Source organism: Patagioenas fasciata, chromosome 3 (genome assembly GCF_037038585.1).
Source record: "Patagioenas fasciata isolate bPatFas1 chromosome 3, bPatFas1.hap1, whole genome shotgun sequence".
Classification (NCBI taxonomy): Eukaryota; Metazoa; Chordata; class Aves; order Columbiformes; family Columbidae; genus Patagioenas; species Patagioenas fasciata.
In genome coordinates this window covers 19449449-19573085 of record NC_092522.1, presented here as the reverse complement: position 1 = coordinate 19573085, position 123637 = coordinate 19449449, and the positions used below count along the sequence as shown (strand labels likewise).

General features: G+C 43.7%; 3 protein-coding genes and 1 pseudogene across 4 annotated transcripts; 2 read left to right on the top strand and 2 right to left on the bottom strand.

Moving 5' to 3' along the window:
• Positions 1-3665: 3665 nt before the first annotated feature.
• Positions 3666-10528, top strand: LOC136100339 (photoreceptor cilium actin regulator-like). Of its 2 annotated transcripts, none has more exons than XM_071805909.1 (2): positions 3666-4339; positions 10258-10528. In XM_071805909.1, the coding sequence occupies exons 1-2, from the start codon at positions 3666-3668 to the stop codon at positions 10346-10348; spliced, it is 765 nt and encodes a 254-aa protein (XP_071662010.1). In that variant the 3' UTR covers positions 10349-10528. The 2 variants fall into 2 exon arrangements, with proteins under 2 accessions (XP_071662010.1, XP_065691410.1); XM_065835338.2 differs by having other exon boundaries at positions 8459-10528.
• Positions 10529-20684: 10156 nt separating this feature from the next.
• On the bottom strand, positions 20685-50754 carry LOC136099679 (TOG array regulator of axonemal microtubules protein 2-like). The gene is made up of 18 exons (XM_071805908.1): positions 50598-50754; positions 48267-48401; positions 47106-47341; positions 45259-45419; positions 43947-43993; positions 41911-42101; positions 40823-40961; positions 39728-39883; positions 37486-37627; positions 35764-35869; positions 33753-33988; positions 32421-32579; positions 31245-31362; positions 30005-30315; positions 28329-28650; positions 26921-27137; positions 23348-23434; positions 20685-21097 (listed from the first exon to the last, which is right to left on the bottom strand). Exons 1-18 carry the CDS (start codon positions 50623-50625, stop codon positions 20850-20852), a joined length of 3039 nt encoding a protein of 1012 aa, XP_071662009.1. The 5' UTR covers positions 50626-50754; the 3' UTR covers positions 20685-20849.
• Positions 50755-68055: 17301 nt separating this feature from the next.
• LOC136100017 (photoreceptor cilium actin regulator-like) lies at positions 68056-77116 on the top strand (annotated as a pseudogene).
• Positions 77117-88176: 11060 nt separating this feature from the next.
• LOC136099680 (TOG array regulator of axonemal microtubules protein 2-like) lies at positions 88177-118217 on the bottom strand. The gene is made up of 18 exons (XM_071805907.1): positions 118059-118217; positions 115732-115866; positions 114571-114806; positions 112724-112884; positions 111412-111458; positions 109376-109566; positions 108288-108426; positions 107193-107348; positions 104951-105092; positions 103229-103334; positions 101218-101453; positions 99886-100044; positions 98710-98827; positions 97497-97780; positions 95821-96142; positions 94413-94629; positions 90840-90926; positions 88177-88589 (listed from the first exon to the last, which is right to left on the bottom strand). The coding sequence occupies exons 1-18, from the start codon at positions 118183-118185 to the stop codon at positions 88342-88344; spliced, it is 3111 nt and encodes a 1036-aa protein (XP_071662008.1). The 5' UTR covers positions 118186-118217; the 3' UTR covers positions 88177-88341.
• Between the last annotated feature and the right edge of the window lie 5420 nt (positions 118218-123637).

The following is a 123637-nucleotide window of genomic DNA, read 5'->3' as shown; positions in this document are numbered from 1 at the left end:
CAGCCAATTATTTAAGGCCCATATTACTGCTGTGAGCTCTAAAGTCTGCAATGAATCCTCTTTTGAACCTTCAGTTAAATGGTGTTTCCATTGACTATTCTCTTGCCAGACACATGCTGCCTGGTGTCTTCGTTTTCCTGCATCTGTATATACTGTAAGGCCTTCAACAGGTTTTGCTTTTACTTTGCTTCTCTCTAACCACTGATTTGTTCTAAGGAATTGCCATAGTTTACCTTTTGGTTGTCGTGAATGTACCTTGCCTATAAATCCTAATAATGCATTCTGTATAGGCATCGAATGTCTCAGCCACCATTCTAAATTGGCTCCATTTATCGGAATACTGATGTCATCTGGTTCCTGACCGCTAATTTCTAATATTCGAGATCTTCCTTTTCGAATCAATTCTCCAATTGCTTCTGGTCTCGTTTGAATACTGAATTTTGGTTGGACACTGAGAAAAATCCACTCTAATAATCGCAAATCATTTTCTGTTTTCAATCTGACAGTGGCACAAAAGGAAGAATCTGTAGCAACATCTATGGGGAATTCCCCGTTTTTGTTTTGCCACTGGCAGATGATTGCACACGGATGTTCTAGATTGCTAATAAGGAGGGAAATTGGTCGATCAGAAAGTCTTCGGCTAGACCAATTTGTCTGTACTTTTTGTGTAATATCAGAAAGACATTTGAGATGCACGGACTCTAAGCTTATTTTCTTAGCTGGATCACCTCCTTTTAGAAGTGAAGTAAGAGGTGCTATATCATTGTTAGTAATGCCTACGCAATTTCTAATCCATTGTATGTCCCCTAACAATTTTTGGACATCATTTAATGTTTGTAAATCAGTATGTAATTCAATTTTTTGTGGACGAATCTGTGCATCACAAATGGACCAACCAAGGTATTTCCAAGGTGCAGACTTTTGAACTTTCTCTGGAGCTATAACCAACCCCTTTTCTTTGAGTTTGATCGTAATTTGGACTATGGAACTTTCTGTGAACTCAGCTTGTTGACAGAACAGAATATCATCCATATAATGATAAATAATTGTTTGTTTCCATGATGCACGAATAGGTTGAAGTGCCCATGCAACATACATTTGGCACAGTGTAGGAGAATTTTTCATACCTTGCGGTAGCACTACCCACTCATACCTTTTAGCTGGTTCCGCTTTGTTTACTGAAGGCAGTGTAAATGCAAAACGCTGTGTATCTTGCTCATGTAAAGGAATGGTAAAGAAACAATCCTTTAAATCTATAATTAGAATATGCCAATTTTCTGGTAACATTACAGGTGATGGTAATCCAGGTTGTAAAGCACCCATGGCTTGCATTTGATCATTTACCTTTCGCAAGTCATGTAATAATCGCCACTTTCCACTCTTTTTTGGTATTACAAAAATTGGGGTATTCCATGGACTAGTAGAAGGCTTGATATGGCCTGCAACTAATTGCTCTTCTACTAATTCACGTGCCTTTTGCAGTCGCTCTTCTGTTAATGGCCACTGGTCAACCCAAACTGGGCTATCTGTTAACCAGGTCAATGGAGGGTTGGGCAACTGCTTTCCAGTGACCACTAAGGAAAAGGTGAAGTAGTTAACACGGCACCAAGTTGCCCCAAGACGTCACGGCCAATAAGCGCCTCAAGGCTGCTTGGCAATTCCATTATATACACCCTAAGGGTAACACACTGACCTTCAGGGAAACTGATGGAAATGGGATCAACACTTATATTTGGAGTAGTTCGACCCCCTACTCCAGCAACAGTGGAAGAGATTGATTTTTGAAGTTTCCAATTTCGTGGCCATTTGAATTGACTAATGATGGAGACATCAGCTCCAGTATCAAGCATTGCATTTACCTCTACAACAACAGTAGAATCAGACTGAAATAGTTGCACACGTAACATGGGACGCTGAGTCATTGATGAGGTGAAGCAAACTGCAGGACCGGTCAATCCAAATCCTTTATCATGCCTTTGTGTTGAGGATGCTGGAGGAACTCCTGGAAGCATTGGTAGGCAGTTTTCCAGTGCTACTACCTGAGCTATTCTACTCCCAGAAGGAATAAAAATTGGTGGATGCAGAGTGTAGGCCAGAATTTGAACAGTTCCTGTGAAATCTGCATCAATTATACCTGGTATTACTAGAAGACCTTTGATACTAGCAGAAGAACGGCCAATCAATAGGCCTCCAATGTGACTATCTTGTCTAAATAAAGGTCCTTTAGCATTAGTTGGTATTCTATGAATTGCAGTATTGGTCAATGTTATATCTACTGCTGTCTCCACATCAACTCCGAGGCTTCCTGCGGTGCTTGGCTTGTTGAGGTGAAAGAAGCCTGGTTCACAGTTGGGTCGCTGATTGTGATACAGGTTCGGAGATGTTCTTTGTGTCTGGTAGCTGCTGAACGTACACCATAGTTTGTGATTATTTGTTTTGCTTGCTGCAAAATTTTCCAATCATGTGGTTCCCATACCGCTGTCTGAGTGTTCATATTTTGAATTACCGGTAGGGCTAATTTTGCTGGAGACCAATCACCTTCTAGGATGGCATCTTTGATGACCCCTGACCATCTGCCACGTCGGGGCTGCGGCTGGTCAGTAGAATCTATAGGCACCTTTGATTGCATTGTTTGTGAAGGGCAAGCTGGTTTTTGAAACTCAATTTGTTCCTTATTTTTCTCTACATTTGACACTCTTAAGTTAAGTTGTTCAAGCTTGTTGGTAATGACTTGCAGTAACTGCTCTACTGCTTGGGGTGAGCCCAATGATGTAGGAGGAGGCTCACAAAAAACTTCCGCGGGTGCTTGCGGAGGCAAAGTCTGAGGCGGCCCCGGCCCCGGCGGCGGCGCCGGCCCGGCCTCCACGCTTTTCTCGGAGGGAGGGGGGGCGTCCGGCTCGGGGCAGGGCAGAGGCGGAGCGGTAGGAGGAGGGCGGCACTCAGGGCCTCCCACATCCGGACAGTCGACTAGTTGCACTTCCGCCTTCTTGGCACATTGCCCCAGAGACTCGGAGGGGGAAACTTCCGGTTCTTTGTTTACGAGCCGCGCAGTTTCTAATCCGCGTTGCAGATCGGATTGTGAAAGTATTGGCTGAGCCGGGACCCCGCGACCACCCCGAACGGCAGGCAGACCCCACAGAGTAGCCCACAGGACCCTCTTTTCTTTTGGACAAGTTTTATCAGTCCAGGTTTGTTCTTGGACAAGCGCCTCCGCGGCTCTTAGGGCGGCACGTTGTTCCGATTTCATAACTTCTAATGATTCTAATACGGTTTTCCACAATTCTCTCACAGATTTAATTTCTTTCTCTTCTTCCCCTCTGATAGTTTTGTCCCACATAGTGTCCCCCACTGATCTCCATTCCGTTGGGGAAAACAAAAGTGGAACTTCTCCAAAGTGTCCCCACTTCTGAGCTAAAAAAATCAATGTGATTAGCTTTTCCTGTGACGATTCAATACCTCTCTTAGAGAGAATAGTCGTCAGCAGTGCCGCGGCTGTTTCAATATCCATTATCTTATCAGCGCGGTCTTAAGAGCCCAATTCACCTGCGACTTTGGTGCAGTACCAGAAGCAAGGTTCTCCTGATTTGCTCAGGAGAAATGAAAAAGGCTCAGCATTTGCCAGGAGGGTCTCCCCAACGAGAACTCCTCCTCCTCCTTCTCCACCAATGGAGAAACGGCTTTTTAGCCCCCCAACACACCACAGACGCTCTCTGCAGGCTTGTAGCAACCCGCAACCAAGCTCACCCACCACGCAAAGGAAACCGAGTCCCCCCGCAAGTCCCAGGGTGCCCAGCCCACCCTCACAGAAGAAGCTGCCTTCTCCACCACCCCAGCGAAAACCGCTCAGCCCTCCCACGGGACACAAGCAAAGCTCGCCAACACCATACCGGATGCTGGGCTCCCCAGCCTACCGCCGAGATGCAAGTCCCCCACCGTTCTCCACCGCTCCTTCCCCACCAACCTCCCCATCCCGCTCCTACAAGGGGCCAAGACCTGGGCTGGATGCTGGAGATGAGCACCAGCTCTTCTCCTCCAAGAGAGGCAGCAATGTTCATTCGATATTTTGCCCAGCCACCTCTTCCTTATTTGAAGCCAGACCTCCACAGGAACCCACCAAACCTTCTGTGGAAGCGACCAGCCAGCCTGAAGCTTCACCGCTTTCCCAAAAGACCAGTCTGCTTTTCCGGCAGCCTGGAGACCGGACCAGAAAGCTATCCCTGAGCGCTGCCAATCCTCAGCCGTTTGTGAGGAGAAGTTTCTCTGACCGCCGACCAGGGGTCCTGTTTCGTCTTCCAGCTGCCGTGACATCTGGCAGTGAACCCGCGCTTAACCACGCAAGGTAAGAAACTTCCCACTCTAGGCCAAGGAAGCGGAAGGGTAGCACTGCATTGGCTTTCTGAGCTCCTGATGAGAATTTAATGTCGTTGAGAGATTTCCCAGAAAAGTGCTCTCTTCATGTGCAGAACAGACAGCTGGGCAAAGATACCATGGCAGTTGCACTAGGTGATTGTTGTAGATCACTTCCAACTGAAATATTCTGTTCTATTTTCTCACCCCAGATTTCAGTCTGCCAGTATGAATACAGGGAGGAGTTAAGCTTCCATGGGTTGCTCAAGCCTTACACTTACATATCTGCTGTGACAGGTACCCCAGGGAAAATTCAGTGTTGGTTTCATGGCACAGAACTTCTCTTATTTGCATGGGGGCTAAAGATAGCCACATTCAATTCTTAAAAGCTCTGAAGTAACCATCAGGTTACACACATCTTTAAATAACCATTAGGAGGTAGGCTTGGACCAAGAGGAAGGGTATCATTCCTAACTTCAGCTTCTAAGCCAGTAAACTGTTCACCTGATATCTCTATTAAAATGTTTCAAATCAGCTGGCAAGAATGACAGATAATGTGAGCTTCTGAGCTTCTCATGTAGGCTTTCAGAACTAGGTGCCAATTTCAAGTCTAATGAGTCCACAGCCCAAGCCCAGTTTTCAAAGTGGAGAAACCTCCCATGGCTACTGAAGATTAATTGCTCTGAAAAAGTCAGTTTAAAGAAATTGAAGCATCAACACACCAGTTCCATGTTTGCAAGCATTGGTGGCCATTTTTAAAAAAATCTGGGCTTACCTTTAAATTCTCTCTACCACTTAAAAAAAAAAAAAACACAAACAAAAACAAACAAACAAAAAAACCCACACAAAACAAAACAAAACAAAAACAAAAACAAAACAACAACTCAGAACCAGCTAGGAAACAGAAATGGTATTTGGGAATACTCAAAGATCAGTGTAACAGCCCGGAAGTAAAAAGGGTTGTTATTCTAGTTTCTTAGCATCTTAGGATGTTTAAGTCCATTAAGCTCTAAGCTACGCAAGAGGATTAAGACCCTTCTCAGGCAGCCTTTCCTCATGTGAGGAGTATTTTTACTCTTGCCAGAGAACAGCTGAAATCATGTGAATCATCCCCATGAGCAGAGATTGCAAGACCAACACTAGCAGGAGACAAAACTGCACTTGTAAGTGCACAAGCACTCCGCACATTGTGAATACTGGGACAGTCCTGGATACTGAATGAGTAAAGGGACAGTCATAGGCACTGAAGTAAGGTGTCCAGGAATTCCCTCCCTAGAGACAGAAAAAGGATCAAGTTTCCCACAGGGACAGTAGAGGAAAGTGCTGAACAAAACATGTGAAGAACACGGAGAAATGCAGACCGGTTTGCGTTCGCAGTTCTAATATTGCAATATATTCTGACATTTGAAAGTTTCCTAAAAGTCCTATATGTTGTTGCTGTGTTTTCTGTTGTTGTTGTGTACTATGTGAAGTCAGCTTTGCCTACTCCAGTGCCTGCTAGCAGATATAAATGTTTTCAGAAGAGGCTTTATATCAAACCTTGCAAGACAAAAGCCCTGGCAGTTTTATGGATCAATGTGAAAAACAGTCTTTTATAAATTGTTAGCTAATTTATACTTAAATGGGGTGTATTATCTTTCTATTGTAGTCTGTCAGAGCATAGAGAGTAATATAAAAAAAAACCAAAACAAACCACTGTAAATAAAATCTTCCCTTTCATGAAAAAAATTATATATGCTAGTGTTATGATATACAGCATTTTGGAAGAACGACATATATCCTGAGCCAAATTCAACTTACCATTTATACAAATGGACATCAAAAGTAGTCCTGCTGAGTTAGTCCAAATTTATATCAATATAAGCAAAAGGGAAAATTGGCCCATTAATTGCCACATACAGTGATTTAAAATGCAATACACTACCGTGTGTTTTCTTACATTTAAAATAAGCTGCCTGGAGGAAGCTTTTACAGACCTTACATCAAATGGCCTTATTTGAATATCACAGCAAATACACTGATGGGCAGAGAACTGTTTTAGGAACCAGCATAAGGCAGAAGCTCCAAGAGCTCCTCCCATCACTGCTGCTCATCTCCAGTCACTGGGGACCAGCACGGTTGCCACAGCTGTGAGCGCCACATCCCCATGCACAGATGCCGACCCCTGCTCTTGCAGCAGATGCCATAAGAGACAAACCACCATACCCTGGTCCGTCTTTCTCCTTCAAGTTCATTAAGCATACAAGGCTTCCTCTGCCTTGCCATTCATTCAGCTGACGGAGGGAAATTTCGAAACGTGTCCCCAAACCAGATGTTGTGCTCCTAAACCTCCTCGTTCTGGCCATGTTTGCATCTGGTCTCAAGTTCACAAGCTATTCCCAACCAGCTGTCAGTCTCCTTTCCTTCATTCCTTCCCTTGCTCTACCTCTCCTCTACAAATATAACAATGCCTATTTTTTTGTCTGTGTGGGGGTTTTGTGTGTTATTAGCAGCTCCAAGCACTAGTCACAGGAGGGAGGAGAGGCAGAGGCAAACCTGCAATAGCATCACTCTTTTACAGGTAAAACATTTTGAAAATCAGTGAGTTAGCCAGTTTCTACTATGCTCCCAAACTCAAGGATAGAGTCCTCCAATTTTTCCATGCCCAATTAAAACATCAATTTGCTGAGAAACAGATTGTTTAAGAGAGGAGCTTGTACAAGCAACATGTTTCTCATTAGGCAGCTGAGCATCCTCTCCCACCCACTCCATTTTAGAAGAAACACCAAAAAAGGGGGGTGACTTCCATCTCACTTGCTAACTGGTGTTGCCAGGCATTAAATGTCAGTGCTATACGCAGACTTGCATGTCTCCTGTACACTCGCTGATCCCCTAGAAGGCAAAAAGCATTTCTTTCCCAAGATTGTCTCCTGCCCATCCTGTTCTCTAAGGAGTATCAGGACTTAAGACATCATTAGCCCTAAGGCGGGAGCTAGAGCTTTTGTGTCCAGTCTTAGGGTACTTGATGAGAGTTTCAGGTTTCAGTGCTCAAGTCAGTACAACTGGTTCCCACATGGACAGCCAGTACATGGACAGAATGAGCTGACTTTGCTGGTTTCTAAGCTTGGTCGTTTGACAGCGATCAGCAGCTATTGGCATCTTATCAAGGCATAACATGTACAATCGCTCTGCTCACAGAAATCTTGCTGATCTGTAATAGGATTTCTGTGTGTGCAGTTAAACAAAATAATATTTTATTAAGATTCCTAATCTCCCAAGAGGTAGAACAAAGATAAAAGATTACATGCCTTTAAGATATTGTTCGAGGAGGGCTTGAGGATGGATTGTGTTGACTGAATCAGACCGAAAGCAAGTAGCCCAAGTGAGACCTTCTGCAACTGGGTGATATTTGGGTCTGGATTATTTTCATGACTGGTCACATATCAGAAATCTCTTCCTCAGTTCAAATAATTAAACTCCTAGCAGTCAGAATAGGAACACGACAGCTTGTCTGTAGTTGAAAGCTAATACAGTTTAACAGTTTATATACTTAAAACACAATAATGATTCCCAGATAACTCATGTTGAGCTTAAACCACTTTAATTAGTTACAGCAACACAGGGCACATTTCAGCATGAAGGCCCAAGGCGTGAGACATACATGACTAGCTCCACTGCTATAATAGATCTTGATTCATAAAGTCCCTGTGACCCTAAAGATTGCCAGTGTGACTTCAGGAACATCATTTACACTTTCCGTGTCTCAGTTCTCCTGACTGCAGCATCCCACAGTCATGTTGGCATACTCAGAAATCACTGTAACCTCACTCAACAGATGTGTAACAGAGGTAAGACCTTTCCTCCAGCAGGGTCTGGAACAAGACTTTTTGTGCAAGTCTGTGTCCACCTGCAAGTAAACCCAGATTCATACTGATCCCCGGTTCGACATATGAAACGTTTGCTTCCCAGTAGACTTTTGGGAGGGAACAGTACAGTGCATATACACAGGAGACAGGGAATTACATAGTATTGTGCAGCATCTGTGCTTTGAGGGTTAATGTGGTCTAATCAGTGCTGTTTTAAAAAGTCACAATTCATTAGCCTCTTAACTTAAGCATCTTTCCTTCTGCAGCTTGGAGGAGAGCCCTAGGAAAGCAGGCGACTCTTGGAACAGCCCTTGCGTACCCGAAATCAAAGAGTCCAACAGATCCGCGTCCCACCCCGAGCTCTACATCGTGGGCCAGGGGCTGCAGAGGGACTGACAGCAGAAGCACCTGCAAAGAATCAAAGCCAGAGGCCCCAGGGGGCCTTAACCAAACCTCCAAAGCCTGGCTCCATTGTTTTTTTTAGGAAACAATATGACGGCATCACATGGAAAAACCCAGACTGGTCCCAACAATCTAGTGAAATATCAGTAGAGGGGTAGGCAGCTGCTTCTTCTTTGGATTGCATTTCGTGGCGCAACTCGAAGATTTACACTGAGCGAAAGAAATACTTCGCAGTTGGTCAAGTCTGAGGCAATTTGATTTGATAAAGACAGGACCCAGAGAGAAGTCCTTTGTTTCGCTGTTTGGCTAAAGGAGTTCAAAAACTTTCAGAAATTATCAATATTTGACAATTTATTTATTCAGGAGGCACCAAAGTTTCAGTTATGTAAAAAGTGTCTGTTGTGACATTTCCAGGGGGGAGGTAAAATCCTGAACCAATTGATTTTTCTTGCAAAAACATCAATGGCTTCAGCAAAACCACACCTTTACACTGGGTATTTGTCAACATGCAGAAAGAGAATAAGACCAATACAAGTTAAAACAAAATAACCTCTTTTAAAGGAGTAAAATTAGGGACCTTATTCCCTCAAAAAAGGCTTTGATCTTCTAAATCACCCTTGATCATCATATAATCTCATCACCTCTAGTTTCCAGGGTACAAGGCTTAATCCTGATTAGAGTAGTTTTGTAATAGCCCAATCAAACATTATGAATCCTGAGGCACCTAAGGACATGTATTTTTTTTCTTTTTTTTAAAGAGAAGAGAATGCTAGCATAGAGAACCCTGCTCTCCCTGAAACAGATTTATATTCTTTCTGATTTATGCCGTTTGAGGGGATTTATTGTCATTTCACTGAAGAGTCTAGACAGATGTTTGTTAATAAAAACACAAGTTCTTTACAGTCGATTAATCCCAGGCTTTTACAGTGGAATACAGTTTCAGAATTTACTGGATCTTGCTCACCTCATTTATCATCACAATTAAGATGCAAATTTGAATTAATGTAATTTTAATTACTTTAATTTGACGTGGTTTTATATGCAACTTCAGCACAGAATGAGATCCAGGAAAAAAAAAAAAGCCATTTGTGGTCCTATTTTGATAGGAATAGTTTAAATTTTTCTTATGGTTTTCATGATAGTGGCATCTGGGCACTCCGCCTTCACACAGGATTTTTAACCTTTCCTGCCACCTTCATGGTGGGAGAACTGAGACTCATGTTGTGCTGTACAAAGGACCGCTTTGGATACTGAACTCCTGAGGTTTTAGTCTGGTGCCTTAATCACAACGATCCTTCTTCAATTATTTCAGTGCCATCTTCTGACACCTTAATTGTCATATTTAAGGTGAGGTATTGAACAGAAAGAAGCAACTCCCGGTAAGCAGATGCTGTGGATCGTCAGGCCTTTGTGAGCTTGAGGTGGTACAGCAGCCTTACCCAGAGTGTACAGCCAGGAGATGTCAACACATCCACCTTGCAGTCACACAGGCAGATGCACCGTCCCCTGTTGAACTGGGAAATCACTGCGGGTACTGCAAAGATCAACAGCAGGGCAAACTGCAGGCTGGCCTTCCCCCTCATCAGAAGTGTAGCTCCCTCCCAGATACACAGAGATACAAATACATTCGCGTGCACTTTGAGTTTGTCTGTTCTGCTGGCAGGAACTACCCAGAATGGAACCAAATCAGGAACATGACAGCAGAAAGTCAGCGCTTTGCATGCCTAAATGTGGCTTTGAAGATGAAAATGTGACAGAGTGGGAGGACAACTTCTGCTCAGCTGCTACAATCATTTTGTCTCTTTATGGTTTCATGCTGAAATGTCCCGGCACCCATGATGGGTGATGAGAGAAAGTATTCATTTATATACCCCAAGCACCAAAATCTGTGGTACAAGAGCTACAGCGGCACATGGAGCAACACTTCAATTCAGCAATCAGGCTGGAAACCCCCTCACACATGTGCCAGCTAGACGTGGAGTCAGCCAAAGCATCTTCCCCCAAAAACCAGGCTCCCCTGAAAACCTGGCACACAAACTGTCATCCGACCACAGCATCTCTCCCAGCTTTGACTAAGCCCATGGTCGTCAGGAGGCTCATTGCAAACACAACCCCACTTGAACACTGCAGCTGCTGAAGGGTTCGGATGCTGCTCTAAGGACGCTGCAGAAAACAGAGAATTATATTCAAGAAACAGAGCTTCTCCAGGAGCGATCTACAACTTTATAATATGAATTTGTGACTACATACAGCTAACAGATTCTCTTCAGTACAGTTAATGTACAGGACTATTGCAAATAAAGTGTTTACCTTCAATTTGTATCGCAAGCATGAGATTAAGAGTAACTATAGTATGGAGGAAATTATAGTTTGGGTGGTCACTTTAAAAAAAAATGTTTATACAGTTTTTTTGGAGAACACTTTCATTTTTCATTAATGTAATTTTTCTGGAATACAATTGTTTTATAAGACCATACTCAAATTTAAGATTTATTTTTTACTGATGTAAATAAATCGGAGTTTTTATATGCAAGGTATGAATTGAGCTCTCTTACATTCTGTATGCAAACGGCTTAAATCTTACCCCAATGTTATACTACTGATTTCTTCCTTAGTACGCTAACTAGTGCCCTGTGCTATAAAAAGTCTATTTGCTTCCTCCTCACCACAGTGCAAGCCTGTTTTATGTTTTACTTGTACATCAATTAAGGTTGCATTTCCACTACACAAACGTGCCTTCTTTAGGCTACAAGATCAAGCCTGTACACTGACAGAGCAGAGCAGAGATCAGCTGTGCTTCCACCCTTCCCGTGCCCTGATTTAAGCTTGAGCTACCTGGCAATTTTGTACTCTGTTTAGTAGAGTTCCTGCATGCAACCACGGCTAGTTTGAGCAGCAGGTAGTGGTTTTCCCCTAAGGATTAAAACCAGAGTGCACCTGCTGCAGTGGAGTCTCATTGCAGAGGGGCTGAGCACAGAGTGAAGCAGTATCAGTTTTCCAGCCAGGGCTTCACTGCTGCAAGAACAGTGGCCAACAGCTCTGTGTGGCACTTTATCTGCAGACCTTTAAAAAGCTGGCAGGTGCCCTTGCTTCCAGTGACGCTGCTCACATCTCAGACCTTGCAGGGACTTGTCATTCCATACCCTCAGTATCTGAAGACCACAAGAACATGAAAGCACTACTTATACTCCAGTTACTTCTTTGACAAGAACTACTCCAGATATTAGCAATCTGGTTGACAGCACTACGCAGGTTATCAATAAAACCAGCGTGTCACAGTGTTTGCGTTGCCACACCTCTGAACACCCAAAGCATTTCATAATCATTTATGAAGTTTCGTCATTAAGAGGAATATTCTGAGAAGTTGTTCCCTTTGCTCTATGTAGGAGGGAAAGAAATCTCAGCACAGAGATAGAGTAACCTGTTCTTACTGTCATGTCTCATCAGTAAGGAGCTGCCAACATCTCCTGAAGAGAAATCCTTCTAGATTAGCAGATCATTAATCCATCCACAGCAGATACACTCGGTGCCATCATGACTGCAGTGTGTATAGATGCTTGTTGCAGTTATGAACTTCAAACTCAGATTTTGATCTTCCTGGGCAAGATACTGCAGGTTTCATAATGCTTGCAGTATTGATTAGGGACTCATTTCCATGTTGTCCTCAGACAAATATAAACTCACTACTGTATATTGGATCAACTGAAAGTTTGGAGCAAAGATCCCAACTTTCCATTTCTTGCCCATTTTGGATGAATAATGAAAATGTAAATGTCAAAAAAAAGATGTGCAGATACAGACAGTAGGCACTCAGCTGGACAAGGTGGTCAAGACCCAGGACCACGTTATCCCTCTGATCTCATTTTGGTTCATCTCACATCTGCCTGCCCTGCATATACCCTGTTCCACCACTGCAAGCACAAAATTATCTGCAGCCTTCACCATCCCTAATTGCTCTCCACTTTACTGACATACTGAATTTCAAAATCTGGCCGCTTACCTGTCCTCATCCTTTCTTTAGTAATATTCCACTCTGTGACTGCATTAAGTAATCCTGTGAGGATTTCTGGAGTTAGACTGTATAGAGTACAGCCTTTATCAAGGTTCTTTTAAAGGAGAAAGGGGTTATAAGCCTGTCTTACTCTGTATGAATCCCTCTTGCTTTAATAAAGTTTTCCTTGAGGCATAGATGAATTGATTATATAGCAATTAAGAAGAAACTGAAAGCTTTCAGTGTTAAAGGCTGCTCTTCATTTATTATTACTATTACTAAACCACTGGGTCTTCAGCATATGAATGAATGAAAGCTGAGGCCTAGGGCTGCCAACACAGCAATGTCCTTCACAGTATCACAGTATGTTTGGGATTGGAAGGGACCTCAGAAGATCATCCAGTCCAATCTCCCTGCCGGAGCAGGAACACCCAGATGAGGTCACACAGGAACATGTCCAGGTGGGTTTTGAATGTCTCCAGAGAAGGAGACTCCACAACCTCCCTGGGCAGCCTGTTCCAGTGCTCTGGCACCCTCACTGAGAAGAAGTTTCTCCTCAAATTGAAGTGGAACCTCTTGTGTTCCAGCTCGATCCCATTACCCCTTGTCCTATCATTGTTTGCCACTGAGAAGAGCCTGGCTCCATCCTCACGGCACTCACCTTTTATATACTTATAGACATTAATAAGGTCCCCCCTTAGCCTCCTTTTCTCCAAACTGAAGAGACTCCCCAGGGCAGTGACTGTAAAGCTGGGAACAAAACTTTCCAGGCATTCCAGTAGACACAGAAAGATATATAGCAAGGCTGACATGGCGCTACAGGTAAAACCTAAACCAACAAATTCACTGGCTGCTTGGCTTTTGAGTGTGACTCTAAGAAGTCAGCCTAATGGGGCAATTTGCACCTTGCAGCCTTCCTGCCTCTTGAACCCAATATCAGTGTAAGAGTCTTATATTCAAACTCTAAATTAAACCTGTCGGTATAATACAATTTTTTTTTTTTTTGTTAATATTTTTAATGTTTTCCTCCACTTCGAAGTGTTGTGTCTTTTCTTGTAAATAGAGTTACCATAGACATTGAGGGCACAAGGTAATGCATCTCTCTGGAGTTTTTTAATACTGATGTTTTTTAATCAATAACCTGATATCCAATGCAGATCCTTTCATCCTCATATTTCAGAGAAAACACATGCATATACGTACATGCGTTAATGGCATACCAGTAGGCTTCCATAGCACGCTTTTTCATGTGGATAAACCAGGCAATGGGGAGCATGAGGGCTGCTCGGCTGGCGCTCAGCGCTCTGCAGACAGACACAGGGCTCCTGGTAAGCAGTTACCTAATTCTGAATCTGAGACAAATATAATGTCGATCCACGTATCACATTAACAACAGCTGGTAACAGGATATCTCTAAGGTGCAAAATGAAGAAATAATCTAGAAAGCACCATGGACAGTTGAAATAAAATTACAATGCTACATTCTTCATGTTGAAAACCTCAGGACTTCAGAACTACTTATCCTACCAATAGCCAAGAGTGGGAGAAAGCACGTACTGCACCTCTGAGCTCTGCCAGCCCAGGCGAGGCAACAATTTCCCCATCCAGCCCTGCAGATTTCTCTTGACAGCCAAAGAGCTAGGAAAAGCTTTTCCACAGGGAAATAAAAGAAAAAAAAGCTGCTGGAAACACACAACAAGCGCAGTAGGCATTTAGATGCCCAGTGTATTCCCAACACAACGGCTCAGCAGCCTGTCTGCTCCAGCCACACAGTGAAGTTTGTCGTAACTGCCACAGAGGCTGTTTACAAACCAGCAAAAATAGAAAGGCACTTCTTTAAATAAACAGTGTACTAGTAACTTTAGGAGTCCTTCGATGGGTTTGATTTAGACTCCTTGCAGTGAAAAGGAGACTAGAACTTGTGCGAGCGTCTCTGTTCTTCAGATGATGCTTCCCAGGAGACTGACATGCTCCAGAAGTTCAAGGCAACAGCTCTGGGGCTGAGCATCTCCCACCACCCATTTTGGGATGGCAGGCCAGCCCAGCAAAGAGGTAAGCAGAAAGCTAGCACAGGGCCCAATGGATCCAGTTATCTTGAGGTTTCTATCTCAATTGTTTTTTCCTCCTAAATTTGCATAATACTGAGCCAAGACCTGAGCTATATCTAAATTTAATTTTGTAAGCCAAGCACTTAGCAGTACTCTGAAGCACCATCAGGAGGACCATGCATCATCCACGTTTGTTTATTACCATGTTTGAAGACTAAGAAATGTTTCTGATGTGAAAGAGCAGTGACTTCAAGGAGAGGGAAAAATACTACCCTTCCAACAGCAAGTTTCACTGTCTTTACTACGGTGTTTTAAAAAGATCTGAGAAAATATTAGAGCAGAGAGGGGGGTAAACAGGCAGTCTGTTTCCATGATTTTGTCTCCAAGGAAAACAAAAAAGACATATTCGCTTTGCTGGTAATGGCAACCCTGTAAGCTCACGGACTGTTCTTCCCTCCATCATGCTACCCTGCCTGGGCTTTACTAGGCCAGGATTAGATGATAGCTAAGCAAACACACACAGCCACATAAAATAGATTTTTTTCCTCCAAAAATCCTAATTCATACCTCACACATGCATTTTCTTTTGTAACATCAGAAACTGGCAACCATGCAGAATATGCTGACAGAATGTTATGGTTTGCACTGGGCTGTGAAGTGTTTTTTCCTAAGGCACAGGAATAATGGCAGCTACACGTTAAAATGTAAGTTTAGCAGATTCAAATGATTATGAAACAAAACTGTTAAACAATTTCTTAAGAGGCAGCAATGTCAATGATCACGCAGTTCATCAGGAGTCAGAGCCAAACCTAGAAGCGCTTGTTCCAGCTACACAGGAATTCATTACGCTGGGAAGCACTGGCCCATGGCAATGAGTTGTCACATAGCTCTGGGCTGAACGGCACCCAGGCTGGAGTATAAATAGATTTGTGAAACCCTTCTCACCTGTTGTTGGCCTTATGGTCAGCTCATCCTCTACAACCAAGTTACAAACAACACTACTGCTGTTCTGGGTAAATGCACATATATCTGCCGTCTGAAAAGCAGGGCATGTTTTCCCCATGAAATACGTTTCCTCTTCTTACATATAAAATTGTGATTGAAGGCAGCTATAAGCCAGAAATTACTCGGATTGCAAATGTGCAAAGCTTTGGGATTTGGGCCAAGTATTCTTCAGGTCTGTTGTGAGCAAAGGATATATCTAGTTAGAAAACTTTATTCTATATAGGACCTTTTGGGTACATTGTCTCCCAAACGTGTAAATAAATGATGCCATTGCAATGCCAAATAATGAAAAGTAGCAGCGGATGACACAAAGAAGCCATGGCAAAAGACAAAGAGGAGGAGAGGGCCACTAAGGAAAGGATACAGTGGGACAGATTTATGCATTGTTGGAAATGCACTAAGGAAGATCTTAGGCCAGCTTTTACTGGGACAAGTGCAATCTGTAATTTTGAAAACAAACAAACAAACAAACAAAAACTATAGCTTCCTACAGGCATGAAACATGAACTACTGTCACCCCTGGGCAGGACCAAAAGAGGGGCACGCTGTTACCATTACCGTCAAATGGAGCATTAATGGCAGGATCACAGGGAGGTCCAGCCTGCAGGGCCACCCACCAGCACCACTGGGCTGAGTTAGCTGGTGGGTGGCCGTTCCCTGAGGAAACAGGAGCATGTTTTGTTTTCACTGAGTGATACTGAAAATAAAAAGCTGCCAGAATAATACAGTAATCAAAGCAATAGAGATCCTGGTACTGGCACAATTATGCACATGTGAAAGTCATCTTATTAGAATAGCCAACTTCCCTTCTTGAAATAACACGTACTACTACTTGTATGTTTGCACTGACAGAAATGTGTCAACACTGAGCAGTTTTATAGTCTGATCTATTATATACGCTGACAGCATGCACAGACGAGGACTATTGTGAAAAGGAAGTGTCTCTACGTATAGATGTGTGCGTACAGATGTGTGTGCATCTGCAGAGGAAGCCCCAGCAGCAGCAGTTGAATCAGAGGGCATGTGACATTTGAGGCCGTGCCCGAGAGCCGGGGCACAGCTGCAGTGCCGGCCGCAGGGCACCGACGACGTCCCTTCCAGGAGCCAGCAGCAGGGAGTGACAGACCTGCACATCCTGCAGCCTTCACCCCAGTCTCCAAAGGGGGCCGAGGTTGTACGTGCTGCTCTCAAATGCAGCAGAGGTGAAACCTGTTAAACCACCATGAAAATAGCACAGCCTTTATTTATCCAGGGCACAGCTATTAGCACAGAGCATGGCTTTTACAGCTCCTTTACCACTGCCAACTGCATTCAAAGCTGTTGGGGGGCTTTTAAGGAAACACAGGGGCAGTTTGTTGGCCAGAGTTACTGTTTTTTTCAGCTAAAGATATCAAGGCAGAGTGGAGGCTTAATGGTTCGGGTCAACTCTAATTTTAACTAGAGTGGTTTTCTCACCTCTGTCTGTATCAAAGGCAGTATCACAGTATCAGGATTCAGTGTCAGCTGTCAGAGATTTGGTAGCAATGCAACCACTTTTATTCCCATCGTCACTATTTACCAAGGACTAAAATAGCCACCTCAGTGCAAATCCCCTCCCTCTGCTTGAGAGAGGGATTGCAGCACCTGGTTCCCAAGCTCACCTTTAACCTTGGCAAGAGCAAACTCTACCAGAATCACCTTATTATGATCCATGCCCCAGCTGCACCTCAGCAAAAGCAGCTCCCTTCAGGTGCATTCTTTAATTCTTTGCTCCACCTCTCACAGCAGCACCATGAAGCAGAATCAACATTCTTTACAACAGGAGCCTTCAGCCTCTGCACCATGCTTTGGGTCCAGCCTTCCTTCCTTGTCCTCCCAGTTTGCCATTCATTTTTCCATATCCTTCCCAAAGTCTTCTTGGCACTGCCAAGTTCATGCACGTACATTCTGCTGCAGGGGTTTGTGGTTGCACTTCCACAGGCAGATTCAGGGTCCAGCTAACCCATTTGCATGGCACATGCACTCCGAAGAGCGGGTAAGTCATGCCATCAGGTGTGTGCTTTGACTCTCAGTGAGAAGAAAGTGCCCATTTGAGGAAAAGATGAATTTTGCAGGCTGGATTCAGTGTATGTAGCACCAGTCTCTCTGCTCATGCAGCTTCAGAGTTCTAATGCCCCCTTGCACAGGGAGATGGCAAAAGACCACTCCCTACTCTGCAGGGGAATGTAAACTTTCTTCACTCCTTTATGGTAGACACCATATTTACCTTTTCTCCCCTGCCTTCCCTTATGACAACTCTACCTTCATCAAGCAGGAAGAACCATCTGTGACAGCCAGGGTCTGTACTGGGCCTCTGGAAGGATGTAGGGTAAGAGTAAGCCCATGTACAAAGTTGCCATTCATCTATTTTCCTATCCTAACTTCTATGGTTTAGCAACTGCACTGCACATTAAATGAGTTAAACTGGGCCTGCAAGTGCAGCTTGCAGTTTCCTCTCTGGTGAGACTTCTGTAATAAAATTATAATAAAAATAAGTTTGAGAAGTTAAATATTTAAATTCTTATCAGTGCTGGAAGAAGGTTCAACACTGATTTGCCTTTTGTTTGTGCCATCCAAAAACCTTAGTAGCTTCTTAATGGCTTCTGAGATGTGCCCCTGTGCAAACCTGTGGCAGGAGAGCTCGTCTGAGCTGAATTAACCTTCACCCATTAAACCCTCTGCTTGTCACCAGAGACATTGTCAGCTAGATTTGATCTCACTGTTGTAGGACTGCCCCTCTTACAGGGAAACTGCCTCAGCTGGAGAGTTAAAAAAATAAAACACCTGGACAGAATAGGTACTGGCAGGCAATGCTTTATTCTCACCAGCTGTGAGGAGCAGTATGCATGAAAGCACCACTCAAGGCCAACAGAGAGTTAAGAAACCAGTTACAGGGGTTACATTTCAAACCAACTTTGCAAGTGCTACAGCTAAATGCATGAAAACACGCTCTAGAGACCTCATATCATGTGCACAAAAGCTTTTTTCCCCCCCAAGTGCAGAAGGTTCCCCCCACATTCCCAAAGGCCCAAGCATAGCCAAAGAGAAAGTAAAACTAAAGGACTGTTATTCAGCCCAGCAAAAGCAGCCTGTGCAGGGAGCACTTACGGGGCTCCGGAGGGAGAGACCTGCAGAGGAGGAAAACAGCAAGAATAACTTTTGAGGTAGAGGAAGCAAAACCAGGAGGCCCTCGAGAGATGCCAGTTGCTTAATTAAAACAAAACAAAACAAAAAAGGCAGAAAAGCAACCTGTTGAAATAGATCTCAGGCAGTAGCAAACTGCAGGTGCTTAAGGAAGTGACATAGTTCCAGATCTGCAATTTAAACAAGGGGCAATGGGTACCAACTAGAACACAAGAGGTTCCACTTATATATGAGATCTGCAAGGACTGTGGCTTCCGCTGCAGGATCTCCAGAAACACTGGTGTTTCAGAGCCAGGTCCCTTGCTTAGATCGCATACCAAGACTTCATAGAGATGAGTTCCTGAGTACTCCCTGCTACCAAAAGTTGGGAATTCAAAAAAAAAAAACAAACAAACAGCAGCACAAAACATTTTAGAAGAGTCTACTAAATAATTTTGCCACTTTAATACTGTACTAAAAAGAGATTCCTTAAGAGGTGCCACAGTGCAACCATTTTATCTGGCAAGTTAGAGTCCTGCATAGCTTCAGACATACCGAACAATGCAGCACATAAACATAAGACCATAAAATTCCTGGAATGGTCAGATCTCCCTGGATTATTCTTTGACCTCCCAGCTTCCTACAAGGTCCTTGTATCTGTCAAGAACCTGTCAAGGCGCTTTTAAACTTCCATGGGCCCAGTGTGTCTCATGCTGTTATTTTCCTGTTTTTTCTTCTCCCCAAAACTTCTATTCTTCTTTCTTTCAAAACCCTGCCAGTATATGGAAGATTATGTGAACACAGATAAGGCTGCTTTGTTTTCATATCTGACTACACAGATGCACCAACATCTGCTGCTTTCAGCCCTTCCACTCTTCTCTCATCACTCCTCCCTCTTGTGCTTCCAAATCTGTGTATGGTGAAGGACTGGCACATCTCCTCCTCACTGTTTCCTGAATCTCAGGTTCAGAAGTGCTTTACTGGTCTGCATAGAAGGCAAATTCTTCACATCTCAAAAGACGGAAAGACATTTAGAAAATCTATATAGTTTTAAAAAAATATACCTTGTCCCACAATGCCTGCACACAGCTTACCTTTGCCCACACACAGCTTACCTTTGCCCAGGACACCCTCAGCCCACTCACTGCCCAGCCAGCACCCCATGTGCAAGGTGTCACAGCCCCCTGCCACAAACCGCTCTCCTGCCCCTCCCCAGGGGTACCTCAGGGTGCTGGGTGGCAGTCAGATGGCACCCGTCACCTCACCACATCAGTCCATTGCATGTGGTGCACAGGGGACCACAGACAGGACGCATCCCCTGAAACGGGAAGAAAATTTCAGTGCATCTGGTGAGGTTTCTGCTGTCATTGGACTGGGGCTGTGAGCCTGACCTAGACATCTCAGGCCATTGCACCAGCAGCTACCAGAGACTTGTAAAGGGGCTGCCCGGCAGTTCGGCATCCGCTGCATACACTGGCATATACAGTGAGCTGCACATCCTCCCATAACCCCACTGCGTACCTTCTGGGCAAGCAGGTCCTGGCTTCTCATTCTATGCTTCTGAAATCAAACCATCTCTTCCTACAGTTCTAATGCTTCCAAAGCCCATCTCTTACTTTGTAAGTAAAAATATATGTATGTGCACATCTCTTAATTTCTATGTATATAAATATAGTATTTTCCTTTTTACAGTTACAAATTGCATTTACACACAGGTTTTATTTTTTTGGTATCTGTGCAAACTTCTTAGGGAACATGAGGTCAAGACATAAAACTTTAGAAAAATTCTTTTTTAAAATATTTTTTATTTTTAAAGAATTCTTAAATTTTTTTTATTAAGTTTTTTAAGATTTTTAAGTTTTTTTTAAAGTTTTTTTAAGGTTTGTTTGTTTTTTTTTTTTTTTTTTTTTTAAACCAACATCAAAATATATTAAGTAAATGTGTAACTATAAACTCTATCAGGTAAATCCTCTTCTTCAAACACACGGAATAAAACGAATGCCACCACCACATCCACCTTTGCCTCCAGCTGTCCCACTCCACACCCCTCCTTCTGTTTCCTGGAGCACATCAAGCCTTCACATTCAGGTTCAAAAGATCCCAGAGGTTTCTTGTCACATACTGAGGCTGGTTGGTGGCATACTTCTTCAGGCTGGGGCCCATCACTTCGTCAAGGCTCTTTGCAAGCTTGGTGAGCACAGCCCTGACACTGCCGCTTCGGACAGGCAGGGCCTTGTTTCCCAAAAGGAACCAGAGCGCAGGCAGGACATAGCGGTGGACGAATTGAGGTTTCCGGGGATAAACAGTGGCCACAAGCACTGCCAGGTGAGAGAGGCAAACAGATTAACAGCCGTAATGTAAACAAGTACGTTCCTTGTACCTACAAGTACCTACAAGTTTTGGTTCTTGGAAGGCTTTTCTGGCTAATATCAACAAGCACAAAGGGCCCAATGGTCCAGAAACAGGCAACAGTGGCTGATCATCCACTGAACAGCATAACCAACCTCTGAGGACCTTAATTTCTCCAAATCAGAGGCTTTGTATCCATGATAGACTTATCAAAGTGAATAATACACATTTTGTAAATAATTTCACTATCTGCTTCTGCATTACAAATGCCAAAAATGGCAAATCGCTGTTTATTTCCGTTAAGAAGTTGTCTAAACCAGCTGCTGAAGATTTTGAAATGCAGCTCAGAGAGGTAATTGAAAGATTTCTAACAAAAGGATGATTACTTTTTTTGTGACCTTTGACAAAGAATGACAGAAGTCCCGTGTGGCTGTTCCTTTTGCTTAGTGGCACACAGCAAACAGCAGTATGACACCACACTTCAAAACTTCAGCCCAGAAAAGATGTGTGTTGCTTGACAGTTTTCTTACAAACATCAGTGACTAACTGAGGTCTGTGACAGAAGGGTCCAAACTGAGGTTTTTTCCCCTCATACTTAGTGGCTTCTAATGAACAGCTGTTTCAAACTTCAGAATGTCTTAGATAATTACCCAAACCCCATTGCCATGGCATTTGAGCATCTCACGAGTTTAATGGCAATTGCCCTCACAACATTCCCTAAAATAGGGGAACAGAGAAAAATCTTACACAGGCGCCTGATATTTAACGCATTCTGCACATTCTCTCTGACGTCTGTTCTCAGCTCATTTTCTGAACTGAGCTCTATTAAATACAAACAAAAATTTACTATCAATAAGCTCCTTGCATGGCAGATTTTGCTGAGAGATCAAAATCTGAAATGGTCTGAAGAGAGCTTTGTTATCTTCTGTTCAGTAGAAACGTTATGCAGTAACTATTTATTATTTTGTAGTGGAAGGACCTTCATTTCCTCTATGCTGTTAATCTAGCATCAGTCATCAACATTTAAACGGCTCCTGACAGTACCTAAAACCAACTCTAGTAAGCAGGAAAAGGGTACCTATTTTAAAATAGGAGTTAATTTATGTTTAAATGCTATTAAACACAGTGGTCACTATGGAGCTTCAGAACAAAAAGAGCTGTCTGTTCCCACTGAATCCCAGAGAGAACATCTGCGCTTTCTAAAGTAGTTCCAATTTATGTTCAAATGCTGTATTTGAAAAAGAGATTAAAATAACTGTAAAAGTAAATTTTATGTTTACAGAGATTTACTTTATCCAAATTATCTTTAAAGGCCCTTTTATATTTGTTATGGCTAAACATGCCCTTTTGAGATTCATAATGAAGAAGCAAAGTGTATTAAACCTTGGATTAAAAGATGCTGGCATAACTAGAAGTGGATTTAGTCCTAATTAAAGCAAGGCTATAAATACTCTTCTCTAGTATATATTGAGATTATAATTTTTTCCATTCATTGGCTATTGCTGGACAGAGCAAGCTACTATTATAAATCAATTATCAGCTGTACTTCCAGTGTGTTGCACACTGCTGATACAGTAGACTGTTTGTACATCCTGAAATGAGTCCATATGATATCTGCAATACAGGCAGGGAGCCTCAGTGGGTTGGGCTGAACTGCCTCCTTCTGCCCCTAAATCCTGCCTTGCACAAAGTCCTTGCCTGTAATATGTGTGTTGAGTTTTCACCTACACTGTGACCCCCCAGGCTCTGCAGGACTCCGCCTCAAAAGTTTCCAACAGGACAACAAGAATCCTATGATGACAAAACAAACCGATCCTCAGAAATACCAGTTGCCACAATTTTTTTTCTAAAGGATGTTGGTTCGCTGTAGAACAGGGACCTCTTAGAGACCTCCATGACCTTTACTGTACTGTACTTCAAAGAGAGAAGTCAGCCAGGGTATTTTTAGGCCTTCTCTTTCCTGGAGGCGGGTCCTGAGATGCCTCAGTGAGAGCTCAGCGCTGGAGCCCAAGCGCTGTTCTTCTCTCACACACTGCAAGCCTCTGCAGAGGCCAGGCAAACCCCTGCCAAATACACCAAGTACAAGTATTTTGCAGGAGGAACAAGCTCAGGACCTTCTGGTGTTTGATAAGCGACTGCACTGTCTATTCTGAGGTATTCCCTCTAAATATTCCCTCTGAAGACTTCAAGAAGTGGAGATTAGTTGAAGAAGGCAATACCTGTGAGACGTTCAATGACATCCAGCAGAGCTTTGCCGCTGAGGTAACGCGCTCGGTGGGCAAAGATTTGCAGCAGCAATGTGTTATCTGAAAGAGAAACATGTATTTCTGCTCACTCTTCCGAGGTTATAAGAAAAAAAAAATAGTTAAAAAGGGAAGGAGGGGAAAAGGCAGAGGTAACTGCATTTTGTAAAATGAAGGAAATTTATGCCAGTTTCTGAGTCCTTTACTTCTTTCCTTCAGCTTACTTGGGAGGATTTTAAATTCAAAAAGAAAAGTTCTCATTTCACATTTGTAAATCCAGAGTTAACTGCTGTACAATGAGCTGTGTTAAAGCTTCCACATCAGGGCCCTCAAAATTTAAATCACCTGTAAGCAATGAAAATGTTTTGCATCCTGGAGCTTTGCAGAAGTGACCTCCTCCCTTGTCTAAGGAAAAGGATGAGAAGGCTCAAGAGTCCACGCATCCATTCACACTTTAAGGATAAGCTGGTGTTAAATCTTTAAACTACCTGTTGGGATCTATGGACAACACTCCAAGTTACTCTTACAAGAGATAATTGCTGCTCATTGCCAACACCATCCACTCTCAGGTGCTCTTATACTATCTCTGAAATCAGATCTCGGTAGAGAGACTGAAAAACAACCTGATTTCCCAATACTTGACTGCCATATATATTTTAACGTCTCCTGTGCTGCCTGTTTTGGATTTGAGGTCTTGTTTTAATTAATAAACTGCTGCCTGAATTGGTCTGCAAGCCTCCAGTCTCACTGCTTTGATAAGCCAAGCAAAGCTTTTCTTGGAGGTAGAATGTTTGTGGGATGCACTACGATACCTCGCAGTGTCACCGGGAGTGGCACCAATAGGTAGAGTAAGCAACCTGCTTCTTTGTGAACCACTACAGAGTCAAATCCCAAAGGGGTTTTAAGTAGTACTGTGCTATTAAGTGCTCCGTTTTGCCTGAGATATAAAAAAGGTAGTCCCTAACAATCTCCTTGTGAGTGTGCAGTAATGAATCCGTTCTGCTACGCTAATTAAGCTTCTGCTTTGGTAATTACACTCTTCTCATTCATCTTTTCAAACAGACACTTCACTTTTTGTCCCACCCTCTTGCAGTATTGTCAGATGCTGTTTCACATTTGCTCTTCCTCCCCAGGGAGTTACCTTACAGCTGCTGCTTTGAAAAAAGATCTGGAGGTCTTGTGGAAGCACAAAATGTTAATTTGTCATTAATATTGGTATCTACATAGATTTTCAGGGGAACACTTGGGTTTGGGATGGGTGAGGGGGAGCTGCTTGTTTTCTTGTTTTTGTAGGAAGATAAGTATGTTAGCAGTATTCAACTTTCACTTTGAGAGTTTCAAATGCTCGGTACATTTTGAAACATTAAAGCTCAAGTAAATAACAAATTCACCCAGCAGTTACTTTTGCTGCCTTGAGAGACCTAAAGACAGAGGAGCTTTTAATAGCTACTAGAGAAAACAAGGCAACAGGCAGTCTGGTTCTTACTAACCCAGCTTTAATTCCCTGTACTACGTATCAGCTAAACCTGCTGGCCACAGGACAGGCAGCCCCGCAGTTGCTGTATTGAGCAGAGGAATCTGCTTCTCCGCACTCTCATTTTCACTGCGTTCCCCTCTTTGCTATGTTGACAACTACAGGGAAATTCCCCCTCCCCTCTCTCAGAGTGATGGTTCCTCTGGGAACCATCTGGGGCTGCTGGTCTGACTCCATGCCCTGGTGTCAGGCAGTGGCCATCTGAAGGGCATTTCTTTCATGACAGAGAACAGGGCAGGACAGATGTCAGAGGAGACAGCAAGATGTCTTGGTCCCATTGCAGTTGAGCTTGATTTGCTGATTCACCTCCACCTACAAGGTGGCTCCCTTGAGTGGGATTATGGTCCCAGGTCACAGCTAATGAATGTGTGTGGTCTTCAGCTGGGGACATCCAAACCAATGCCAGGGTTAAGGTAAACAAACTATTCAGGCACTATTGGGAAGCAAATTAGTTTGGTTTTAGGTAGAATTTTGGTCTAACAGATGGGGGGGGGTGTTTTATGTTCTTTATTTGTTTGTATGTCATTTGGGGTTTTTTTGTTTCACATCAAGTGATCAAACAATTTTCTAACCAGCTTGCATTTTTGCATGGATCATTAAAGGTGGCAGATGAGGAAGTCTCACCTAAAGCTCAGAATATGAGGCATGTCAACACAGAGCCTCGGTGCAATAGCTGGGCTCTTAGCTATTAAACTCATAGGAGCAATGGGGCAAGAGGTTGTGCTCTCTTACTCTTTGCTAGGAGCATTGAACAATCCTTTAGCGTTCTGGGGTGGTTTTGTCACTTTATAGCATATGGTATGGTTTTGCTCATGCATTTTTCCAGTAGAGCCTTCCTTCCCCCAGTAAAGCCCTAGGGTCTTGAATTTTGAAATATCTGTGATTCAGTTACCTGTTTGAACTTTTACAAATGTCCACAAAAATGAGCAGAACAAAAAATATATATCCCACCTTGTTTGCTTGAGAACCTGTCTCTGAGTAAAGCCACTGTGATAAGAGACAGATGCACCTTGCTCCTGTTCTAGCATCTGCCAGCATGGAAAATTTACAGTGACCTCTTAGAATTGGTGAGAGGGGAATGACGGAAAGCTTCATACAAAACCCTGAAGGGATCTATTTGCCACATCCTCTCTTAGCAGGATTCTGCAACTTTTCCCACACCTTCTCCCACGCACCACAAAAAAATCAGTAAGGGCCAAGAGCAGTAAAGGTCTCACCCTCCTCTCCTGCTTCATGATTAGGAACAACCCAATACTTGGAATACAGAAAGGCAGCAGGTCAGCAGATTCACTGAGTTTGCAAAGCAGCTGATGTGGAGAACTTGTTAATTTCACTTTAACACCTGCCTCTTCAACACTGAATTTTTCAGGCATATTCACCCAGTGCTGCATTTTCACAGCTGACATAAGTCTGTGTGGCAAGAGAATTTACAGCAGACCTTGGCTATAGCAATCTTGCCCCATGCAGAACAACGTTTGGAATAAGCCATCATTTACAGCTTGATTTATCTTGATTTATACTTGTTTATTCTAAAGAAGTGGGAAAGAAGCCCAGCAAGAGCAAAGAGCCTCCACCACACTTCCCCCTATGTGTTTCAAGGAAAAAGCACATTCCTTTCATCTTGTTTTAGTGGTTGTAAACTTAACAGAGTGCACATATTAGAAATCCAATTCAATAAAAACAAAATGCATGCAGTTTCCCAGGAAAAACAGTCATGACAGATGCTAGTCACTTCCCTCATGCTCTTATAGTGGAAACTTAAAATAATCCCTAGAATGTCCTCTCTGTAATAATCAGATCTATGACCCAGGTGATAAGCAGTGTCCATTCAGCTACACATCCCAACATGATACAACCGATTGGAATAAAAAGAATGCAGGCAGGACTTCATACACATCTTGCAGCAGCTGGATGTTCCCACAGACAACAACAGCCATCCACAGACTTAGCACTCACTTGGCTCTGAGATGGAGGAGCCGCAGCTGGGGAGAGTCAGTGTCAGAGGTCAGCCTTACCTAGGTGATCAATGCATGCTTCCAGCACCTTCACAGCTGCAGCATAAATCCCCAAGTGCTTTGAGTTCAGGTTCGCAGTGACTGCTGCTATCAGAGAGGTCAGGACTGGGTATAAGGCATCTCCAAGTATGGGTGTCATCAAAGCCAGTGCCTCCAGCGCCTGCTGGTTCACTTTCTTGTTGCAATCCTGAAGTCTCAGGACAAAAGAGTCAAAAATCTGTTAAGAAAACAAAGGACAGGAAATCTGGATTAAAATGTTCTTGTTTCAAGGAGAGATGTAGAAACAAGCACCCAGAAATGTAAAATATAATGTTTTCTGTTAGGTCAGCACTTACTAGCACAATTTCACTGTTTTCTTATGGGCTACTCACTGTAGTGGTTGCACCTAATGGTGGTTGGAAAGATCTTCATATTTTATTAAGAGGTTTGAGTGCAGACAGGATAGTTCATATGGTGTTTCTCTCTATATTATTTACATTATTATTTACATAAATCATCGCTACAAATCATTAAATTAATCCCATTTTAATAATGCAATATCTTTGGTGCAGAGGTATGAAAACAGGTATTTATGATACCCATTTTTCCATAAAGTTGCCTCAAGTACTGAGGGCAGTATTGATTTTGCCAAAACTGTGGCTGGATGTGATCCAAGTTTTGTTTTTATCTGTCTCAGAACCTGCATCTGGAGGAGTGCAGGGCTCTGATGAACTCTTCAGTACCCAGACCATTTGTCTAGCTAACAGGTAGACTTCTGAAGTTTAATGTGTTGTGTAGTTCTCATTAGAGCAGGTTCAGTCCCTTGACAGCCACATTATCAGGCACCATTTGCTGGAAAAGGGGAAAAAAAACAGCTGCTGGGAGGAAAAGGAAGAGATCTGTCTCTAGCCATTGTCTTCCTCTTTCCAAAGGGAAAAAAGGGCCCACAGGAAGGGTGAGAATGGTCCCAATCAGGAAAGGGATGAGGATAGAAGTAAATAGGCAGAGTTGTGTCTGCAATAGAAGAGAAAGTTTACAGGAGTATCCTTTAATTTTTGGTTTTTTTAATCAATGCATCCTGATACTTCTCCTCCACCCCAACTGATTTCTCTTCTAGGGAATAATTTCCAGCCTTTCAGTGGCTGTATTTCCTTTGTTTTAACCTAACTGGTAGTAAGATACAGCAAAAGCTACAGCAACAGGAAATTCTGTCTCATGAACAGCACCAAGAGACACCTACCAGAGAAATACAGTTGGACTGAAATTGCTTGCCCTGATGCCTGGAGTTGAATGAAATTATTTGGGGTGAGAAGAGACCAGCCTGTCCCAGACAGCTAGTAGGTAACATAAGACGCACTGTTTTAACTTTACTGGTACAGGCTTGGGAAGGGACCTAACAGGAAAGGAGCGATGGAGATGCCCTACCTACCTGGGAAATGTTAGTGGAGATGAGCTGGGGGTTGTTTTTGCAGTGGTCAAGGAGGAGCAGCACTCCCTCCATTCTTGTCTGAAAGTCCTTAGCTGTCAGGAGCTTGCAAAGCTCCTGGCGCTGTTCAGTCTCTTCCTGTGATGGGCGACGGGCTGTCTGACGGGCTGTCTGACGGACTGTCTGACGGACTGTCTGACGGACTGTCTGGCGGGCTGTCTGGCAGGCTGTCTGGCAGGCTGTCTGGCGGACTGTCTGGCGGACTGTCTGACGGACTGTCTGACGGGCTGTCTGAGAGGGTGGCATGGGTACATAAGAGACAGACCTTAAAATGGAAAATAAAAACAAAGTTAGACCTTTTGGTGATAATATCTCCCTTTGGTTAATTGTGAGGAATGCAACTTGAGAAGACTTCCTAATGATGTGATTTCAGCTAGATCTTTATCTGAAAAGCAGCTTTGATCTCATGACAATCATTACAGGAGACAATCTGGACTTAACATTATCACTAGTGCTTACTGAGGAAAACCAAGGCACCAAGGATGGGATGCATCTCATTTATCTTCAGGTGTCTTCCCAGGTACTCATCCAGCTTCCCTATGTGTGGAAAAGTAGGCACTACAAAGTCTAAATGCCTCATCTTATGGCAGGTGTCTGTATTATAAGGAAATTAATTGTCCTGGAGAAGTGCCTCTACAACAGGTATGGGAATCTGGATAAATAGCTCAGATGCATCTGAGCAGATGAATCCTACCCAGACAGATCAAGGGGCATAACTGAAGGGATCCAGAGGATCAGTAACAGAGGCAAAAACTGAAGCCAGCCATCCCGCTACTGCGCTCACATTATTGCTTCCTTAGCAGCTGGATCCACAGCTTGACAAACCCAATGGGAACAATTCTCTTGGATCAGCCTCTCTCTGCCATGAGCACGAGAAGCTCCTAACCCCACTACTGAGGTGTGCGGTGATCTTCCTGCCACTGCTGAGCACAACAGAGCTAAATAAATCCACTCTGTTATCAGAGAAGGGCAGGTACAGGTAGCTCTCTCACCAGCATGGGGAGACAGCAAGGACCAAACTCCTATCTTGAATGCTGACTGAGGCACAAGGGAAAAAAATATGCTGTCCATCAACCAACCAATAATGGGTCTCAATGACATGAATAGCTACAGAGTCCACATTGATATGTCTCTTGACCAGAACTACCAGTACTGTTTTTGAGTCAGAAAGCAATGACTCAGACAGGCCAAACAAAATGCATAGGAAGTGCTATTTTTGGGAATGGCATCTTGGTTCTAGAATGGGACTTCTCATCAAATCACCCATCTCAAAAAGACTCCACTGAGATAATAATACCCTGATTGAAATTACTTGTCCCAAACCAAACAGCAGAGAAATGGCCCTCTCGCAGCCTCCACAACACTGTCCTCGCCACCGCACTGGATTTTCTGAACTAAAACTGGTGGGTGTCTCTTCCTCTCTCTCAATTTTTGTGGAAAACCCTCCAGAGAACTTGTGTTCAGCCTAATGTAGAAGTAGACATTTTTGATCACGAAATATTTGTGGGGCAAGGAAACAATCTCTGGTACCCCTTGTCTCCACCAGAAAGATTTTTTTGAGGAAGAGACATGCAAAGCTTGTCATGTGCTTTGTCAGATATAACAGAAGTGCTCAGTACCCTTCATTAGAAGGCAAGTTGTCCTGGGGCATCATCAAGCCATTTTTCTTAGACTCCTTGGCAGAAGGAGGTTTCTTAGACTCCTTGGCAGAAGGAGGTTCCTTAGACTCCTTGGCAGAAGGAGGTTCCTTAGACTCCTTGGCAGAAGGAGGTTCCTTAGACTCCTTGGCAGAAGGAGATTCCTTAGATTCCTTGGCAGAAGGAGGTTCCTTAGACTCCTTGGCAGAAGGAGGTTCCTTAGACTCCTTGTCAGAAGGAGATTCCTCAGACTCCTTGGCAGAAGGAGGTTCACATTCATGGTCTTCTGTCCCCTACACAAATATATAAAAAAACATGAATCTATAGAAGATAAAAGAGGAAATTATTTGTTTAAAACACAAATTATAACCAGGAAGGATCACTGCTACCAAGAAAGGCTTAGGAAAACATTTCCTAACTTAGAGAGGGAGATGGGCCAGAGATCCAGTGATGTCTACTATTTGTTTTCAATAACATAAGGTAGGTTATAGGTGCTACCATAATGGGCAGCAATACAAAATCCAGAATTCATTAGTCTTGTGCACAAGAATAATGCAAACTGTTAAGGAAACAAACTGGTGGGAAACATTTGGACTTTCTGGAGGGTGGCCCATTGTGTTGGGAGTTAATTTGGTTTACGCTCATTCTCCCTATCCCCGACAAAGGCACATGCCTGTCTAGAATGTAAATGAAAAGGAATGAAAAAAAATAGGGATGATTTTCCATGGGATGCTGAATTCATGAAGCTTCCTCCGGCTTCAGAGAGCATAACAGCAGGGCAGTGTTCCCAGAATACACACAATATGCGTACTAATTATGATTGCCTTGTGCATCTTTTGTATATTTGGAAATTTTTTTGGCACTAATACTTCATCTGTTGCAAAGACTCTATTACCTTCAGAAGCACTATTCTCCCTTCCTTGCTTTATTGGGGGGTGTGGGGAGTAGCATTGGGTTTTTTTAATGCTTGATGGTAGAACCATTTTCTCCTACTTTCCTTTCCTGTTTGTGGCTGATATTCAAAATACACCCACTTTCTTTCTAACTATACTAGTTCATTCACTGTCTGAAGATAAACAGGCTAAGGATCAACAGCTCATTCCCAGGAGCAAAATGATTCAGCAGAAGAAGAGTGAGGTAAAGAAAGATTATATATGTTTAATCTCATATTAGCAATCTCAGTACTAGCATAAAGAAGACATTTCTCCTGCCAAGCACTTACCTTCCGCTTAATCATTGCCATAACAGCTTCCAAGTCCCGTGAGGGGGCAGACTTTTTCAAATAACTATCAAATTTTGGATGACTCATCAATAAATTCAGCATCTTCCGTCCATAATATCTAACATAGGAAAAAGAGAAATTAATACAGACTACTACTGTCTTTTCTCCCTGGCCTTGTGAATAAAGGAAGGAAAAGCGTTAATAAACTGATATTTTAAACTCATCATGTGTAATACCTGCATGAGGAGGTATTACCTCTTCAGCAAAGAGATTTACCTCCTCTTACTGCAACTGCACAATGCTACCAGCTGAACACAAGAGGAGAACATAGGGTAACAGGAAAATACAATTTCACTCTGAAACTGAGGGTATGCTTCTGTGGAAGCGGAAGATCCCATGGGACAAGTGAAGACCACCTCCTGCTTGGATGTCATGGCTTATTTGCAGTGTCTTGCTGCCATTGCACAATAATTTACTTCCCCTTAACTGACAGAGAATCTAGGACAGATGACCTCATGCTTACTATTTATTATTCTATACGACATGTATGCACATGGGCAGCTAATTGATCATGTGTTCTTCACATCTATTAATGGGAATATAATTAATAATCAGACTAATGGTTTGGTTTGGTTTTTGGTTAGTTGTTTTGGTTTTGCTACTATGAAACTTCAGCTACTGTGAAGAGGAAATTTGGACGTCATTCAGCCACAGCCAACAACATTATACAATGATTGGGAAGAAAAATTTGTGACTACAATAGGCAATTAAATCTGCAGAAGGGATTTAGAATGATTGAATATATCACTTGAAAACAGCTGGATTTTTTCTAGGACAGTCTTAACCTTCCCAGAAATAGATGTTTGGGACCATTCAGTGACGAACAGTGGCCAATGCTTCAGCTTTACATTGCACACGTAAGGTGAAACAGAATTATTTGACTGCCTAATCTGAGCTCAGCTGATCTGAATAAAGAATCATTCAAGTCACAGGAATTTGTCAATGGCCTCTCTTGCTGGACAACCTCATCTTACTCAGTACAGTCATCTCCCCAGACGTTATCCACACTGTGAAGTAACTTTTTAAATTTTACCTTCCACTCTTTTGTGGTTTTATAATTTATAGCCAGGCATCAAACAGTTTTCAAATTTTAGGAGGTGAAATGAAGATCATCACCTTGTGTCCTGATGACAGTCCAGAGCAAGATTCACCAGCGTGTGCACCAGCACCTCAGTACTGGTAACTATGCCCGAGAGGAGTTTATTGGCTCCAGTTCGCTCCATCGCAGTCAGTAGGTGTTCGGCTGCAGTCTTGCGCACCAGGACATTGCGGTGTCTGCAAACAAGGCAACAAAGACTGGGGTAGGGGGAAAAAGAGGGCCAGAAGCACAGGCCTCGGTCACAGCATGGTCCCTGTCATTGCTAGGGAAAGGACACACAAGTTCTCACTGCCATTTTAGCCACCTGTAGGTGATTTGTCCTCAGATAAACACAAAATTGGCATTGTACAGAGAGGCTACCTGCAAGTAAGAGGAAGGAATTCTACCTCCCTGGACTATTTGATACTTAATTTCTTTCCTGAAATTTAGTCTAGGAAAGAGGGAAATGAAAGACAATTTTTACTGACTCATCAGAGGGCTCCACTACACAAACAGAACTGTAGCAGTCCTGGGGCTTATTCCACCTGTTTATCTCCAAATCTGCAGAGGGAAATTTTTCACAATGAGAACAATCAGTCATTGGAATAATCTCCCCAGGGAAGTGAGTTTCAGCTGGACAGGGTGCTGAGCCACATTGTCTAGACTGCACTTCTGCCAAGTAAGGTTGGACCAGATGGTCCAGGTGGTCCCTTCCAATCTGGTACTCTGTGATTCTATGATTTAAGGCAGCATTTGCTTCAGTTATCCTATGGGAGTCAGCCTGTGAAGGCACCTATAAAGCTGCTCACTATCTCAAGGCTGACTTGCAACATCAATTTGAATAGAAAGTAGAGATCTAAGGACATGACGGTCAGACAGAGCCCACTTAGTAGGAGCTGTGCCTGCTGAGCCGCACCCAGCACGTTCTCCCCAGTGTGCTCCATGTGTTAGCAATTAGCCTCCTTATTTCTCAAGTTAATGGCATAATGATGATGCATGGCTTTTCTCAGTGCCTCTGTGGTTAGCGTTGTGAAATATCAAAAGGCACTCACTGCTAGAATAGCTATTGTCCCTCTTCCTGCAAAGCCACAAGACTATACCACCACGCATTGCAGGAACTTTTGCTTCCCCATCATTCACCACATCTCACCAGCATTGACATATTGTGGGAACAAATAGGCTGCAGGAGGGCAGAAGTAGATGCAAGAGGAAGGGAGAGAGGTTTATGATCAGAGAATCTAATCACCGAGTTCACAGAAGATGCAGGAGACAGGACCCTTCCCTCCCATCAATTCCCTTCTGCCTCCCATCCCTTCCCTCTACCGACACAATTCAAGGTGAAGGATAGCACTAAGAAAAGAATGACGTACTGGACTCCACTGGCCATGAGAGCAGTCATTGCTCGTGCAGGAGTCACACTCCCCGCCATGAGCCCCAGGGCTTCATTGGCTGCTGTCTGAATGAAGTCGTTGGAGTCCCCCATCTTCTGCAGCAAGACCCGAGCAATCTCATCCACCTTGTGGTCCATGTCCTTCTTCATGGTCCTGAAGAGATCTCCAAGAGTGTTGATTGCACAGCAACACACCTTTGAGCGGAGATTGTTCACCTGGGGAAGTCATGAGGGGAAATGTAAGAACCACCCTGTAGAGAAAATCAATTCTCCAGGTGAAAGTCCCATGAAACAACATGACTTCTCACTGTGTCCAGATGGAATATAAGAGCACAGTAAGAGCAGAGGACCACAAGTACAGGAACACACTTACTCTGACGCCAACTTCTTCTCTCTCAGGCCCACTTATACAATTTTAATGAGACTGAAGGCCTAAAAATATTGTTTAATCTAGAACTAAGTGTGCTACTCAACCCATAATGTGCACTGCTTTGATTTTAGACCTTAAAAAAAAATAAAGGCAATGGCTGTTTTTAAACTATAAAGGTACAATTCATAAAGACAAGACAGAGGAAAAGTAGTACTTTCTTCCTGTCCAAAATCGCAGCACTGGCAGTTTGAGCACTCAACGAGGAAACTGAAAATGCAGGCTCAAGTGTACAATCAGGCTAATATGCAGCATGGACTTGAAGTCCATCTACTGCTCTGCCTGGTCAGGAGAACCCCAGCTGTTGAACTCAAGGTACTCAAGCATTTTGGAGGTCACATATAATTACAGCTGCAACCCATGGGGTTTTGCAGCATTCAGGGCTGTTCTTGGGTGACCCTTGCTTCCAAAAGTCTCTCCCATAAGGGTAAGGAAGAAATAACTGAGAGTCACGTGCTTCATTTGAAAAATACTTTGAAGGACAGACCAGTATTTCTTTCTGCCAGAATTAGTTGTGCCTCTTAATAAAAGAAAACCATATAAGTGCTAGAAGTGCTTGTGAAAGCAAAATCTGGGACTGGAGTGAAACAAAAGCTGAAAGATGTCTCTGTGCATGATCGTAGAAGAGAGAGGAGGAAATTTCCTCAGAAATATAAAAGTGATATAAAAATCAGATGAGCTAAGCTGAAAGGGCTTCTTGCCCTAAGCCAGATCTCACAGGGGTAGAATCTGAGTCCTGCATATCTAAACAGAAGGGTTTAAAGAGTCCAACAACACAAGGAACATTCAAGCTTCCAATGTCATTAAATATTGGAGAGGAGGAGTTGCTTTCATGGAAATAAGCTGTCCTACTGTCTTCTGCAAGCAAAGGAAAATTTAATATATTTGGCAATCATGCAGTAAGAGTACAAGTCTGTGGCCTGAACTGGCTGCTAAGTGCCAAGTTGGAAATACAGCCACAGATGTTATTAATTAGCTTAGGGTGAGACCTCTGTGTTCACTGAGAGATGAGACAGTGAAGCTGTGTGTGACTGCCTTGCTCACCCCACAGCCAGGCTGGTCTAAGCACCCAGTTGCTGCTGTGCAAAATTCCACAGGCACACAGAGTCAGCAGTTTAGTGGAAAGGGCAAATTGCCAAAAAGCAAGCAGAAAGGAAGGAGGAAAAAACATCATCAGGAAACACAGGAAAATAAATACCTGCAGTCACTCACCCAGGTTGCTGAGGAGGAGGAAGAAGTGGGAGGAAGCTGGGAGGCAAAAGCTGCAGTGTTTAATTACAGCTTGGCAGAGACTTGGGCTGTGGCAAATCACCTGCAGTTTCTGTATTTGTATATTGCATGAGAATGACACCTACCTCAAAGAGAAGAGACACAGAAGCCCTGCATGCCTGTAAATACAGCTATATTGTGCAGACAGATCATATAGATAGGTGACATAGCCCTTAGAAAAACAGTGAATAAAATAGTGATGAAGGCAGACACCCACGTAAATGAAGAAGCACGTATCAACTCTATGCTCTCATGTACGAGGTGCATAGGACACAATCGAACATAACATTCTTACCTCTTTGATAACTACCAAGGAAACATCATGAAGTTTAGAAAGAAGGACTTCTGAGTGGGAGACAGCCAGGCGTCTGATGCTGGTGAGTCCCTTCACTTTCTCCTCCCTGAAAGGCAATTACCAAAAAGATCGACTTTTCTCACCACCCAAGAACTTGGCAGCACCCTCTAAAATTACCAGGTTGTCAGCTCAAACAAGCACAGGGAGGTGCTTCTTATACAGCACTTAATTAAATTGTGGACTCGTTGCTACAGGATGCGGTCGTGTTCAAAAGCACACATAAATGCAAAAGGCAAATAGATGGTTTCAGAATGGCTGGGTTAATTTGCAGCTGTTAAACAAGACACCCTTCCTGAAATCACTGGCACACAAAGTCTCTATGTCACTGCTTCCTAGAAGCTGGAAGACTGTGCCATGTTTCTGTTTCTTGCATCCTCCCTGTACCCTGTGTCTGAGAAACAGTCCCGTCTGGCTGTTACTGGGGCGTTTTCCCTCTTCGCCATCCCCATAGGGCAATGCAGGAGGGAGAGCCTTCACTGCCACTCCATAGCTTGAGTTTGCACTCTACAATTTAGTCTTGTTCCCCACAGCCTCGCCCTCCCCTCCCCCAAAAAAGACAGCATGTCATAAAATACTCCATACCTGGGCAAGAATAGACAAAAAGCTGGATTTTCCAGAAAATCCCTACTTAAAATAACACCTACAACAGCAACATGTTATTTAAAAGTAGTAAAAACCCACCTCTTTCAGCATTTTCTTAGTGAAGGACCTGAGCTACATGAAGACATGTTACAGTCACTGGTTCACCAGGGCGGCAGGGCAGGGCTGGGCATCCACCCCCACTGGGGTCCCTGAGTGTAACCCAGACCCTGCAGCAGCTCCCTGCACCTCACAGGGCATCAAACAGGAGTGGGAAAGAGAAAGGAGAGAGGGGCAAAACAAAGTGATATTGCACAAGGAGGTGCATCATGGAAGACTTTTCATGGTTATCCCAGTGTGAATGGAGCCTTAGTGCACATATGCTGACTCAGAAATCAAAGGGAAAACCAATATCACCTGAAATTTGCTGAGTCTCCTCCTGTCTGTGTTCAATTTCAGGACACACTGTGATTATCAACAAAAACATCTTTGGCCCATATTAAGCAGTGAAGAAGAAAAAGTTTCATTCTAAAAGTGCAAGATTCCTGAAGGATTTTTTTTTTCTTTTTACTTGTCTTCTGCCACAAGGCTTTCAGGGGAAATGACAGGCTGAGAAACTCCGTACCACATCTCAGTCCATTTCTCAGAAATAGGAACTCCCCATAGGTGCTTCTGGAACTTAGCTGCGGGAGGACCAGAGATAAATCCTTACTCAGTCCCACCCGGGCCAGTGACCTGAGGCACCCAAATCTGTAAACTCAAGACCACTTCCATCCTGCTTCTGGCTTCAGCCAGCAAATCATCTTGTTGTCAACTTTCTCTCTTCCCTGAAGGTTTCATTTGCAGCTACGTGGAGCAAAAAACCAACCTAGGAAACAGCAGGGACCTGCTGTGGCTCTAAGACTGCTATGGACCAAGGCAAATAAAAGGCTGCTCTCACATCTTTATATTGTGATTACTTTGGAGTGGTTTCAGTAGTTCCCTTGGGACATCTGGGATGTCTGGGCTCAGAGGCACTAGAAAAAAGGTTCTAACTTACCTTTACACTGAGAGGGAGAAAGACTGAACAGGGGGCTTTCTTACCAGTCATCGCTGCTGAGCCATGTGAGAGCATTGAGCAGCACCTGCTGTGCATTAGGGTAGGGTTTGGCTTCCCGGGCGTCCCCGCACTCTGGCTCATCTCTCCCCTTGGAGGAGTCCAGAGCAATGGGCGACAGTGAGTTCACTGTAAGGAGAGTGTCAGACATCAGCATTGCGTACCCCAGGGTGAGGCACCCTGCCACCGAGCAGATGGCAACCCAGTCCCCAGCCAAGATTACATATGCGTGCAAACTGGCATTGATTCAGTGGCTTCCCTGCTGTCTGGTTCATTTTTCCAGCACCCAACCATCTCACATTCATCCCCAGTTGGGCATCAGCTCCTTGTGTGAACCTGAAAATTGCACACACTGAGCCAGCTCCCACATCTGGATGGGTACCACAGCCAGCTTGCAGATTGATAGTGCTGCAGGGCTTACACTCACCAGGAGCCAGTGCTGCTCAGCAGGACTTGCTACCCCAGGAGTAAGCTCCTGAGATGTGCACATACCTCCCTGTATCACCTGCTGTGACCTGAGGCAGTGAGGACAGAGGGACCCTGTAACTTTCTGAGGAAACATCTCCAGCTGTCCCCAGCGAGCACCAAGCCTGAACAACCAAGTCCTGCTGGGCTTGGTCAAATCCACAAGGAGCAAGTGCCAGGGAATAGTGATACATGACCTGCTGAGCCTGACAGCACCTCTGTTCCCATTTATCTCAACTATTCTGGACAGCAGGCAGCTAAGTGCACATACATTTTAGCATACCATTGGGAAAGTAGTAGTTTATGGATTTCACTATTTTCCGAGCATGAGGAATATTTACTATTTCAGAGGTACCCATTGGCTGTATTTTGAAGATGCTGAGGTGAAATTTATTTGTCATCAAATGTATTTGTTTGCAAACTATGCAATGCCTAAGCTTTCTCTTGTGGAAAAAGGCAATTCCTAGTCTTGATAGTTGTGACAAAAAAAAAGCCTTCCAAATGTGAACTGAGAATAAAAATATGTAAATATAGATGCAAATTGTTGGCAAATACAGTTTCTTGATGATAAATATACCAGGTATAAGAACATTCAGATGACAAATGCATTTGTTATGAAACCTATTTATCATCAAAAGCATTGTAGGTCAAAAACTTCATGCATTGCCTGCAAAAGCTCATTTCCTAAAGTGTAGACGTAAACATCTGAGCTGTCTAAAAGTACTGAGTATAAATATTACATAGAATCTAGGCACTACTATGGACTCTGTAGTGTTTTTATGCTACCTTACGTGTTCTATGAAGTATGGAGGAACTGTAAAATCAAAAATATTCAGATGGGTACTAATTTGGATGTTACCAATACTACTATCACTGACATCAGTGACATATGTACATATGCACAAGTATGTGCATATACACAACTATATTCGAGGTGAACGGAGAGCCATGTCAGGCTAGTTCTGATCAGTTTTGAAAACTGGAGTAGCATCACTAGGAAGGAGCATTCAAAATATCATTCTTAGTTCCCTTTTTCCTAACTCTTGGTGCTCAGGATCATAACACAAGGTAGGCCACCCACAAAGGAGAGCTGAGAATCAGTATGCTCACTATCTGCTGCATATTTGCTGCAGGGAGTGAGCAGCCTGGGAGCACCAGTAACCTCTCATGTACGTCTTCTGCTACAGAGAGCCACTGTATTTGGGTGGGCTGACCAAAATACAGTCGGAAATACAGGCACTGCTTGTTCCCAGTTTGCATTGCAGGCAGTGGGATGAGAGATGCTACAAGTCGTTAAGCACTTCTAGATGCAATAGAATGAATGTATCACTTCTCTAATTTCCATGAAGAGGCAGCCCTTGCTGCGATAGTAGAAAAACTGGCTGCAGAGCCAGACAGCAGCACAGGCTAACTGACCATGGTGGTACACATATGTGCATGGTGAGCACACCCTGCCAGACAGTACTGGAGCTCAGTCCTGCAGTTACAGCTGCTTCCCAGCACCAGTGTTATGTTTTGGACTATCAGTACTGGCAAAAGCTATAGCTTAAGGCTTTACCCCTACTTCATGCAGCTCAACTTCCCAGTGGATCTGTAAGCACCAACTGCTCCAGTATCACTGAGCTGGAATGGATCCAAAGGAGGTTTGCTCTCAGTCCTCTGAACAGGCTTTGGACCTGAGATCTTACCTGTGGTTGAGGAGTGAGGCAGTTTGTGCTCCTTGTGCTACGTACTGGTGTGGGGGCTGCAGGGGAGCAGGCTCACCTGAGGAGTTGCGTGGGACGCTGCTGTTCTTGTTGATGACAGGCATGCTGGGCAGTGCGGGCCTGTTGAACCGCTTCCTCAAAGCAGTACCAGTGCTCTCTTTGCCTGTATTGCGCATGCTGGGAGCTGTCCCATTGACAGGTGGTGGGCCAAAGCCTGCAGAGACCAAAAAGGATCTTGTTAAGAGGAAACATCTGAACAGGGTGGACTATCCCTCAACAGGGGGCTTGGAAAGGGCTAGAAGTCTTGCTGGAGCTGGGTAACATCTCTTTGTTATCCCAGACAATGATCACACAATGTGGTGATGCTTTCCGTAAGAAATGAGGAAAACTCAGTGCTGCTTTTCTTTTGCTTTCTTGTTTCAGAGGCTGGATAGGGAAGTTACATTCTAGAGGTTCCCACCTCAGCACTCCTCACTAGTACTTCACAAAATAATAGCAAGAAAAAGAGCAGAGAACCTTGTCTGATGCCCTTGGGCTGAGTGCTGACACTTAAGTTTGCTGCTGCTGTGCTCAAGGTAGTGCGTGCAGCTGTACAATCAGAGTCTGTCAGCTGCAATTAAGTCAGCAATGCTGCTTGCTCATGTGGGTGAAACGCAAGCTCTGGCTAAGGGCTCCAGCACAGCTCTATAGTGTGAGCTCCTCAGCAAGGAGTGGGGTGAGCAGGATAATCTGTCCTATCATGTGAGCAAGATATTTTGTGTTTTAATTAGATACAGTTTGATTTTGTTTCTTCCAGGGGCACCTTGGTTGAAAAGCCTTCTTTTGGACTCACCCATTCACCTTTCCTGGAGGCTACTCTCAATTAGAGAGTCTGAATCCCCAGTGTAGTTTGCAAGACAGAATTATCCAGTCTGAAAGACTTCATAGGAGAAGTGGGGAAAGTGATTTACTGTGACTGACTCAGTATGGGCCGGGAGCAAGACACATCATGCCTCTGTATTTTTCTTTGAAAAGTGGAAATAAGTCCTGTGTAAGCTTCCACTCAGATGCAAGTTTAACAGCCTTCCAGTCCAATTTCATAGACATTTGCAACACTATGTAGTAAGTAGCAAGCAAGCAAACAAAAAGGCTCACAACTATTGCAACCACTTACTTTTGTTGGCTGCATCCCTGGGGTCAGTGTTCAGTGCAGGGAGCTGCAAGGGCTTTTCTGTCTCTTCCTCCCTCTCCCTAAGCACAATCTTCCTCTCTCTCATTTTATTGTAAGCTGACTTGCACAAGACAACGCGGATCTAGTTGCAATGGAAATAAATCATAGCACATGAAAAAAGATGCACAAACCACACACAACACCTCATCAGGAACACAGTGGTAGCGTGTCATCTTCTTTACTGCAGCTCCATATACATCTCAATAGTTTCAGAAGAATTCCTCCTTCCCTCACCTTGGCAGACAATTACAGCTAGTGATATGTAACACTCCATTGCCATAACCTTCTACTGGCCCAAGATGCTGTTTCTCAATCTATGTCAAGAAGACCTGCTTGAACCAAGAGAGTCATAGCAGCGCTCCAAGACAGATTAAGAGCTCACCTTACTGTGAGCAGGTGGTTCAGTTCCTACAGGCTATGGCAGGGGAACAAAACCCATCTGCAATAACCAGCAATGAGAGGTAATTTGCTGTTTCTTAACAGTCATGGCCAGTAATTGCAGTTGCTTCTCACTTCCTTGCTTCTGAATGACTCAGCTGCTCTCTGAGAACCCAGAGTCCAAAAAAGGAGTCATGTGAAAACAAGTTGGAGGAACATTGGTCTTATTGAATAGAAAAACTGTGAATGAGATGGCTGTGAGATACAGCAAGAAAGGTAACTAAGGAAAAGCAAGGTCTTCTATTTTATTCTGCAGCCTTCCTTGCATTCAACATTATAATCTTTGCTTCTGTGCTTCCAAGCATGCACTGTGCACATGTTCACTGATGTGTAACTTGCCCTGCCATTCAGATCTGCTCTAAATCGGCCTCCGCACATAAAGAATGCTTTTTGCCTAACCTTAGCACCGCCTCTCAACCAGTGACTTCTGCACCAGGGAAAATACTCAAGTAATTGCTCTGTAGTTGTCAAATGTATTCCAAATAGAATCTGCTCCGCAAGAGGGGAAGATTATGATTTTCAGTGACATTTTGTGCTAAGCACTGAACAGTCATTGAAAAGGAAGCCTGCTCACCCCTGTCCTTAGCCATTACCTTTTCATTGCTGATCTTGAAGTCATCGACACTCAGAAGGCGAGGCCTCTCACGATGGTTTGTCTCCTTGGCCTGTCTGAGTGGAAGGCTTGGCAATGGGACCACAGGTTCACGCAAACGTCTGGCAGACTTCACATCACGAGCAACGCGATGCTTGATAGGAGGCAAAATGGGTTCCAAAGTCTGGACCTCTGATAAGACAAGGATATAGATCGTGTATGATAACAGTAAGGAAGATAGCACCTTTCCAAACAGATGGCGTACTACCATATTGCACTGGCAGCAGAAATGACATTGCTTTGTTGGCCACCAGACTCAAACCTACTGTGCGATAAAGGCCTCAGCCCTTGGATTCTGGTGAGCAGCTGTGTTTGATAGAGAAGAACAGAGAGATGGAGATTGCTCTTGCCAAAAGGGTTTGTCTCTGTTCCTATCCATTTTGATTTTAGTAAACATCCTCTTTTCCCCAGTTACTAAAGAACTACTGGGTTTTAATAGCTATATTTAATAGTCTTTGTAGAGGTAAGAATTAACATTTCCTCCTCTTTGCTGGAATATTTTAGAGGGCATTAAAAGAAAAGCTTAGGATTGCTAGAGTGTTACCAAAAGCAGAATTGTGCTCTTGAAGCCAGAATTCATTTTCCCCAAGGGGTTTCATTCTAAATTGCAGTAGGTCAGCCCACTTTCTGGGCAGACTCACCAAAGGCTGATTTTCTTAATGGGAATAGCACAGTACAGCTCATTCTGAAATACTCTCCAAAAAGAGCTATTAAAACTCGGAGAACTAATCATTCCTTACATGGCTTCACAGATGATAAAATCATGTGATAGCCAAGCAGTAAAAAAGGAATAACTTTCTTAAATCAGGAATTTTTTCCCTGCAGAATGGTCAGGTCAATAACAAAAGAGAGAGAAAGATGGTTTAATGATATATCTCATTTCTAGTCTATAATGTATCCATCAAAAATGTCACATTACTTGCTCAGCAATAGTTCTCCCTAGTTGCACCCAGCATCCTAGCTGCATATCAGCAATAAAGGAATCATTCCTATTGGGAATGCCCATTATTTGTCAGGACTAATACTGAGCTGAGGGACCAGTGGATCTTATTGCTTCTTCTGCATCAGCACAATTGTTTCTCAAATTCCCATCTCTCCTATTGCTACAAACCCACAGACGGCAAAGGGGCAGCAACGGTGTCATTGAGGTTTTCAGGTTAGAAGTACTGGCTGACACAGATGCACCAGACACCAGATTTTGTCTTGCAGAACTCTAATTGCTAGTGACAACGCAAGGCAGGGAGCAGAGGAAAGTCAGTAAGCATCTCCTACCCAGCCTCAGTGTGCAATACTGACATATGCACATAGAGTGGGGGAAGAGATTTGTAATCGTAAACCCAGGATATGTGACTTGGGGTAAATGAGTTGCAACAAGGAAACCTCATTACTCAGCATTGAATTTAGGCTTGTACTTAAAAGGACAGAGAGCTCAGGTCCTGCGTAGGCTGGATCCTTAAGTCTCTTTGTAAAAGGAAAATTCACAAGGACTTGCTATCATACAAGGTTTCACTATTTCTTCCAATGCAAAAATAGGCTCTGCTGATTAATCTACTTCAGATCTGAAAGGGTTCAGTTCAGAAGCTGCTCAAGATAAGGTTTTCTCCTTCAAGTGTTGGAGGAATGAGTGGGCACATTTCTCATTTCATGCAAAATGCCTCATTTTTCTCTAATCTTTGTGACATTAGAGAGCATGCTGGGGGTTAAAAGGTATAAGCATGAGTTAGGGGAACATTTTCTTTTCCTCCTGTGCATTTGCAGGGCCCCAAGGTACTCTTCTAGCTCCTGCCATTCATAACTCCATGCTGGAGTCATTTTCACTGGATCAACAGAGCACATTTCCCAGTGGCTGGTCTCTGAGGAGCCATCTGAGTGCATCAAAGAATGAAAAAGGTTACAGGACAGTTTTCAGCTGAATTTTCACATTGCCATCCATGAGTCACCTATGTTCTTTTTAGGGCAACCATGCCCTGTACCCACCTTGAGATTTAAATGTCTTCTCTTCACTTCTGCTGCCTGATCTTGACCTTAAGAAAATTGAGGACAAAATAATATATGAGGATACAGAAGGAGAGGCAAACTTCCTTAGCAAGATCCATCTGATGAAGGAGAAAATGCAACCCATAAAACCAACAATACACAAAGGTGATTAATTGTCACTAAATTTTCAGCTGCTGGAGTCACACAGAACTGGTCAAGCTCCAGCTGAAACACAGGATTTCAATTTGGGCCTTAACTATCCAATTCTGCTGTCTCTGCTTTCGGAGTTGAGTGGCTCTCACTGTTCATGCATCCTTTCTGAATCAGCAAGAGATGTTAAGCCAGCCATAAGTCTGTATTGAGTGCAGCTACCTTTATAGTGCTGTAGAAGCCTAACATTGCTTGGCCATGCCTTAAACTGATGGCAGTACCTTGTTACACGTGGAAATACCACTGCTGTCTCCTGAGAATAATCTTACACCTCCCTGTTCTTTTTAGAAGAAGGGTTTTTCCAACTCAGCTGGTAGGTAAGTATACTCAGATTGCACTGTAAAAGCTATGCTGAAGCTTTTGAATTGGAACTATATTTCTATGACTCCTTATTTATTGTTATAACTAGGATAAAGCTGACAGCTAGATTTCCTCACGCATATCGAAGCAAACATCTTTCCATCAGTTACAGCCCCATAACTGTTCTCTAGTACTTTCCACCCTTTGATCTTAAAACCATATGCAAATATTAGGCATCTATAGAATTAGACATCTATAAACAGAGATTTATCTGGGCTTCCATTTTACAGTGAAGGCCCAGACACAGAGAAGTTATAATTGATGTTTACAGAAGCAGCATCTGAATTTACAGACAGCTCTACAATAGTCAATATTTGCCCTAACATAACTTTGCAGGTACAGGTATTGGCAAAGATCACACACAAAACCAGATACTGTATTCAGATCCATGCAATACAGTTCCCAAAGGGTGCCACAAAGATTACAGAGTGAATCAGTATCAGAGTTCAGCAGAGGACTTGCTTTTAAGTTCCTCTTAAGTCCTGCCTCCTCCTGTGCCCCACTACCCAAGATCTTAGAGGTGGCTTTGAGTTGATCTTAGAGTTGGTGAGAGTTGGTTGAGTTGCTTAGAGCCAATCTTAGATGTTGGCTTTGACACAGTGCTGGTCACCAGAGATACAGAAAGTGGTGAAAGTACAGAAGTTTGCATAAATATATTGAAGAACTGACCGTGGAAAACAATCTCACAAGATGAGAAGTGTGAGATGAAAAACATATTGGAGAAGCGCACACTTTGGCTTACCTCATCTCTGGGGCCTCTTCGAAATCCGCATTCTGAGAGCCTGCAGCACTGTCAGGAGTCCCATCAGAAGATGTTGCTGACTCGGGGATCGGGGAAAGCAAAGCCATTCCCCGTGGCTTGTTCCCATTGTCACCACTGCAATACGAATGCAGCAGGGAAGCCTGGAAATAGTAGAACAGTGCTCAGCTGGAGCATCCAGCGTTCCCCATTGATGCCAGAAGTAGTTTAGCCATGCTCTTAGCTAGGACATACCAGGAAAAAAAAAGTCAAACTGGTGGAGCAACTTGACCTAGGATGGGCGATGTAAAGGGAAGTGATGAGGGAGAGACAATGTCCCCATGCTGTTGCCAGCTCTCTCCTCTCACTCACCTCTCTAGCAGTGGCTGCTTTCCCACCTGGTATCCATCTGCTCGACGTAAGGATGTTCTGCATGCCATTGCTTCTATAAGCCTTTCTGATGGTAAGGGAATGGGCTTAGATCACTAGCCTCTCGTCCCTAAAGCACCTACCAGGCATTGTTGAACTCCAGCCAAGTCCCCACGTAGTCATTCTGCAGGCTGACAAAACCTGCTTTCCTCAAGCCCATCTTTTTTTTTCTGCTTTCTGCCTTTCCCCTACTAGCCCTTTGGCCCAGATTCTACTGTGCTCTCTGGATACTTGGTGCTCTCCAGCTCCCACACAGTTAATTTCAGGCTCACCATCATTTTCTGAAGTTCAGCAGAGCTCCCACCCTGCAGCTCTGTGTCTCTGCCTGCTGAAATTACTTCAGGCTCTCCCTGCCATGGCTAGGAAGGGGATGGAGGGAGTGGAGGCAGACATGCACCCTTCCTTAGTATCCCATCATTCTTGTCACAGATAAAGAGCCAAATCAAGACCTGTTCAAATTCCAGTGAAACCAACAGAGCCAATGTCAGGGATACAGTCGGCCCTGTATCTGCAAGGCTGAAATCAAATACATTAGCCTTTTATTGGTTATCCAGTTTACAAAAATTGTTTTTCATCTGCCTTCTCCTTACCACCACAGCAAACCCAAAACAACTGCAGCTTCTATCCATCCTGAAAAAGTGGATGGAGTCTGGACTCCATTACCCATGGCCAGAGTTGGCAGTTCCCTTCACCTATCCCTGGGCAGAACCATGGGAGATAATGAAGCTGCACGGAAGCCACTGAATGTGGAGAGTTACTGGCTGTGTGCTGTGAACAAGCCAGGGCTTGATGCGGCTGTGCTACACGGAAGGATTTCCCTGAGACACCAGAGACAAAAGGAAAGTAAACAGAAGCCGCTCTGCCCTCGACCCAGGCTGCAGGAGGGGCGTTGCCGCTGCGCATGAACAGTCTGTGAACAGTGCCCTGCAGCCAATCACCATAGTGGGGGGGGATGAGTGACTGTGAGTGTAACCAATTGTAGCCTGCACTTGCCGCATGGCCTTTTGGTATAGAGTATATAAGGCTTGGAAAAACGTGGTCTCGGGGACATTGATATTCAGTGTTGTTTAAGAGTATACCATGTATACAGAAACGTGGATTTTACTAACTGTAGAAGAACATGCTTGACCACGTGAGACACATTTAGTTGCTCTGATTCATTGCTGGTGTGTTCTCAGTCAGAAAACACAGCAGGAGCCACTAGAGAGCACAGAAACTATTCTCCTATTGATACAGACTGAGGACATCAAGTCTGCAGCATGCATGTTGCAGAAACAGCCTGAAGCACAATGTCCAGCTGAGCACTTTCTTGGCTCAGCTGTTTCCCTGGGCTCACACTGCAGAAAAAGAAGATCTCAGAGCTCTGCCTACTGGAAATAAACTGAAGACCCACTACACATGATTTGGCTTGGTTTCCTTACTTTACATCCTTCACTCTCTGACATCAGCTCCGTGTTATCCTCATCACTGGCATCATAGTCTGTGTCATTTTCCTCATGCTCCTGCTCTCCATCGCTTAACATGCAGGTCTCTGAGGAAATAGGTCTGTTCTGGTTGGGAGACATAGTCTTGGAGGTTTCCAGGAGCTTCGGGGAAGGTGATCCGGAAACTACTGGCTTCAGGGTAACCCCCTCAGGGTCATCACAGTCAGTCAGGCCTGCAAAGCAGAGACACAAAGCATAATAGAAGCAGCACTGCAAACATAAAGCACCTGAAGCTAGATATTTCATTGGACAGATTTATTGGAAACTTCTAAATAGCTGCACAGGGAAACATGCTCATGCTGGCAGCCACTTGAAGCAGGCCAGTGGACAACACTTAGGCACTCCCACAGAGCCACCAGAGGAGCATCCTGGTCCTCTGAGCTCCTGTCGAATAACAGAGAGCCCATGGACCTGTGCATATCCAGAATTATTCACCTGCACATTCACTCTCCTGCTCCTCTCCCTGCCTCACAGTTGTACACCCCTACAGCAACAGGGAAGGTTATTGCAGGGGGCACAACTGTTCCCTGGGAATGTGCACTAGCTTTCTAGGCTGGGAAAAGACCCTTCTTCCCACAGGAGAGCAGGCAGGTTCCCGCCTTACCACTGTATGAGGCTGACAGACCGTCAGACATCCTCCTCATCTTCAGCTTGTCTTTGATCTGGATGGTACCCGGGTCAGCGCTGCTTGCCTCCCTCTCTTGGGGGTCCTGGGTCGAGGCTTGGTGAGAAAGGTGGGGGTGGTCACCTCCTTGCCCAATGCTGAAGTCATGCACATCAGCCTCACTGGCCCAGTCATCCGGGAGAGGATGCCTGATTTATGGCAGTTGGGCCACAATCCCTGTCCTGGCTGGCAGTGGTAGTGATTTGGCTACTGTTGATGAAGGAGAAAGCGTAATGAACTAATGATAGCGAGATGTGATGCCATATGCACCACTGAAGGAGGACAGGATCATCTGCAGCTCTCTGTCAGCCACCTACTCTGATGCAGAGCCAGCACATGAGGACTGACCTCCACGGACCCTTTCTCCCTGATTTTTTATTTTTTTTCATTTGGCTGAGGCGACCATTGCACATTCAACCCCCTTCCATCCTCACCTCCTTCTTCAGTAGTCCAACTGCTGCCACAAAACCGCAAGTTTGAATCAATGCTTCTGCCTCGCAGAGCCTTGTATCTGGGTTTGAATTTGGGAACGCTCCCGTAGTAGACAGCAATTGAGGTGTGGTATTTAGCTTTAAAATAAGAACAGTACAAAAGACTCAAATTCACAACATTTGATATGGAGACAAAAAAAAACCACCAGACACTTTTTTTCACAGAAGATTAACACACTAGTCCTGGCCTCTGGAATGGTCACTGTGATGTGTGCTCTCAACCTACACCCAGCCACACCAGCAGCAATATGGTACAGGCTCCAAAGGAGACAAAGGCCTGAGCTTTAGCCAGGCCAAGAACTTATTTTAGGAAACCCACAAGAAAATAGAATGGCAGAGTGAACAATGATAAGTTGTGGGTGCAAGGAGTCTCATGCAGACCTTTCCCACTGTATGCAATTTGACTTCAAGCCAACCACTTTATTCCATAAATATGACAGCCTGGGTGAGCCTACAGTGAGCTGTCTCTGCTAGACAAGCGTGGCTGTAGGGCAATGATCTTTTACTATTCACTGATCACTGGATAAGCACAAATTTAAGTTTTATACTAATCATTTAGCTCAAGTAAATGCATTTGAAATAGAATTAATCACTAGATTATAAGGTTGTGTAATTTTTAAGATACTGTCTGTCTCACTTTACTTAGTAAGCTAAATTTGCTGAAATCTTAAACTGTATGTTGTAAAGTTCTGCTCATATTCACTGAACTTGTATCTACTTAATGAAAACAAAAGCAGATACAGACAATCATGGACACGTAAGACAAGGCCGGTTTTGTACTTTGCTGAGCGAAACAGGATTCATTTCAACCAAATAATGCCTTCAAGGCCAGCACAAAGTGGCTATGGACTATAAACATGTCTGCAATTAAACAAAACAAAGGCCTGTCTGAAGACGATGAAAGAATCCAATGAGAAGCAAGAAGACCTCAGATTCAAATAATGCTATTGGACTGAATAATTGCATGAGGGGACATAAGCAGGTTGAGATGCAGAATGGTGAAACTTTTAAATCCTAGGCAAGCAATATAAAGAATTGCATGTGCCCATATAATCCTTTCGCCATAAACACCTATAATCCCTGGCCTGTTTTCCTTTACCCTTTGTGTCTCTTAGACATAAACTGTTGACCTAGTCTGGGGCTAAGTTTGGATCTAGCCACACCTAGACTCCTCTGCAAGAAGGAGTTTAGAAAGCAAGGGGATCCTTTCTGAACCTCATGACTCAACGGGAGGGCCTCCCTCTACCCTTTCACATTTCCTGCCCCCATATGAATCACTCTAAACAACTCTCACCCAATTCTCCTTGATATCTCCTTCACGCAGTAGGTAGCAGAGTACCTTTTGTCGCTCTCTTAAGCTGCACTCTAAGTGAGGTAAACACTGCACCGTGGCAAACTGTGGCAGTCACCCACGACAGTAACCTCAAATGATTCCGTTGGTTGGTGCACTTGCATTCCAGCATTGTGACAGCTCAACATTCTACATATTTGCATATGATTTGCTAGTTGTCCATCCATGACTGCAGGATTTCTTTCCTCTCCTTTCAAAGTGTAGACAACCCACAATGGTCTCTAGAGTTTGGCAATGTCTAATAAGTAGATACTTTCTGAAGTTATAATAGTTTGAAAGTCCTTCGTTCCTGTAATTCCCACTCCATTTTGGATTGAGTTTTGATTTGGTTTAGTTTTAGATTTCTCTTCACAACAAAGAAAATACTAGGACACAAACAATTAATCACTAGGTATCATAACTAAAAGAAGGTTTGCACTCTGCATTAGATGTCCCCATTGGCGTATTTGATTATTGTATCTGCAGGACACAAACTGTCCATCCAAATCTTCTCCTTTGTTCTGCTTCACCATTACAGGGCTTTACTCCCTGCTTTCTTTACTGCAGAGACACCCAAAAGCAACAAAAACATAGCCTGCCCCCCAAAATTTCTGATATTGGCTGTTCCTGAAAATTCAAGATTATACACAGCATGTTTCCCTGCCTCATGTCCTGTTCAATGTCTTCCCCATTCCCCAGCCTCTAAGGCTGGCCTCTCACTTGTACAGCATGAAGAATAGCTGCTGCAGTTGCCAGCATCTCCAGGGTCTCATGATCAGCACTTTGAATGCAGCTTTTGTAACACGCTCTTCCTCCCTGAGCTGAGCAGCATTCCTGGGCACTGGCACTGCCGCTGCAGACAAACATCCTCCAGGCAAAAGCTGCAGAAACAGGATTGCAACAAGCCCAACTGAAGGAGTCTCCAGTCTGCTGCAGCCCTTTACCTGCTGTGAAATCATCTTGTGTGGCCATGGTGGGGGGGAGCAATGGATTCTTTGCAGATGAAACTCTACTTGATGTGCTGCTGGTCGGTGGGCCTGATACAGCTGCTGATGGGTTCCCCTGCAGCATCAGGAACCTGGATGGAAAAATAACACTGCTAGTGCAAGTGACAGCCACCGATTCCTGGCATTGCCTTGCCTACAGGGTTCCTGCGTACAAAACAACATTAAGATATATTCAAGCTACATTTTCCACGTTCTGTCAAAATCATAGCCATAAAGTACAAACGCTGGACAAAGACTACTGTAACGTAACTCTACCCCAGCAGCTGCTCTCCCCATGGCTGTATGGGCACGGCAGCAGAGGCAAGTCTCTCACCAGGCCCAGTGCTGTTGGGCCCAGCACAGTGTCTCAGGGTTGTTCCCACTGACCTCAGTGCTGCTGCCACTGCAGCAGGAGCATCGTTTCACACATTTGGTACAAAGAGCTGTAATGTCATGCTGGACTTACCCCAAGAACAACTGGAAAAATGGGGGATAGAATAGTTTGCTCTTTTTTAATACAAATGTACTTGGATTTTAGGGGGTTTACAAGGCTGATGATAGTGGAGACTGGTGTGTAACTCATATCTGTAGCACTTTCCACCAGTCTGCAAGACTCCTTTTCTGCAGAAAGGGGTAGGTAAGATTTTCTGACACATCCATGAGTAATTCTGAGCCACAACTCAAACCACAAGCCAAATACTTCCAAATCTGCCACTCCTTGGGAAAGGAAGAAGAAAAGCAGCTGAAACAACTGCTGTTGTAGCTGAATTGCCTACATTTATAGCGTTGCTGAGGTATCTATCATGCTTGCAGCACCTCAGCAAGCCTGAGGCTACAGCACAACCCATAGTCAGGGCTGCTAGCTATCCAGAAACTACCTGCCATTCTCACATCAGCAAGCACACATCCCAAGGGGCTCGAGGAGTTGTAGGCAGTGTTATAGTGCACAGGGTATATGAGAGTAAAGGAAGTTTATGCTTAGCCCTTCAGGTTAGTGCTACAGCAAAATGTGACATTTTTCAGCCTCAGTCTCTGCAGTCCGTTTCCTTAACAGTTTGGTTGCTTTCACTTCGAAACTCTAGAGATTTCTTTTCACCTTCTGATAGGTACTTCAGTCACCATACAGGGCTTTTGCTTCCTTAAATGGATTAACCCGTTTCTTATGGCCTAAATGAGAGGTAAGAGGGGATTTTGCTGAGTGTACCTTAGGATAAGAGGTCAGGATGATAAACCAGCAGTAAAATTCCTACAAACGTCAGTGAGTATAGAAGGATGCCAATGTGAGCTGCTTTTGAAAATCCACTCATAGGTGCCTCTAAAGGTCTGCAAACAGAACAACTATCACATGCTAGCTAAGTGCAGCCAGAAGGATCAATCACAGAACAGTTCAGTTAAATTATTACAGAAGGAAAAATGCCTCTGCACTAGATGGAAGAAGCAAAGGCAGGTTCCTATTAATGTATTCTGTAAGCTTCAAACAAATAACGAAGAATGCCTGTACAGAGACTTTAGGTACCCTCCTATCAGTCAAACTTATAGTCAGATAAAATGCTATCCTCAAGCAAATTTCAACAGAAATTGTTCATATTGCAGCAAGGCCTTGTACTCCTCCACCTCCTACTCAAGAGATTTAACTCTGCTCAAAAGCTGTCAAAGTGTTCATCTGGAATAAAGCAAGTGATTTCAGAAAGGCTGGAGTCAACTGACACAGTCAGGCCAGTTCTGGCTTTCACCCTTATTTTGTTAGTGTTGATAAATTCACAGAGACAGCTTAAGGTCAAGGAATGAAGGTGCTTAGAGGGTTTTTAGAGGCTAATTCCCATTATTTTAAATGGAAGGCAGGGACGAAATACCTTTAAAAATAGAGATGTAGGTCTATTTGGACTGCGTACTTTAAAACAAGCAATGGAGTTATAATTGTGAGTTGGACTAGGGCATAAAGCAGGGATTAAGGTATATTTTCTTTCATCTCACTGCATGGGATAAATACCTAAGAAACATGCCAGTGGCAATTTTGGCTGATTAAGATCACCTCATAAAAGAAGCTGAGGATGCCACATTTCTGAAGGTATTTCAAATGCCCAAGATAAAGTTGTAAGTACCAGGATGAGTGTATTCTGTAGCTAGGGGAGAAGGCTGCCTCTGCCACTCATTTACCCTGCACCACAAAGCCAGGCTCTCCATGCCTCAGGTCTGTTCCTCTGCCAGGCTGTCCTACCTAAATGCTAACACACTGTAAGTGCAACTAAGAAAGGCATTACTTACAACACCTCTGTGGCCTCCACAGGGTTAATTGCCTAAATTCAGGGCATAGTTCCTAATTCAGACCAGGTACATGATATGGAAAACCCAAAATGTACAGCTATGCAGGGCAACCCCTTTCTCCCTTGCACTGAAACCACTGTAACCGGAATTATCATTAGGCAGAGCAATTTGTCTGCAGCCTGGGGGAAGTGTTGGGTGTGCAGGACTCATCTTCTGCCACTACTGATAGGAGATCGGAAAACAAGCTGGTGCCATTCTCTGTACAGAGGAGAACGGTGGCAGAGGTTCCCTACAAAGCGAAAAAGTGTTTGAAAATGGCTTTCTGGAGAGGAAAAAATGGAATACAACTGCATTTGAACAGCTCCAGGCCCTGTGATGTTACAGTCAACAGTAAATGTGCTCCCTGTCATCCTTCTGCTGGGTTAATCGAAAGGAAATGCATCCTCTGGGATTTTCAGCTTCTTTGGATCATTAGTAACCAGTAAATTCAAACAGAGATTATTTAATGCTACCATTACTTTCTTTCCCACCTAACAAGCTGTTTCTCTGGTAGTTTCCTAGAGCAGTAAACATACAGTAGCATTACGTGAGACATGCTGATACCAACAACCCTGCAGAGTCCATCAGGATTGGAGCCACTGTGGCAGTTGAATCAAATATCTCACCAGCCAGAGAGTTGTTGTTAGGATAAAATTAACTTGGAGTGATGACAGTTGTTTGGGGTTTCAGTGGATTTCAGCTTACAGGGCCCTAATGCATCTTTAACATGAAGTTTTTACATGGAGTAAACAGCCATCGCCCGGTGGCACTGGGCAGCTTCCCCAGACCTGTGGGAGAATTGCGAGTCAGATCCCTGGGCTACTAATTGTATCTCTCACCCTTTTTCTATGTTCTTCGTGTCAAAGCTGCTTAGGTTAGAGGCACAGCTCTCAGGAAGTGCTCCTGTATCTTTCCTCTGCATGATGGTGCAAGTAGGATTACACATTCAAAATCTCCTTTCACTTACCGTTGAACTTACTGTTTTGAGGAATTTCTGAACCAGCAAACTGCTTTCTCAAATATTTACTAACAATTGTTACTAATTTTGCTTAATTTGTTAGCAATATTAACCAATTGGCACACACCAAAGATGTAATGTTAAAAGCATCACCCACATGATGCTTTTTTTATAAGTTCTGCCCTCAGCTTTCATTCAGAAGATCTTAAAAGTTTAATGCCCCTATTGAAAATTCCTTTAATGGCTGCCTCTCAGCAGAGCGGGCCTGCTCAACCATGAAACAAGAGTTACCACAAGCAGCAGCTTACCCAGGGCAGCAAATCAAGAGTTAGGAATAAGCTGATCTGAATGCCAAACCTCATTAGCTCCTTCAAAAAGCACTTGAGCAATCCCTCATGCCAGCTCTAATGAGCTGTTGTGCTGGACACCACGGTTATTTGAGTACTGTACACAAGTTTGCTCCCACTGAGCACTGCGACGGTCTCTGTTGGAGATGTGGCCTAGGGCGGTCATTCCCCAAAGGTGGGTGATCGATTGCTCTGTGGGCTCCTGTGACTGCATGACACAATGAGACGAGAAAGAGCCAAGTACACTGACACACCTTTGCTTTGAGTGTAACCCAACCTCGACCAAAAGCGTCGAAACATTTCCCCTCCTCACCTAGACATTTTGAAGAAAACCTTCAAAAAGTGAGATCCGGAGCCCATGCAGGGTTTTGCAGAGCATCTCATGCAGAGAGGTCCTCACTGCAGGGGCTAGTGCTAGAAAAAGCATGCAACAATCAGCTGCTGCGTCTCTTCTGAGAGCGGGTCTTCATGGCACATAGGATTTCTGCCGTGGATGAAGGCCCTAGATGCCCAACACTCAAGGATTGGGTACAGAAGCAGTCACAATCAGCACCTTGAACTAGATGCATCCTCATATTAAGTCCAACCAGTGGCCCATGTCTTGAAATGTTAGATCAGCTGTTTCTCAGGTCACGTCTGTTTCTTCTAAAAGCATTTTCCTTAGAAATATTTGGCTCGTCTTCATCAGTGCCTTCCTCTCAGTAGCCTCGGGGAAAGGGATCTCCTGCCTCGTACTCCTGTGTGAAGCCATCTCTCAGGGCTACTAAAATACATTCCCTGGACAGTAGTTTTCTCCTGGTAGGGCCCTGAATAGTGTTCCACACATCTTTCATACAAGCACGGAACAATGCCAAGCATGCTAACTACAGCAGGTTTCCACAAACAGCTGCATAAATCCAAGATAACTGCAAGTGAGCATTCTAAGGGCCCTGCTGGTTTGACTGAAAATGGGTAAATTTTCTTCATGCATTTAGAAACCGTTCTTTTTTTATAACTAGCATGTTCATTATTTGGACTTAGTTTGAGAGCAAGAGATAACACCCCAGGACAGAGTTAATGTTTTTAATTGCTCTGGGCTGAGAGCCAAGGACACTCTGAGCTCTGCCCACAGGTGTGAGGCAGTGAGGAAGGGGGCAGAGATGGGGCAGAGCTTGACTGACATCCACACCGATCAATAAGAGTATTCCATCGCACTAGCATCCTGCCACATATTTAAGAAAAGTCAGGATCTTCCGGGTTGCGGGCTCTTCTGCTCTTTCTCTCTGGTGCTTTCTCTTGCACACGTTGGGTTTTTTCGTACTCTCTTTTTTTTTTTTTTTCGGAGCCGGGGGAGTTTTTGGTGCAGGATGTTTAGTTCAGCTTTTTGCCATTTTGCAGAGACCTCTGAGCTTTTCTGCCTTTGTTCCTCTTTCTTCTCTCTCTGTGAACAGGTGCTGTTTCCTAGGAGTGGCTGCTTGGTGTCTTCCTGAGGAATTGCCTTGAGTATCTTTTATTTCTATTATATGTATATATATATATATACACACATTTACTAGTAGTGTGTTACTATTTTGTTATTTTATTAAACTGTGTTTATCTCAACCCAAGTTTCTCTCTTCCCTTTTGATTCTCTCCTCTGTTGGGGGGGAGAGGGAGGGGGTGAGTGAGTGGCTATCACGGTTGAACCATGACAGGGCTCTGTCCTGTTCCTGTGTAATCATCAGGCAGGGAAATTCTCAATGATCTGAAGCAATTTCGTTCAGTTGCAGCATGGGATCTGAGGTCTGTATTGAAATTTTTCATTATGAGTAACAAGCATTGGGAGCATGAGGTGCAGGGCTGACATACTAAAACAAGACCATATCCTGTAACAAGACCAGCTTAATTGTCCGTTTTATTGCTTTTACATCTATTCCACTGAAATCCCAGTACTGTTCTTAGTGCCGTATGAACCTTGAAATACAACAGTTCCCACTGTTACAGTATTCAAGCACCTCTGTCTTGTTCAGGTCCTAAGTCCACCATTCAGGTATCACTGAAATAGTTAAAATCTCCATTCTTCTGACCTACAAGGCATCACCTAACTCCACAGGCATTTAAATCCCTGGAGTGCCCAAGTGTCCACGGGTTGATGCCTGCTAAACACAGGGGCTTTCTTGCATCTGATCTGCTGCTCAGAGCCCCACACCACGGTGACCAGGGGACCCAAAGCAGGACCTTCAGTCAAGGTGGACAAATGTTTATTTTCCAATACCTGCCAGCTGGCAGCATCTACCTTGCATGAGCCCGAGGCCACTAAGAGGCCAAGGAGTAATAGCCTGTCTCTGCAACAAACCGCAGAACTTACAGGGAAGAGGATAAAAAGGAGCTGCCATTGCTGGACATGCAACGCTGTAGAGTTGGCTGACGAAACTTGCAATGGTTGGGTTTACTAACCTGGGAGAAAACACCATGTTTCCCAACTGCCATCACTTCCAATGTCCGAAAGTGAGCGAAGCCAAGGAACGGCATGACAAGTGGAAGAATGCAGAGGCAGGGCTTGCTCTGCTGACGATTCATTCACTGGCCTGCAGAGAAAAAGAAGGCTCAGAAACATAAATCTTAGGGCCAGAAAACTGTTAGGAGCTTATAAATGTGACCTCTGCAGGACACAGATTTTTAAAATGTCAGCTTTAGTTTCTTACATATCCTCCAACAGAAAATAGCAAATGATGCCTGGAAGCTTTGCAAAGCTCTCAAAGGCCCTGGGATGATGGATATTACGCTAATATGAGCAGTTACTGTTGTCATTATAGCAGTGGTCTCTGCAGCAGAGCCCCAGCTAGCTAATTGTTAGGTGTATTACCAAGAAGAAATAGAATGAAAAAAAAAGTGAAGCAAAGGCATTGTCTCTGGAGAAAGAAAGAGAGAAGCAGAGGGAGAAAGTAACCAGCAAACACTTTGATAATGAGCAGGGTCCCTATATCTCAATCCTTCAGAGAGTTTGGTTTGTCGTCCCTCTGCTGCTGTGGCAGGCTGACATCTCTGCACCCCAGAAGCAATTTGAGATGTGTCATACTCTGGATCTTCCCTCCTCATCCTCCTCCTACATCTTTCCCAGATCAAATTTTCAGAGATTTATACTTTAAGTAATAAAGAGCTTTGAAAACAGAAGCTAACCTGGAGGCAAGTTTGTTGATCAGAGTGATATTGCTTTGGGACTAGGCATTTACGTATCAGAGAGCCTGTAAGCTCACTAAGGTTCACTTCTCTCTTTGCTTGGAGTAAAAAGATTCCACTTTTCCCCCACATCCTTTGAAGCAAATCACCAAGGTTAAACTTCGTGAAACACAACAGTTTAAACCATTGGCAAGAGCAGACTCGATTACCATCCTGCACAGATGAACCAGCACCCCAGAAGCCATAAACAGTGACCTAATCTTTAGCAGGGGCTGAGTCAGAAAGTTGATTTGATTTTAACTTTCCTCAATTCTACCTGGAAAATAAAAGTATGAGCCAGGAAGGACAAACAGTGCAGTTTTTGCTTTTTGGCCCCAGTCAGAGCAAGGGGAGTTGGAGCAGGAGCTGAGCGGAGACCTGCCCATTTGCCCACACATACCAGCAAAGGGAGCCCTGGAGCAGCACCTGAGCCCAGGTGGAAGCTCCTGCTCTGCTCCCCATTGCGTGGCAGAGGCCAGGCTGTTGCTCTTCTTATGAAGAGGAGCTTCCCTGTCAACAAACCACCGCATCTGCACTGCAGCTCCCACCTGTCCTCTCCCCTCCTTCCATCTGCCACCCCAAGCATCGCTCTCCTTCCACACTTCCCAGGACTGTGTCTCTTTTAACTGACACCCAAACTCTCTGTCACACAGCAACAGTTTCAAGAATTTTTGAAATAATTTGTTGAAAAGAGAAGGAATAAAGAAAAAATCATCAACTCTTTTTCCCAGAGTTTATTGCTTTCTGGGAAAGATGCTTGCACCAAGCAACCTCTACCAGAGCAGAGTAAAAGCAACCCCTCTGCCTGGCTACTGCCAGCCCCCCTGGAGCACCACCTTGCTGAGAAACCAATAGCACAGGAGACAGGGCTGTCCACCAACCTCCTTCACAAACACACATGTCCTTCACTTTGGAAATCTTGCTCCACGTTGTTAAGCTTGCAATGCCCTCAGGAGCTGTAAAGCCCTGCTGCGGATTGCCACCCACAAGGGAACGAGGATTTCTTCTGCTCCAGACCCTGTGTTTCCAAAACTGGAAGCAGGGATGGCCATTTGTCAAGCTGGACCCCTTCTCCAGGAGGACAGCAGGCTCCCCCTTCCAGGTGTACAAGCTCAGCAAGCAAACAGTGTCACATACCAGGAATAAACAAGGCTGCATAGCAACCCCTTCTCTGAAGAAATCTTGAGCGTGAGATGCAAGGAATATGTTTTGCCTGCAGGGCTGGCAGGCAGGTCCCTGAGTGCTGCAGCCAAAAGCACCCAAGGGACCTCAGCAGCACCCAGAGCTTCAGGCAGGGACACGCTCTGAACCACATTGTGCTCCTGGTCCCTCCCTGCCTACCTACAACCACTGTGTGAGAATCATCCCTAAAGCTTTGCACAGCGTGCGAGCAAACAGCAAAGTCTGCAGCTGCTGGAAACTGATAAAAGGGAGGGGGATGTTTCCAGCCCCCTTGCTGCAGGATTTGATGACATCTCTGCATGGCAAATGGCTCAGCTGGGCAGTGTGAGTTTGAAGCCCCTCTCAGATCGTGTTAAGTCCATACCAGCCCTACAGAAAGCATTGTATTCAGGCAAGATTAGGAAAAGCGGAGAAATTATTCCTTCAGCCTGGCCCTCTCCAATGTGTCATGGCCACATTCACTGCAGTCTCCACTAAAAGCTGCCAAACAGCAATTCTCCACCACCCCCATTACAAATATTTTATGCCTATCCCCTCTGCTGTGGATAATTGTGCAATAGGCAATGCAGAACAGAAATTTAGCTTTGCTGTAGTTATGCTCACTCAGAAGATACTTTCAAATGTAAAAATTATAATATTTTCATAATGTCCATGTTGAGTTTGGATATCGTCCACAACAAGGTTGCTTCTGGCTGTATTTAAAAACCCCATGTATACAAAAAGAGAAGGAAATTTTGTGCAGAAGTACAAGGGCACACCTGAGGTTCTCTGTTAACCATGAGGAGCAGCAGCTCAACCTGTCTTTACAATTATTTGTATGGAAAGTGTCCCCATGAGTGTTATGAGAAAAGGAATTCAGACAGTAAGCAGCGAGTCTCAAGCCAGTGTACCCAACCTGTAAGCCAACAGATAAGTAGGGAAGGATAATTAGCTGTAAAAATGCACAATAATTCAGCTACTACAGGAGAAAAAAACCCACAGAAAACCATCTGCAGGAGTTAACAATCCTTCTCCAACTAGCACAGGCAGCACACACACCCTGTTGCGATTTGAGGAGGTGACTGTCACATCACTTGGTAAAAGCAGCAGCAAAGCCAAAGGGAACTATCTTCTAGTCACTGCCAAGCCACCCTGTTGTTACCAGCACTGTAGGAGTAAAGGATTCCGCCTTACAATGAGTCACCTTAAACCACACCATTCTCTCAGCTTCTCCAAGGCTGAGTAATCACATATATGAGAAAATAACAACCCTATATATATTGTAGAATGGCAGAAAATGAACTGACTGCAGCAAATGGGTCTCCAAATCTGCCATCTCCTGCATGAAACAGGAGAATTCTCCCGAAAGACTTCTTGCTTTTGCTACAAACAAGAGGCAGAGGACTGCCCTCAGACTCCTGCACTGCTTTAGACCTTAGCAGACACAAGAAAAATTCTGCCTCAGCCGTGTTGCAGGCTTCAGGTAAGACTTAATCTGCTCCAGCCTCTGTCTGCAAAGCAAGCATAGCAGAAATGCTGCTTGTTCACCTTTCTCCGTGTTTTCTTTTAAGGCAATAAACCCTTTAAGGGAGGGAATTGTCTCTTCCTAAACATGTGTGCATCATCTAACAGAGCTGGCGCAGCAGTCAGCTAGAGGCGTTACCATAAAATAGTGGTGGCAGCAGCTCTTCAAAAGACTTTTCCCAATACAGTGTTGGGTCTGTCTCTAATTAAGGGCCCAGAAATGAGCTACCTTCTCAGCTCTAGAGAAAAAGTTAAGATCCTGGGTGTCTCAAAATGACCACTTCTATAGGAAAACAGCATTTGCAGCACTGAGAAGTGTGATCCTCATTGTATCACCAAAAGTGGCAAAAGTAGAGCCAAGATGGTCAGCTGGTCAGACTAAGACCACTCAGGAGCATCTAATGTCCAGTCTCCCTCTCTGAGCACCTACACTCTTTTTTCTTTTGGTTCAGTAATACTGAAGCTGATGAGACAGATTCAACCAAAGAGAAAGTCAAAAGCCTATGTGCTTAGCCTTAAAAACAGCAAGTCAAAGTTTTATTTCATGCTTTTTAAAAGGAAGAAAAAAATTGCAGCCATAACCAGGGAAAAGAATACCTTCCCTCCTGAGCCTAATTTGCGTCAGACCCACTTCATCTCCAGCAGCATCACCCACATGGCCATGCTCTTATGTCACCTACACACCCTGTAAGGACACATTATGTTATAGGAGAAGGGGCAGTGTCTATGTGCTCACACCTGCCCTGGAAATGAACTTGGTGACAGCTATCACAACATTCCTTGAGGCAGCCATGGGATAAACCTTGCTACAAGGTCAAACTCACTCTCATCTATCCATAGCACCCCAAAACTCCTTTGTCAGTGCCCCTGACAGGGAACAGTCCAATCATCCCTCACAGGTTAACAAAACAAATTGCCTTGAGATCCTCTCTCTCTCTAGACACAAATCATGGCATCTCTATGCCAACAAACACATCTTGGACTTATTCAGCTAAACTTCCACACCCTGGTTTGAAGCCTCAGGGCACCGCAGGCAGGACAACTGGGCTGAGCAGGACTTTTTGCCCCATCCGCAGCAGGGATGGAAATCATGGCACCTTACACACTGGTATCCAGAAACCTGTTCAGCAATTCCTCTCAGCACATTTTCTTTCACACAGAACACTTGCTGAGCAGCGCAGCCATTTGCGGCAGCTTCTTGATGCACAGGCAGCTTCTTTTTTGTTCACAGCCACTTCTGCTGGGTTGCAAGCCCCTGGGCTTTGCCCGTGGCAACCTCATTTGTACACTGGACAAGGGCAAAGGGATAATTTAAGTGGCTTTGGAAGACACTGCAGCTTTGAGTAGAGCCACTCCAGAGTGAGGATTAGGGCAGCAGAGAGGTTCTGAAAGGGAGCACACTTACATACTACTTTCAATGTGGCTTTGGGACAGCAAGCATGTTCAAAAGACCATGGATACTGCAGGAGCTACCCTCAGAGCTGGACGTGGAACAAGGAAGCTGTGCATCCACCCACAATCAGGATATTTCTCTCCTACAAAAAAGGCCACTGGTTACTGTCAGTTTTTCCAGCCCTGCCCATTATTTCCCAAGGAACATGCCACCCTTCTTCCCTCTGAGCTTTAGCCAGTGCCCTGCTGTGTACATTGCCCTTTCCAGTTTCTGCCAGGTGTGCCAGCTTCTCAGATCACATCAACTGCTTCTGGATCCACAGCAAGAGCCACTCGGTTCCTCTCTCATTAGTGCCCCAGCACTGAAAGATCATCCTCTCTCCAGAGTAAACACCTGCTCTGCACACATGCATCAGGACTCACAGCTGCCACGCTGCATCTGCCTGTGGGTTTGATGTGGTTTCACGCAGCAGTCAGTGCACAGCATGGTTGGAGAAAGCTCTGCGGGAGGAGCCAGGAGGAATGCTGTGATTATCTTTGTTCTCAGGGAAACCCCAAGTGATTTAGGTGAGGGAATCCACTGGGAACTAGAAGAGGCACAGGGCTAAATATCTGTTCCCTTTTCTATAGCATCCTGGGATATTTTTCAGGAATATGAGTCACCTGGACCTCATTTCTAGATCTCAAGTCCACGTACCACCTTCCACTAGAAATGACACTGCCTACCTGTTGAGTTGCCAGTCCCTCACCTTGTAGAAACTCACTTTCCTTGAAATTGCAAGCACAAACCTGCTTCCACTTGTGGGAACTGATCCAACCACTGCCTGGGCTAATGAGACTGTCCCCTTTCAATTTTCTAGATTTGCATAACTCTGGAAATCTGTACTTAAAGCTTTATGCTTTTTCACACAATTCTTACTCCTAACTCTTACCTTTTGGCAGTTGCTGTCTTAACCATTGAAAGCAGCAGTGAATGTATTAGTTACAACAGATAGCAAGCTTTTAAATATCCATGGCATTCTTAGCAAAGAGAAACTATGACCAAGTGACCAGAATACATATTCCAAAAATAATAGACAAATGTAAATATATCTCACAAAACTATTGCTGACCTCAGGTGGCATTAAACTCACAATTTTTCTCTACTCCTTTGGATCATCTTGGGTGTATCAACAGCTCTGAGCAAGCAAACACCCAGAACTCTTTAACTTTTTATATATATTTCTTCTTCTGTTAGTTCCTTTGTAAAGTATTTTTGCTGGAGCACAAAACCGGTTTCCCCTGCCTGTTTTCAACAACTTGTTTCTTCTTGTCCTGCTGCTGTTAAAAAAAAAAAAAAAAAAAGGTTCTGCTTTTGCAAAAGAGGTTTTTGAAAACATTGAGTTCATATTTATTGTGTCATGCAATCAGTCTGAAGCAACCTGCTTAGAAGTTAGACATAAAAGAAGAGAAGGCATAAGTTGAGCCTCAGACAGCCAGTTGTGAAAAGTTTATCCTTGACCCAGAGTCAATATGAATTTTGTCTTTCACTTGCACCATCACCACTAATAAAGGCTCTGTATAGACTCACTGGGTTCATTTAATTATTTGCAACCACATTTCCTTCAAACCCTGATACTCCTATTCCTTACCATTGTCAACAGGTTTCCACAGGGGAAACACTATGAAGCTTTGTAAGTGTTTCTGTCAGTGGTTACAGAAAAGAGAGAATCTACTCTATCTCCCAGGACAGCATCAGCTCTGCAGGAGAAGCTGAAATAAAAAGCAGCAATTTCTTATTTACTTAGTGATATCTAGGCCAACAATATGAACAGCTCCCTTGTTATATTCAATTTGCTGATATAAAAGAAGAAAAAGCAGGTTTCTTTCAGAGCAAAATAGCTCTTTAAAGTTGCTGTTATCACTCAAGCGCTTCATAATTCCTCAGCGAGCAGAGTGCACTTTCCTCAGAAATCATCCACAAATACAAACCTTAAATTTTTAAGATCCAGTATGAGCATTTATGCACATTTCTCTTTTAAATCTTGCAACTTCTCTGTTGTGGTTTAGCTCAGCAGGCAGCTAAACTTCTCACACAGCTGTTTGCTCACCCCCGACCTCAGGAGATGGGGAAGAGAATTGGAAAAAAAAATAAAAAGGTATACCTTGTGGGTGAAGACAAAGTTTAATAGGACAGAAAGAGAAAATAATAATAGTAACAACAACAATAATAATAATGATAATGATGATGATGATGATGATAATAATAATAATAATGATGATGATGATGCAAGTGATTCACAATGCAATTGCTCACCACCCACCAACTGATACTCAGCCAGTTACTGAGCAGCCAGTCTCCTGGCCAGCTTCCCCCAGAATCTATACTGAGCATGACATCACATGGTATGGAATATCCCTCTGGTCAGCCTGGGTCAGCTGTCCTGGCTGTGTCCCCTCCCAGCTCCTTGTGCACCTGGCACTGCCTGAGAAGCTGAAAAGTCCTTGACTACTGAGTGACAACTAAAACATCAGTGTGTTATCAACATTATTCTCATTCTAAATCCAAAACACAGCACTATACCAGCTACTAGGAAGAAAATCAACTCTATCCCAGCTGAAACCAGGGCACTCTCACAAGCAGTCCCTCATTATTATTTACCTTATTTCCATATTTTTTAAACTTATGTTACTGGTTTTACACTGTCATTTCATACAGTTTTAGTCAACTGACTCTTCCTTCATAAGGCTCTAAAATCCATCCCGTGGTTACAGCATTGGCAACACCTCTGAGGGCTGAGTATCACACATCTTCGCCTAGATTCAGGCCTTTTTCTTGCCTTTTCTAAGGCACTTACAGTGCCACTTTCAGACTAGTCTTTGGTTTTTATAATCTATTGTACCAACTATGTCTGATGGGGTTTAAATATTTAAGTTCTTCCCTTCAGGAGCAGTGCATGACCAGGCAGCCCCATCAAAATGACAATACTGCCAATTTTAACAGTAGGAAGAAAGTATATGAAAGGAAGAGGAAAGGCAATTTATACACAATCCACATGCAAGGAAAAGCCTCCTTTTATCCTTAATTATCTTATATTTGGTGCTTTCATAGGGTCCCTTCCTCAAACACAGTTTTGTGTTCATCTGGTGCACTTGTAAAAATCACTTGAGTTAGCAAGTTTACAGGTAACACCACTTGGGCATCCACTTGAACATGACCAGCTGTTGCCTTTTCAGCCTGTGTTCTGCAAGTGGTAGCATTGTAAACCAAAATACATTACTATAGTAACTGCACTTGGAATGACATCAACATACAGCTATCCTAAATCACAGATTATAGATTCATCTAATCCCCTTACACTCAAAAATATTTCCCTGTCGTTCACTTCATTGATATTCTCTTTTACCACTGTTTTTTACCTAATTTATCCATTTTGTCTTTATTTTTGTTGCATGACCATGAGCCAAAGCATTTTCCTTAGCATTTTCCACGAAGTAGAGGATTTGGTTTTTCTAAAGCACCTCAGACATTCCAAACAATATATAAATACTTAGTAACAGAAGTATTGATGGGGGAAATACAGTTTCATAAGTGGTTGGAAGCAGTTCCTGCGCTGTCACATAAGCTAAAAAATTGGACAGAACATTAAATAATCATGTTGCATATACATGTGAACTGCAATTACAGTTAGGATAACACAGGTGCCTATTAAAAACATGTTTTCCATGACCATGATTCTCTAGTTAATAGTAAATATATAATAAACTTACTACTGTTTTAATATTAATATTTAAAATAATAAAAGACTATATAATAAATAAGCATAAACCAGGATTTTGCATTTTTTAACCATGCATGTATTTCCTGGAAGATATTAACACATGGCCTGACAATAACAAAAAAAAAAAAAAGTGACATGAATGGATAATCAAAGGAAAAAAGTAAAGAAAAATGACTTCCCAAATACAACAAATAACTCACATGGAGTTAATTGTCAAAATTCCCAGTGCTAACAATGGAACTCTTGGAGCTGCTTTTCAAAGGAATGTCTTATGATATTTTATAGCCAAAGATGTCTCTTAACTTCCACTGTAACCAAAATAGGTGTACTAAGGCTCGCTGCTTGGTCTACTGTGTTTTCCTTGACTTACGAAGGAGGGCTACAGCATCCTGACTGTTTGGATCACTAGGATGAAGCAGCTGCCTAAATCTGCTCCATTTCTCCACTTTGAACATACTAGATATGTGCTTAAAAGGGAATGGAAAAAGAGCTGGGACCATTGTGTAGAAACCACATCACAGTGAGACCCAGAAGCAGCCAGAGAGTGAGCTACATGACTTGCAAGAAGCAGAGCCAAGAAGTAATTACCTGATACCTTCCAGAAAAGCTTTGAAGGAAATTACTATGCCACCATGTATATTAAGTACAATTTCTGTGTTCCAGAAAATTATTTTAGAGAAAGCACGTCGTTTTAAAAATTTTGCTGGGAATCACTGACATGCCCTGTCCCTGGTAAAACACTGTCCTGGTTTTGTTAAAACCAAGTTTCTCTTTTAGTGAATTTGCCTGTCAGCTAAAGCCTTCATATTAGCTGCATTTTCCTGGAGAACCAGATATATGTTTTGGTAAACATAGCAATGGAATGCAAAGTTATTGATAAGCATGGATGGACATCTCGTGAGAGGGGCAACGAGAAACAGGTGACCAAGAAACTGACCAACTGAGTATAACATCCCATTCACGTGAATACTTCATATAAAAGTGGGAGATCAAGAGGATCTCGTCCCTTTTTCCTTATGGCTGACATTAGGAGAGGACCTTGTGGGCCGTCCCTGCAAACTGAGGCCCAGTGACAGACTGAATCCAGCTCCGGTTGGCTGCAGAGTCCAATCCAGGACTTTGGGTGCTGGCTCTGCAGTTGCTGGGACTTTCAAGATTGGTTTTGTGTATTTTGTATTATTTTCTCTATTCTTATTAGTAGCATTAGTAAAACATTTTTAACTTTTCCAACTCTCTTCTCTCTGTCCTTCTTTCCCTCCTGATCGTCTGTCCCTAGTGGGAAGGGGGGAGAGGGGGGGGCTAAAGGGGGAAGAGGAAGGGAGAGGGGGTTAGCAATACATCTACCACGGTTTTATAGTCATCCCACAATCAAAACCCTCAACAAACACAATAATTTTATTGCCCCCATTGAACATAAAAAGAGATTTCAACAACAAGGCTACAGAGAATAACAACTTTCCATGCAGCTATTGCAGTCCAGCACCAAGGAATGAATCATGTAAGCTGTTCGTTAAAGTCTAAGAATGTTTTATAGCCTTGGTAGCATGCAAAGATTTTTAGGATTCAGACATGTTACCCTCAACCATGCAGTTAGAAATCTAGAGAGAAGCTGCAGGTGTCTACCCAGCATTAGATTTGGCCACTGCTGTCTGTGACCTTGTGACACTGAGAAATGGCCACCTTTGGTAGAAAAGCTGTATCTGGAAATTAGAAGACTAATCCACTTAGGCCAGTCTGAGTAATGAAAAGGGAAACTGGCGTGGGGGGGATTGCTATTTTCACCCTCATCCACATACCACCCTTCATAAATCAATACTTGGAAAAGATAAATATCTTCTGCTTCATTCAATTCCTACTTTGGCTTCTTAAATTTCTCTTTCAGAAAGGATTATTCTGTTCTGATCTCAGAAGTGAACCAAACAACAGTTTTGTGGTTTGGTTGGTTGGTTGGTGTTTTTTTTTCAGAAATGGGTCTGTGTTTTTAATTTTTTAGCTTTTTTCTTATAGTTTTAACCCATAAAGTTTTGCAGTTCAGAGAACTAAGCCCTAAGTGATGAAAAGAAATAAAAGTAAGCAAATCACTTTTGTGACTGCAAAGAAAACATTCAGATTTTATCCCAAGACACTCAGAGGAAGGAAAATATGAATTTGGATTTAATTTTTCTTTCATCTAAAATTTTACAGTTTAGATCCATTAGAGGCAAATACCATCTCGACAACATATGCAAAACTTATTCTATAAATACTGTTATCGTGCAGTTCACCTTTTCAGGTTGTGAAACTATCTAGAAGAGGAAAAAAACCACTTTCCAAGAATTATCAACTGAGGGGAAGAAAAAAAATCAAAATCTTGTTTGGAAGTCTTAGAAGGAAGAGTAAACAGCTTGTCACTGGCAAGCAGGGGAAAAAATTGAAGCCCCTCAAGGCAGAAGTCTAACAGGTGTCTCTAACCCCTTGGATTTCGTGTCTTGTACTCTCCCATAGAAGTATACTTGGTCAAGGTCACCTTTCTCTTAGTTCAGGAGTATCATTTATGCACCTGTTCAAATAGTTTCCCTTCAAAAAGGCCTCTAAACTACAGTATCTTCCTTTGAATCTCTGCATTCAGCGTGTGTTATGCTTTTGCAACAAGGGAAATAAAGGAGGGACAGTTACCAAGTCCCTTTGCCTCCCAATATAGTGCAGAAAAAAAACTGCCTTAATAAATACAACACGGGTGCTGACTGGCTGGTGCCTGCTTACCCTAATGAACTTAAACTCTTATTTGTAGTGGACATCTGTCAAGACAGAAGTGAGGCACACAAGTCCTCTTAATCCATTAGCTCTAAATCCAGCAGAGCTTTCACACTTCTTTTTTTGAATTGAAGAAGAAAACCTGAGTGGGAACATAAAATGAGGCAGTGCACAACTCAAGAGAAGATCCTGGGCAGTGAGCACGTGAGATTTTGAGGCAAACAGCAATGAAAACCAACAACAAAACTGGAATTGTGATGGAAAAGCTGTGAGAAGAATGCCAGTCTGCAGTTCAGGATGAAACAGTAAGTTTGAATTTTTGTTGTATTTTTCCTATTTCATTTGGATTTTTAATCAAAGATAAAGCCAAAGACAGAGAAAGGATGGGCTGCACACCCTCTCACAATGAGATTGAGAATACAATTGCAAGAAGTGGTCTTAAGGCTTTCAATAAACCCAAAAGTGTTTTGCGTATTGATCCGGGAGATAAAGGAATCCCACTGCTTGTTAAAGGTTCATCTTGCTACAATATTGATGAATTCCACCAGTATGGGATCCAGGGGAAAGAATACCTGAGAGAAAAGGAGGATGAATTATCGGACCAGGACAACAAAGATGATTTGCAGTTATCTTCCAAGGCCCATTCAGATCCTCAAGTTTCCAGGGAAGACAAGGAAATTGAGAGGACAGCCACAGATGCTGAAGTTGTTATGTCCAAACTGATTGAGTCTCAAAAAAGTATCACTGAGGCCATACAGATCAGAAAGCAAAGCTCCTGTGAATCAGAAGCGTCACCTTTCATTTGGGATGACAAGGATGAAAGCAATGCAAAGCAAATTCCCAAGAAAGGAAAGAAGCAAAAAATCACAAGCTGGCAAAACAAGGTCGATCTAGCAAAAGTAAAGAAAAGTCCATTTCGTCACCGTGCGAGACAGAGAAAAAAGTAGATTTCCCAGAACTGCTTGTTAAGGCTCATCAGAGTGCATACACCTACTTAAATCCCAACCTCTCGAAATATGAAACTATACTTCATATGGCCAACCAGGCTACCCAAACTCAACTCTTCCTACAGCAGATGGTAAGCTTTCTTGTGCTTCGTTTTGATGAAATCAACCAGCTCTTGGAAGAAATTGCCAGTGATGGTGAAAGTCTCCTCAAAGACATAGGTGGGAATCTGGCACGGCCAGCAGAAAAAGGTGATTTGAAGGAGCACCCTGATCTTCTGCAACAACTACTGCAGTACACAGTCAATAAAATGCAGTTAGTGAGTGGGACACTGGCCTCTCTCACGTCTGACGCCCTGCAGGAAACATGCAGCTACCTGCAGTCTGCTGCAAGCAACCTGGAAGGAAAACTGAAAGCAAAGCAAAGCTTTGATGAGCGCCTGCTGAGGATGGTGAGGCTGCTTGAAGCCTCAGCAGTGAGATCCTCTCAGTCCCAGGGTGATGACAGGACTCTCTGCTCTGAGGACAGTGGCATTTGCGTGGACAACGAATCCCTCAAAGACTTCAGTGCTCTCAGCCAGCATGGAGGACAAGCAAGCTGTGATTCCTATGCACAGGGACATCCATCCCAAAAGTATGCCAGAACAGTGCGTGATGGGACAATGTCGCCAGGCACAGCCACATCCCATGACTGTGCACTTGAAAGGCATTTTAAAGATATATTTTACTCATCTGTGCGGAGTAAAGAAGCAACTTCTTGTCAGGGTAGAGTACCAGAAGGCATTTCTACCACGCCCCAATATGCAAACTTGAGAAAAAGTCATTCCTATAACTCCTTCCAGTCTGACTCTATTCAGGAAGATGAACATTTCAAAATATGTGAATCAACAGATTTTCCTTATGATGATGATGAAGATGATGAGGGAAGCACCCTGGGCGAGGATGATGACAACACAAGTTTATCAGATATGGGGAAGGATGCCCTGCCGAGGAGGCCCCTGTCTTCACCTGCAGTCACTGATAACACGCAAAGACAGTCCATCAAGAGGACAGAGAATGCAGAGAGAGAGGAAATTATTCTGAAGATGAAATATGCCATCAGTGAAAAAATCAAGTTTGTCCCAGCTAAATCCAGACATAAAGAATGGACAGAGGATGAGAGTGGAAGAGCGGTTTTAACAACAAGGCCCAGTACAGCAATGGGCAGACAGAAAACCTTCAGGAAACAACGACGGTCCAGGTCAGAGGAGTCCCTCAGAAGCCAGGCAGAGGACCTGACCCTCCTAGAGCTGCAGAGAACTCAGAAAGAGCTCAGCAAAAGGCTTGAAATGTTTTATGAGAAGAAGGATACACATAGCAACCCAGAGCCTTGGAAATCAAGAGCAGCACCCTATTTACAGGATGAACAAGTTACAGCCAGGTCCTCTAGCAAATTGAAGGCCTGCCTCAGAAAATTTGGACTTCCAGTTATTCCACCCACCATTCCTTTCCAGAGAGGCCTGGCACCTTTAAATCCTAAGCATCGTATTTCACCAGTAGAAGACACGGACCCTTCAGACGCCAATGGAGTTTCTTCTAGCTTTCCAAATGCCTTTCCTCCTGCACTAACTGCAGAATTAAGCAAGAAGGACACAAAGGAAGAAGCTGACGAAGACCTTGAGAACCTGCCACCACCACCACCTGAAATGTTAATGGACACGTGTTTCGATTTATCTGAGCCTGAAGAAACTGCAAAAATAGAAGGAAACTCTTCAGAAGATGCCAAAAAGCCTGCCAAAACAGAATTTCATGCTGCTAAGAGAGCACAAGTTTCCCCAAAAATGAAAGCCTCTGTCCAGTCCATTGACTTACTGCCAAGTAAAAACATCAGTGGCCCCAGTGCGATCACTAATAAAGGTCTAAGGAATACAGGAGCAGGGGACGAGAAACTGCAGAGGTACTCTCTGGAGCTGAACCCTACCAGTGTGCACATACCTAGCCAGGAGGAGATACTGGAAACCCAGAGGAAAGAGGCTGCAGATTTGTACAAGCAAACCCATAAAATCATTCCTCTTCAAAATCCCAGTGGGGTTTCAAAACCACACATCAACAGCTCAGAGAGCAAAGAGCCCAATTCACCTGCGACTTTGGTGCAGTACCAGAAGCAAGGTTCTCCTGATTTGCTCAGGAGAAATGAAAAAGGCTCAGCATTTGCCAGGAGGGTCTCCCCAACGAGAACTCCTCCTCCTCCTTCTCCACCAATGGAGAAACGGCTTTTTAGCCCCCCAACACACCACAGACGCTCTCTGCAGGCTTGTAGCAACCCGCAACCAAGCTCACCCACCACGCAAAGGAAACCGAGTCCCCCCGCAAGTCCCAGGGTGCCCAGCCCACCCTCACAGAAGAAGCTGCCTTCTCCACCACCCCAGCGAAAACCGCTCAGCCCTCCCACGGGACACAAGCAAAGCTCGCCAACACCATACCGGATGCTGGGCTCCCCAGCCTACCGCCGAGATGCAAGTCCCCCACCGTTCTCCACCGCTCCTTCCCCACCAACCTCCCCATCCCGCTCCTACAAGGGGCCAAGACCTGGGCTGGATGCTGGAGATGAGCACCAGCTCTCCTCCTCCAAGAGAGGCAGCAATGTTCATTCGATATTTTGCCCAGCCACCTCTTCCTTATTTGAAGCCAGACCTCCACAGGAACCCACCAAACCCTCTGTGGAAGCGACCAGTCAGCCTGAAGCTTCATCACTTTCCCAAAAGACCAGCCTGCTTTTCCGGCAGCCTGGAGACCGGACCAGAAAGCTATCCCTGAGCGCTGCCAATCCTCAGCCGTTTGTGAGGAGAAGTTTCTCTGACCGCCGACCAGGGGTCCTGTTTCGTCTTCCAGCTGCCGTGACATCTGGCAGTGAACCCGCGCTTAACCACGCAAGGTAAGAAACTTCCCACTCTAGGCCAAGGAAGCGGAAGGGTAGCACTGCATTGGCTTTCTGAGCTCCTGATGAGAATTTAATGTCGTTGAGAGATTTCCCAGAAAAGTGCTCTCTTCATGTGCAGAACAGACAGCTGGGCAAAGATACCATGGCAGTTGCACTAGGTGATTGTTGTAGATCACTTCCAACTGAAATATTCTGTTCTATTTTCTCACCCCAGATTTCAGTCTGCCAGTATGAATACAGGGAGGAGTTAAGCTTCCATGGGTTGCTCAAGCCTTACACTTACATATCTGCTGTGACAGGTACCCCAGGGAAAATTCAGTGTTGGTTTCATGGCACAGAACTTCTCTTATTTGCATGGGGGCTAAAGATAGCCACATTCAATTCTTAAAAGCTCTGAAGTAACCATCAGGTTACACACATCTTTAAATAACCATTAGGAGGTAGGCTTGGACCAAGAGGAAGGGTATCATTCCTAACTTCAGCTTCTAAGCCAGTAAACTGTTCACCTGATATCTCTATTAAAATGTTTCAAATCAGCTGGCAAGAATGACAGATAATGTGAGCTTCTGAGCTTCTCATGTAGGCTTTCAGAACTAGGTGCCAATTTCAAGTCTAATGAGTCCACAGCCCAAGCCCAGTTTTCAAAGTGGAGAAACCTCCCATGGCTACTGAAGATTAATTGCTCTGAAAAAGTCAGTTTAAACAAATTGGAGCATCAACACACCAGTTCCATGTTTGCAAGCATTGGTGGCCATTTTTAAAAAAATCTGGGCTTACCTTTAAATTCTCTCTACCACTTAAAAAAAAAAAAAAACACAAACAAAAACAAACAAACAAAAAAACCCACACAAAACAAAACAAAACAAAAACAAAAACAAAACAACAACTCAGAACCAGCTAGGAAACAGAAATGGTATTTGGGAATACTCAAAGATCAGTGTAACAGCCCGGAAGTAAAAAGGGTTGTTATTCTAGTTTCTTAGCATCTTAGGATGTTTAAGTCCATTAAGCTCTAAGCTACGCAAGAGGATTAAGACCCTTCTCAGGCAGCCTTTCCTCATGTGAGGAATATTGTTACTCTTGCCAGAGAACAGCTGAAATCATGTGAATCATCCCCATGAGCAGAGATTGCAAGACCAACACTAGCAGGAGACAAAACTGCACTTGTAAGTGCACAAGCACTCTGCACATTGTAAATACTGGGACAGTCCTGGATACTGAATGAGTAAAGGGACAGTCATAGGCACTGAAGTAAGGTGTCCAGGAATTCCCTCCCTAGAGACAGAAAAAGGATCAAGTTTCCCACAGGGACAGTAGAGGAAAGTGCTGAACAAAACATGTGAAGAACACGGAGAAATGCAGACCGGTTTGCATTCCCAGTTCTAATATTGCAATATATTCTGACATTTGAAAGTTTCCTAAAAGTCCTATATGTTGTTGCTGTGTTTTCTGTTGTTGTTGTGTACTATGTGAAGTCAGCTTTGCCTACTCCAGTGCCTGCTAGCAGATATAAATGTTTTCAGAAGAGGCTTTATATCAAACCTTGCAAGACAAAAGCCCTGGCAGTTTTATGGATCAATGTGAAAAACAGTCTTTTATAAATTGTTAGCTAATTTATACTTAAATGGGGTGTATTATCTTTCTATTGTAGTCTGTCAGAGCATAGAGAGTAATATAAAAAAAAACCAAAACAAACCACTGTAAATAAAATCTTCCCTTTCATGAAAAAAATTATATATGCTAGTGTTATGATATACAGCATTTTGGAAGAACGACATATATCCTGAGCCAAATTCAACTTACCATTTATACAAATGGACATCAAAAGTAGTCCTGCTGAGTTAGTCCAAATTTATATCAATATAAGCAAAAGGGAAAATTGGCCCATTAATTGCCACATACAGTGATTTAAAATGCAATACACTACCGTGTGTTTTCTTACATTTAAAATAAGCTGCCTGGAGGAAGCTTTTACAGACCTTACATCAAATGGCCTTATTTGAATATCACAGCAAATACACTGATGGGCAGAGAACTGTTTTAGGAACCAGCATAAGGCAGAAGCTCCAAGAGCTCCTCCCATCACTGCTGCTCATCTCCAGTCACTGGGGACCAGCACGGTTGCCACAGCTGTGAGCGCCACATCCCCATGCACAGATGCCGACCCCTGCTCTTGCAGCAGATGCCATAAGAGACAAACCACCATACCCTGGTCCGTCTTTCTCCTTCAAGTTCATTAAGCATACAAGGCTTCCTCTGCCTTGCCATTCATTCAGCTGACGGAGGGAAATTTCGAAACGTGTCCCCAAACCAGATGTTGTGCTCCTAAACCTCCTCGTTCTGGCCATGTTTGCATCTGGTCTCAAGTTCACAAGCTATTCCCAACCAGCTGTCAGTCTCCTTTCCTTCATTCCTTCCCTTGCTCTACCTCTCCTCTACAAATATAACAATGCCTATTTTTTTGTCTGTGTGGGGGTTTTGTGTGTTATTAGCAGCTCCAAGCACTAGTCACAGGAGGGAGGAGAGGCAGAGGCAAACCTGCAATAGCATCACTCTTTTACAGGTAAAACATTTTGAAAATCAGTGAGTTAGCCAGTTTCTACTATGCTCCCAAACTCAAGGATAGAGTCCTCCAATTTTTCCATGCCCAATTAAAACATCAATTTGCTGAGAAACAGATTGTTTAAGAGAGGAGCTTGTACAAGCAACATGTTTCTCATTAGGCAGCTGAGCATCCTCTCCCACCCACTCCATTTTAGAAGAAACACCAAAAAAGGGGGGTGACTTCCATCTCACTTGCTAACTGGTGTTGCCAGGCATTAAATGTCAGTGCTATACGCATACTTGCATGTCTCCTGTACACTCGCTGATCCCCTAGAAGGCAAAAAGCATTTCTTTCCCAAGATTGTCTCCTGCCCATCCTGTTCTCTAAGGAGTATCAGGACTTAAGACATCATTAGCCCTAAGGCGGGAGCTAGAGCTTTTGTGTCCAGTCTTAGGGTACTTGATGAGAGTTTCAGGTTTCAGTGCTCAAGTCAGTACAACTGGTTCCCACATGGACAGCCAGTACATGGACAGAATGAGCTGACTTTGCTGGTTTCTAAGCTTGGTCGTTTGACAGCGATCAGCAGCTATTGGCATCTTATCAAGGCATAACATGTACAATCGCTCTGCTCACAGAAATCTTGCTGATCTGTAATAGGATTTCTGTGTGTGCAGTTAAACAAAATAATATTTTATTAAGATTCCTAATCTCCCAAGAGGTAGAACAAAGATAAAAGATTACATGCCTTTAAGATATTGTTCGAGGAGGGCTTGAGGATGGATTGTGTTGACTGAATCAGACCGAAAGCAAGTAGCCCAAGTGAGACCTTCTGCAACTGGGTGATATTTGGGTCTGGATTATTTTCATGACTGGTCACATATCAGAAATCTCTTCCTCAGTTCAAATAATTAAACTCCTAGCAGTCAGAATAGGAACACGACAGCTTGTCTGTAGTTGAAAGCTAATACAGTTTAACAGTTTATATACTTAAAACACAATAATGATTCCCAGATAACTCATGTTGAGCTTAAACCACTTTAATTAGTTACAGCAACACAGGGCACATTTCAGCATGAAGGCCCAAGGCGTGAGACATACATGACTAGCTCCACTGCTATAATAGATCTTGATTCATAAAGTCCCTGTGACCCTAAAGATTGCCAGTGTGACTTCAGGAACATCATTTACACTTTCCGTGTCTCAGTTCTCCTGACTGCAGCATCCCACAGTCATGTTGGCATACTCAGAAATCACTGTAACCTCACTCAACAGATGTGTAACAGAGGTAAGACCTTTCCTCCAGCAGGGTCGGAACAAGACTTTTTGTGCAAGTCTGTGTCCACCTGCAAGTAAACCCAGATTCATACTGATCCCCGGTTCGACATATGAAACGTTTGCTTCCCAGTAGACTTTTGGGAGGGAACAGTACAGTGCATATACACAGGAGACAGGGAATTACATAGTATTGTGCAGCATCTGTGCTTTGAGGGTTAATGTGGTCTAATCAGTGCTGTTTTAAAAAGTCACAATTCATTAGCCTCTTAACTTAAGCATCTTTCCTTCTGCAGCTTGGAGGAGAGCCCTAGGAAAGCAGGCGACTCTTGGAACAGCCCTTGCGTACCCGAAATCAAAGAGTCCAACAGATCCGCGTCCCACCCCGAGCTCTACATCGTGGGCCAGGGGCTGCAGAGGGACTGACAGCAGAAGCACCTGCAAAGAATCAAAGCCAGAGGCCCCAGGGGGCCTTAACCAAACCTCCAAAGCCTGGCTCCATTGTTTTTTTTAGGAAACAATATGACGGCATCACATGGAAAAACCCAGACTGGTCCTAACAATCTAGTGAAATATCAGTAGAGGGGTAGGCAGCTGCTTCTTCTTTGGATTGCATTTCGTGGCGCAACTCGAAGATTTACACTGAGCAAAAGAAATACTTCGCAGTTGGTCAAGTCTGAGGCAATTTGATTTGATAGAGACAGGACCCAGAGAGAAGTCCTTTGTTTCGCTGTTTGGCTAAAGGAGTTCAAAAACTTTCAGAAATTATCAATATTTGACAATTTATTTATTCAGGAGGCACCAAAGTTTCAGTTATGTAAAAAGTGTCTGTTGTGACATTTCCAGGGGGGAGGTAAAATCCTGAACCAATTGATTTTTCTTGCAAAAACATCAATGGCTTCAGCAAAACCACATCTTTACACTGGGTATTTGTCAACATGCAGAAAAAGAATAAGACCAATACAAGTTAAAACAAAATAACCTCTTTTAAAGGAGTAAAATTAGGGACCTTATTCCCTCAAAAAAGGCTTTGATCTTCTAAATCACCCTTGATCATCATATAATCTCATCACCTCTAGTTTCCAGGGTACAAGGCTTAATCCTGATTAGAGTAGTTTTGTAATAGCCCAATCAAACATTATGAATCCTGAGGCACCTAAGGACATGTATTTTTTTCTTTTTTTTAAAGAGAAGAGAATGCTAGCATAGAGAACCCTGCTCTCCCTGAAACAGATTTATATTCTTTCTGATTTATGCCGTTTGAGGGGATTTATTGTCATTTCACTGAAGAGTCTAGACAGATGTTTGTTAATAAAAACACAAGTTCTTTACAGTCGATTAATCCCAGGCTTTTACAGTGGAATACAGTTTCAGAATTTACTGGATCTTGCTCACCTCATTTATCATCACAATTAAGATGCAAATTAGAATTAATGTAATTTTAATTACTTTAATTTGATGTGATTTTATATGCAACTTCAGCACAGAATGAGATCCAGGAAAAAAAAAAAAAAGCCATTTGTGGTCCTATTTTGATAGGAATAGTTTAAATTTTTCTTATGGTTTTCATGATAGTGGCATCTGGGCACTCCGCCTTCACACAGGATTTTTAACCTTTCCTGCCACCTTCATGGTGGGAGAACTGAGACTCGTGTTGTGCTGTACAAGGGACCCCTTTGGATACTGAACTCCTGAGGTTTTAGTCTGGTGCCTTAATCACAATGATCCTTCTTCAATTATTTCAGTGCCATCTTCTGACACCTTAATTGTCATATTTAAGGTGAGGTATTGAACAGAAAGAAGCAACTCCCGGTAAGCAGATGCTGTGGATCGTCAGGGCTTTGTGAGCTTGAGGTGGTACAGCAGCCTTACCCAGAGTGTACAGCCAGGAGATGTCAACACATCCACCTTGCAGTCACACAGGCAGATGCACCGTCCCCTGTTGAACTGGGAAATCACTGCGGGTACTGCAAAGATCAACAGCAGGGCAAACTGCAGGCTGGCCTTCCCCCTCATCAGAAGTGTAGCTCCCTCCCAGATACACAGAGATACAAATACATTCGCGTGCACTTTGAGTTTGTCTGTTCTGCTGGCAGGAACTACCCAGAATGGAACCAAATCAGGAACATGACAGCAGAAAGTCAGCGCTTTGCATGCCTAAATGTGGCTTTGAAGATGAAAATGTGACAGAGTGGGAGGACAACTTCTGCTCAGCTGCTACAATCATTTTATCTCTTTATGGTTTCATGCTGAAATGTCCCGGCACCCATGATGGGTGATGAGAGAAAGTATTCATTTATATACCCCAGGCACCAAAATCTGTGGTACAAGAGCTACAGCGGCACATGGAGCAACACTTCAATTCAGCAATCAGGCTGGAAACCTCCTCACACATGTGCCAGCTAGACGTGGAGTCAGCCAAAGCATCTTCCCCCAAAAACCAGGCTCCCCTGAAAACCTGGCACACAAACTGTCATCCGACCACAGCATCTCTCCCAGCTTTGACTAAGCCCATGGTCGTCAGGAGGCTCATTGCAAACACAACCCCACTTGAACACTGCAGCTGCTGAAGGGTTCGGATGCTGCTCTAAGGACGCTGCAGAAAACAGAGAATTATATTCAAGAAACAGAGCTTCTCCAGGAGCGATCTACAACTTTATAATATGAATTTGTGACTACATACAGCTAACAGATTCTCTTCAGTACAGTTAATGTACAGGACTATTGCAAATAAAGTGTTTACCTTCAATTTGTATCGCAAGCATGAGATTAAGAGTAACTATAGTATGGAGGAAATTATAGTTTGGGTGGTCACTTTAAAAAAAAATGTTTATACAGTTTTTTTGGACAACACTTTCATTTTTCATTAATGTAATTTTTCTGGAATACAATTGTTTTATAAGACCATACTCAAATTTAAGATTTATTTTTTACTGATGTAAATAAATCAGAGTTTTTATATGCAAGGTATGAATTGAGCTCTCTTACATTCTGTATGCAAACGGCTTAAATCTTACCCCAATGTTATACTACTGATTTCTTCCTTAGTGCGCTAATTAGTGCCCTGTGCTATAAAAAGTCTATTTGCTTCCTCCTCACCACAGTGCAAGCCTGTTTTATGTTTTACTTGTACATCAATTAAGGTTGCATTTCCACTACACAAACGTGCCTTCTTTAGGCTACAAGATCAAGCCTGTACACTGACAGAGCAGAGCAGAGATCAGCTGTGCTTCCACCCTTCCCGTGCCCTGATTTAAGCTTGAGCTACCTGGCAATTTTGTACTCTGTTTAGTAGAGTTCCTGCATGCAACCACGGCTAGTTTGAGCAGCAGGTAGTGGTTTTCCCCTAAGGATTAAAACCAGAGTGCACCTGCTGCAGTGGAGTCTCATTGCAGAGGGGCTGAGCACAGAGTGAAGCAGTATCAGTTTTCCAGCCAGGGCTTCACTGCTGCAAGAACAGTGGCCAACAGCTCTGTGTGGCACTTTATCTGCAGACCTTTAAAAAGCTGGCAGGTGCCCTTGCTTCCAGTGACGCTGCTCACATCTCAGACCTTGCAGGGACTTGTCATTCCATACCCTCAGTATCTGAAGACCACAAGAACATGAAAGCACTACTTATACTCCAGTTACTTCTTTGACAAGAACTACTCCAGATATTAGCAATCTGGATGACAGCACTACGCAGGTTATCAATAAAACCAGCGTGTCACAGTGTTTGCGCTGCCACACCTCTGAACACCCAAAGCATTTCATAATCATTTATGAAGTTTCGTCATTAAGAGGAATATTCTGAGAAGTTGTTCCCTTTGCTCTATGTAGGAGGGAAAGAAATCTCAGCACAGAGATAGAGTAACCTGTTCTTACTGTCATGTCTCATCAGTAAGGAGCTGCCAACATCTCCTGAAGAGAAATCCTTCTAGATTAGCAGATCATTAATCCATCCACAGCAGATACACTCGGTGCCATCATGACTGCAGTGTGTATAGATGCTTGTTGCAGTTATGAACTTCAAACTCAGACTTTGATCTTCCCGGGCAAGATACTGCAGGTTTCATAATGCTTGCAGTATTGATTAGGGACTCATTTCCATGTTGTCCTCAGACAAATATAAACTCACTACTGTATATTGGATCAACTGAAAGTTTGGAGCAAAGATCCCAACTTTCCATTTCTTGGCCATTTTGGATGAATAATGAAAATGTAAATGTCAAAAAAAAGATGTGCAGATACAGACAGTAGGCACTCAGCTGGACAAGGTGGTCAAGACCCAGGACCACGTTATCCCTCTGATCTCATTTTGGTTCATCTCACATCTGCCTGCCCTGCATATACCCTGTTCCACCACTGCAAGCACAAAATTATCTGCAGCCTTCACCATCCCTAATTGCTCTCCACTTTACTGACATACTGAATTTCAAAATCTGGCCGCTTACCTGTCCTCATCCTTTCTTTAGTAATATTCCACTCTGTGACTGCATTAAGTAATCCTGTGAGGATTTCTGGAGTTAGACTGTATAGAGTACAGCCTTTATCAAGGTTCTTTTAAAGGAGAAAGGGGTTATAAGCCTGTCTTACTCTGTATGAATCCCTCTTGCTTTAATAAAGTTTTCCTTGAGGCATAGATGAATTGATTATATAGCAATTAAGAAGAAACTGAAAGCTTTCAGTGTTAAAGGCTGCTCTTCATTTATTATTACTATTACTAAACCACTGGGTCTTCAGCATATGAATGAATGAAAGCTGAGGCCTAGGGCTGCCAACACAGCAATGTCCTTCACAGTATCACAGTATGTTTGGGATTGGAAGGGACCTCAGAAGATCATCCAGTTCAATCCCCCTGCCGGAGCAGGAACACCCAGATGAGGTCACACAGGAACATGTCCAGGTGGGTTTTGAATGTCTCCAGAGAAGGAGACTCCACAACCTCCCTGAGCAGCCTGTTCCAGTGCTCTGTTACCCTCACTGAGAAGAAGTTTCTCCTCAAATTGAAGTGGAACCTCTTGTGTTCCAGCTCGATCCCATTACCCCTTGTCCTATCATTGTTTGCCACTGAGAAGAGCCTGGCTCCATCCTCACGGCACTCACCTTTTATATACTTATAGACATTAATAAGGTCCCCCCTTAGCCTCCTTTTCTCCAAACTAAAGAGACTCCCCAGGGCAGTGACTGTAAAGCTGGGAACAAAACTTTCCAGGCATTCCAGTAGACACAGAAAGATATATAGCAAGGCTGACATGGCGCTACAGGTAAAACCTAAACCAACAAATTCACTGGCTGCTTGGCTTTTGAGTGTGACTCTAAGAAGTCAACCTAATGGGGCAATTTGCACCTTGCAGCCTTCCTGCCTCTTGAACCCAATATCAGTGTAAGAGTCTTATATTCAAACTCTAAATTAAACCTGTCGGTATAATACAATTTTTTTTTTTTTTTAATATTTTTAATGTTTTCCTCCACTTCGAAGTGTTGTGTCTTTTCTTGTAAATAGAGTTACCATAGACATTGAGGGCACAAGGTAATGCATCTCTCTGGAGTTTTTTAATACTGATGTTTTTTAATCAATAACCTGATATCCAATGCAGATCCTTTCATCCTCATATTTCGGAGAAAACACATGCATATACGTACATGTGTTAATGGCATACCAGTAGGCTTCCATAGCACGCTTTTTCATGTGGATAAACCAGGCAATGGGGAGCATGAGGGCTGCCCGGCTGGCGCTCAGCGCTCTGCAGACAGACACAGGGCTCCTGGTAAGCAGTTACCTAATTCTGAATCTGAGACAAATATAATGTCGATCCACGTATCACATTAACAACAGCTGGTAACAGGATATCTCTAAGGTGCAAAATGAAGAAATAATCTAGAAAGCACCATGGAGAGTTGAAATAAAATTACAATGCTACATTCTTCATGTTGAAAACCTCAGGACTTCAGAACTACTTATCCTACCAATAGCTAAGAGTGGGAGAAAGCACGTACTGCACCTCTGAGCTCTGCCAGCCCAGGCGAGGCAACAATTTCCCCATCCAGCCCTGCAGATTTCTCTTGACAGCCAAAGAGCTAGGAAAAGCTTTTCCACAGGGAAATAAAAGAAAAAAAAGCTGCTGGAAACACACAACAAGCGCAGTAGGCATTTAGATGCCCAGTGTATTCCCAACACAACGGCTCAGCAGCCTGTCTGCTCCAGCCACACAGTGAAGTTTGTCGTAACTGCCACAGAGGCTGTTTACAAACCAGCAAAAATAGAAAGGCACTTCTTTAAATAAACAGTGTACTAGTAACTTTAGGAGTCCTTCGATGGGTTTGATTTAGACTCCTTGCAGTGAAAAGGAGACTAGAACTTGTGCGAGCGTCTCTGTTCTTCAGATGATGCTTCCCAGGAGACTGACATGCTCCAGAAGTTCAAGGCAACAGCTCTGGGGCTGAGCATCTCCCACCACCCATTTTGGGATGGCAGGCCAGCCCAGCAAAGAGGTAAGCAGAAAGCTAGCACAGGGCCCAATGGATCCAGTTATCTTGAGGTTTCTATCTCAATTTTTTTTTCCTCCTAAATTTGCATAATACTGAGCCAAGACCTGAGCTATATCTAAATTTAATTTTGTAAGCCAAGCACTTAGCAGTACTCTGAAGCACCATCAGGAGGACCATGCATCATCCACGTTTGTTTATTACCATGTTTGAAGACTAAGAAATGTTTCTGATGTGAAAGAGCAGTGACTTCAAGGAGAGGGAAAAATACTACCCTTCCAACAGCAAGTTTCACTGTCTTTACTACGGTGTTTTAAAAAGATCTGAGAAAATATTAGAGCAGAGAGGGGGGTAAACAGGCAGTCTGTTTCCATGATTTTGTCTCCAAGGAAAACAAAAAAGACATATTCGCTTTGCTGGTAATGGCAACCCTGTAAGCTCACGGACTGTTCTTCCCTCCATCATGCTACCCTGCCTGGGCTTTACTAGGCCAGGATTAGATGATAGCTAAGCAAACACACACAGCTACATAAAATAGATTTTTTTCCTCCAGAAATCCTAATTCATACCTCACACATGCATTTTCTTTTGTAACATCAGAAACTGGCAACCATGCAGAATATGCTGACAGAATGTTATGGTTTGCACTGGGCTGTGAAGTGTTTTTTCCTAAGGCACAGGAATAATGGCAGCTACACGTTAAAATGTAAATTTAGCAGATTCAAATGATTATGAAACAAAACTGTTAAACAATTTCTTAAGAGGCAGCAATGTCAATGATCACGCAGTTCATCAGGAGTCAGAGCCAAACCTAGAAGCGCTTGTTCCAGCTACACAGGAATTCATTACGCTGGGAAGCACTGGCCCATGGCAATGAGTTGTCACATAGCTCTGGGCTGAACGGCACCCAGGCTGGAGTATAAATAGATTTGTGAAACCCTTCTCACCTGTTGTTGGCCTTATGGTCAGCTCATCCTCTACAAACAAGTTACAAACAACACTACTTTACTGCTGTTCTGGATAAATGCACATATATCTGCCGTCTGAAAAGCAGGGCATGTTTTCCCCATGAAATACGTTTCCTCTTCTTACATATAAAATTGTGATTGAAGGCAGCTATAAGCCAGAAATTACTCGGATTGCAAATGTGCAAAGCTTTGGGATTTGGGCCAAGTATTCTCCAGGTCTGTTGTGAGCAAAGGATATATCTAGTTAGAAAACTTTATTCTATATAGGACCTTTTGGGTACATTGTCTCCCAAACGTGTAAATAAATGATGCCATTGCAATGCCAAATAATGAAAAGTAGCAGCGGATGACACAAAGAAGCCATGGCAAAAGACAAAGAGGAGGAGAGGGTCACTAAGGAAAGGATACAGTGGGACAGATTTATGCATTGTTGGAAATGCACTAAGGAAGATCTTAGGCCAGCTTTTACTGGGACAAGTGCAATCTGTAATTTTGAAAACAAACAAACAAACAAACAAAAACTATAGCTTCCTACAGGCATGAAACATGAACTACTGTCACCCCTGGGCAGGACCAAAAGAGGGGCACGCTGTTACCATTACCGTCAAATGGAGCATTAATGGCAGGATCACAGGGAGGTCCAGCCTGCAGGGCCACCCACCAGCACCACTGGGCTGAGTTAGCTGGTGGGTGGCCGTTCCCTGAGGAAACAGGAGCATGTTTTGTTTTCACTGAGTGATACTGAAAATAAAAAACTGCCAGAATAATACAGTAATCAAAGCAATAGAGATCCTGGTACTGGCACAATTATGCACATGTGAAAGTCATCTTATTAGAATAGCCAACTTCCCTTCTTGAAATAACACGTACTACTACTTGTATGTTTGCACTGACAGAAATGTGTCAACACTGAGCAGTTTTATAGTCTGATCTATTATATACGCTGACAGCATGCACAGACGAGGACTATTGTGAAAAGGAAGTGTCTCTACGTATAGATGTGTGCGTACAGATGTGTGTGCATCTGCAGAGGAAGCCCCAGCAGCAGCAGTTGAATCAGAGGGAATGTGACATTTGAGGCCGTGCCCGAGAGCCGGGGCACAGCTGCAGTGCTGGCCGCAGGGCACCGACGACGTCCCTTCCAGGAGCCAGCAGCAGGGAGTGACAGACCTGCACATCCTGCAGCCTTCACCCCAGTCTCCAAAGGGGGCCGAGGTTGTACGTGCTGCTCTCAAATGCAGCAGAGGTGAAACCTGTTAAACCACCATGAAAATAGCACAGCCTTTATTTATCCAGGGCACAGCTATTAGCACAGAGCATGGCTTTTACAGCTCCTTTACCACTGCCAACTGCATTCAAAGCTGTTGGGGGGCTTTTAAGGAAACACAGGGGCAGTTTGTTGGCCAGAGTTACTGTTTTTTTCAGCTAAAGATATCAAGGCAGAGTGGAGGCTTAATGGTTCGGGTCAACTCTAATTTTAACTAGAGTGGTTTTCTCACCTCTGTCTGTATCAAAGGCAGTATCACAGTATCAGGATTCAGTGTCAGCTGTCAGAGATTTGGTAGCAATGCAACCACTTTTATTCCCATCGTCACTATTTACCAAGGACTAAAATAGCCACCTCAGTGCAAATCCCCTCCCTCTGCTTGAGAGAGGGATTGCAGCACCTGGTTCCCAAGCTCACCTTTAACCTTGGCAAGAGCAAACTCTACCAGAATCACCTTATTATGATCCATGCCCCAGCTGCACCTCAGCAAAAGCAGCTCCCTTCAGGTGCATTCTTTAATTCTTTGCTCCACCTCTCACAGCAGCACCATGAAGCAGAATCAACATTCTTTACAACAGGAGCCTTCAGCCTCTGCACCATGCTTTGGGTCCAGCCTTCCTTCCTTGTCCTCCCAGTTTGCCATTCATTTTTCCATATCCTTCCCAAAGTCTTCTTGGCACTGCCAAGTTCATGCACGTACATTCTGCTGCAGGGGTTTGTGGTTGCACTTCCACAGGCAGATTCAGGGTCCAGCTAACCCATTTGCATGGCACATGCACTCCGAAGAGCGGGTAAGTCATGCCATCAGGTGTGTGCTTTGACTCTCAGTGAGAAGAAAGTGCCCATTTGAGGAAAAGATGAATTTTGCAGACTGGATTCAGTGTATGTAGCACCAGTCTCTCTGCTCATGCAGCTTCAGAGTTCTAATGCCCCCTTGCACAGGGAGATGGCAAAAGACCACTCCCTACTCTGCAGGGGAATGTAAACTTTCTTCACTCCTTTATGGTAGACACCATATTTACCTTTTCTCCCCTGCCTTCCCTTATGACAACTCTACCTTCATCAAGCAGGAAGAACCTTCTGTGACAGCCAGGGTCTGTACTGGGCCTCTGGAAGGATGTAGGGTAAGAGTAAGCCAATGTACAAAGTTGCCATTCATTTATTTTCCTATCCTAACTTCTGTGGTTTAGCAACTGCACTGCACATTAAATGAATTAAACTGGGCCTGCAAGTGCAGCTTGCAGTTTCCTCTCTGGTGAGACTTCTGTAATAAAATTATAATAAAAATAAGTTTGAGAAGTTAAATATTTAAATTCTTATCAGTGCTGGAAGAAGGTTCAACACTGATTTGCCTTTTGTTTGTGCCATCCAAAAACCTTAGTAGCTTCTTAATGGCTTCTGAGATGTGCCCCTGTGCAAACCTGTGGCAGGAGAGCTCGTCTGAGCTGAATTAACCTTCACCCATTAAACCCTCTGCTTGTCACCAGAGACATTGTCAGCTAGATTTGATCTCACTGTTGTAGGACTGCCCCTCTTACAGGGAAACTGCCTCAGCTGGAGAGTTAAAAAAATAAAACACCTGGACAGAATAGGTACTGGCAGGCAATGCTTTATTCTCACCAGCTGTGGGGAGCAGTATGCGTGAAAGCACCACTCAAGGCCAACAGAGAGTTAAGAAACCAGTTACAGGGGTTACATTTCAAACCAACTTTGCAAGTGCTACAGCTAAATGCATGAAAACACGCTCTAGAGACCTCATATCATGTGCACAAAAGCTTTTTTCCCCCCCAAGTGCAGAAGGTTCCCCCCACATTCCCAAAGGCCCAAGCATAGCCAAAGAGAAAGTAAAACTAAAGGACTGTTATTCAGCCCAGCAAAAGCAGCCTGTGCAGGGAGCACTTACGGGGCTCCGGAGGGAGAGACCTGCAGAGGAGGAAAACAGCAAGAATAACTTTTGAGGTAGAGGAAGCAAAACCAGGAGGCCCTTGAGAGATGCCAGTTGCTTAATTAAAACAAAACAAAACAAAAAAGGCAGAAAAGCAACCTGTTGAAATAGATCTCAGGCAGTAGCAAACTGCAGGTGCTTAAGGAAGTGACATAGTTCCAGATCTGCAATTTAAACAAGGGGCAATGGGTACCAACTAGAACACAAGAGGTTCCACTTATATATGAGATCTGCAAGGACTGTGGCTTCCGCTGCAGGATCTCCAGAAACACTGGTGTTCCAGAGCCAGGTCCCTGGCTTAGATCGCATACCAAGACTTCATAGAGATGAGTTCCTGAGTACTCCCTGCTACCAAAAGTTGGGAGTTCAAAAAAAAAAAAAAACAGCAGCACAAAACATTTTAGAAGAGTCTACTAAATAATTTTGCCACTTTAATACTGTACTAAAAAGAGATTCCTTAAGAGGTGCCACAGTGCAACCATTTTATCTGGCAAGTTAGAGTCCTGCATAGCTTCAGACATACCGAACAATGCAGCACATAAACATAAGACCATAAAATTCCTGGAATGGTCAGATCTCCCTGGATTATTCTTTGACCTCCCAGCTTCCTACAAGGTCCTTGTATCTGTCAAGAACCTGTCAAGGCGCTTTTAAACTTCCATGGGCCCAGTGTGTCTCATGCTGTTATTTTCCTGTTTTTTCTTCTCCCCAAAACTTCTATTCTTCTTTCTTTCAAAACCCTGCCAGTATATGGAAGATTATGTGAACACAGATAAGGCTGCTTTGTTTTCATATCTGACTACACAGATGCACCAACATCTGCTGCTTTCAGCCCTTCCACTCTTCTCTCATCACTCCTCCCTCTTGTGCTTCCAAATCTGTGTATGGTGAAGGACTGGCACATCTCCTCCTCACTGTTTCCTGAATCTCAGGTTCAGAAGTGCTTTACTGGTCTGCATAGAAGGCAAATTCTTCACATCTCAAAAGACGGAAAGACATTTAGAAAATCTATATAGTTTTAAAAAAATATACCTTGTCCCACAATGCCTGCACACAGCTTACCTTTGCCCAGGACACCCTCAGCCCACTCACTGCCCAGCCAGCACCCCATGTGCAAGGTGTCACAGCCCCCTGCCACAAACCGCTCTCCTGCCCCTCCCCAGGGGTACCTCAGGGTGCTGGGTGGCAGTCAGATGGCACCCGTCACCTCACCACATCAGTCCATTGCATGTGGTGCACAGGGGACCACAGACAGGACGCATCCCCTGAAACGGGAAGAAAATTTCAGTGCATCTGGTGAGGTTTCTGCTGTCATTGGACTGGGGCTGTGAGCCTGACCTAGACATCTCAGGCCATTGCACCAGCAGCTACCAGAGACTTGTAAAGGGGCTGCCCGGCAGTTCGGCATCCGCTGCATACACTGGCATATACAGTGAGCTGCACATCCTCCCATAACCCCACTGCGTACCTTCTGGGCAAGCAGGTCCTGGCTTCTCATTCTATGCTTCTGAAATCAAACCATCTCTTCCTACAGTTCTAATGCTTCCAAAGCCCATCTCTTACTTTGTAAGTAAAAATATATGTATGTGCACATCTCTTAATTTCTATGTATATAAATATAGTATTTTCCTTTTTACAGTTACAAATTGCATTTACACACAGGTTTTATTTTTTTGGTATCTGTGCAAACTTCTTAGGGAACATGAGGTCAAGACATAAAACTTTAGAAAAATTCTTTTTTAAAATATTTTTTATTTTTAAAGAATTCTTAAATTTTTTTTATTAAGTTTTTTAAGATTTTTAAGTTTTTTTTAAAGTTTTTTTAAGGTTTGTTTTTTTTTTTTTTTTTTTTTTTTTAAACCAACATCAAAATATATTAAGTAAATGTGTAACTATAAACTCTATCAGGTAAATCCTCTTCTTCAAACACACGGAATAAAACGAATGCCACCACCACATCCACCTTTGCCTCCAGCTGTCCCACTCCACACCCCTCCTTCTGTTTCCTGGAGCACATCAAGCCTTCACATTCAGGTTCAAAAGATCCCAGAGGTTTCTTGTCACATACTGAGGCTGGTTGGTGGCATACTTCTTCAGGCTGGGGCCCATCACTTCGTCAAGGCTCTTTGCAAGCTTGGTGAGCACAGCCCTGACACTGCCGCTTCGGACAGGCAGGGCCTTGTTTCCCAAAAGGAACCAGAGCGCAGGCAGGACATAGCGGTGGACGAATTGAGGTTTCCGGGGATAAACAGTGGCCACAAGCACTGCCAGGTGAGAGAGACAAACAGATTAACAGCCGTAATGTAAACAAGTACGTTCCTTGTACCTACAAGTACCTACAAGTTTTGGTTCTTGGAAGGCTTTTCTGGCTAATATCAACAAGCACAAAGGGCCCAATGGTCCAGAAACAGGCAACAGTGGCTGATCATCCACTGAACAGCATAACCAACCTCTGAGGACCTTAATTTCTCCAAATCAGAGGCTTTGTATCCATGATAGACTTATCAAAGTGAATAATACACATTTTGTAAATAATTTCACTATCTGCTTCTGCATTACAAATGCCAAAAATGGCAAATCGCTGTTTATTTCCGTTAAGAAGTTGTCTAAACCAGCTGCTGAAGATTTTGAAATGCAGCTCAGAGAGGTAATTGAAAGATTTCTAACAAAAGGATGATTACTTTTTTTGTGACCTTTGACAAAGAATGACAGAAGTCCCGTGTGGCTGTTCCTTTTGCTTAGTGGCACACAGCAAACAGCAGTATGACACCACACTTCAAAACTTCAGCCCAGAAAAGATGTGTGTTGCTTGACAGTTTTCTTACAAACATCAGTGACTAACTGAGGTCTGTGACAGAAGGGTCCAAACTGAGGTTTTTTCCCCTCATACTTAGTGGCTTCTAATGAACAGCTGTTTCAAACTTCAGAATGTCTTAGATAATTACCCAAACCCCATTGCCATGGCATTTGAGCATCTCACGAGTTTAATGGCAATTGCCCTCACAACATTCCCTAAAATAGGGGAACAGAGAAAAATCTTACACAGGCGCCTGATATTTAACGCATTCTGCACATTCTCTCTGACGTCTGTTCTCAGCTCATTTTCTGAACTGAGCTCTATTAAATACAAACAAAAATTTACTATCAATAAGCTCCTTGCATGGCAGATTTTGCTGAGAGATCAAAATCTGAAATGGTCTGAAGAGAGCTTTGTTATCTTCTGTTCAGTAGAAACGTTATGCAGTAACTATTTATTATTTTGTAGTGGAAGGACCTTCATTTCCTCTATGCTGTTAATCTAGCATCAGTCATCAACATTTAAACGGCTCCTGACAGTACCTAAAACCAACTCTAGTAAGCAGGAAAAGGGTACCTATTTTAAAATAGGAGTTAATTTATGTTTAAATGCTATTAAACACAGTGGTCACTATGGAGCTTCAGAACAAAAAGAGCTGTCTGTTCCCACTGAATCCCAGAGAGAACATCTGCGCTTTCTAAAGTAGTTCCAATTTATGTTCAAATGCTGTATTTGAAAAAGAGATTAAAATAACTGTAAAAGTAAATTTTATGTTTACAGAGATTTACTTTATCCAAATTATCTTTAAAGGCCCTTTTATATTTGTTATGGCTAAACATGCCCTTTTGAGATTCATAATGAAGAAGCAAAGTGTATTAAACCTTGGATTAAAAGATGCTGGCATAACTAGAAGTGGATTTAGTCCTAATTAAAGCAAGGCTATAAATACTCTTCTCTAGTATATATTGAGATTATAATTTTTTCCATTCATTGGCTATTGCTGGACAGAGCAAGCTACTATTATAAATCAATTATCAGCTGTACTTCCAGTGTGTTGCACACTGCTGATACAGTAGACTGTTTGTACATCCTGAAATGAGTCCATATGATATCTGCAATACAGGCAGGGAGCCTCAGTGGGTTGGGCTGAACTGCCTCCTTCTGCCCCTAAATCCTGCCTTGCACAAAGTCCTTGCCTGTAATATGTGTGTTGAGTTTTCACCTACACTGTGACCCCCCAGGCTCTGCAGGACTCCGCCTCAAAAGTTTCCAACAGGACAACAAGAATCCTATGATGACAAAACAAACCGATCCTCAGAAATACCAGTTGCCACAATTTTTTTTCTAAAGGATGTTGGTTCGCTGTAGAACAGGGACCTCTTAGAGACCTCCATGACCTTTACTGTACTGTACTTCAAAGAGAGAAGTCAGCCAGGGTATTTTTAGGCCTTCTCTTTCCTGGAGGCGGGTCCTGAGATGCCTCAGTGAGAGCTCAGCGCTGGAGCCCAAGCGCTGTTCTTCTCTCACACACTGCAAGCCTCTGCAGAGGCCAGGCAAACCCCTGCCAAATACACCAAGTACAAGTATTTTGCAGGAGGAACAAGCTCAGGACCTTCTGGTGTTTGATAAGCGACTGCACTGTCTATTCTGAGGTATTCCCTCTAAATATTCCCTCTGAAGACTTCAAGAAGTGGAGATTAGTTGAAGAAGGCAATACCTGTGAGACGTTCAATGACATCCAGCAGAGCTTTGCCGCTGAGGTAACGCGCTCGGTGGGCAAAGATTTGCAGCAGCAATGTGTTATCTGAAAGAGAAACATGTATTTCTGCTCACTCTTCCGAGGTTATAAGAAAAAAAAAATAGTTAAAAAGGGAAGGAGGGGAAAAGGCAGAGGTAACTGCATTTTGTAAAATGAAGGAAATTTATGCCAGTTTCTGAGTCCTTTACTTCTTTCCTTCAGCTTACTTGGGAGGATTTTAAATTCAAAAAGAAAAGTTCTCATTTCACATTTGTAAATCCAGAGTTAACTGCTGTACAATGAGCTGTGTTAAAGCTTCCACATCAGGGCCCTCAAAATTTAAATCACCTGTAAGCAATGAAAATGTTTTGCATCCTGGAGCTTTGCAGAAGTGACCTCCTCCCTTGTCTAAGGAAAAGGATGAGAAGGCTCAAGAGTCCACGCATCCATTCACACTTTAAGGATAAGCTGGTGTTAAATCTTTAAACTACCTGTTGGGATCTATGGACAACACTCCAAGTTACTCTTACAAGAGATAATTGCTGCTCATTGCCAACACCATCCACTCTCAGGTGCTCTTATACTATCTCTGAAATCAGATCTCGGTAGAGAGACTGAAAAACAACCTGATTTCCCAATACTTGACTGCCATATATATTTTAACGTCTCCTGTGCTGCCTGTTTTGGATTTGAGGTCTTGTTTTAATTAATAAACTGCTGCCTGAATTGGTCTGCAAGCCTCCAGTCTCACTGCTTTGATAAGCCAAGCAAAGCTTTTCTTGGAGGTAGAATGTTTGTGGGATGCACTACGATACCTCGCAGTGTCACCGGGAGTGGCACCAATAGGTAGAGTAAGCAACCTGCTTCTTTGTGAACCACTACAGAGTCAAATCCCAAAGGGGTTTTAAGTAGTACTGTGCTATTAAGTGCTCCGTTTTGCCTGAGATATAAAAAAGGTAGTCCCTAACAATCTCCTTGTGAGTGTGCAGTAATGAATCCGTTCTGCTACGCTAATTAAGCTTCTGCTTTGGTAATTACACTCTTCTCATTCATCTTTTCAAACAGACACTTCACTTTTTGTCCCACCCTCTTGCAGTATTGTCAGATGCTGTTTCACATTTGCTCTTCCTCCCCAGGGAGTTACCTTACAGCTGCTGCTTTGAAAAAAGATCTGGAGGTCTTGTGGAAGCACAAAATGTTAATTTGTCATTAATATTGGTATCTACATAGATTTTCAGGGGAACACTTGGGTTTGGGATGGGTGAGGGGGAGCTGCTTGTTTTCTTGTTTTTGTAGGAAGATAAGTATGTTAGCAGTATTCAACTTTCACTTTGAGAGTTTCAAATGCTCGGTACATTTTGAAACATTAAAGCTCAAGTAAATAACAAATTCACCCAGCAGTTACTTTTGCTGCCTTGAGAGACCTAAAGACAGAGGAGCTTTTAATAGCTACTAGAGAAAACAAGGCAACAGGCAGTCTGGTTCTTACTAACCCAGCTTTAATTCCCTGTACTACGTATCAGCTAAACCTGCTGGCCACAGGACAGGCAGCCCCGCAGTTGCTGTATTGAGCAGAGGAATCTGCTTCTCCGCACTCTCATTTTCACTGCGTTCCCCTCTTTGCTATGTTGACAACTACAGGGAAATTCCCCCTCCCCTCTCTCAGAGTGATGGTTCCTCTGGGAACCATCTGGGGCTGCTGGTCTGACTCCATGCCCTGGTGTCAGGCAGTGGCCATCTGAAGGGCATTTCTTTCATGACAGAGAACAGGGCAGGACAGATGTCAGAGGAGACAGCAAGATGTCTTGGTCCCATTGCAGTTGAGCTTGATTTGCTGATTCACCTCCACCTACAAGGTGGCTCCCTTGAGTGGGATTATGGTCCCAGGTCACAGCTAATGAATGTGTGTGGTCTTCAGCTGGGGACATCCAAACCAATGCCAGGGTTAAGGTAAACAAACTATTCAGGCACTATTGGGAAGCAAATTAGTTTGGTTTTAGGTAGAATTTTGGTCTAACAGATGGGGGGGGGTGTTTTATGTTCTTTATTTGTTTGTATGTCATTTGGGGTTTTTTTGTTTCACATCAAGTGATCAAACAATTTTCTAACCAGCTTGCATTTTTGCATGGATCATTAAAGGTGGCAGATGAGGAAGTCTCACCTAAAGCTCAGAATATGAGGCATGTCAACACAGAGCCTCGGTGCAATAGCTGGGCTCTTAGCTATTAAACTCATAGGAGCAATGGGGCAAGAGGTTGTGCTCTCTTACTCTTTGCTAGGAGCATTGAACAATCCTTTAGCGTTCTGGGGTGGTTTTGTCACTTTATAGCATATGGTATGGTTTTGCTCATGCATTTTTCCAGTAGAGCCTTCCTTCCCCCAGTAAAGCCCTAGGGTCTTGAATTTTGAAATATCTGTGATTCAGTTACCTGTTTGAACTTTTACAAATGTCCACAAAAATGAGCAGAACAAAAAATATATATCCCACCTTGTTTGCTTGAGAACCTGTCTCTGAGTAAAGCCACTGTGATAAGAGACAGATGCACCTTGCTCCTGTTCTAGCATCTGCCAGCATGGAAAATTTACAGTGACCTCTCAGAATTGGTGAGAGGGGAATGACGGAAAGCTTCATACAAAACCCTGAAGGGATCTATTTGCCACATCCTCTCTTAGCAGGATTCTGCAACTTTTCCCACACCTTCTCCCACGCACCACAAAAAAATCAGTAAGGGCCAAGAGCAGTAAAGGTCTCACCCTCCTCTCCTGCTTCATGATTAGGAACAACCCAATACTTGGAATACAGAAAGGCAGCAGGTCAGCAGATTCACTGAGTTTGCAAAGCAGCTGATGTGGAGAAGTTGTTAATTTCACTTTAACACCTGCCTCTTCAACACTGAATTTTTCAGGCATATTCACCCAGTGCTGCATTTTCACAGCTGACATAAGTCTGTGTGGCAAGAGAATTTACAGCAGACCTTGGCTATAGCAATCTTGCCCCATGCAGAACAACGTTTGGAATAAGCCATCATTTACAGCTTGATTTATCTTGATTTATACTTGTTTATTCTAAAGAAGTGGGAAAGAAGCCCAGCAAGAGCAAAGAGCCTCCACCACACTTCCCCCTATGTGTTTCAAGGAAAAAGCACATTCCTTTCATCTTGTTTTAGTGGTTGTAAACTTAACAGAGTGCACATATTAGAAATCCAATTCAATAAAAACAAAATGCATGCAGTTTCCCAGGAAAAACAGTCATGACAGATGCTAGTCACTTCCCTCATGCTCTTATAGTGGAAACTTAAAATAATCCCTAGAATGTCCTCTCTGTAATAATCAGATCTATGACCCAGGTGATAAGCAGTGTCCATTCAGCTACACATCCCAACATGATACAACCGATTGGAATAAAAAGAATGCAGGCAGGACTTCATACACATCTTGCAGCAGCTGGATGTTCCCACAGACAACAACAGCCATCCACAGACTTAGCACTCACTTGGCTCTGAGATGGAGGAGCCGCAGCTGGGGAGAGTCAGTGTCAGAGGTCAGCCTTACCTAGGTGATCAATGCATGCTTCCAGCACCTTCACAGCTGCAGCATAAATCCCCAAGTGCTTTGAGTTCAGGTTCTCAGTGACTGCTGCTATCAGAGAGGTCAGGACTGGGTATAAGGCATCTCCAAGTATGGGTGTCATCGAAGCCAGTGCCTCCAGCGCCTGCTGGTTCACTTTCTTGTTGCAATCCTGAAGTCTCAGGACAAAAGAGTCAAAAATCTGTTAAGAAAACAAAGGACAGGAAATCTGGATTAAAATGTTCTTGTTTCAAGGAGAGATGTAGAAACAAGCACCCAGAAATGTAAAATATAATGTTTTCTGTTAGGTCAGCACTTACTAGCACAATTTCACTGTTTTCTTATGGGCTACTCACTGTAGTGGTTGCACCTAATGGTGGTTGGAAAGATCTTCATATTTTATTAAGAGGTTTGAGTGCAGACAGGATAGTTCATATGGTGTTTCTCTCTATATTATTTACATTATTATTTACATAAATCATCGCTACAAATCATTAAATTAATCCCATTTTAATAATGCAATATCTTTGGTGCAGAGGTATGAAAACAGGTATTTATGATACCCATTTTTCCATAAAGTTGCCTCAAGTACTGAGGGCAGTATTGATTTTGCCAAAACTGTGGCTGGATGTGATCCAAGTTTTGTTTTTATCTGTCTCAGAACCTGCATCTGGAGGAGTGCAGGGCTCTGATGAACTCTTCAGTACCCAGACCATTTGTCTAGCTAACAGGTAGACTTCTGAAGTTTAATGTGTTGTGTAGTTCTCATTAGAGCAGGTTCAGTCCCTTGACAGCCACATTATCAGGCACCATTTGCTGGAAAAGGGGAAAAAAAACAGCTGCTGGGAGGAAAAGGAAGAGATCTGTCTCTAGCCATTGTCTTCCTCTTTCCAAAGGGAAAAAAGGGCCCACAGGAAGGGTGAGAATGGTCCCAATCAGGAAAGGGATGAGGATAGAAGTAAATAGGCAGAGTTGTGTCTGCAATAGAAGAGAAAGTTTACAGGAGTATCCTTTAATTTTTGGTTTTTTTAATCAATGCATCCTGATACTTCTCCTCCACCCCAACTGATTTCTCTTCTAGGGAATAATTTCCAGCCTTTCAGTGGCTGTATTTCCTTTGTTTTAACCTAACTGGTAGTAAGATACAGCAAAAGCTACAGCAACAGGAAATTCTGTCTCATGAACAGCACCAAGAGACACCTACCAGAGAAATACAGTTGGACTGAAATTGCTTGCCCTGATGCCTGGAGTTGAATGAAATTATTTGGGGTGAGAAGAGACCAGCCTGTCCCAGACAGCTAGTAGGTAACATAAGACGCACTGTTTTAACTTTACTGGTACAGGCTTGGGAAGGGACCTAACAGGAAAGGAGCGATGGAGATGCCCTACCTACCTGGGAAATGTTAGTGGAGATGAGCTGGGGGTTGTTTTTGCAGTGGTCAAGGAGGAGCAGCACTCCCTCCATTCTTGTCTGAAAGTCCTTAGCTGTCAGGAGCTTGCAAAGCTCCTGGCGCTGTTCAGTCTCTTCCTGTGATGGGCGACGGGCTGTCTGACGGGCTGTCTGACGGACTGTCTGACGGACTGTCTGACGGACTGTCTGACGGACTGTCTGGCGGGCTGTCTGGCGGGCTGTCTGGCGGACTGTCTGGCGGACTGTCTGACGGGCCTTCTGACGGGCTGTCTGAGAGGGTGGCATGGGTACATAAGAGACAGACCTTAAAATGGAAAATAAAAACAAAGTTAGACCTTTTGGTGATAATATCTCCCTTTGGTTAATTGTGAGGAATGCAACTTGAGAAGACTTCCTAATGATGTGATTTCAGCTAGATCTTTATCTGAAAAGCAGCTTTGATCTCATGACAATCATTACAGGAGACAATCTGGACTTAACATTATCACTAGTGCTTACTGAGGAAAACCAAGGCACCAAGGATGGGATGCATCTCATTTATCTTCAGGTGTCTTCCCAGGTACTCATCCAGCTTCCCTATGTGTGGAAAAGTAGGCACTACAAAGTCTAAATGCCTCATCTTATGGCAGGTGTCTGTATTATAAGGAAATTAATTGTCCTGGAGAAGTGCCTCTACAACAGGTATGGGAATCTGGATAAATAGCTCAGATGCATCTGAGCAGATGAATCCTACCCAGACAGATCAAGGGGCATAACTGAAGGGATCCAGAGGATCAGTAACAGAGGCAAAAACTGAAGCCAGCCATCCCGCTACTGCGCTCACATTATTGCTTCCTTAGCAGCTGGATCCACAGCTTGACAAACCCAATGGGAACAATTCTCTTGGATCAGCCTCTCTCTGCCATGAGCACGAGAAGCTCCTAACCCCACTACTGAGGTGTGCGGTGATCTTCCTGCCACTGCTGAGCACAACAGAGCTAAATAAATCCACTCTGTTATCAGAGAAGGGCAGGTACAGGTAGCTCTCTCACCAGCATGGGGAGACAGCAAGGACCAAACTCCTATCTTGAATGCTGACTGAGGCACAAGGGAAAAAAATATGCTGTCCATCAACCAACCAATAATGGGTCTCAATGACATGAATAGCTACAGAGTCCACATTGATATGTCTCTTGACCAGAACTACCAGTACTGTTTTTGAGTCAGAAAGCAATGACTCAGACAGGCCAAACAAAATGCATAGGAAGTGCTATTTTTGGGAATGGCATCTTGGTTCTAGAATGGGACTTCTCATCAAATCACCCATCTCAAAAAGACTCCACTGAGATAATAATACCCTGATTGAAATTACTTGTCCCAAACCAAACAGCAGAGAAATGGCCCTCTCGCAGCCTCCACAACACTGTCCTCGCCACCGCACTGGATTTTCTGAACTAAAACTGGTGGGTGTCTCTTCCTCTCTCTCAATTTTTGTGGAAAACCCTCCAGAGAACTTGTGTTCAGCCTAATGTAGAAGTAGACATTTTTGATCACGAAATATTTGTGGGGCAAGGAAACAATCTCTGGTACCCCTTGTCTCCACCAGAAAGATTTTTTTGAGGAAGAGACATGCAAAGCTTGTCATGTGCTTTGTCAGATATAACAGAAGTGCTCAGTACCCTTCATTAGAAGGCAAGTTGTCCTGGGGCATCATCAAGCCATTTTTCTTAGACTCCTTGGCAGAAGGAGGTTTCTTAGACTCCTTGGCAGAAGGAGGTTCCTTAGACTCCTTGGCAGAAGGAGATTCCTTAGATTCCTTGGCAGAAGGAGATTCCTTAGATTCCTTGGCAGAAGGAGGTTCCTTAGACTCCTTGGCAGAAGGAGGTTCCTTAGACTCCTTGTCAGAAGGAGATTCCTCAGACTCCTTGGCAGAAGGAGGTTCACATTCATGGTCTTCTGTCCCCTACACAAATATATAAAAAAACATGAATCTATAGAAGATAAAAGAGGAAATTATTTGTTTAAAACACAAATTATAACCAGGAAGGATCACTGCTACCAAGAAAGGCTTAGGAAAACATTTCCTAACTTAGAGAGGGAGATGGGCCAGAGATCCAGTGATGTCTACTATTTGTTTTCAATAACATAAGGTAGGTTATAGGTGCTACCATAATGGGCAGCAATACAAAATCCAGAATTCATTAGTCTTGTGCACAAGAATAATGCAAACTGTTAAGGAAACAAACTGGTGGGAAACATTTGGACTTTCTGGAGGGTGGCCCATTGTGTTGGGAGTTAATTTGGTTTACGCTCATTCTCCCTATCCCCGACAAAGGCACATGCCTGTCTAGAATGTAAATGAAAAGGAATGAAAAAAAATAGGGATGATTTTCCATGGGATGCTGAATTCATGAAGCTTCCTCCGGCTTCAGAGAGCATAACAGCAGGGCAGTGTTCCCAGAATACACACAATATGCGTACTAATTATGATTGCCTTGTGCATCTTTTGTATATTTGGAAATTTTTTTGGCACTAATACTTCATCTGTTGCAAAGACTCTATTACCTTCAGAAGCACTATTCTCCCTTCCTTGCTTTATTGGGGGGTGTGGGGAGTAGCACTGGGTTTTTTTAATGCTTGATGGTAGAACCATTTTCTCCTACTTTCCTTTCCTGTTTGTGGCTGATATTCAAAATACACCCACTTTCTTTCTAACTATACTAGTTCATTCACTGTCTGAAGATAAACAGGCTAAGGATCAACAGCTCATTCCCAGGAGCAAAATGATTCAGCAGAAGAAGAATGAGGTAAAGAAAGATTATATATGTTTAATCTCACATTAGCAATCTCAGTACTAGCATAAAGAAGACATTTCTCCTGCCAAGCACTTACCTTCCGCTTAATCATTGCCATAACAGCTTCCAAGTCCCGTGAGGGGGCAGACTTTTTCAAATAACTATCAAATTTTGGATGACTCATCAATAAATTCAGCATCTTCCGTCCATAATATCTAACATAGGAAAAAGAGAAATTAATACAGACTACTACTGTCTTTTCTCCCTGGCCTTGTGAATAAACGAAGGAAAAGCGTTAATAAACTGATATTTTAAACTCATCATGTGTAATACCTGCATGAGGAGGTATTACCTCTTCAGCAAAGAGATTTACCTCCTCTTACTGCAACTGCACAATGCTACCAGCTGAACACAAGAGGAGAACATAGGGTAACAGGAAAATACAATTTCACTCTGAAACTGAGGGTATGCTTCTGTGGAAGCGGAAGATCCCATGGGACAAGTGAAGACCACCTCCTGCTTGGATGTCATGGCTTATTTGCAGTGTCTTGCTGCCATTGCACAATAATTTACTTCCCCTTAACTGACAGAGAATCTAGGACAGATGACCTCATGCTTACTATTTATTATTCTATACGACATGTATGCACATGGGCAGCTAATTGATCGTGTGTTCTTCACATCTATTAATGGGAATATAATTAATAATCAGACTAATGGTTTGGTTTGGTTTTTGGTTAGTTGTTTTGGTTTTGCTACTATGAAACTTCAGCTACTGTGAAGAGGAAATTTGGACGTCATTCAGCCACAGCCAACAACATTATACAATGATTGGGAAGAAAAATTTGTGACTACAATAGGCAATTAAATCTGCAGAAGGGATTTAGAATGATTGAATATATCACTTGAAAACAGCTGGATTTTTTCTAGGACAGTCTTAACCTTCCCAGAAATAGATGTTTGGGACCATTCAGTGACGAACAGTGGCCAATGCTTCAGCTTTACATTGCACACGTAAGGTGAAACAGAATTATTTGACTGCCTAATCTGAGCTCAGCTGATCTGAATAAAGAATCATTCAAGTCACAGGAATTTGTCAATGGCCTCTCTTGCTGGACAACCTCATCTTACTCAGTACAGTCATCTCCCCAGACGTTATCCACACTGTGAAGTAACTTTTTAAATTTTACCTTCCACTCTTTTGTGGTTTTATAATTTATAGCCAGGCATCAAACAGTTTTCAAATTTTAGGAGGTGAAATGAAGATCATCACCTTGTGTCCTGATGACAGTCCAGAGCAAGATTCACCAGCGTGTGCACCAGCACCTCAGTACTGGTAACTATGCCCGAGAGGAGTTTATTGGCTCCAGTTCGCTCCATCGCAGTCAGTAGGTGTTCGGCTGCAGTCTTGCGCACCAGGACATTGCGGTGTCTGCAAACAAGGCAACAAAGACTGGGGTAGGGGGAAAAAGAGGGCCAGAAGCACAGGCCTCGGTCACAGCATGGTCCCTGTCATTGCTAGGGAAAGGACACACAAGTTCTCACTGCCATTTTAGCCACCTGTAGGTGATTTGTCCTCAGATAAACACAAAATTGGCATTGTACAGAGAGGCTACCTGCAAGTAAGAGGAAGGAATTCTACCTCCCTGGACTATTTGATACTTAATTTCTTTCCTGAAATTTAGTCTAGGAAAGAGGGAAATGAAAGACAATTTTTACTGACTCATCAGAGGGCTCCACTACACAAACAGAACTGTAGCAGTCCTGGGGCTTATTCCACCTGTTTATCTCCAAATCTGCAGAGGGAAATTTTTCACAATGAGAACAATCAGTCATTGGAATAATCTCCCCAGGGAAGTGAGTTTCAGCTGGACAGGGTGCTGAGCCACATTGTCTAGACTGCACTTCTGCCAAGTAAGGTTGGACCAGATGGTCCAGGTGGTCCCTTCCAATCTGGTACTCTGTGATTCTATGATTTAAGGCAGCATTTGCTTCAGTTATCCTATGGGAGTCAGCCTGTGAAGGCACCTATAAAGCTGCTCACTATCTCAAGGCTGACTTGCAACATCAATTTGAATAGAAAGTAGAGATCTAAGGACATGACGGTCAGACAGAGCCCACTTAGTAGGAGCTGTGCCTGCTGAGCCGCACCCAGCACGTTCTCCCCAGTGTGCTCCATGTGTTAGCAATTAGCCTCCTTATTTCTCAAGTTAATGGCATAATGATGATGCATGGCTTTTCTCAGTGCCTCTGTGGTTAGCGTTGTGAAATATCAAAAGGCACTCACTGCTAGAATAGCTATTGTCCCTCTTCCTGCAAAGCCACAAGACTATACCACCACGCATTGCAGGAACTTTTGCTTCCCCATCATTCACCACATCTCACCAGCATTGACATATTGTGGGAACAAATAGGCTGCAGGAGGGCAGAAGTAGATGCAAGAGGAAGGGAGAGAGGTTTATGATCAGAGAATCTAATCACCGAGTTCACAGAAGATGCAGGAGACAGGACCCTTCCCTCCCATCAATTCCCTTCTGCCTCCCATCCCTTCCCTCTACCGACACAATTCAAGGTGAAGGATAGCACTAAGAAAAGAATGACGTACTGGACTCCACTGGCCATGAGAGCAGTCATTGCTCGTGCAGGAGTCACACTCCCCGCCATGAGCCCCAGGGCTTCATTGGCTGCTGTCTGAATGAAGTCGTTGGAGTCCCCCATCTTCTGCAGCAAGACCCGAGCAATCTCATCCACCTTGTGGTCCATGTCCTTCTTCATGGTCCTGAAGAGATCTCCAAGAGTGTTCATTGCACAGCAACACACCTTTGAGCGGAGATTGTTCACCTGGGGAAGTCATGAGGGGAAATGTAAGAACCACCCTGTAGAGAAAATCAATTCTCCAGGTGAAAGTCCCATGAAACAACATGACTTCTCACTGTGTCCAGATGGAATATAAGAGCACAGTAAGAGCAGAGGACCACAAGTACAGGAACACACTTACTCTGACGCCAACTTCTTCTCTCTCAGGCCCACTTATACAATTTTAATGAGACTGAAGGCCTAAAAATATTGTTTAATCTAGAACTAAGTGTGCTACTCAACCCATAATGTGCACTGCTTTGATTTTAGACCTTAAAAAAAAATAAAGGCAATGGCTGTTTTTAAACTATAAAGGTACAATTCATAAAGACAAGACAGAGGAAAAGTAGTACTTTCTTCCTGTCCAAAATCGCAGCACTGGCAGTTTGAGCACTCAACGAGGAAACTGAAAATGCAGGCTCAAGTGTACAATCAGGCTAATATGCAGCATGGACTTGAAGTCCATCTACTGCTCTGCCTGGTCAGGAGAACCCCAGCTGTTGAACTCAAGGTACTCAAGCATTTTGGAGGTCACATATAATTACAGCTGCAACCCATGGGGTTTTGCAGCATTCAGGGCTGTTCTTGGGTGACCCTTGCTTCCAAAAGTCTCTCCCATAAGGGTAAGGAAGAAATAACTGAGAGTCACGTGCTTCATTTGAAAAATACTTTGAAGGACAGACCAGTATTTCTTTCTGCCAGAATTAGTTGTGCCTCTTAATAAAAGAAAACCATATAAGTGCTAGAAGTGCTTGTGAAAGCAAAATCTGGGACTGGAGTGAAACAAAAGCTGAAAGATGTCTCTGTGCATGATCGTAGAAGAGAGAGGAGGAAATTTCCTCAGAAATATAAAAGTGATATAAAAATCAGATGAGCTAAGCTGAAAGGGCTTCTTGCCCTAAGCCAGATCTCACAGGGGTAGAATCTGAGTCCTGCATATCTAAACAGAAGGGTTTAAAGAGTCCAACAACACAAGGAACATTCAAGCTTCCAATGTCATTAAATATTGGAGAGGAGGAGTTGCTTTCATGGAAATAAGCTGTCCTACTGTCTTCTGCAAGCAAAGGAAAATTTAATATATTTGGCAATCATGCAGTAAGAGTACAAGTCTGTGGCCTGAACTGGCTGCTAAGTGCCAAGTTGGAAATACAGCCACAGATGTTATTAATTAGCTTAGGGTGAGACCTCTGTGTTCACTGAGAGATGAGACAGTGAAGCTGTGTGTGACTGCCTTGCTCACCCCACAGCCAGGCTGGTCTAAGCACCCAGTTGCTGCTGTGCAAAATTCCACAGGCACACAGAGTCAGCAGTTTAGTGGAAAGGGCAAATTGCCAAAAAGCAAGCAGAAAGGAAGGAGGAAAAAACATCATCAGGAAACACAGGAAAATAAATACCTGCAGTCACTCACCCAGGTTGCTGAGGAGGAGGAAGAAGTGGGAGGAAGCTGGGAGGCAAAAGCTGCAGTGTTTAATTACAGCTTGGCAGAGACTTGGGCTGTGGCAAATCACCTGCAGTTTCTGTATTTGTATATTGCATGAGAATGACACCTACCTCAAAGAGAAGAGACACAGAAGCCCTGCATGCCTGTAAATACAGCTATATTGTGCACACAGATCATATAGATAGGTGACATAGCCCTTAGAAAAATAGTGAATAAAATAGTGATGAAGGCAGACACCCACGTAAATGAAGAAGCACGTATCAACTCTATGCTCTCATGTACGAGGTGCATAGGACACAATCGAACATAACATTCTTACCTCTTTGATAACTACCAAGGAAACATCATGAAGTTTAGAAAGAAGGACTTCTGAGTGGGAGACAGCCAGGTGTCTGATGCTGGTGAGTCCCTTCACTTTCTCCTCCCTGAAAGGCAATTACCAAAAAGATCGACTTTTCTCACCACCCAAGAACTTGGCAGCACCCTCTAAAATTACCAGGGTGTCAGCTCAAACAAGCACAGGGAGGTGCTTCTTATACAGCACTTAATTAAATTGTGGACTCGTTGCTACAGGATGCGGTCGTGTTCAAAAGCACACATAAATGCAAAAGGCAAATAGATGGTTTCAGAATGGCTGGGTTAATTTGCAGCTGTTAAACAAGACACCCTTCCTGAAATCACTGGCACACAAAGTCTCTATGTCACTGCTTCCTAGAAGCTGGAAGACTGTGCCATGTTTCTGTTTCTTGCATCCTCCCTGTACCCTGTGTCTGAGAAACAGTCCCGTCTGGCTGTTACTGGGGCGTTTTCCCTCTTCGCCATCCCCATAGGGCAATGCAGGAGGGAGAGCCTTCACTGCCACTCCATAGCTTGAGTTTGCACTCTACAATTTAGTCTTGTTCCCCACAGCCTCGCCCTCCCCTCCCCCAAAAAAGACAGCATGTCATAAAATACTCCATACCTGGGCAAGAATAGACAAAAAGCTGGATTTTCCAGAAAATCCCTACTTAAAATAACACCTACAACAGCAACATGTTATTTAAAAGTAGTAAAAACCCACCTCTTTCAGCATTTTCTTAGTGAAGGACCTGAGCTACATGAAGACATGTTACAGTCACTGGTTCACCAGGGCGGCAGGGCAGGGCTGGGCATCCACCCCCACTGGGGTCCCTGAGTGTAACCCAGACCCTGCAGCAGCTCCCTGCACCTCACAGGGCATCAAACAGGAGTGGGAAAGAGAAAGGAGAGAGGGGCAAAACAAAGTGATATTGCACAAGGAGGTGCATCATGGAAGACTTTTCATGGTTATCCCAGTGTGAATGGAGCCTTAGTGCACATATGCTGACTCAGAAATCAAAGGGAAAACCAATATCACCTGAAATTTGCTGAGTCTCCTCCTGTCTGTGTTCAATTTCAGGACACACTGTGATTATCAACAAAAACATCTTTGGCCCATATTAAGCAGTGAAGAAGAAAAAGTTTCATTCTAAAAGTGCAAGATTCCTGAAGGATTTTTTTTTTCTTTTTACTTGTCTTCTGCCACAAGGCTTTCAGGGGAAATGACAGGCTGAGAAACTCCGTACCACATCTCAGTCCATTTCTCAGAAATAGGAACTCCCCATAGGTGCTTCTGGAACTTAGCTGCGGGAGGACCAGAGATAAATCCTTACTCAGTCCCACCCGGGCCAGTGACCTGAGGCACCCAAATCTGTAAACTCAAGACCACTTCCATCCTGCTTCTGGCTTCAGCCAGCAAATCATCTTGTTGTCAACTTTCTCTCTTCCCTGAAGGTTTCATTTGCAGCTACGTGGAGCAAAAAACCAACCTAGGAAACAGCAGGGACCTGCTGTGGCTCTAAGACTGCTATGGACCAAGGCAAATAAAAGGCTGCTCTCACATCTTTATATTGTGATTACTTTGGAGTGGTTTCAGTAGTTCCCTTGGGACATCTGGGATGTCTGGGCTCAGAGGCACTAGAAAAAAGGTTCTAACTTACCTTTACACTGAGAGGGAGAAAGACTGAACAGGGGGCTTTCTTACCAGTCATCGCTGCTGAGCCATGTGAGAGCATTGAGCAGCACCTGCTGTGCATTAGGGTAGGGTTTGGCTTCCCGGGCGTCCCCGCACTCTGGCTCATCTCTCCCCTTGGAGGAGTCCAGAGCAATGGGCGACAGTGAGTTCACTGTAAGGAGAGTGTCAGACATCAGCATTGCGTACCCCAGGGTGAGGCACCCTGCCACCGAGCAGATGGCAACCCAGTCCCCAGCCAAGATTACATATGCGCGCAAACTGGCATTGATTCAGTGGCTTCCCTGCTGTCTGGTTCATTTTTCCAGCACCCAACCATCTCACATTCATCCCCAGTTGGGCATCAGCTCCTTGTGTGAACCTGAAAATTGCACACACTGAGCCAGCTCCCACATCTGGATGGGTACCACAGCCAGCTTGCAGATTGATAGTGCTGCAGGGCTTACACTCACCAGGAGCCAGTGCTGCTCAGCAGGACTTGCTACCCCAGGAGTAAGCTCCTGAGATGTGCACATACCTCCCTGTATCACCTGCTGTGACCTGAGGCAGTGAGGACAGAGGGACCCTGTAACTTTCTGAGGAAACATCTCCAGCTGTCCCCAGCGAGCACCAAGCCTGAACAACCAAGTCCTGCTGGGCTTGGTCAAATCCACAAGGAGCAAGTGCCAGGGAATAGTGATACCTGACCTGCTGAGCCTGACAGCACCTCTGTTCCCATTTATCTCAACTATTCTGGACAGCAGGCAGCTAAGTGCACATACATTTTAGCATACCATTGGGAAAGTAGTAGTTTATGGATTTCACTATTTTCCGAGCATGAGGAATATTTACTATTTCAGAGGTACCCATTGGCTGTATTTTGAAGATGCTGAGGTGAAATTTATTTGTCATCAAATGTATTTGTTTGCAAACTATGCAATGCCTAAGCTTTCTCTTGTGGAAAAAGGCAATTCCTAGTCTTGATAGTTGTGACAAAAAAAAAGCCTTCCAAATGTGAACTGAGAATAAAAATATGTAAATATAGATGCAAATTGTTGGCAAATACAGTTTCTTGATGATAAATATACCAGGTATAAGAACATTCAGATGACAAATGCATTTGTTATGAAACCTATTTATCATCAAAAGCATTGTAGGTCAAAAACTTCATGCATTGCCTGCAAAAGCTCATTTCCTAAAGTGTAGACGTAAACATCTGAGCTGTCTAAAAGTACTGAGTATAAATATTACATAGAATCTAGGCACTACTATGGACTCTGTAGTGTTTTTATGCTACCTTACGTGTTCTATGAAGTATGGAGGAACTGTAAAATCAAAAATATTCAGATGGGTACTAATTTGGATGTTACCAATACTACTATCACTGACATCAGTGACATATGTACATATGCACAAGTATGTGCATATACACAACTATATTCGAGGTGAACGGAGAGCCATGTCAGGCTAGTTCTGATCAGTTTTGAAAACTGGAGTAGCATCACTAGGAAGGAGCATTCAAAATATCATTCTTAGTTCCCTTTTTCCTAACTCTTGGTGCTCAGGATCATAACACAAGGTAGGCCACCCACAAAGGAGAGCTGAGAATCAGTATGCTCACTATCTGCTGCATATTTGCTGCAGGGAGTGAGCAGCCTGGGAGCACCAGTAACCTCTCATGTACGTCTTCTGCTACAGAGAGCCACTGTATTTGGGTGGGCTGACCAAAATACAGTCGGAAATACAGGCACTGCTTGTTCCCAGTTTGCATTGCAGGCAGTGGGATGAGAGATGCTACAAGTCGTTAAGCACTTCTAGATGCAATAGAATGAATGTATCACTTCTCTAATTTCCATGAAGAGGCAGCCCTTGCTGCGATAGTAGAAAAACTGGCTGCAGAGCCAGACAGCAGCACAGGCTAACTGACCATGGTGGTACACATATGTGCATGGTGAGCACACCCTGCCAGACAGTACTGGAGCTCAGTCCTGCAGTTACAGCTGCTTCCCAGCACCAGTGTTATGTTTTGGACTATCAGTACTGGCAAAAGCTATAGCTTAAGGCTTTACCCCTACTTCATGCAGCTCAACTTCCCAGTGGATCTGTAAGCACCAACTGCTCCAGTATCACTGAGCTGGAATGGATCCAAAGGAGGTTTGCTCTCAGTCCTCTGAACAGGCTTTGGACCTGAGATCTTACCTGTGGTTGAGGAGTGAGGCAGTTTGTGCTCCTTGTGCTACGTACTGGTGTGGGGGCTGCAGGGGAGCAGGCTCACCTGAGGAGTTGCGTGGGACGCTGCTGTTCTTGTTGATGACAGGCATGCTGGGCAGTGCGGGCCTGTTGAACCGCTTCCTCAAAGCAGTACCAGTGCTCTCTTTGCCTGTATTGCGCATGCTGGGAGCTGTCCCATTGACAGGTGGTGGGCCAAAGCCTGCAGAGACCAAAAAGGATCTTGTTAAGAGGAAACATCTGAACAGGGTGGACTATCCCTCAACAGGGGGCTTGGAAAGGGCTAGAAGTCTTGCTGGAGCTGGGTAACATCTCTTTGTTATCCCAGACAATGATCACACAATGTGGTGATGCTTTCCGTAAGAAATGAGGAAAACTCAGTGCTGCTTTTCTTTTGCTTTCTTGTTTCAGAGGCTGGATAGGGAAGTTACATTCTAGAGGTTCCCACCTCAGCACTCCTCACTAGTACTTCACAAAATAATAGCAAGAAAAAGAGCAGAGAACCTTGTCTGATGCCCTTGGGCTGAGTGCTGACACTTAAGTTTGCTGCTGCTGTGCTCAAGGTAGTGCGTGCAGCTGTACAATCAGTGTCTGTCAGCTGCAATTAAGTCAGCAATGCTGCTTGCTCATGTGGGTGAAACGCAAGCTCTGGCTAAGGGCTCCAGCACAGCTCTATAGTGTGAGCTCCTCAGCAAGGAGTGGGGTGAGCAGGATAATCTGTCCTATCATGTGAGCAAGATATTTTGTGTTTTAATTAGATACAGTTTGATTTTGTTTCTTCCAGGGGCACCTTGGTTGAAAAGCCTTCTTTTGGACTCACCCATTCACCTTTCCTGGAGGCTACTCTCAATTAGAGAGTCTGAATCCCCAGTGTAGTTTGCAAGACAGAATTATCCAGTCTGAAAGACTTCATAGGAGAAGTGGGGAAAGTGATTTACTGTGACTGACTCAGTATGGGCCGGGAGCAAGACACATCATGCCTCTGTATTTTTCTTTGAAAAGTGGAAATAAGTCCTGTGTAAGCTTCCACTCAGATGCAAGTTTAACAGCCTTCCAGTCCAATTTCATAGACATTTGCAACACTATGTAGTAAGTAGCAAGCAAGCAAACAAAAAGGCTCACAACTATTGCAACCACTTACTTTTGTTGGCTGCATCCCTGGGGTCAGTGTTCAGTGCAGGGAGCTGCAAGGGCTTTTCTGTCTCTTCCTCCCTCTCCCTAAGCACAATCTTCCTCTCTCTCATTTTATTGTAAGCTGACTTGCACAAGACAACGCGGATCTAGTTGCAATGGAAATAAATCATAGCACATGAAAAAAGATGCACAAACCACACACAACACCTCATCAGGAACACAGTGGTAGCGTGTCATCTTCTTTACTGCAGCTCCATATACATCTCAATAGTTTCAGAAGAATTCCTCCTTCCCTCACCTTGGCAGACAATTACAGCTAGTGATATGTAACACTCCATTGCCATAACCTTCTACTGGCCCAAGATGCTGTTTCTCAATCTATGTCAAGAAGACCTGCTTGAACCAAGAGAGTCATAGCAGCGCTCCAAGACAGATTAAGAGCTCACCTTACTGTGAGCAGGTGGTTCAGTTCCTACAGGCTATGGCAGGGGAACAAAACCCATCTGCAATAACCAGCAATGAGAGGTAATTTGCTGTTTCTTAACAGTCATGGCCAGTAATTGCAGTTGCTTCTCACTTCCTTGCTTCTGAATGACTCAGCTGCTCTCTGAGAACCCAGAGTCCAAAAAAGGAGTCATGTGAAAACAAGTTGGAGGAACATTGGTCTTATTGAATAGAAAAACTGTGAATGAGATGGCTGTGAGATACAGCAAGAAAGGTAACTAAGGAAAAGCAAGGTCTTCTATTTTATTCTGCAGCCTTCCTTGCATTCAACATTATAATCTTTGCTTCTGTGCTTCCAAGCATGCACTGTGCACATGTTCACTGATGTGTAACTTGCCCTGCCATTCAGATCTGCTCTAAATCGGCCTCCGCACATAAAGAATGCTTTTTGCCTAACCTTAGCACCGCCTCTCAACCAGTGACTTCTGCACCAGGGAAAATACTCAAGTAATTGCTCTGTAGTTGTCAAATGTATTCCAAATAGAATCTGCTCCGCAAGAGGGGAAGATTATGATTTTCAGTGACATTTTGTGCTAAGCACTGAACAGTCATTGAAAAGGAAGCCTGCTCACCCCTGTCCTTAGCCATTACCTTTTCATTGCTGATCTTGAAGTCATCGACACTCAGAAGGCGAGGCCTCTCACGATGGTTTGTCTCCTTGGCCTGTCTGAGTGGAAGGCTTGGCAATGGGACCACAGGTTCACGCAAACGTCTGGCAGACTTCACATCACGAGCAACGCGATGCTTGATAGGAGGCAAAATGGGTTCCAAAGTCTGGACCTCTGATAAGACAAGGATATAGATCGTGTATGATAACAGTAAGGAAGATAGCACCTTTCCAAACAGATGGCGTACTACCATATTGCACTGGCAGCAGAAATGACATTGCTTTGTTGGCCACCAGACTCAAACCTACTGTGCGATAAAGGCCTCAGCCCTTGGATTCTGGTGAGCAGCTGTGTTTGATAGAGAAGAACAGAGAGATGGAGATTGCTCTTGCCAAAAGGGTTTGTCTCTGTTCCTATCCATTTTGATTTTAGTAAACATCCTCTTTTCCCCAGTTACTAAAGAACTACTGGGTTTTAATAGCTATATTTAATAGTCTTTGTAGAGGTAAGAATTAACATTTCCTCCTCTTTGCTGGAATATTTTAGAGGGCATTAAAAGAAAAGCTTAGGATTGCTAGAGTGTTACCAAAAGCAGAATTGTGCTCTTGAAGCCAGAATTCATTTTCCCCAAGGGGTTTCATTCTAAATTGCAGTAGGTCAGCCCACTTTCTGGGCAGACTCACCAAAGGCTGATTTTCTTAATGGGAATAGCACAGTACAGCTCATTCTGAAATACTCTCCAAAAAGAGCTATTAAAACTCGGAGAACTAATCATTCCTTACATGGCTTCACAGATGATAAAATCATGTGATAGCCAAGCAGTAAAAAAGGAATAACTTTCTTAAATCAGGAATTTTTTCCCTGCAGAATGGTCAGGTCAATAACAAAAGAGAGAGAAAGATGGTTTAATGATATATCTCATTTCTAGTCTATAATGTATCCATCAAAAATGTCACATTACTTGCTCAGCAATAGTTCTCCCTAGTTGCACCCAGCATCCTAGCTGCATATCAGCAATAAAGGAATCATTCCTATTGGGAATGCCCATTATTTGTCAGGACTAATACTGAGCTGAGGGACCAGTGGATCTTATTGCTTCTTCTGCATCAGCACAATTGTTTCTCAAATTCCCATCTCTCCTATTGCTACAAACCCACAGACGGCAAAGGGGCAGCAACGGTGTCATTGAGGTTTTCAGGTTAGAAGTACTGGCTGACACAGATGCACCAGACACCAGATTTTGTCTTGCAGAACTCTAATTGCTAGTGACAACGCAAGGCAGGGAGCAGAGGAAAGTCAGTAAGCATCTCCTACCCAGCCTCAGTGTGCAATACTGACATATGCACATAGAGTGGGGGAAGAGATTTGTAATCGTAAACCCAGGATATGTGACTTGGGGTAAATGAGTTGCAACAAGGAAACCTCATTACTCAGCATTGAATTTAGGCTTGTACTTAAAAGGACAGAGAGCTCAGGTCCTGCGTAGGCTGGATCCTTAAGTCTCTTTGTAAAAGGAAAATTCACAAGGACTTGCTATCATACAAGGTTTCACTATTTCTTCCAATGCAAAAATAGGCTCTGCTGATTAATCTACTTCAGATCTGAAAGGGTTCAGTTCAGAAGCTGCTCAAGATAAGGTTTTCTCCTTCAAGTGTTGGAGGAATGAGTGGGCACATTTCTCATTTCATGCAAAATGCCTCATTTTTCTCTAATCTTTGTGACATTAGAGAGCATGCTGGGGGTTAAAAGGTATAAGCATGAGTTAGGGGAACATTTTCTTTTCCTCCTGTGCATTTGCAGGGCCCCAAGGTACTCTTCTAGCTCCTGCCATTCATAACTCCATGCTGGAGTCATTTTCACTGGATCAACAGAGCACATTTCCCAGTGGCTGGTCTCTGAGGAGCCATCTGAGTGCATCAAAGAATGAAAAAAGTTACAGGACAGTTTTCAGCTGAATTTTCACATTGCCATCCATGAGTCACCTATGTTCTTTTTAGGGCAACCATGCCCTGTACCCACCTTGAGATTTAAATGTCTTCTCTTCACTTCTGCTGCCTGATCTTGACCTTAAGAAAATTGAGGACAAAATAATATATGAGGATACAGAAGGAGAGGCAAACTTCCTTAGCAAGATCCATCTGATGAAGGAGAAAATGCAACCCATAAAACCAACAATACACAAAGGTGATTAATTGTCACTAAATTTTCAGCTGCTGGAGTCACACAGAACTGGTCAAGCTCCAGCTGAAACACAGGATTTCAATTTGGGCCTTAACTATCCAATTCTGCTGTCTCTGCTTTCGGAGTTGAGTGGCTCTCACTGTTCATGCATCCTTTCTGAATCAGCAAGAGATGTTAAGCCAGCCATAAGTCTGTATTGAGTGCAGCTACCTTTATAGTGCTGTAGAAGCCTAACATTGCTTGGCCATGCCTTAAACTGATGGCAGTACCTTGTTACACGTGGAAATACCACTGCTGTCTCCTGAGAATAATCTTACACCTCCCTGTTCTTTTTAGAAGAAGGGTTTTTCCAACTCAGCTGGTAGGTAAGTATACTCAGATTGCACTGTAAAAGCTATGCTGAAGCTTTTGAATTGGAACTATATTTCTATGACTCCTTATTTATTGTTATAACTAGGATAAAGCTGACAGCTAGATTTCCTCACGCATATCGAAGCAAACATCTTTCCATCAGTTACAGCCCCATAACTGTTCTCTAGTACTTTCCACCCTTTGATCTTAAAACCATATGCAAATATTAGGCATCTATAGAATTAGACATCTATAAACAGAGATTTATCTGGGCTTCCATTTTACAGTGAAGGCCCAGACACAGAGAAGTTATAATTGATGTTTACAGAAGCAGCATCTGAATTTACAGACAGCTCTACAATAGTCAATATTTGCCCTAACATAACTTTGCAGGTACAGGTATTGGCAAAGATCACACACAAAACCAGATGCTGTATTCAGATCCATGCAATACAGTTCCCAAAGGGTGCCACAAAGATTACAGAGTGAATCAGTATCAGAGTTCAGCAGAGGACTTGCTTTTAAGTTCCTCTTAAGTCCTGCCTCCTCCTGTGCCCCACTACCCAAGATCTTAGAGGTGGCTTTGAGTTGATCTTAGAGTTGGTGAGAGTTGGTTGAGTTGCTTAGAGCCAATCTTAGATGTTGGCTTTGACACAGTGCTGGTCACCAGAGATACAGAAAGTGGTGAAAGTACAGAAGTTTGCATAAATATATTGAAGAACTGACCGTGGAAAACAATCTCACAAGATGAGAAGTGTGAGATGAAAAACATATTGGAGAAGCGCACACTTTGGCTTACCTCATCTCTGGGGCCTCTTCGAAATCCGCATTCTGAGAGCCTGCAGCACTGTCAGGAGTCCCATCAGAAGATGTTGCTGACTCGGGGATCGGGGAAAGCAAAGCCATTCCCCGTGGCTTGTTCCCATTGTCACCACTGCAATACGAATGCAGCAGGGAAGCCTGGAAATAGTAGAACAGTGCTCAGCTGGAGCATCCAGCGTTCCCCGTTGATGCCAGAAGTAGTTTAGCCATGCTCTTAGCTAGGACATACCAGGAAAAAAAAAGTCAAACTGGTGGAGCAACTTGACCTAGGATGGGCGATGTAAAGGGAAGTGATGAGGGAGAGACAATGTCCCCATGCTGTTGCCAGCTCTCTCCTCTCACTCACCTCTCTAGCAGTGGCTGCTTTCCCACCTGGTATCCATCTGCTCGACGTAAGGATGTTCTGCATGCCATTGCTTCTATAAGCCTTTCTGATGGTAAGGGAATGGGCTTAGATCACTAGCCTCTCGTCCCTAAAGCACCTACCAGGCATTGTTGAACTCCAGCCAAGTCCCCACGTAGTCATTCTGCAGGCTGACAAAACCTGCTTTCCTCAAGCCCATCTTTTTTTTTCTGCTTTCTGCCTTTCCCCTACTAGCCCTTTGGCCCAGATTCTACTGTGCTCTCTGGATACTTGGTGCTCTCCAGCTCCCACACAGTTAATTTCAGGCTCACCATCATTTTCTGAAGTTCAGCAGAGCTCCCACCCTGCAGCTCTGTGTCTCTGCCTGCTGAAATTACTTCAGGCTCTCCCTGCCATGGCTAGGAAGGGGATGGAGGGAGTGGAGGCAGACATGCACCCTTCCTTAGTATCCCATCATTCTTGTCACAGATAAAGAGCCAAATCAAGACCTGTTCAAATTCCAGTGAAACCAACAGAGCGAATGTCAGGGATACAGTCGGCCCTGTATCTGCAAGGCTGAAATCAAATACATTAGCCTTTTATTGGTTATCCAGTTTACAAAAATTGTTTTTCATCTGCCTTCTCCTTACCACCACAGCAAACCCAAAACAACTGCAGCTTCTATCCATCCTGAAAAAGTGGATGGAGTCTGGACTCCATTACCCATGGCCAGAGTTGGCAGTTCCCTTCACCTATCCCTGGGCAGAACCATGGGAGATAATGAAGCTGCACGGAAGCCACTGAATGTGGAGAGTTACTGGCTGTGTGCTGTGAACAAGCCAGGGCTTGATGCGGCTGTGCTACACGGAAGGATTTCCCTGAGACACCAGAGACAAAAGGAAAGTAAACAGAAGCCGCTCTGCCCTCGACCCAGGCTGCAGGAGGGGCGTTGCCGCTGCGCATGAACAGTCTGTGAACAGTGCCCTGCAGCCAATCACCATAGTGGGGGGGGATGAGTGACTGTGAGTGTAACCAATTGTAGCCTGCACTTGCCGCATGGCCTTTTGGTATAGAGTATATAAGGCTTGGAAAAACGTGGTCTCGGGGACATTGATATTCAGTGTTGTTTAAGAGTATACCATGTATACAGAAACGTGGATTTTACTAACTGTAGAAGAACATGCTTGACCACGTGAGACACATTTAGTTGCTCTGATTCATTGCTGGTGTGTTCTCAGTCAGAAAACACAGCAGGAGCCACTAGAGAGCACAGAAACTATTCTCCTATTGATACAGACTGAGGACATCAAGTCTGCAGCATGCATGTTGCAGAAACAGCCTGAAGCACAATGTCCAGCTGAGCACTTTCTTGGCTCAGCTGTTTCCCTGGGCTCACACTGCAGAAAAAGAAGATCTCAGAGCTCTGCCTACTGGAAATAAACTGAAGACCCACTACACATGATTTGGCTTGGTTTCCTTACTTTACATCCTTCACTCTCTGACATCAGCTCCGTGTTATCCTCATCACTGGCATCATAGTCTGTGTCATTTTCCTCATGCTCCTGCTCTCCATCGCTTAACATGCAGGTCTCTGAGGAAATAGGTCTGTTCTGGTTGGGAGACATAGTCTTGGAGGTTTCCAGGAGCTTCGGGGAAGGTGATCCGGAAACTACTGGCTTCAGGGTAACCCCCTCAGGGTCATCACAGTCAGTCAGGCCTGCAAAGCAGAGACACAAAGCATAATAGAAGCAGCACTGCAAACATAAAGCACCTGAAGCTAGATATTTCATTGGACAGATTTATTGGAAACTTCTAAATAGCTGCACAGGGAAACATGCTCATGCTGGCAGCCACTTGAAGCAGGCCAGTGGACAACACTTAGGCACTCCCACAGAGCCACCAGAGGAGCATCCTGGTCCTCTGAGCTCCTGTCGAATAACAGAGAGCCCATGGACCTGTGCATATCCAGAATTATTCACCTGCACATTCACTCTCCTGCTCCTCTCCCTGCCTCACAGTTGTACACCCCTACAGCAACAGGGAAGGTTATTGCAGGGGGCACAACTGTTCCCTGGGAATGTGCACTAGCTTTCTAGGCTGGGAAAAGACCCTTCTTCCCACAGGAGAGCAGGCAGGTTCCCGCCTTACCACTGTATGAGGCTGACAGACCGTCAGACATCCTCCTCATCTTCAGCTTGTCTTTGATCTGGATGGTACCCGGGTCAGCGCTGCTTGCCTCCCTCTCTTTGGGGTCCTGGGTCGAGGCTTGGTGAGAAAGGTGGGGGTGGTCACCTCCTTGCCCAATGCTGAAGTCATGCACATCAGCCTCACTGGCCCAGTCATCCGGGAGAGGATGCCTGATTTATGGCAGTTGGGCCACAATCCCTGTCCTGGCTGGCAGTGGTAGTGATTTGGCTACTGTTGATGAAGGAGAAAGCGTAATGAACTAATGATAGCGAGATGTGATGCCATATGCACCACTGAAGGAGGACAGGATCATCTGCAGCTCTCTGTCAGCCACCTACTCTGATGCAGAGCCAGCACATGAGGACTGACCTCCACGGACCCTTTCTCCCTGATTTTTTATTTTTTTTCATTTGGCTGAGGCGACCATTGCACATTCAACCCCCTTCCATCCTCACCTCCTTCTTCAGTAGTCCAACTGCTGCCACAAAACCGCAAGTTTGAATCAATGCTTCTGCCTCGCAGAGCCTTGTATCTGGGTTTGAATTTGGGAACGCTCCCGTAGTAGACAGCAATTGAGGTGTGGTATTTAGCTTTAAAATAAGAACAGTACAAAAGACTCAAATTCACAACATTTGATATGGAGACAAAAAAAAAACACCAGACACTTTTTTTCACAGAAGATTAACACACTAGTCCTGGCCTCTGGAATGGTCACTGTGATGTGTGCTCTCAACCTACACCCAGCCACACCAGCAGCAATATGGTACAGGCTCCAAAGGAGATAAAGGCCTGAGCTTTAGCCAGGCCAAGAACTTATTTTAGGAAACCCACAAGAAAATAGAATGGCAGAGTGAACAATGATAAGTTGTGGGTGCAAGGAGTCTCATGCAGACCTTTCCCACTGTATGCAATTTGACTTCAAGCCAACCACTTTATTCCATAAATATGACAGCCTGGGTGAGCCTACAGTGAGCTGTCTCTGCTAGACAAGCGTGGCTGTAGGGCAATGATCTTTTACTATTCACTGATCACTGGATAAGCACAAATTTAAGTTTTATACTAATCATTTAGCTCAAGTAAATGCATTTGAAATAGAATTAATCACTAGATTATAAGGTTGTGTAATTTTTAAGATACTGTCTGTCTCACTTTACTTAGTAAGCTAAATTTGCTGAAATCTTAAACTGTATGTTGTAAAGTTCTGCTCATATTCACTGAACTTGTATCTACTTAATGAAAACAAAAGCAGATACAGACAATCATGGACACGTAAGACAAGGCCGGTTTTGTACTTTGCTGAGCGAAACAGGATTCATTTCAACCAAATAATGCCTTCAAGGCCAGCACAAAGTGGCTATGGACTATAAACATGTCTGCAATTAAACAAAACAAAGGCCTGTCTGAAGACGATGAAAGAATCCAATGAGAAGCAAGAAGACCTCAGATTCAAATAATGCTATTGGACTGAATAATTGCATGAGGGGACATAAGCAGGTTGAGATGCAGAATGGTGAAACTTTTAAATCCTAGGCAAGCAATATAAAGAATTGCATGTGCCCATATAATCCTTTCGCCATAAACACCTATAATCCCTGGCCTGTTTTCCTTTACCCTTTGTGTCTCTTAGACATAAACTGTTGACCTAGTCTGGGGCTAAGTTTGGACCTAGCCACACCTAGACTCCTCTCCAAGAAGGAGTTTAGAAAGCAAGGGGATCCTTTCTGAACCTCATGACTCAACGGGAGGGCCTCCCTCTACCCTTTCACATTTCCTGCCCCCATATGAATCACTCTAAACAACTCTCACCCAATTCTCCTTGATATCTCCTTCACGCAGTAGGTAGCAGAGTACCTTTTGTCGCTCTCTTAAGCTGCACTCTGAGGTAAACACTGCACCGTGGCAAACTGTGGCAGTCACCCACGACAGTAACCTCAAATGATTCCGTTGGTTGGTGCACTTGCATTCCAGCATTGTGACAGCTCAACATTCTACATATTTGCATATGATTTGCTAGTTGTCCATCCATGACTGCAGGATTTCTTTCCTCTCCTTTCAAAGTGTAGACAACCCACAATGGTCTCTAGAGTTTGGCAATGTCTAATAAGTAGATACTTTCTGAAGTTATAATAGTTTGAAAGTCCTTCGTTCCTGTAATTCCCACTCCATTTTGGATTGAGTTTTGATTTGGTTTAGTTTTAGATTTCTCTTCACAACAAAGAAAATACTAGGACACAAACAATTAATCACTAGGTATCATAACTAAAAGAAGGTTTGCACTCTGCATTAGATGTCCCCATTGGCGTATTTGATTATTGTATCTGCAGGACACAAACTGTCCATCCAAATCTTCTCCTTTGTTCTGCTTCACCATTACAGGGCTTTACTCCCTGCTTTCTTTACTGCAGAGACACCCAAAAGCAACAAAAACATAGCCTGCCCCCCAAAATTTCTGATATTGGCTGTTCCTGAAAATTCAAGATTATACACAGCATGTTTCCCTGCCTCATGTCCTGTTCAATGTCTTCCCCATTCCCCAGCCTCTAAGGCTGGCCTCTCACTTGTACAGCATGAAGAATAGCTGCTGCAGTTGCCAGCATCTCCAGGGTCTCATGATCAGCACTTTGAATGCAGCTTTTGTAACACGCTCTTCCTCCCTGAGCTGAGCAGCATTCCTGGGCACTGGCACTGCCGCTGCAGACAAACATCCTCCAGGCAAAAGCTGCAGAAACAGGATTGCAACAAGCCCAACTGAAGGAGTCTCCAGTCTGCTGCAGCCCTTTACCTGCTGTGAAATCATCTTGTGTGGCCATGGTGGGGGGGAGCAATGGATTCTTTGCAGATGAAACTCTACTTGATGTGCTGCTGGTCGGTGGGCCTGATACAGCTGCTGATGGGTTCCCCTGCAGCATCAGGAACCTGGATGGAAAAATAACACTGCTAGTGCAAGTGACAGCCACCGATTCCTGGCATTGCCTTGCCTACAGGGTTCCTGCGTACAAAACAACATTAAGATATATTCAAGCTACATTTTCCACGTTCTGTCAAAATCATAGCCATAAAGTACAAACGCTGGACAAAGACTACTGTAACGTAACTCTACCCCAGCAGCTGCTCTCCCCATGGCTGTATGGGCACGGCAGCAGAGGCAAGTCTCTCACCAGGCCCAGTGCTGTTGGGCCCAGCACAGTGTCTCAGGGTTGTTCCCACTGACCTCAGTGCTGCTGCCACTGCAGCAGGAGCATCGTTTCACACATTTGGTACAAAGAGCTGTAATGTCATGCTGGACTTACCCCAAGAACAACTGGAAAAATGGGGGATAGAATAGTTTGCTCTTTTTTAATACAAATGTACTTGGATTTTAGGGGGTTTACAAGGCTGATGATAGTGGAGACTGGTGTGTAACTCATATCTGTAGCACTTTCCACCAGTCTGCAAGACTCCTTTTCTGCAGAAAGGGGTAGGTAAGATTTTCTGACACATCCATGAGTAATTCTGAGCCACAACTCAAACCACAAGCCAAATACTTCCAAATCTGCCACTCCTTGGGAAAGGAAGAAGAAAAGCAGCTGAAACAACTGCTGTTGTAGCTGAATTGCCTACATTTATAGCGTTGCTGAGGTATCTATCATGCTTGCAGCACCTCAGCAAGCCTGAGGCTACAGCACAACCCATAGTCAGGGCTGCTAGCTATCCAGAAACTACCTGCCATTCTCACATCAGCAAGCACACATCCCAAGGGGCTCGAGGAGTTGTAGGCAGTGTTATAGTGCACAGGGTATATGAGAGTAAAGGAAGTTTATGCTTAGCCCTTCAGGTTAGTGCTACAGCAAAATGTGACATTTTTCAGCCTCAGTCTCTGCAGTCCGTTTCCTTAACAGTTTGGTTGCTTTCACTTCGAAACTCTAGAGATTTCTTTTCACCTTCTGATAGGTACTTCAGTCACCATACAGGGCTTTTGCTTCCTTAAATGGATTAACCCGTTTCTTATGGCCTAAATGAGAGGTAAGAGGGGATTTTGCTGAGTGTACCTTAGGATAAGAGGTCAGGATGATAAACCAGCAGTAAAATTCCTACAAACGTCAGTGAGTATAGAAGGATGCCAATGTGAGCTGCTTTTGAAAATCCACTCATAGGTGCCTCTAAAGGTCTGCAAACAGAACAACTATCACATGCTAGCTAAGTGCAGCCAGAAGGATCAATCACAGAACAGTTCAGTTAAATTATTACAGAAGGAAAAATGCCTCTGCACTAGATGGAAGAAGCAAAGGCAGGTTCCTATTAATGTATTCTGTAAGCTTCAAACAAATAACGAAGAATGCCTGTACAGAGACTTTAGGTACCCTCCTATCAGTCAAACTTACAGTCAGATAAAATGCTATCCTCAAGCAAATTTCAACAGAAATTGTTCATATTGCAGCAAGGCCTTGTACTCCTCCACCTCCTACTCAAGAGATTTAACTCTGCTCAAAAGCTGTCAAAGTGTTCATCTGGAATAAAGCAAGTGATTTCAGAAAGGCTGGAGTCAACTGACACAGTCAGGCCAGTTCTGGCTTTCACCCTTATTTTGTTAGTGTTGATAAATTCACAGAGACAGCTTAAGGCCAAGGAATGAAGGTGCTTAGAGGGTTTTTAGAGGCTAATTCCCATTATTTTAAATGGAAGGCAGGGACGAAATACTTTTAAAAATAGAGATGTAGGTCTATTTGGACTGCGTACTTTAAAACAAGCAATGGAGTTATAATTGTGAGTTGGACTAGGGCATAAAGCAGGGATTAAGGTATATTTTCTTTCATCTCACTGCATAGGATAAATACCTAAGAAACATGCCAGTGGCAATTTTGGCTGATTAAGATCACCTCATAAAAGAAGCTGAGGATGCCACATTTCTGAAGGTATTTCAAATGCCCAAGATAAAGTTGTAAGTACCAGGATGAGTGTATTCTGTAGCTAGGGGAGAAGGCTGCCTCTGCCACTGATTTACCCTGCACCACAAAGCCAGGCTCTCCATGCCTCAGGTCTGTTCCTCTGCCAGGCTGTCCTACCTAAATGCTAACACACTGTAAGTGCAACTAAGAAAGGCATTACTTACAACACCTCTGTGGCCTCCACAGGGTTAATTGCCTAAATTCAGGGCATAGTTCCTAATTCAGACCAGGTACATGATATGGAAAACCCAAAATGTACAGCTATGCAGGGCAACCCCTTTCTCCCTTGCACTGAAACCACTGTAACCGGAATTATCATTAGGCAGAGCAATTTGTCTGCAGCCTGGGGGAAGTGTTGGGTGTGCAGGACTCATCTTCTGCCACTACTGATAGGAGATCGGAAAACAAGCTGGTGCCATTCTCTGTACAGAGGAGAACGGTGGCAGAGGTTCCCTACAAAGCGAAAAAGTGTTTGAAAATGGCTTTCTGGAGAGGAAAAAATGGAATACAACTGCATTTGAACAGCTCCAGGCCCTGTGATGTTACAGTCAACAGTAAATGTGCTCCCTGTCATCCTTCTGCTGGGTTAATCGAAAGGAAATGCATCCTCTGGGATTTTCAGCTTCTTTGGATCATTAGTAACCAGTAAATGCAAACAGAGATTATTTAATGCTACCATTACTTTCTTTCCCACCTAACAAGCTGTTTCTCTGGTAGCTTCCTAGAGCAGTAAACATACAGTAGCATTACGTGAGACATGCTGATACCAACAACCCTGCAGAGTCCATCAGGATTGGAGCCACTGTGGCAGTTGAATCAAATATCTCACCAGCCAGAGAGTTGTTGTTAGGATAAAATTAACTTGGAGTGATGACAGTTGTTTGGGGTTTCAGTGGATTTCAGCTTACAGGGCCCTAATGCATCTTTAACATGAAGTTTTTACATGGAGTAAACAGCCATCGCCCGGTGGCACTGGGCAGCTTCCCCAGACCTGTGGGAGAATTGCGAGTCAGATCCCTGGGCTACTAATTGTATCTCTCACCCCTTTTCTATGTTCTTCGTGTCAAAGCTGCTTAGGTTAGAGGCACAGCTCTCAGGAAGTGCTCCTGTATCTTTCCTCTGCATGATGGTGCAAGTAGGATTACACATTCAAAATCTCCTTTCACTTACCGTTGAACTTACTGTTTTGAGGAATTTCTGAACCAGCAAACTGCTTTCTCAAATATTTACTAACAATTGTTACTAATTTTGCTTAATTTGTTAACAATATTAACCAATTGGCACACACCAAAGATGTAATGTTAAAAGCATCACCCACATGATGCTTTTTTTATAAGTTCTGCCCTCAGCTTTCATTCAGAAGATCTTAAAAGTTTAATGCCCCTATTGAAAATTCCTTTAATGGCTGCCTCTCAGCAGAGCGGGCCTGCTCAACCATGAAACAAGAGTTACCACAAGCAGCAGCTTACCCAGGGCAGCAAATCAAGAGTTAGGCATAAGCTGATCTGAATGCCAAACCTCATTAGCTCCTTCAAAAAGCACTTGAGCAATCCCTCATGCCAGCTCTAATGAGCTGTTGTGCTGGACACCACGGTTATTTGAGTACTGTACACAAGTTTGCTCCCACTGAGCACTGCGACGGTCTCTGTTGGAGATGTGGCCTAGGGCGGTCATTCCCCAAAGGTGGGTGATCGATTGCTCTGTGGGCTCCTGTGACTGCATGACACAATGAGACGAGAAAGAGCCAAGTACACTGACACACCTTTGCTTTGAGTGTAACCCAACCTCGACCAAAAGCGTCGAAACATTTCCCCTCCTCACCTAGACATTTTGAAGAAAACCTTCAAAATGTGAGATCCAGAGCCCATGCAGGGTTTTGCAGAGCATCTCATGCAGAGAGGTCCTCACTGCAGGGGCTAGTGCTAGAAAAAGCATGCAACAATCAGCTGCTGCGTCTCTTCTGAGAGCGGGTCTTCATGGCACATAGGATTTCTGCCGTGGATGAAGGCCCTAGATGCCCAACACTCAAGGATTGGGTACAGAAGCAGTCACAATCAGCACCTTGAACTAGATGCATCCTCATATTAAGTCCAACCAGTGGCCCATGTCTTGAAATGTTAGATCAGCTGTTTCTCAGGTCACGTCTGTTTCTTCTAAAAGCATTTTCCTTAGAAATATTTGGCTCGTCTTCATCAGTGCCTTCCTCTCAGTAGCCTCGGGGAAAGGGATCTCCTGCCTCGTACTCCTGTGTGAAGCCATCTCTCAGGGCTACTAAAATACATTCCCTGGACAGTAGTTTTCTCCTGGTAGGGCCCTGAATAGTGTTCCACACATCTTTCATACAAGCACGGAACAATGCCAAGCATGCTAACTACAGCAGGTTTCCACAAACAGCTGCATAAATCCAAGATAACTGCAAGTGAGCATTCTAAGGGCCCTGCTGGTTTGACTGAAAATGGGTAAATTTTCTTCATGCATTTAGAAACCATTCTTTTTTTATAACTAGCATGTTCATTATTTGGACTTAGTTTGAGAGCAAGAGATAACACCCCAGGACAGAGTTAATGTTTTTAATTGCTCTGGGCTGAGAGCCAAGGACACTCTGAGCTCTGCCCACAGGTGTGAGGCAGTGAGGAAGGGGGCAGAGATGGGGCAGAGCTTGACTGACATCCACACCGATCAATAAGAGTATTCCATCGCACTAGCATCTTGCCACATATTTAAGAAAAGTCAGGATCTTCCGGGTTGCGGGCTCTTCTGCTCTTTCTCTCTGGTGCTTTCTCTTGCACACGTTGGGCTTTTTCGTACTCTCTTTTTTTTTTTTTTTTCGGAGCCGGGGGAGTTTTTGGTGCAGGATGTTTAGTTCAGCTTTTTGCCATTTTGCAGAGACCTCTGAGCTTTTCTGCCTTTGTTCCTCTTTCTTCTCTCTCTGTGAACAGGTGCTGTTTCCTAGGAGTGGCTGCTTGGTGTCTTCCTGAGGAATTGCCTTGAGTATCTTTTATTTCTATTATATGTATATATATATATATATATACACACATTTACTAGTAGTGTGTTACTATTTTGTTATTTTATTAAACTGTGTTTATCTCAACCCAAGTTTCTCTCTTCCCTTTTGATTCTCTCCTCTGTTGGGGGGGAGAGGGAGGGGGTGAGTGAGTGGCTATCACGGTTGAACCATGACAGGGCTCTGTCCTGTTCCTGTGTAATCATCAGGCAGGGAAATTCTCAATGATCTGAAGCAATTTCGTTCAGTTGCAGCATGGGATCTGAGGTCTGTATTGAAATTTTTCATTATGAGTAACAAGCATTGGGAGCATGAGGTGCAGGGCTGACATACTAAAACAAGACCATATCCTGTAACAAGACCAGCTTAATTGTCCGTTTTATTGCTTTTACATCTATTCCACTGAAATCCCAGTACTGTTCTTAGTGC

Bases quoted from the DNA above. Each gene is read 5' to 3' on its own strand.
- LOC136100339 (XM_065835338.2), top strand. From the start codon at position 3,666: ATGGAGAAACGGCTTTTTAGCCCCCCAACACACCACAGACGCTCTCTG. The intron at 4,340-8,458 runs GTAAGAAACTTC...TTCCTTCTGCAG, and splicing joins CCCGCGCTTAACCACGCAAG to CTTGGAGGAGAGCCCTAGGA.
- LOC136099679 (XM_071805908.1), bottom strand. From the start codon at position 50,625: ATGGCCACACAAGATGATTTCACAGCAG. The intron at 47,342-48,266 runs GTGAGGATGGAA...TCTGCTTTGCAG, and splicing joins TTGGACTACTGAAGAAGGAG to GCCTGACTGACTGTGATGAC. The intron at 43,994-45,258 runs GTAAGCCAAAGT...AATTTTCTTAAG, and splicing joins GAAGAGGCCCCAGAGATGAG to GTCAAGATCAGGCAGCAGAA.
- LOC136099680 (XM_071805907.1), bottom strand. From the start codon at position 118,185: ATGCTGCAGGGGAACCCATCAGCAGCTGTATCAGGCCCACCGACCAGC. The intron at 107,349-108,287 runs GTAAGTGGTTGC...TGGTCTCTGCAG, and splicing joins CAGGGATGCAGCCAACAAAA to GCTTTGGCCCACCACCTGTC. The intron at 105,093-107,192 runs GTGAGCCTGCTC...CTCTCCTTACAG, and splicing joins CGTCCCACGCAACTCCTCAG to TGAACTCACTGTCGCCCATT.